Source organism: Cricetulus griseus, chromosome 4 (genome assembly GCF_003668045.3).
Source record: "Cricetulus griseus strain 17A/GY chromosome 4, alternate assembly CriGri-PICRH-1.0, whole genome shotgun sequence".
Classification (NCBI taxonomy): domain Eukaryota; kingdom Metazoa; phylum Chordata; class Mammalia; order Rodentia; family Cricetidae; genus Cricetulus; species Cricetulus griseus.
Window position 1 is genome coordinate 188,077,043 of NC_048597.1, and position 144,179 is coordinate 188,221,221.

General features: G+C 37.1%; 1 protein-coding gene across 1 annotated transcript; it reads right to left on the reverse strand.

Annotated features, from left to right (window-relative positions):
- Window positions 1-21,360: 21,360 nt before the first annotated feature.
- On the reverse strand, window positions 21,361-99,086 carry Tinag (tubulointerstitial nephritis antigen). The gene is made up of 11 exons (XM_035444487.1): window positions 98,686-99,086; window positions 88,570-88,633; window positions 87,857-87,946; window positions 81,081-81,195; window positions 70,710-70,833; window positions 67,882-68,032; window positions 64,617-64,797; window positions 62,635-62,680; window positions 59,791-59,914; window positions 34,807-34,852; window positions 21,361-21,692 (listed from the first exon to the last, which is right to left on the reverse strand). The coding sequence occupies exons 1-11, from the start codon at window positions 99,035-99,037 to the stop codon at window positions 21,558-21,560; spliced, it is 1,428 nt and encodes a 475-aa protein (XP_035300378.1). The 5' UTR covers window positions 99,038-99,086; the 3' UTR covers window positions 21,361-21,557.
- Window positions 99,087-144,179: the final 45,093 nt, after the last annotated feature.

Consider the following 144,179-nt stretch of genomic DNA (forward strand, 5'->3'; position numbering starts at 1 on the left):
AACTCAAAGGCACAGAAAACATATTCAACATAATCATAGAAGAAAACTTTCCCAACCTAAAGAAAGACATGCCAGTGAAAACAAAAGAAGCTGACAGAACAACAAATAGACTGAACAACAAAAAAAGGTCTCCTTGCCACATAATAATCAAAACACCAAACATACAGAATAAAGAGAAAATATTAAGAGCAGCAAAAGAAAAAATGTCAAGTAACTTATAAAGGCAAACCTATCAGAATTACACATGACTTTTCCATGGAAACTCTGAAAGCCAGGAGGTCCTGGATAGATATTCTACCTACAGTAAGAGACCAGGGATGCCAGCCAGGACTACTGTACCCAGCAAAGATTTTAATTAATATAGTTGGAAAAAAACAAGCTATTCCATAAAAAAAACAGATTCAAACAATAAATATCCACCAATCCAGCCATACAGAAAGTTCTGGAAGGAAAACAGCAACCCAAGGAAGTTAATTAACTACAACTAGAAAAATAGGAAATAGATAATCCCAATTTACCAACAGCCATGAGGAAAAAGGGATAGAATTCCACACATAATTTCACCACCATCACCAAATCAAGAACAAGCAAGAATGAACAATCAATGGTCATTAATATTTATCAACATTAATGGTCTTAACTTGCTTATAAAAAGACACAGATTATCAGAATGGATAATAAGACAGAATCCATTCTCTGCTACATTAAAAGAAACACAACTCAACTTCAAAGACAGGTGGTACCTAAGAATTAAAGGTTGGGAAAAGATTTTCCAATCAAATGGACCCAAGAAACAAGCAGGGATAGCAATCCTAATATTCAACAAATTGGACTTTAAACTAAAATCAATGAGAGAGATGAAGAACTTCACTTCCTACTCATCACAGGAGAAATACATCAGGATGAAGTTTCAATTCTGTACATTTATGCCCCAAATACAAAGGCATCCACTTTTATAAAAGAAACATTACTAAAACTCAAATCACACATAAAACTGCACACACTTATAGTGGGAGATTTCAACACCCCACTCTCACCACTGGACAGGAACACCAGACAGTAACTTAACAAAGAAACAAAGGAACTAATAGAAGTTATGGCACAATTGGACTTAACAGATATCTATAGAGCATTCCATCCAAATACAAAAAAAAAAATTACCTTCTACTCAGTGCCACATGGAACCTTCTCTAAAATCGACCACATACTTGGCAACATACCAAACCTCAACAGGTACAAAAAATTGAAATAACCCTCTGTACCTTATCAGACAACCATGCTTTAAAGTTAGAATTCAACAACAACACAAATTACAGAAAACCTACAAACTCATGGAAATTAAGTAACACCCAATGGCACAATTCCTGGGTCCAGGAAGAAATCAAAAAGAGATTAAAGATTTCCTAGAATTCAATGAGAATATGGACACAACATACCCAAACTTATGGGACACTTTGATAGCAGTGCTAAGAGGAAAGTTCATCGTGCTAAGTGCCCACATGAAGAAACAGGAAAATAGTCACACTAGAGAATTAACAGCACAACTGAAAGCTTTAGAACACAAAGAAGCCAATACACCCCAGAGGAGCAGACACCAGGAAATAATCAAATTAGAGGGCTGAAATCAATAAATGGAAACTAGGAAAACATTACAAAGAATCAATATAAGGAAGAGTTGGTTCTTCGAGAAAATCAACAAGATAGACAAACCTTTATCCAAACTTACCAAACAGAAGAGAGTGAACATGCGAATTAGTAAAATCAGGAATGAAAAGGGGGATATAACAACAGACACAGAGGAAATCCAGAGAATCTTCAGATCATACTTCGAAAACCTATATTCCTCAAAATTCGAAAATCTAATGGAAATCGATAATTTTCTGGACAGATTTCACTTACCAAAATTAAATCAAAAACAGATAAGCAACTTGAATAGACCTATAATCCCTAATGAAATATAAGCAGTCATCAAAAGTCTCCCAACCAAAAAAAAAAAAAAATGCCCAGGGCCAGATGACTTCAGTGCAGAATTCTACCAGAAATTCAAGGAACAGCTAATACCAATTCTCCTCAAAGTAAAGTATTCCACACAATAGAAGCAGAAGGGTCATTGCCAAACTCTTTTTATGAGGCTTCAATAACCTTGGTACCCAAGCCACACAAAGACACAACTAAGAAAGAGAACCACAGACAAATATCCCTCATGAACATTGATGCAAAAATTCTCAATAAAATACTGGCAAATCGATTCCAAGAACACATCAGAGAAATCATCCACCATAACCAAGTAAGCTTTATCCCAGGGATGGAAGGATCGTTCAACATACAAAAATCCATCAAGGTAATCCACCATATAAACAGAGTGAAGAAAAAAACACATAATCATCTCACTAGATGCTGAAAAAGCCTTTTACAAAATCTAACACCCTTTCATGATAAAGGTCTTGGAGAAATAAGGGTAACAGGAACATGTCAAGATATTAAAAGCATGTACAGCAAGCCGACAGCCAACATCAAATTAAATGGAGAGAAATTCAATGTAATTCCTCTAAAATCAGAGACAAGACAAGGCTGTCCACTCTCTCCATGTCTCTTCAATATTTTCCTTGACTTTCTAACTAGAGTAATAAGACAACAAAAGGAGATCAAGGGAATACTAGTCAGAAAAGAAGAAGTCAAACTTTCATTAATTGCAGATAATATGATAGTCTATATAAGTGACCAGAAAAACTCTACCAGGGAACTACTACAGCTGATAAACACCTTCAGCAAAGTGTCAGGATACAAGATTAACTCAAAAAAAATCTGTAGCCCTACTATATATGGATGACACACTGGTGGAGAAAGAAATCAGAGAAACATCACCCTTTACAATTGCTACAAACAACATAAAATATCTTGGAGTAACACTAACCAAAAAAGTGAAAGACCTGTACCATAAGAATTTTGAGTCTCTAAAGAGAGAAATTAAAGAAGATACCAGAAAATGGAAAGATCTCCCATGCTCTTAGATATGCAGGATCAACATAGTAAAAATGGCAATCTTGCCAAAAGCAATCTACAAATTCAATGTAATTCCCTTCAAAATCCCAACACAATTCTTCCCAGACATTGAAAGAACAATTCTCAACTTTATATGGAGAAACAAAAGACCCAGGATAACCAAAGCAACCCTGTACAATAAAGGAACTTCTGCAGGCATCACCATCCCTGACTTCAAGCTCTATTACAGAACTATAGTCCTGAAAAGAGCTTGGTATGGCACAAAAATAGACAGGAAGACCAATGGAATAGAGTTGAAAACCCTCATATTAACCCATACAACTACAAACACCTGATTTTTGACAAACAATCCTAATTTTAAGGTGGAACAAATAGAACATCTTCAACAAATGGTGTTGGCATAACTGGATGCCAACATGTAGAAGACTACAGATAGACCCAAGCCTATCGCCAAGCACAAAACTTAAGTCAAAAATGGATCAAATACCTCGACAAAAACCCAGCCACACTAACCCTATTAGAAGACAAAGTGGGAAATACCCTTGAATTAATTGGTATAGGGGACTGCTTCCTGAACATTACACCAGTAACACAGACACTGAGATCAACAATTTATAAATGGGACCTCCTGAAACTGAGAAGCTTCTCTAAGGCAAAGGACACAGTCAGCAAGACAAAACAGCAGCCCACAGACTGGGAAAAGATATTCACCAACCCCACATCTGACAGAGGGCTGCTCTCCAAAATATACAAATAACTCAAGAAGCTAGTCTCCAAAACACTAAACGATCCAATTAAAAAGTGAGGTACAAAACGAAATAGACAATTCTCAATAGAGGAATCAAAAATGGCTAAAAGACACATAAGAAAGTGTTCAACATCCTTAGCCATCAGGGAAATGCAAAGCAAAACAACTCTGAGATACCACGTTACTCCTGTCAGAATGGCCAAAATTAAAAACACCAATGACAGTTTATGCTGGAGAGGATGTGGAGAAAGGAGAACACTTCTCCACTGCTGGTGGGAGTACCAACTTGTACAGCCTCTTTGGAAATCAGTATGGCGACTCCTCAAGAAAATGGGAATCAGTCTACCACAAGATGCAACAATTCCACTCTTAGGCACGTACCCAAAAAAAAGCACATTCATACAACAAGGACATCTGTTCAACGATGTTCATAGCAGCACTATTTGTAATAGCCAGAAACTTGAAGCAGCCTAGATGCCCCTCAACTGAAGAATGAATAGAGAAAATGTGGTACATTTACATAATGGAGTACTACTCATCAGGAAAAAAAATGGAATCTTGAAATTTGCAGGCAAATGGATGGAACTAGAATAAACCATTCTGAGCGAGGTAACCCAATCACAAAAAGACAAACATGATATGTACTTACTCATATATGAATTTTAGACATAGAGTAAAGGATTACCAGCCTACAATCCACACTGCCAGAGAAGCTAGTAAATAAGGGGGACCCTAAGAGAGACATGCATGGTCCCCTGGAGAAGGAGAAAGAGTCACGATCCCCTGAGCAAATTGAGAGCACAGTAAGGGGGGAGCTAGGAGAACAAGAAGGGAAGAAGAGGAGTGATGCAGAGAACATGAGGGAGCAGAAAGGTTGAGTCAGGGGAAGAATAGAAGATAACAAGAATGGAGATACAATAATAGAGGGAGACATTTTAGGTTTAGAGAAATCAGGCACTAGGGAAATGTCTGGAGATCTACAAAGATGACACCAGCTAAAAATCTAAGCAACAGAGGAGAGGCTACCGTAAATGCCCTCCCCTGATAATGAGATTGATGACTGACTTATTTGCCACCCGATAGCCCTCCCCCAGCAACTGGTGGAAGTGGAAGCTGACACCCACAACTTATCACTGAACTGAACTGGAATCCAGATGCAGAGAAGGATGAGTGAAGAGCACACGGGTCCAGACCAGGCTGCTGAAACCCACAGGAACAACTGACCTGAACATCGGGGAACTCTTGCTCCCCAGACTGATAGCTGTGATACCAGCATGGGACTGATCCAGAGCACAGGAATATGGATTTCATTGAGGAAACCTTGTAAATCTACAGGACCTCCTATAGTAGTTCAGTACTTATCCCTAGCATAGGTGTGGGCTTTGGGATCCCATTCCACATAGAGGAATACTCCCTGAGCCAAGACACATGGGGGTGGGCCTAGGCCCTATCCCAAAGGATATGATAGACTCTGATGACACCCTATGGAAGGCCTCACCATCCAGGGGGAGCAGAAAATATATGTGACAGATAAGGTTTTAGTTGGGGGGTGGTAGGGGAGGACGGGTGGGAGAAGGGAACTGGAATTGTCATGTAAAACAATCTTGTTTCTAATTCAAATTTAAAAAATCTGAAAAAAAGAAGTCGCATATGACCAAACAATACCATTCTTTGATATATACCAGAGGCATTCTAAGTCACAGAGATTTGTTTATGTGTGTTTCCTGTTCCCCTATTCATAAAAGCTAATAAATTGAGTCAACCTATATGTCTATCAAACAAATGAATGAGTAAAGAACTATGTATGTGTTCATAATTGATTGTATTCATCCATTGTAAATAAATAAAATCATGACATTTTACAAGTAAATGGGTGGAACTGGAAATCATTACATTAAGTAAAATAAAATTACCATTTTCTTTTTGTGTGAAATCCACATTTTTAATTTACATATAACTTGTGTGAGTGTGTGTAGTTCATTGGGCTAGAACACATATCCTGAGAGGGGAGAAAATTATCTTAGGACCTGCAATTAAGAGAAGGTCTTTGACATGAAAAAAGAATGGACAAGTTTGCAGGAAGGAAGCAGGACTGCTGAGGCCCCTGGGAGCCTAAGGGAAGATAGTGAGAGAGGGGGACAAAATAGAAAGAATATAATGACATGTGAAAATGCCATATTAAAGCTATTACTTAAAACACCATTTTAAAAACTAAAATCTAGCCAGGCAGTGATGGTGCATACCTTTGATCCCAGCAATTGGAAGGCAGAGGCAGGCAGATATCTGTGAATTCTAGGCCATCCTCGTCTATAGAGCATGTTCCAGAGCAGTCAGGGCTACATGGAGAAACCCTGTTTTGAAAAAAACAAATCAAAACAAAAAGGCTAATCCAATTACAATTAGAATTGCACTTTAGCATAAAATATTATATACATCAATATTTATATTCTATGAACATGCAACCACATGTTTCTGTCTAATGAAACTACCTTTCTCACGGATATGCGAAGTGTTTTAAACTGTATGCTCAAATTAAATGTATTTCAAAGAAAGAAACGATTTTCTTAAGTATAAATAATCATGATTTGAGAGTGTGTCTTCAAATTTCTCCAAACACATTTTTATCTTGATCACCAAAATAAACCTTTGCAGCCAATTTTTATAGTAAAAGTAAACATACATGATACATATTGATACTAAAAGAAACAGAAAATTACCAGGGTCATTTCTTGTTATAAAATTGAGCATATGGCTAGTTTGGATTTTGGATCCATCTGCAGCCCTTCAGAACACCCCCCCATGCTGAGAGAAGCTCTTACTCATCACAATGATACAACACTGGGCCCTGGCTTGGTTCTAGGTCCCTCCATGACCACTGGGGCTGTGCCTCATGGCACATCATTCCCTCTGATCCCTTTTCACTCTTTCCCTACAAGGGTAAAATGAATAAGAAGGACCAGTGCACAGCCTGAGTTTCCTAATAAGTTATTCATTCTAAATAAAAGTTCCATAGCATTCATTTAAAAAAATGCAGGATGAGAAATGTTCTGGAGACGAATCCAAAATTTTCTTTAGTATCAATTTATAGATGTTTCTATTTTTTATGGTTATCTGGTAATCTTTAAAATCTCATTATTTCATTTTTACAATGGATGAATATAATCAGTTGTGTATACATAGCATTATTCTGATTTATTTAAATTATTAAAATAATTAATGAAAATATATCAGTGTCCTTCATTTCTTTCAGCCATATTGTTAGTATGAACTTGGAAATATAAGACCTTTCTAGTTCAGTGAACTCAAAAGAAAACTTCCCTTGTGTTTTGAAAGGAAGAGAGAGGGAGGGAGGAAGGGGAAAAGAGAAGACGGAAAGGGAAAATAAGAGGTACAGAGGAGGGGGAATGTTATCAAATAAATTCTATTGTAATCCAATATATGTCACAATCTACACATTATATACTACATTGTGAAGGAGTATTTCCATAGCTTATTGTAGCTTTTATTGTTTATCTTTGGGAAAATAAATAGACAAAGGATTCAGGTGATATACTTAACTGTCTCAAAATTACATCAGAAGAAAGAACATTTTTTATACCATATTAAATTTAAGAGAATTTCATTCAGTGAATGGGTTGCATGCTAACAACATACTGTCCAACGTCTGCCAATGTCTGGTAGCATTGCTCTGTAATTTGCAGTGGAACTTAGCCATGCTTTCTATTTCAGAAATAGTGATTGTCAAAGCAGTGGTGATTAGTATTTGGGGCCTGATTGAGCTTTCTCTGGTCTACAGGGAGCTAACTTCCTCCACTTTTTCCTTTTGTGTTGAAGGTCTTAGCAATTGTGTGGACCTTTTAGCTCTGTAGAAAGCCCGAGCCCTGTGAGAAGTAAAACTCCATAAAAGGGCAAACAGGATTGCATGCTGTTCCCCCTCCTCCCATTTATGGGTAATCAATGTCCATTTAGTTGTGTACTCTAATGCACAGTGCCTGCTACTTAAATCAAATGACGAATATTTTGTATGTTTGTTAATTAAATTTATTGTGCTGTTTCTGGTTTCTTGAAGCTAGAAAGACTAATTTTTAAACACAAAAATGAGTGAGTGAAAATAATTATTTTCAGTATGGTAATTCTCTTTGTATCAAGAATATATATATTCATACATATATATATGAATATATATATGAATATAATTCTGTCAGTACTGGAAGTGAATTGGGGCTGAAGTATAGATGTAAGAGAAAGAAACGGCACACCATGATAGATGAAAACCTCAGGGGCATCAAGCTGTTCTTCTTAGAAGCATATTTGAGGATAGATACGTCTAGGTTTTTATTTTCCTTACAGGGAATGAAGTTGAATTTGGTTGTTTCCAATGCATTGGGTACCCTTACATCTAATAAACACCTACTGAAAGAGAGTGATTCAAAAGTAGAGAGAGGATAGGATTTGAGGACCATAGTGAATGTTGGAGAAGAATTTGACCAATAACCAGAAAGGAAGAAAGTGATCTACACAGGCATAGTTATAGATTTTAAAAAAATAAGATAAAGGTGACAGGGTAGGGGGGAGAAGTAATATGCGCCTGAGTAAACACTGAGATGCTTTTCCCTAAAGCATTCACATCTACACACACACACACACACACACACACACACACACACACACACACGTACCTTCCCATAATCAGGAATAACTAAGTGGGAACAGGCTGACATTATATTAAATGTACAGTCTTAGTAACAAATAGACTTGTACTTGATAATATATAGCATATGAATATATACTATACAACAATCTAGATCAAGTTCACACAGGCTTGGATAATTGTGCAAATAAAATCTCTATTGGTGTCAACAGATTTCTTACTCAGTTATCCCTATATAACCTCTTTAAAATTGATTTAATGTTATTAAAATTGATAGAATATTGTTTAATGGTCAAATAAGGATTTTAACAACAAGTAATAGGGGAAAATTCATGAATCCGAGGGTTAAATGCAGAATTCCTAGGGAAAAGAGCTCAATTTAAAATATTTAATCATGTGCTCTCTCCATAAATTTTAATTCAAACTGGGGGAATGTGCTCAGACAAGGCATCGGCCAGAGAAACGTGGTAGGTCATGAGTGAGGTTCAAGGTGAGCACCTGACCCGATGCTCTGCTGATTTTCACTCTGCAACATTCTGCATTTGCTAAACCTTCCCATTCTGCCTCTAATATGAAGAACTAATTTTCTATCACAGGCTACCTTGTCTGTTTCTCCCGGGGTAAGACTGTTCTATAAGCTAGATCCCACCCCCGTGAGTTTTCCTAAAATTTTAAATTTACTGTAAGTAGAACTTACATTTCCACAATTTATTCATATAGCCAACGTTCTTTTCAAATCTTAAGTATTTAAGAAAGGTAGAGGAATAAATTCTTTTTGTTTCTGTTTTCTGCTACATTCTCATGATTTAGTAACAAATATAGTAAAGTTATTTAAATCTTTACTTCATTTTTGCATATAAATTTTTGTTCATTTTCAGGATACATAAATCAAAAGAAAACTTGAGCATAAATGATTTGTGCTCATAAATAGAAACGATTCATCAAAATTATGTATAATTCTAAAGATTTTAGTCTTTTAGCAGAATAACTCAGCAAGCAGAAGATTATTGATTGGTAATTTGCATTTTTGTTTAAGTGTTAAAAATTGAAATCAAATAGTAGAGGCATTTGAACAATCTCATCAAGAAATTAACAAGGTTTAAAGTGCTGGATATGTTAGTCATCTTTACTTGATCACTCTTGGTATCCAAAGTACATATCAATCAAACATCACATTTCACTCATAACACATGGAGATTTATGCCAATCAACAACATATTTATTCTCCCATGTTTTTCACCATAACTTAGACAATTTACCTAGTGTACTTAGAATACTTATTTTATATTACATTATTATTATTCTATCAATTTATTGAATATACCACATAAGAGCTCAGTGTGCAGGGCAGCAACAAACTTACTTCTCCTAATCAGCTTAGAAATCAATCTAAACAAGCTATATGAGCTGACATATTATAGGAGACCAAAGAAACTTGTATAATACTCTTAAACATTCCAATAGTATTTCATGATGCTTTATCTCGTTGTTTTGTTCAGAGTTTTCAGTTTTCATAAAAAATACAGTCATCAGTTTAAGCTAACAGAGTTTTATTAGAACCTACAGGAAAGCACTGACACTATGATCCTGGACCACATTGCCAGGTATCTCTACTACCACAGGCCTGGCTTGAGATTTCTCTGACCACCATGGTGACAGAACAATTTTGGCTTTGTCACAGTTGAAATTCTGAAAGATACTCTCATCTGACCTTGCCTCAAATACCACCTGCTGAAATGCTTTACCTAGGACTTATCACTGCTATGAAACAGAAACAAGCTTTAGCATACCCCAGCCAATTAAGTACATTTTTCATACAGACCTCCTTCATATACCTATATGACAAAGCAATGTCCAATAGGTTGCCTTGTATCTGAAGACTGCAAACCAGATGATTGTAGTGTTACTAACTTTCTTTGAGAAGATAGCATTCAGTAAGGCAGAGTTCAATGTACAGACATTCCAAGATACAGAAAACATGTTCAAAACATTTGAAACATCTCTTAATATTAGATTGCCATTATACTTGCACAGAAAAGACACCTTATTAATGGTCATACTGAAAAGCTCGAGGAAACTTTTGATACTACTCATCCCCATCATATCAGGATATATGTTTTTGGTTTTTAGCATATGGCCCACAGATGAATGATTTTCATGTATGCCCCTGGAAAGAAGTTCTCAAACATTTTTTTAATTGCCAAGTTTAAGGTGATCATTAACCTTAGTTGTTTTTAATTGTTTTGTCTTTTACATTTTTGAGATTTTAATATAGTTACAACATTTCTCCCTTCCCTTTTCCCACCTCCAAACTAAGTAAGTATGCAAAGTGAACTTCTGAGATGGTGCCCTTCAACCAGTGACACTGTGTAGCTGTGTCAGGGAGTAGGTCCATTTGGTGACGAACACAGAACATCTAGTTTCTATGTCTTCAGACATGCAGGATATGAGCAGATTTTCTTTTCTTCAAAGTGATTAGCCCATTCCTTCTTTTTGTAAAACTTTATCAAATACTTCAAATACTTTAGTTTCAACAGAGCATTATTTTTCATAGAGAGTTAAACTGAGGTATATTGTCTCTCTTTTTTCCTATCCCATGTAGTTTTGGTTTTCCACTTCTCTTCCTCTAGTCATCCAACCATCCGAGAAAACTGAAGTTAAGTCAATAAAAGTCTCAGGCTGAAATTTTTAACTTTGTTTTTATTAATTCTTTGTGTCTTTCACATCATGCATCTCAATGTCATTCATTTTCTGTCCCTTTGAATCTACCCCCTGCCCTTGTAACATTGTCCCCCAAATTAAATTAAATTAAATTTAAAATAAGGAGTCAATCTGGTCATAGAAGCTATAGTGTGACACAGTGAGTCATGAAGTAAACACTTTTATCCATATATATTTACTTTCAAGTGTTCATTGCAAAGAGTTCCTGGACTGATTCTAGGCCTCTGATTGCTGCTATACTATCAACCCTGTCCTCACCATCAGAGGCAGCTTTCTAGCATTGCCCTGGCTAGCTCACCTCTTGCAGCAGTGAGCAAGGGGTATGGTCAGTTTTCCTGTTTTAATGCCCTCAGAGTAGTCTCTCCTACACCTATGCTATTGGGGCCAGCTGTGTGTTTGCCAGGTGAGGTGCAGAGGCCTCTCTCCTGAGTGGGGCTGCTAGTGAGGGGAAGCTACAGCTCCCACAGCTCTCTCACTCTTAAGACTGCAGGACCAGCTCTCCCACCTGCCACAGGTTGAAAGGACCAGGGAGGGGGCATCTCTCCCCTGCCCACACTACCAAATAGCAGATGAGGAACAGGGACAGATATCCCATGCTCACCTTCTTGGGCTGGCTCACCCCTGCCCTGTCAACAGGACCAGCTCTGTTATGCTGCCCAGAGAAGGTGCAAGGCCCACTTTTCCCAGTGTTGCACTTGGTAAAGAGGAGAGCCAGCTCCCATGCCAGCTGGAGACTGTAGGGGTGAGAGCATAGGGCATCTTTTTCTTGCCTCTATCACTACACTGCAGACAGGGAGGCAGTACCAGCTATGCCCCTCTTATGCCTTCTGGGTTATCTTATCCACTCCACTATCTACATGGTCAACTCTATTGTGGTGTCCAGGTGAGTCCCAGTGCCTTTCTCTCAAGAGCTGCAGCTGACAAGGGGATGGGTCAGCCTCCGCCCCTGCTGCAGGTGGCAAGGGGCAAGGGGCAAGGGGCAAGGGGCAAGGGGCAAGGGGCAAGGGGCAAGGGGCAAGGGGCAAGGGGCAAGGGGCAAGGGGCAAGGGACAAGGGACAAGGGACAAGGGACAAGGGACAAGGGACAAGGAAAGACATCTTTCCCTTTCCACATGCTGGGCATGACCTGCTTCCCCATTCTCACCCCCTCAGGGCCGGTTTGCTCATGCTCTGGGTCAGCTCTATTGTGCTGCCCAGGTAGGTATGGGAACATCTTTCCTGAGTGCTTCAGCAGGTGAGGGACAGGATCAGTTCTCTTGTGTTTTAGCCAGTGTGTGTGTGTGTGGGGGGGTGGCATTAGCCCAGGCCCAGGCATCACCATGACCCTGGGTAGCAATCAAGCCACTCACATCAGCCTGCTTCTCACTGCTTTCACTTCCTCAGAACATCACTTCACCCATTATTGTTTACTTATGAAATAGAAACATCTAATTGTTATGTACTACCATTAAAGGCAATGATTAATTTCAGCATTTCTTTTAATACAGTTTCCACAGCCAAGGGATTTTTGAAAGGTTCCTTTGGAAAGCTTAAATAATGTATGGATAGGACACAGGTTTCTAGTCCTATAGCTTAGAAAATATCAGGAATTTTCTGACTTTGTAATACTAGCACTACCGTCTTTACAAATTTTTAGTGACTGCAATTACAATTTTTTTCAAAAGTCTAAATCCACTTCCACAAAGTAAAGTAAGATGGCAGTGGTTTAGCAAAGGTGCTACAGAAGACATTGGTAGGCCCTGCTACTTCATTAACACAATGAGAATACCTTCCTTGGACTCCAACCCCACAAAACCCAAATCAAAGTCCTTTGCCTCTTTTATCTTGCTCCCCCTCTCTGAGTCTTTTCTTTACCCCTCACTAAAAAGCCCTTCATTTACCATCAACACTGTGAGCACAAAGCCAGCTATGCTGATGATGTAATTTTTTCCCCCAAGTCTAAATTAGAGTTCATATAGAGCATGGAAAGTCAAAAGGCAGAGCTCATGCTGCTGTGCTATTTTGTTTAGTTTGTATGTGAAAAAACACAGGGTTTCAAAGTTTGCTGTTTTCCTTCTTTCTTTCTTTAAACCACACTTGTAGTTTATTCAGTACTTGATAGATCAAAAGTAACAAAAGCCATCAATTTCCATTATTTTCATCAGTGTTTTATTCTTTTCTATTTCAAAAGGACACACATTTTTACAAATAATGTTTACATATGTAGACAAAGAAGGAATTGCCTGAATTTTATTAGCAATGTTACACATTTATAAGAGACAAGGCTATCAGATTTGTAGTGCTATTAAGGCTAAAATCCCAGTGATTTTCTTAAGGGATAAAACAATGACCTCATTTTGTAGACATTACTAATAAAAAATTTACAAAATTTAGGTGTGCTCACAAAAGCTTTTTAACAACTCATTTATACTTCTGTGCTTTAAAATATTGAGAATTCATCAACTAGCTATTATCTGCTTAAGACAAACGCGGCAATAAGAATTACTGAAGATATGAAAGTTTCTCAGAATTTCCAATAGTAATAATGTATATGTGTGTACACGCATACAAATATGTATATGAAAATATACAAGGAATATATTCTTAGTTTTTATGAAAGTATTACTATATAATATCTATAATATGTATTTATCATACATTATTATAGGCAAAAATACATTCATCAACTCCTAAGTAAACATGATCATTCCTATGTCAAATTCAGTTAACTGCTGTTGTTTCTTTCCTAATTCCTGTCTAGAGATAGCTAAATCCAAGAACTTACTTAGTTTTAATTGGATAATGATAGGAAAGAAGGTTATTAGATCTCTTCATCTGCACATGTCCCATTGGCACCTGCTGTCATGATGGTCATTCTCATGTGGTCAGGGCATCTCTCAATACATTGACTAGCTCCCTGATGCTGTTCAGCTTACTCTTCGATTGTTCAACTCATTCAAAACTAAAAGTCACTCTCAATATGTCTCTGTCCTTGGCTAAGAAGATACTTTGTCAGTTTAGAATTGTGGAAAACTTGACATCATTTTGCAACATATGCAAATGTGAGCTGTTGTTTCACCCCTAACCCTGCATCTTCTCATTTCTCCACATACCATTAACCTTTGCTGTCCAAGGAAAACACTCATCTCACAACTCACACATGCTTATCCTCTTTAATTTTACAACTTCAAGTCTCATATTCCTCAGTAACTACCCTGAACCTGCCTTCCCCACTCTTTCCCACATGACCCCTAGATTTTCTTTGAAAATAATATGGGGATTAGAAAAGATTCTAGACAGATTAGTGAAAATAAAAATTTCCAGAATTGTGACATTCTTTATTAGAATAGTTAGCTCTCTTCTTAAACATACTTACATACGTTCAAGTAATTTTTTTCCAGATTTGTTTGGTAATGAAGGAGAATGATCTCAAGCAAAGCTACTCAGAATATCATTTGGTTCCTCTGAGCCACCTGCAGGTTTAATCACATGGCATGAGAAAACCACTCTTATGACCTGGTGACATATTCCCACTCCCTTCCTCTGCCCCACTTATCCCCTGTATGTCAAAATAGAGAAACAACACTGTCATTGAGGATCTATAGCTGGTGTGCTGATTAAACATTCCCCAGCCACATAGACCACGTCCTAAATTAAGTTAGAAACTGAATGAACAGAAGCCATGTCACTCAGTAGTACACTGCAGAAGTTAAATGACTGCTAATGTAACTAACACGATCATTTGGTTGATCAATGAAGCAAGTATAGCTACAAAGGTTAGTCGTGTCTCTGAAATTACAACAGTGGATTTTCCTGGGAATTTAATACACTAGGGGGGCATTTCAGGCTTATTGCTTGTCTTACAGGTGCCATCAGGGGAAAGGCTACTGCCTCACTGAGTCATCATCTTCACTATCCCATAACACTTTTCAGCAATTTCAGAAGCATACCAGTCAGCAAAATGCAGTGTGTAACAACCAACAGAACTCTGTGTTATCAGACCATGGAGGTACAAAAATTCCAAACTAATATTCTCTTCCACAGAAAAGATGTCTCATAACAAAAGCATAAATTTGAGTTGATGAGGTACGAAGATTGCAATTGACAATTATCTACAGTGGTTACAATTATAAAAATACAACTTCATCCAGTCAAATATCCCTTCCTGGGGGAAAGGTCTGTGAATTAATATGCTAAGATACAAGTTACCTTCAGGACAAATATTACATGAGGGAGAATATGAAAAAATCTGAAATCTAAAATCATTTCCATCTCATCTGATGTTTTATCTCTATTTTCTTTGTCTCTGTGGGAAGCTAGTTTGCTTAAAAGGGAAGCTGTGTCTTACAATTCTTTATAAGAGAGTATTGTCAGTAATGCATTCTAGAATGATCCCTAGGTCACTGAAGAACTCAAGCAGGCAGTTTTTAGACACCTAGATCAAATTCAAAGGAAAATGCAACTTACAGAACTTTTGGAATTCTAAAAAGGGTATTCTAAGAAGTTTATAACTACGAGTAGTGTGATGACTAATTTTATGTCAACTTGACATAAGCTATAGTCTTATGTCATCTGAATATATATAGTCATTTTATATAGTCATCTAAAAGTAGGGAACTTTGATTGAGAAAATGCCTCCATTAAGATAGGGCTGCAGGCAAACCTTTAGAGCATCTTCTTAACTGGTGACTGATGTGAGAGGGCATGGTCCATTTTGCATGGGTACACTGCTGGGCTGGTGGTCTTGGGTTCTCTAAGAAAACAGGCTAAGAAGCTATAAGGAACAAACCAGTAATGAGCACTACTCCATGTCTCTTGCATCAGCTCCTGCCTCCAGGTTCCTTCCCTGTTTGAGTTCCTGCCAGACTTCCTTCAATGATCAACCATGATGTGGAAGTGTAAGCTGAACAAAAACTTTCTTCCCCAGGTTGGTTTGGTCATAGTGTTTCATCTCAGCAATAGCAAGACTAAGTAAGACAAGTAATTATATTAAATAACGTAATGATCCACCTCAGAGATAAAATGAACAGGCCACAGTACAGATGAATACATAGAAAACACAAAGACTGGAGTGGAATAAAATAAAAATAATGAACTAACATGGTGATACAAAATGGGTATAGTTGACATACAAAATACTGTGCTTATTTAATGTGCCCAACTTAATGGGTCTGGACATGAGGATACATATTCCACTAAAACAATCATCTGCAAAAGTTCCCTTGTGAATTCTAATTTCTGTTTAAACGAAGGGCATTGGGACAATTGTCAACTGTTACTCATGGAGCTACTCCTGGAACATCCATCCATGAAGGCCAATCAAATGATCTGGCAAATCACAATTTTGTCACTGGGAATAGCTACCTATGTTGAACACAGACTGAACACTTGAAGTATTTTATTTATATAGATTCCTGAGACTTTGCAAAAATATGCTTTTATATTCTTTCATGACACATGTACAGAAAAAATTTTTATGTACTAGCCAGTGCATTGTCAAAAAAACCCAGAGTACCTCAAACCCAATTCTTTCATCCCAAGGTTGCATTTTGATAGAAGCATCAAGGCTGATTTGTACAGTGAGATACATGTTCCCTGCTATGCTAAATATCAGGTGTTCCTGTAGTTAATGTCTCTCTAAATACTCATGCATAGCTTCCCATTCAAAACTGGCCAATGTCTCCCCAAATCTATTTTGCAAAAGAATAATTAATGACCTAATGCAGGCAGAAAGTATCTCCTTCAGCAGTCACTTCTTTCATGGCTAGAACCTTGCACAGTAGCTAACACACTGGAGGCATATCATAAAGACCAACCGAATAGTGTATAATTTACTGAAGCTTTTTAGGAGAAAAGCTTATGAGGTCATTCTTGAGATAATTGACTCCATAACCCCAGACAGACACATGACTGAAGTGAATGAGGATACAAACACAGCCAGTGGGTCTGTGTTGCACTTCACTGTGGGCTCCCTCAGCAGCTGCAAACCAAATTTTTCCAGTTGAGAATATGATATAAGATTCTCCTTAAATTCACTGTACCACTTTTCTCCTAGAGTCTCTGACGATGACACAGAGACCATGGGAACTATCTTGGGAAAGAAAAAAACAAAGGTTCCTACCCTTCCAGGAACCCTGGGGTTGTAGACAGCACATTGTAGACAAAAAAAGAATCACTACCATTCATTGTCTAAATAAGGTGGCTCTTACTGGTGGTGGCTATGGAGTGATATTCCATTTCCTTTGATTCAGTACCAATAATATTTAATCATTTCTATCAGAGAGAGAAATGAAAACATCCACAGTAACCACAGAAGCTTTTTGTCCTCCAAGCATCATTTCTTGACAGCATAGGGTTGAATTTTTTTCTTACATTGACTTTTCAGAAGACAGAATGTCTCTGTATTCTTTAGAAGTCTCTTTTTTGATACAATGGCACCTCATGGATTGATGTTTTGTCTCTTGAAATATTTCATAAAGCAGTAGTTTATGAAGTTCCATTGTCTTTAGCTCTATTTATTGTTTTTGGAAATGGAATCCACTTCCATCCAAAGAAAAAGAAATGCCTCCTAGTCAGGTCAACACAAACTTTCAGATGGATGATGACAGAACGTGACTTGCTACAAGCCATGGGTAAGAAAGATGGATAAAAGCCTTTCTCTGGGCAGATCATAATATAGTGCTTCAATGTAAATAGGAACAGATACATAGCAGTAGGGATTACATTACTTAATACAGATGTATTAACAAGGAGACTGAGTACATGAACTAAGTAAATTATTCCCACATATGCATGGAATGAATCAAAATTTAAATTCTGGTTTCTGTGTTCCCCAGTTTATTTCTTGCCCCTTCATATTCTCTCTATCTGGTAAAGTATGAAGAATGATCCTCACACCTCACTTTCTTTCATAAAATATCTATCACTTGCCTTCCAAAAGTACTAAACAAGCAGAGAGTCTGAGGAGAACTTAGACAGTGTTAGGTAGGGAGGAGCCAGAGGCCACCCCTTTACATTACTTGTGGCAAATTTGGCAGCCTTGTTTCTATTAATAGCTCTAGCTCTCACCATCAGACCAGTTACACTCAGAACAACTGCGGGACTAATTCTAGCTGCTGGATTCCATTCCAAACTCATGTCTTTATCCCTTTAGTCCAGGAAAAAGGGATGTTGCCTATCTCTGTCTGACTCAGCACTTCCTAGCTTTCTCCCATCCATCAAGGTAATTGGTTTTTTCTTGATTTGTATTTTTTTGGCTTTTTATTATGTTTCTTTTAATGGTTGAATACTAATTGAAAGACTTCATTCTGTTTATTAATTTTAAGAGAATTTGTCAATAATATTTTTAAAAGCCTAGGATGCCCTTTTGTTATTTAGAACAAAAGGAGATAGAATAGCATTTTAAGCAGAAAGGGAGTGGGGCTTACATTAAACTTTGTTTTTATTTATTCATTGTTTCTTTCACACCATGCATCTCAGTCCCATTTATTTTCTGTTCCTTTGAATCCATCTTCTGACCTTACAACATTCCCCACCCCGAAAAAATTAAATAAAATTTAAGAGAGGAAAAACAAGGAAACTCTCATCATGGAAGCTCTAATGTGACACAATAAGCCACACAAGTAAACCCTTTTATCCATACAGCTTTACTTACAAATGTTCCTTGCAAAGAGTCTACTATGCTATGGTTTCTGCTACACTATTAATGCTGGGCCCTCACTAGGACTCCTCTTGGATATCCTATTGTTGTCCTGTGTTGAAGAAATTCTGCAACTTTGGTTCTGCAGGAATAGCCCCTTTGCATACTCCAGCAGATCACAGATGGGGTGGATGTTGGGGTGAGCTAACTCATAACCCTGGTTCTGAGCCTGGGTCCCTTGTCGCTTCAGCATTGCCCTGGTCAGTTCACCCCTTGCAGCAAGAGTAAGGGTAGGAGCGGTTCTCCTGCTTTCATGCCCTCAGAGTAGGCTCTCTCACACCTACACCATCAGGGCCAGCTCTACAGTGTTGCCAGGTGAGGTGCAGAGGCCACTCTCCTGAGTGCTACAGCTGGTGAGGAAAGGGACAGCTCTCTCACTCTTATGACCTCAGGGCCAGTTCTCCCACCTGCCACAGGTGGCAAAGGCAGGACAGTTGGTGCATCTCTCCCCTGCCCACACTACTATATAGCAGATGAGGAGCAGCACCAGATCTCCTATGCTCACATTCTTGTAGGCATCTCACCAGCAACCCTGTCAGTAGGGCCAGCTCTACTGTGCCACCAAGGCAAGATGCAGGGTCTACTTTCCTGAGTGCTGCAGCTTGTAGGTGAAAGGGCCAGCTCACTCACCCACCAGGCAACAGGGGCAAGGGGAGAGGGTATCTTTCCCCAGCCCTCACCATCACATGGCAGACAATAACATAATGTATGTGCACCTACTGAATGATGATGATTTCTTTTGGAAAGAGATGGTCAACATCTGGCATTCTCAGTTTTACAATGTATTGCTTGTATTTTAATATCCATGAGAAACACTGCCAGTGCCCATTTCTGTTGCCTTGTCTGTACTATTTCGGCAAATGTAGGCAGGATACTCAATAAGCAAAGCCTGCTATTCTTTGCTTATGTTTTTTTTTCTTGCCACTGGATCAATTTTCCCCACATTTGCCAGGAGAGAGAGAGAGAGAGAGAGAGAGAGAGAGAGAGAGAGAGAGAGAGAGAGAGAGAGAGAGACTACAGAGCATCCTTCAGCTGAAGAATTAATTAATTAAGGTGGAAAGACCCATCACTGAATATGAGCAGCACCATTTCCTGGGCTGGACCCTAGGCTGAAATGAGAAAAAATAAATGAGAGCTAGAATGCAGGTGTTTTTTGCTCTCTGTTCCTGATTATGGCTACACTGTAAGCAGCTCCCTCAATATTTTGTTGCTGTGACTTCCCGACTATGATGTACTAGAATCTAGAAATGTGAACTGAATAAACCCTTTCTTCCAGAAATGACTTCTGTCTGGGTATCACTTCTTTCTTTATGAGGTATCCTTGGTTCTGCCGGATTTAGCCTGTCAGTATATGCTTTCCTTCCTGCTCCTCCCTTCTGAGCATTTATTTCAAGACCCAAATAAATTATGTGTTATAACCACTGCTTCTAAAGCATCCCAGGGTAACAGAACAAATCAACTTCTCAACCTTCTACTGAATGAGGAACAACACCAATAAGGTGAATCATGTAAATTCTTTGAGGGGAAAAAAACAAGTGAGTAGATACTTGGGATAAAATTTCATTGATTAATGACTGATATAACTGCAGACATGTTTATGTGTCTCTGTAGAGAAAGGGTGCATATCTATGTGCCTTGCATTCTCTCATTCGAGGTATGATTGGCTTATCTAATCAAAGTACCTTTTGCATATAACATAAAAATCCTTGCAATGAAAATAAGAGTTATGGAGAACCCAGAAAGTTAGACCATGGCTATTCTAACATTACATCATGATAAGATATGTTCATGAGTAGCCTTGCTCTCCTAATTGGATGTCATTGAATTACAAAAAGAACATGTTCATATTTTTGTTTCTCTGACTACAGAGAACTGAAATCAAAATTAATGCTAATCCAGCTTACATTTTACAGTATCAAGCAGTAAACTGTGAAATGTTTGTGATAAAAATGCATTTGTTCTTTGTAACTCTTGGCATCATTTTGTTTTTGTTTCCAGGGACTAATATGTTAATTTTCTATGCACTAATTTATGGTTAATTTTATAGTAAAGATTACACATAGTGTACTTGCTTCTCTAAATAGATGTGTATTTATGTCAAGACAATCCTTCTCTTTTAGCCCCTAAGATTTTCTTTGCTTACTATTTTCTACATCTCTTGGACTAATCACAGTACTTGGGTAGCTGTTTATATGGAGTTACTTTTCTTTTAGGATAAAAATACAAGCAAAATTTAGACAAAATAAAAGGAAACAACATATTAGCTTATTGAGAGAATAATTGTTAATTTCTTGTGCTTCCAGAAAAGCATAAGCAATGATTGAACTAAGCAAACATTTGTTGAAAAGAAAGTCATGGATCTGGGACACTAATGAGTTTGCTTTCTGTTGTCTGACAGACTCCTCAGCTGAAGAGTGTGTTCATGTATGTTCTACAAAGGATTGATATGAAATTTGAAAATTAATCCTGTCACACTGTGAACAATTAAAATCAAAGATTACACCATCTTGAGAGCAAAATAATAACACTCAGGGAACTTTAATGACATTTAGCCACTCTTTCTTTTATTGGTATTTTAATCTACTCAGTAATATAAAGAGAACAAAAAGATTAGATACTAGAGTAAAACAAGAAAAAAGGGAATGTTCTATGCACACAGCAAAAATGCAATACTTTCATTGACTCAGAAAACCTTACATTGCTAAAATTCAATTTAATTAGTTACTTAAATGCATGACCTTATGAGAATTTGATAGCTATGGATCATCTGAACTTGTCAGTTGACCCCATGCTGCGATAATCAATTTTTCAATGTCAGACTCATTTACTCCTCGAAGAATCCTAAAATAGCCATTCTCTCCCCACGACTTTCCCCAGGAATTGGCAGCAATCTGCAGAAAAAAAAAACAAAAACATGGAAATGTTGAGCATTATACTTTGATATTTTTCAATTCTTTCTATAAAAACAGAAAAGTACTATTTGGCTTTAATTTGCCTTTGGCTTTTACAGATGGTAATGATTAAGCACCTAAATATTTTCTGGATAATGATCAAGGAGTTCTATTACTTATATCACATTAATATCCTCATGCGTATTCTCTGGCAGGAGCCAGAACTGATGCTCCTTCAAATATGATGGTGCATTTGGATTGTAGACTTGACATAATATATGATCACCTGAGATGGGATTCTCTCTGGGGAATTCTGAGGTTATTTTAGGGACATGCCTATGAGGAATGTTCTTAATTTGATTAATTGAGGTAGAAAAACCCATCCCTGAAGGTGCGCAATACCATTTCCTGGGCTGGTCCCTGGGATATATGAGAAAAACAAAAACCACGATAAGAACTAACATGTAGGTATTTTTTTCTCTCTTTCCCTGAATATGGCTACTATGTGAACAACTCTCAATAGTTTGAGACTGTGACTTCCCTACTCTGATGGAGTGAAATCTAGAAATGAAAGCTGAAATAAATCCTTTCTTCCCTAAATGACTTTTGTCTGTGTATTTGGTCATATCAAATGGAAAAGAATGTATGACACAGATGTGTGAGAGTTATGACCTATCCTTGTGTTAAACACCAGAAAGCCCCCAAATAAATGATACATTACTATGTGTTCAGATGAGTTATAAACTAATGAATTATGATCAGCACAAAGCTAAGGTGGACATACTCATAGCGTGTTATTAAGGTCACCCTAGCTGCATCACATTTATTTATAAGAAAGATGTAGACTGGCTATATGAAATGCATAGAGCATGCTGTGTAGAAACTGACCAAACTCTCATTGTAGAGAGATGCTCTAGTAGAGGAAAACAGCAAAACCCAGAAATGCTAAGCATGAAGCAGCATAAGGGAGTTTATGGAAATAATTAAATTGTTAAGATTCTTGTTAGGCAGCTCACTCAGGAAGAAAACCTTAAATCCATCATAGAGTGCATAGCAGTCTCAAACTCAGCAAAGCTCCTTAGTGTCCTTTCACTAAGACTTCCCACCCTACAATGAGTACTATAGACATGAGCCACCAACCCTGGTGACTGCCTCACTGCTTTCAGTTATGTAATCTAATGAAGGCAGAGAAAATAAAGTATCTGAGAAAGTAAAATCAGCAGGAATTAGAAGTTTTTCCTTTATTCTTTTTCTTTTTAAATTCTGGGGATGATTGGAAAGCTGGTTTGGATCCAGAATAACTCCTAGATCTGAAGCTTGAGTGAGTAAGTTCATTGTGAAGCAAAAGCACTAATGGAGTGTGCAGAAAATGTCATAAAGGCAGAAGAGGCACATGGAGGGAATTAGTTGACCACAACTAAATGCAGTAGACCAGCTCTGTAAATTAGAGACTTCATAACAACAGCTGCCATACTTGGCTTCCATTCACCCAGTGCTGGGTCTAAGATGGAAAATGATCTTGGGTGTGATCTGCACTGATATTCCCAAGGCATATGGTGTTGCATTCAGTTTCCTCGGTTTTCTCCAATGAGGAATAGACTCCCTCAGCTTCAGAAATTGTCAAGACAACATCAGTTTTAAAAGACATCCAATTATCATCAGCATTTCTTATTTTAGAGTTGGCTTTTTGCCTCCTCAATCATCCCTGACACCTGAAAGGAACACTCTCAAAGATGGGTCTGAATTCACAAATGCAGTGTGTCTCCTCAAAGTCTAAATGGACTTTGAATAGCTGGAAATGAGACAGCAGCAAAATGAGTGACTTTGAAACTGGGATCTAAACAAAATTCCAATTCCCAAATTTTGTAGCCATTTCCAATATATGAACATATTGGAAACATGTATATGTATATTTGCCAAAGACAGAAAAATCAAAATTAATCTCAAATTAAAAATATTTTAGAAGCAGTATTATTTTTATAGTGAAACTATAGTTGTAGAACTGTACCTATTTTCATCTGACTATCTGAAGATTATTTACATACCAAATTTTGTCATTTTATCTTTGGTGAATCTGGGAGGGGAATGTAAAATTTGTTAAACAAATGCAAACTCATATGCTAAGAAAAGTTGTGATGGCTAATATTGATTATCAACTTTACTACACCTGGAAACCAACTAAAACCCAAACAGTTGGGCACCCCTGCAAGGCATTTTCTTCAGTGAATCATTTGAAGTGGGAAGACCCTCCCTAAATCTGGGCCCCAACTTCAGGTGAGCCTCACATAAAAGGACATGGAAGCAGCAAACGTCTCCTTTTGTTTGCTTGCCCCCACTCTCCAGTCAAGTTTATCTATCTTCTGGATGATGCTTTCCTTCACTGACATTAGAACCTACTTCTCCAGGGTTCCAATGCAGACAAAAGCTTGCATATTCTCTGGGAATCTTTTGTATTTCTACCACAACATTGGGACTGCTGAGATTATTCTAAGAGTTCATTCAAGCTATTCTTCTGATTGATTGCCTTAACTTTGTCAGAAAGGGGGCAAGAATCTTGGGGGATATATTAAATTTAGCCTACCACAAATCCGCTCATCTAAATGCTAGCAAGTTCGGAATAAAGTGGCCCTTCCACTTTCATATACAAGATATCTTCAAGGAATCCACACCAATACCAAAGTAAATTTTAAAGTATTGAATGCATTTCTTGTATCCTTATAGAACAAAGCATGATCATTCACTATTATCACACCCATCAACATTTCAATGGAGGTCCATTAGGTTTCATTTAATGAAGGAAAAGAAATATAATTAATATATATAAGTGATATGATTCTATATATGAGACAATAATACTTCACCAGAATATTTTAAGAGCTCATAAATATTTCCATTAAACTTGTGAGATACAAATTAACATATAAATAGCAGAACCCTTTCTGTATACCAATTATAAATACATTGAAAAGGAAGTCAGAGAAATAATCCAATATACATTAACAAAAATAAGACATACAAACAACAACAACAAAATACCTGGAATAAACCTAACCAAGAAAGTGAAGAATGTCTACATTGAAAACACGGAAAAAAGAAGAAATTGGAAAGGACACTAGAGAATGGAAATATTTCCCATTCTCATGGATTAAAAAAATTAATTTTGTGAAAATGGCTATTCCACTAAGAACTATCTACAAATTCAACACAATCCTGATCAAAACATAAATGTTATTCTTCACATAAATAGAAATAGATAAAAACAGTATAACACTGGCCAAAAAAGCTAGAAGACATGAGATCAGCAGAATAGAATAAAGAACCAAGACTTATATATAAATCCCCACAACCACAGACACCTGACTTTTGACAATAATACCAAAATGATATAAGAAATGCAAGTTGGAGAAAAGACAGTATCTTCAACAGTTCTGTAAAAACTATATCTACATGTAGAAGAATGAAATTAGACCCTAAAGTTTTGACATGGTTATACTGGTTTGTGGAACTTTTCCTTATTGTATCATCCATGAGAGTCTTTAATATAACAGTGGTTTTATTTGTTGTTTAAATGTTTAGAGAGACTGACAAGACTATCCACCCAAAGTTTCTTTGTGAGAGTATTGTAATGCAGTCAGTTTTGTGAAAATCTTCTAGGAAGTTCTCAGACTTTCCTCTTTCATCTTGCTGAAGCTTTATTTTTCTCAGAAATGTGTACATCGCATATTGGATAATTAACAATAATATTCTCTTAATAACTGCTTAGTATGCATTCAGTGCTTAGCAGTTTCACTTTCAGTGTGGATTATTTTGTTTCTTTTTTTGATGTTTCAGAAATTATTTTTCAAGAATTAATTATTTTCTTTAGCTTACATGTGCTTTCTTTTTTAATAATTTTGGGCCTTCTCTTAATAAATTTTCATTCTTTGTTGAGTATCAGTTTCTCAACTAATTGAATCACTGTTTCGACATCTTAAAATTGTATTTGAAATTTCTTTTATGATGTTACAATAAGTTTTGTAATGCTTTAAATACATAATATTTATAACATGGCATATTCTATATAATTTCAATCTTATGTATTCATTGAACTGGCAATTTAAGTAAGTATTTAATGAGCTTTCTAATAATTAGTACAAAACCATCAAATAGTGTCCCTAGTCTACATCCATACTTCAGTATTAGTGGTTTTTCCTGTGAGATACTGAGTTAGAGATTAACGTTTATTTATTTTTGTAGCTTTAGCTTTCTATTTTAAAAAAGAGTGTATGCATTCAGTTTTAACTTGTTTACATAGGCCTTATTTTACTTCTACTTTGAAGAAAGCTGTATTTTAGGATTCTATGGAAGCAGGTACATCATCACTATCCCTTTATCATCTTTGTTTCACTCAGAAACTTATTAACATTGTCATTTGTTGGCTTTTCACTTTCTGGTTTGTTTGTTCAGTGGATTGCCTTAAGGTCAAATTTTGACATTTTTAAATTAAAATACAATTACATCATTTCTCCTTCATTTCCTCCCTCTAAACCCTTCCATATTCCTCCTCACACTCAAATCTGTGGGCTCTTTTTCCTTTGGTTATTCTTGTTATGTATCATTAAGAAACGTGTAATTTTTGAAATATGCTGTTTTTCCTTTATCCTTTATTTTCTGCTAGTGGTAATGGAACTCTTCCATATGGTTTTCAAGATTTCTCCTAATTAGAGTTTATGGAGATTTCTAAAACTTTGGGTTGGTATCCTTTATTTTTGGAAAGTTGGTCATTATGGGGTAAATTATAAATTCTGCCATGTTGTCTTTCTTTCCTTTGAAGGAATGTAACTATTGATCATATGTTTCTGCCTTTATCTGCATATGCTCTGGATTTGTTTGGTTTTCACTTCCTTCAATATCTTCTGTCTGTTATAATATGTGTAAATTGTATTCAACTTCATTTCTGATCATCAATTACCATACCTTCTCCATTTCAATATAGAGCTTGAAGCACTAGGTAGAAAAATAAGAGAAGAAAATTAAAGTAATACAAGTAGGAAAAGAAGTCAAATTATCATTATTTGCAGATGATATAATATTATGCACAAGAGACCCCCAAAATTCCTTCAGAATACTTGTAGAAATGATCAACATTTTCAGCAAATTAATATAAACTCAACCAGAATATAAACTCAAATTACAAAAATTAGTGGCATTTCTATGCATCAACAACAAATACGAAGAGGAAGACATCACAGACACACCCTAAATTCACAATAGCCACAGAGAAAATACAATTTCTAGGAGTAAACCTAATCAAATAGGTGAAAGACCATTACAATGAAAACTTTACATCCTTGAAGAGATTGAGGAAAACACTGCTGTTGGTTGTTTTCATTTTTTGCTCTTTTGGTTTGGTGCTGCTTTGGAAGCCCGCCAACCAGTTCCCAAATAAATCACACAGAGAGCTTTATCCTTAATAATAAACACCTGGCCTTAGCTTGGCTTATTTCTAGCCACCTTTTCTTAACTCGAATTAGCCCATTTACCTTCTGCTTCTGGGCCTTTTCCTTTTCTTACATCTGTATATCTTATTTTCACTCTTACTCTTTGGCTAAACCCTGGTGTCATCTTCTCCTCTTTCTCTTGCTCCACCTTCTACTTTACCCCAACTTAAGAACCCTAGCTTCACCTGGTTCCTCCATACCACTTCCTATCAGCTAGTTGCTGGCTAAGCCGCCTGACTGCAGGTTGATTTTATTTAATGGAACAAATGTAACATGTCTTTGCATTATTAAACAAAAACTGCAGAGCATAAACTAATGTAACACACCTTAAATTATTATTCCACACAAGCACAAGAAAATGGAAAGACTTCTCATGCATTGATAGAATTAATATTATGAAAATGACCATTCTGTCAAAAGCTATTTTCAGATTCAGTACAATTCCACTCTTAATTTCAATCCTCATTTCATTCTTCAAAAGGAATAGAAAAAAGTCATACAATTCATATGGAGTCCTAAAAGACTCCAGATATCTGAAACAATCCTAGCAAAATCAACAATGTTGGTGTAATTGACCTTGCAAATTTCAAGACATGTATCAGAGAAATAGTAATAAATACAGTTTGATATTGGCTCAGAAAACAGACTTGTAGACCAATGGAACAAAAATAAGAAATCTAAACATTGGTACAGATAACTACAACCATATGATAACTGACAAATATACCAAAAGCATACACTGGAGAAAAGAGCATCTTTCATAAATGGTATTGTGAAAACTGGATTCCACATGTAGAAGAATTAAATTAGACCTATATAAATCAATCTACATACAGATTAACCCCAATATATCAAATGTGTCAATATGAAACATGAAAATACTAGAAGCAGTGCCCTACAAGACACAGGTGTAAGAAAGAACTTTCTGAGTAAGACTATTTGTTTAGGAATTAAGGAAAGAAATTTAGAACTAAAAATCTTCTATATGAATTAAAATTTTCAAGTTTTTTTACAGATTTATTTCATCAATACTCTATTAAGTGTTTTGTAAGGGCTATTTTAATGCCTACTACTAGTATCATATGTTAATTATATTGAAAGCTGTCTTCTATTGGTTATAATTTTCCTTGCTTGTCTAAATTTATAGTATGTACTATATTTTATGCTGATTGCAAACACTGATGCTGTATTTATTGTCCACAAAGTGTTGATCCTTTCTCTATGTTGAAGAATATGCTAATTTCTGCTTTGTAAAACTTAAATTGCTCAGAGATGGGAGCTTTATGAAACTCAATCCATATGTAGTTATGAGTATTCCAAGATACTCAGTTGACAAATGATCCAGAGATACTGAAGAATTTGTCCAGGTTCTCCACACTCTTCCTTAACTTACATCTTTGTTCCAGAGCTTGGCAATTATTTCATGGGAGAAAACACATGTAAGCTTTTGGTTCCTCTAGACTTTGGTCCAGGTTGATTCACATTATCAATAATGTTCTCTCTACCCATTACAAAAATAATTCTCAGCTTGAGTCTAGACTTACCAAATGCTCCCAGAACACAGAAGAAGGTCAGTGATTCATTCAGCTCCCATTTTTAGAATAAAATACACTCAAACTTTGTAACAGGTCCTCTACATATATGTTATGGCAGTTTGATTCTGTGTGTGTGTGTGTGTGTGTGTGTGTGTGTGTGTGTGTGTGTGTGTGTGTGTGTGTGTGTAACTCCTAAAAGTGGGAGTGGTTGTACCTCTGCTCTTCTGTCTGCTTTTAATATTACTTTCCTCCTATTGGGTTGTCTTTTCCTGCCTGAATATGAGAGCTTTCACTTTGTCTTATTATATCTTGTATTGTCCTGTTTGGCTGTCTTTTATGAAAAGGAAACAGAGGAGGAATAGATCTGGAGAAAAGGGGAAGGGGTTTAGGAAGAGAGTAAGGAAGGAAACTGTGGTTGTGATGTACTATATGAGAGAAGAATCCATTTTAAGTGAAAAAATAGAAAAAGAAAAGAATCATATTGTTGCTTTCTTCTAGTTTTGCTTCTGGCTTGCTGATGATCTACATTTTAACCAACAATGGAAAACATCTTATAAAATAGGCCTATGTTGTTAATAATTTTAAACTACATCACATAAACCTTGGGAAAGCAATAGCTAGCTGATTTTCTATTTTTCAGTGTTTTGCAAAAATAAATAATTAAATAAATATCCAATAACCTTGATAAAACAAAAATTGGTGTACTACAATGACAAGGAATGGTTGCCTTTACTTCTAGAAACATTTACTCTTCTCATACCATAGGGATTATATCTGTAGCCATCTGCCTAGCTAACTGATTTAATGTACAGGCACAATCCAACTTCTTTTATCTCCTCCTGAGCCAGAGTGATTGCTCAGACAACATCCTGAATTAGTCCCCAAGGACATAACATTATCTCCCTCAGTATTTACATGCCAGAAGAGACAAAGCCCAGTATTAGAGGACATTATCTGGAGTTTGTCCAGGCCTTGGAAAGACATATTTATATTCTCAAAAGCCAGGGCAATGTAACAAATGCTATTTTATTTTCCCTGATTCTTCAGGAAAGAAGAAAACTACTTTTCTCCTGGAAGTAACTTGGGAAATACTGTGCTCTCCTTCACTCCATTATGAGGCATCTACTGCTGCTTATGTAAGGATTTCCATTGATTGACATCACATTGTAAGCAAATGTGAAGTGTGTAGAGCAATGCTGCTTTGCTGTGTTGTTACTCTAGCTGTTGACCTGGCTGTACTATGAAGCTGGCTCTGTTTATAACCCAAGAAACTGTTCTGTGTGATGTGTGATGTGTTTGCGTGTACATGTTGATAATATTGGATGCTTCATACTTCATTCAGAACCATCACTAACACTTAAAAATTATATATTTTAATTAAATCACAATTATTTAAGTGAAAATTATCTTAGCAGCTTGATTTACTTTCCTTAAATGCATAGTTTTTCATTTGTTCAATTGAGATTATTTACTTTCATATTACATATTACATATTACATGTATCCTATATGTGATAACATATATAGCCTTTGGATTCCTTGAATTAATAAGTCAAATATCATCACAATTGAAGATGAGTACTAAGCCCAAGGGCAGGAGTCCAATCCTCAGAACCCATACAATAAATGCCTGGTGTAGTAGTTCACACTTACAATCCCAGTACTAGCATAGTGAACATAAGTGTATCTCTAGAGATCACAGTCTAGCCAGCCTTGACTATTGGCAAATTCCAGGCCAATGAGTGATATTGACCCCTCCAAAGAGTAGCACCAAAGAAACAACACTTAGGTTGTCCTTAGACATCCACAACTTCATAGGCATGAGCACACACACACACACACACACACACACACACACACACACACACACACACACACACAGAATATATATAGTAAAATTCTGAGAGTGCATATATGTGAATATATACATGTATTTTGGCATATGTATCTGTGTATATATCCATATGCATACCACTTATGGGCTTTCAGTTGTAAAAGATTAAAAAGAAGATGAGAAGATTTCATACTATTTTCCAGTGCACATTTCCTCATACCCACTCAACAAATAACCATACAGTTTTACATGTTAACAACTATTATAAATTAACTACATCAAATTATGGCTCTTCTGAAACATTATATTATTGTGAAATTGAATATACTTCAAATTAATTCAATAAGAATCTCAACATAGAATCTTAATTGCAAATATTAAAATAACACTCTCCTTCACAATCTTTTTAACTATAAAAAATTAGCGTTATTTTTGAAGACTTTTACAAAAATTATTCTGGTGAGTGTAAATCCCAATACTTAATAGCTTATATGTAATATTCCTTCTGCTTTGTCCATTCAAATTTAGATTCTGAGGTATAGATTTATTTTATTTCTGGAAATGTCTGTGGGCTGGAGGTTTATATGAAATTGGCCTTCATAGGCTCATATATTTGAATACTTGGTGGAATAATTTGGGATGAGTTAGGAGGTGTGGCCTTGTTGTAGGAGGTGGTGTATCATTGGGGCTGGGTTTTGAGGTTTCAAAAGCTTTGTACCATTTTAAGTCTAGTTCTCTCTCTCTGCCTCAGACTTGTGGATCAATATGCAAGTTCTAAGATTTTCTTGGTGCATGCCCGTTTTCTGCCATCATGGACTCTAACCCACTGAAATTCTAAGCCCCCAAATTAAGTAGTTTCTTAAGTTTATAAGTTGCTTTGGCCACAGTTTTTTATTACAGAAATAGAAAAACAAATAAGATACAAGTTGGTATCAGGGGGTGCATACTATGACAGACCTGACTATGCTGGTTTTAGAGGGATGTTGAAGACTTTGGGCCTTTGAACTAGAAAAAATGGTTGAATACTGTAAGTGAAGCTCAACAGGGCACCCCAACAGAAGATCAGAGTATAGCAGTGCAGAGAGCAATGTAGTATGGAATCCCAGTTAAGATAATTCAGAGAGAAAGCAACTGGGATAGAGACCATTATTTAAAATATGGGCAAAACATATAGCTGCCCTTTGCCCTTGTCCTAAGAATCTTCCTAAGGCTAGATTGAAACATTGGTCCAGTTTGCTTGCTGGAGGAGATCTCAAGATAACCAAATAGTAACTTTGTTGTATGTTTATTAATAATCACTCTTATACAAGTCTACCATGACAAAGAGAAAACAGCACAGCACCCACACACACATGGAAGAGAGGGGGGAAATATATATATATATATATATATATATATATATATATATATATTGGTTAAAGTAAAAAAAAAAAAGTAAAAGAGCATCAGGAAATTTAATGTTGCAGCTAAGGCTTATGCTGAAAGAGATGAGAAGATTAAAGAAAGGCCTGTTCCAAAGCAGAAAAAAAAGAGGGTACCCTCAAGGCAATACCCTACCCAGCTAAGCTTTCAACTTGTAAAAAGGCAAGGTCTGAAGAACTTTCTGCACCTAACAAGCAATAGCAAAGGGAAGCATATTCAAATATGATTCAAGCGGTCCAAGCACCATCCCAAGAAGGTAGTCCGTGGTGATATATTTTTGTAGCCTAACAAATGAAGCTTGCCTGGAGATCAGAGGGGGGTGGAGGTAGCCACTAGTTAACCATAGAGGTCTAGAGGTCTGTACAGACAGATGGGAAGTGAGAAGGCAGGGTGGAGACAGGAGCTCTGCCCTTTTCAGCTGAGAAGTTGGAAAGGTAAAGAGTGGCTATGTCTTACTCCTTTGTCTCTCTGATCTTTCAGCATTCACCCCTACATCTGACTCCAGGTTTTTATTAAGACCAATTAGAACTTGTGCTACAGAAGTCAAATTCCCCATTGCTGAAACTGTGAATCTGGCTTTAGAATCATGAATGATACATGAGTGAAGAGTTGTAGAATCTTCCAGCTGGGTGGATGTGGCACACACCTTTAGTCCCAGCACTCAGGAGGCAGAGGCAGGCGGATCTCTGTGAGTTCAAGACCAGCCTGGTCTACAAGAGCTAGTTCCAGGACAGCCTCCAAAGCCACGGAGAAACCCTGTCTCAACAAAAAGGAGTTGTAGAATCTTCCTTAGCAGTTACAGAGAACTACTGAGGTCAGGTGTATGGCAGGGGAGTCCTTACATGGAGACGCTAAAGGCTATTTAAAGTATAAACTGGATTCATTGGAAGCCCCCAACTTGTAGATGCCAGATTCTTGAGACATTTGTCAAGGAAAGTTTTAGATAAGGAGTAGAACCAGCCCAAGAGAGAGAAGTGTATTGTAGAACTATAAGGGGAGAGCCATCTAAGCCATTTAATATCAGACATGGAGCTAGAAACTTGAGTTTTGGTCCTGTTTTGGTTCAGTATTTACTCATTAAGTCCTTATTCCTGCATTTTAAAATGGTGTATTCTCTGTCATTGTATGTTCAAAGTATGTAATTTGCTTTTTTTATTTTATAGAGAGTTACAGTTAAGAGAGGTTTTGAATGTCACAAGAGACTTTGGACTTTCAAACTGTGTTGAGACTGTGAGAGACTATGGGGGGACTGAAGCTAGAGTAAATCATGATGCATTTTGCATTATGATTTGGCCACAATCTATGAGGGCCTGGGAATGGTATTTGTATGAAAATGGCCTCAGTAGGCTCATAAGTTGGTGGGATCGTTTGGAAAGGGTTAGAAAGCATGGGCATATTTAATGAGGTATGTCATTGGGAATGGGTTTTGAGGTTTCAAAAGATCAAACTATTCTGAGTCTCCCTCCCTGCTTTGTAGTTGTGTCTCAAAATGTGACCTCTCTCAGCCACTGCTTCAACACAACACCTGCCTACATGTTTCCCACCACGATAATCATAGACTCTAACATTGAGACTGTAATGTAATGCTTTCTTTAATATGTTGCTTTGGATATAGTGTTTTATCTCAAAAGAAGAAAAGTAAAAGACACACACATACACACTCTCCCCCCACCTCTGCTCTCTCTCTCTCCTCATGGGTATGTGTAAGTATGTGTGCATCTGTGTCTGTGTGTATGCTGCATCTGTGGATAAAGCCACTTGCTGGTAACCATGATAATCTGAGTGAGTTTGGCCTCAGGTGCCCAACATAGTTGAATAAGAAAATTTACTTCTGCCAAGTTGTCCTCGAATGTCCACTTGCTTGATGTGGATGATTCATGCCCATACATATAAGCATATGCTGACAAAATAAATAATTAACAATGTAATTTTAAAAACTTAAAAATAAGACTCATGGTAATTAGCTGCATTCATTATAATTAAACAACTATTTTCATCAATATTTTCCAACTTTACCTGTATCTTATTAGGGTATGTTATTTTGGAAGTAGTTTTCTTTTAGATGGGGTCTTTTGTAACCTGAGCTGAAGTTTTGGGGATTTTTTTGTTTTGTTTTGTTTTCTTTTTTTTTTTTTTTTTTGGTTTTTCAAGGCAGGGTTTCTCTGTGTACCTTTGGAGCCTATCCTGCCACTAGCTCTGGAGACCAGGCTGGCCTCAAACTCACAGAGATCCGCCTGCCTCTGCCTCCTGAGTGCTGGAACTAAAGGCATGCACCACCAACGCCCGGCCTGAGCTGAAGTTTTAATTCACTCTATATCCAAGGATGCCATGAACACCTGTTCCTCCTGTCTCAGCTAAGTGCTGAAGTAATAGGTATGCATCAACATATCTGGTAAGGTTCCATGTTACTTTTGCTAACTCTTTCCCAGTAAAGACATATGTATATGTTGTAATTGGCAACAAAAGAAAAAAATTTCAACTTCTGTGAGATATGCATGTGGATATTATGTGTAATATTAACATAGGAAAAGTCTCAAGTTGGTTGACGTGTATGCAGAAATGAGTGAAATGTAAGCATTATGTTAATCTAGATAGTAAAAGAACAAATAATTGCCTTGTTGATTCTCAACTTGAAAGAAATAAAAACAAATTCTTCTTTTACATCTTAAAAGCACTGGACTTGAAGAAAACTTTGTTACAATACAAACTGTTATAACTATCTTTGTGCTGAAGAAAGCACCAATGTGTGGAAAACATTACAGGATATGGTTACATAATATGAAGCTGGGAAAAGAGCCTGGTTTTCACTTCACAGTAGGAATTCTATTATAGTATTTTACATACCCAAAACTTTTCTTTCTTCCCTCCTGCTCCTCTCAGTGTGCCCCATCTACAAATAATAACAATGATTAATTAGTTAAAAACTTTGGTTTGTACCTTGGGAATAATAATTTGACTGACATTGTCTTATATTTTCCATGTTCCAATGAGTTTTATAAAAAAAAATCATCATTGTCTTCCATAAATTTGACAGTATAGCATTCTTCTTCACTATGACATTATTTTTAGGAACAATGCAGAGTGACCTTTATACAAGTGGCATGAAACAAAATTTCTTTACCAAAAGACAGAGAGATTCTGTCATGAGTGACATGAGTGACTGGCTTCTAAGATAAGCCATGACACTGAGGCCCCTTGTAAAAGTTTCCCATTTGCATGTGGACTAAGAACACTTTGTGGGGGATATATATATATATATATATATATATATATATATATATATATATATATATATGCAGGGTTCCAGCTATCTATCTCAGAGATACCCTCCTTCCTGCTGGGTAAAGTTTTTCCAGGTACAGAAGGTTGTTTCTATTTTCTTGGAAGTAACCCATCATCTATGCCCTGTAGGAATGTGCAGTAAATTCATCAGTTCCCTAGAATGAACTTTTATGGAATGGTGCCTCAATTTCTCATTGGAACACTGGAAGAAAGGGTAGACAATGTTTACATAGCACTATCAGAAGGAATTTTAGCAACAGGTCCTAGATAAATTGGGTACAGGTGTTTTAAAGACAGCTCCCAGATTTTCATATAGTTCACTGAGTCTCTACCATAAATGAAACAATCTAAAACATCTCCAGGACTACTCATACAAAGTATAATGTAAATATAAATAATTGCTATAGGTCCGGAAGTTTATATAAAATATTCATATGTACATACTTCCTATTTCTGTATATATGTACACAGGTGGAAACTGAGTCTTAGACTATCAGTAGCATGTAAGTGTTGCAGGAGATTTGTTCGCACTACCACTTTGCTGTGCCAATAAGGCCAACTTGAATCAAGGATGGAGGCCGTGATTGACTGACCAGGATTAGCCATGGAGTTGTTGGAAGACTGAAGAAGTTAGAGAAGGAAAGGGAGAGAGAAGGAGGGTCTGGGGGAGATTTCCCCGGGCTTTTGGATGGGAAAAACATGGAAGGCAGGGTCAGCCAATCACTCCTCCACTGTTCCTTGGAATTTATCTCAATTTCTGACTCCCAAGTTTTGATTAGTACTAGAACAGTTTAGTTCAATGCTCTATCTCGTGTCTGACACTGAGCACCATATGTAGATGGATTTTTCTGTGGGCTGCCGACTCACAAAGAATGACACAAGACTTATTCATTATGAAAGCTAGGCCTTAGTTTAGGTTGGTACCTAACTATTTACTTTAATTAACCAATATTTTAAAATATGTTTTGTCACATGGCTGAATACCTCACCTCTCCATACGATCCATCCTGCTTCCTCCACACTGGCTGGAAACTCTCTCTCTTGCATCTAGATTTCTACGTTTCTCCTCCTACTTCCTCTCTCTGCCCAGAAGTTCTGAGTAGAGGATAACCATCTGGGAGCATGCAGGGAATATTCTTTCTCTACATCTCATATTTATTTATGAACACTAAAATTATAGACTCTTCTAAGAGATCCAGCTTTTTGTGGGTTTAAAGAATTTAAATTTGGGTCTTCATGCTTATGTGGCAAGTGTTATACTTACTGAGCAATCTCCACAACCCTATATACGAAAACATCTTATTACTCATTTTCTGTTCATTGATCATAGCCATCCTAACAATTTCAGAATGCTTTCAGCATGCTAGCAAACTATCTTTCATGTGGTCTGACTGACACAGTAGATGTTTACTTAAAGTACAAAATATAAGATTAAATCAGAAGAATCATTCATCTCTGAGTTATATAAGATTAATGTAGTCCCGCTGTCTGAGATCATAACAGATATTGTGAGAAGATGATTTGAAGAAGGTGTATGACAGGCTTGCTATCAAAATACCTGTTATCAAAATAGTTCTGAAGGAGTTATTTCCTGAAAAGTTCTGCATATTATATAGAACAATTTTGCAACTTTCAAATAGTTTACAAACCCAAAGTGACCAATATTACTTTATCACTTGATAAGGTTTTTTGAATTCCTTGCGCTCTGGTGCATTTAGGGATGAAACACAGAAGGACAAAGAAGTTAATAGAGAAAACAGATGAGGCTTACAGTAAAATATACCAGGAAACAGACACTGCGATTTTCATAATCCTACTTACCATACCCCTCAGGACTCTCAGATACGTCATGATATTTTTAAGGAAAATAAAAATACATGCTGACAAATGGGATTAAAATTCAACAGCATGACAGTCACACATATAAAACTTTTCCCCACAAAGTATAAGAAATATGTAATCATTTCAAAGTCTTCATTATACTAGTAATCCTAAATAAAACAAAAGTAAAAGAAATTGCCTTTACTCGCTGACCTTTAAGACATATTTTTGTCTTTATAGTTGTTCACTTGTCAACCTCATTTACTATGCTTCTATGTACTCTGTTGTAATGATAAAAAGGATGGACATTTTCAATGATATGAAATACAGTGATACTTCTAAAAACACAAGAATTACCCTAAGTATCTTCTCAAGAAGCATTTTAATTATAACTTTAGTATGCTAATTGACAATAGTACCCATACATGGGCCTTAAATAGCTGGACTCATGGCTATTTTGGAAGGCAAAGTGGCAGGGAAACAAGTTCAAGTCATTCCTGGACAATCTAGTGAGATTCTGTTTAAAGCTAGAAAGGAAGGCGAGATCTGGGGACATGGCTCAGTGGTACAGTATTTATCTAACATGTCTGAGGCCTATACTTCAATTTCTGTTAACACTAGATAATGAATAAATAAATAGTAAATAAACTAACAAATTATCATTTTTCCAACCCAGAGAGGATGCTAACATTAAGATTATGATAAACATTCATAAAATGGACAGCAAAACAGATGAATCATAACTGCCTAGATGTGAGAGAGGGAAAATAAAGGGTAGCAGCTGAGTTAAATATTTTGAGGGAAGAGGAGACCTATGAAAGAACATTTTAACAGAATATCCACCTCTATGCACAATTCAAATGGAAATAAAATACCACAGAGAGAAAAACACCACCATAGATACCACTTGGTTAATCTATGCTATAGTCTCTGGGTCAAATAATGAGCAAGACCAACTAGAATTCAACATTTACACAGTGAACGTCAACCGTCCTTTCACTTTCTGATCCTCTCTAGAAGGTCCAAGATGGTCATCAGGTATGGCACAGGATTGTTGTGGAGTGTTGTTAAAAAAATAAAAAGTTTTCCCAAATATCCGCATGCCCTGACAGACTAAGAGTCACCACTTTGAAACAAATGATTTCCCACCTGGTATTGGGGTAAATTCATGAGACTAAAAGGGACATGGTGTGATCTATATAGCCCTTCAAAATGACAGCTCTGATGCTACTGTGGAAGAGATGTCAGGGGAAGGAGCCTAGTAGAAAATATAAATCTTGTAGGAAAAACAGAAAATAACAAAATTCTGATAGTAACTAATATTGTTGATACTTTTTTTATTTTTGGGTTTTCGAGACAGAGTTTCTCTGTGTAGCTTTGGAGCCTATCCTGGCACTAGCTCTGAAGACCAGGCAGGTTTTGAACTCACAGAGATCCACCTGCCTCTGCCTCCCGAGTGCTGGGATTAAAAGTATGTGCCACCAATGCCCGGCTTATTGTTGATTCTTTTAACAGTTGTATCAGTAACACTAAAAAGTATCTACAAATCGGTGGGTATAGGTATTTGTTTCACTTGTGAGGTACACAGGCAATGGGAATAAGAGGAACTCAGGTGAGGTAAATGACAGAATTTGTTGATTCATTTATATGAGTTGAAAAGGAAAAAAATAAGATCTACTCTGGGATTCCAAGGCTAAACTGATAGGCACATGCTATATATGTCACCGGTGAAGCACCTTATATTACACAGCTATGTCTTCCTTTTGATAGGTTATTTTACCATCATCTGCTACCACAATTACAGATTTAAGATATCTTCTATTGGGATATGATGGTGGCTGCCCATATTAATCTTTAATATATAGCCATTCAAAATCATAGATAGATAGCAAATATACGTAAAAATCCTGGAAAGAGAAATTCTGAAAAAGCAACTGTACACAGTGAGAAATTTGGTTGTAGTGATAATATTCTTAATTCATACATCAAAACCACATTTGCCTAGGAATCAAATTCATATAAAAATCTTGAGTAATGAATAGTTACATGGGGGGCGGGGAACATGGGAGGATGGGAGGGCAAGGGAATTGTTGGAGAGGATATGTAAATATTAGTAGTAATTAAAGAATTTAAATTAAAAAATGGAAAAAAATACTTATTTTTCTCACCCCACCCTTGTGTCTTGTGAGTGTGTCCATTTGTGTGTTGTGTACTTGAGTGCTATTTATTACATGCATGTGGACGTTAGAGGCAACCTGAAAATATGGTTCTCTCCTTTCACCATGTGAGTCCCAGAAACTGAACTCAGGTTATTAGACTCAGCAGAATGTACCTTAACCTGCAGACCTATGTCTTCAGACCTAAGATTTATTTTTATTTATGTGTTGCAGGGAGAGGATTAGGTGCTATGTGAGTATGGTGTTGTTGAAGATCAAAAAGAGACACTGGATCACCTTGAACTGGAGTTACATTCTGTGTGTGTGTGTGTGTGTGTGTGTGTGTGTGTGTGTGTGTGTGTGTGTGTGTGTGTGTGTACATGTGCACAGGCTGACCCATGGTTCCCAGTCAGCTTATTGTCTTTTTGTTTCAACTTGGCTGACTACTTTTAGTATTTCTTACTCTTTTTTCTTTCTTTTCTTTCTTTCTTCCTTTCTTTCTTCCTTTTGTTCCTTATTTCTTCCTTCTTCCTTCCTTCATCCTCCCTCCCCCTTATTTCAGAACTGAGGACTAAACCCAGGGCCTCGGGCTTGATAGGCAAGTGCTCTACCATTGAGCTAAATCACCCACTCCCTTATTATTCTTTTAGATTGAATCTCAACCTACTGCTCAGGCTGCCCAGAAACTCACTATGTAGCTTAGGCCAACTTTAGGCACTCTCCCTGCCTCAGCCCTGCAGTGCTGGGATTGCATGAATGCCCATTCCAGTTATTTTAACTGATGGTAGTGCTAAGATTTCATAAACCCTTATTCCAGTTTATTTTATCTTATGGAAGTCCTAGGATAGCATGAGCCCCTATTCCAGCTTATTTTATCTGATGGTGGTGCTATGATTGCATGAGATATTTTATCTTATGGCAGTGCTGGGATTGCATGAGCCCCAACTCTAGCTTATCTTATCTGATGGCAGTGTTGGGATTATGTGAGCCCCCACTCCAGTTTATTTTATCTGATGGTAGAATTACTTTGTAACAGAATCATCAGACAAAAGTGTCAGTTGTTTCCCAAGATTTACTACTTCTGGGACCCTGGCATGTCCCTAGATGGCTGACAATGAGAACTCAAATTTATGTTTTCTGAGCAGACTCATTCTGTACTAGTAAATATAGAGCTGGACAGATGGAGACAAAGTTCACAAATGGTAGATGCATAAAAGATCTTCCATGCAGCACATGCTATTTCAGCCAGAAATATTGGCATTCATGTGAAACTTCAATCATTCAGATTAGGAAATGAAAATTACAACCCAAGTTTGAAGAAACCCTGTAACAATAAGTCTTTGCTCCAACTGCCAGAGCCCTGAAACCACATTAAAGTCCCAAGAAACAGACAGAGACTTATATTAGGTACAAATGCTGCTTAGCCAATGACTAGGATTTCTCATCTGCTAGCTCAGTATTAATTATCATAAATCCATATATTTTAAAAGACTTTTCTTATCAAGGACACCTTCCACTGGTGCCTTCTCTTGCTGGTGGATCACATGGCGACTCTAGAGCAAAGACCAGGAGGAAGAGCAAGAGAAAAAGGGACCACTTCCTGGTTGTCCCTGCTTATATATGAGTCTGCCTGCTGTGTCACTTCCTGACTGTATCACAAGACTTCTTTTTACTACATTTCCCAGAATCCTCCTCGACTCCTAGTCCCGCCTAACTTGCTGCCTCATTGGCAAAACAGTACCTTATTCAACAATCAATAAGACGAACATACACAGAAGGACCTCCCCATCAAAATCCTCAGATGAATTTTGTAACAATTACTTAATTATTCTTGTTATGGGATTTTGCTTTTAGACTTGAGACAGTCGTTAGAATCTCTGTTCTATTTTGCATAAAGATTTGAAAGCTAACTTCAGGGAGAGTGAGGGAAAGTCATGCATAGCTTTTGATGCCTCATGAGTATTCTGCTAGAAATGCTTAGACAGCTCACTTTTAAAGGTGTACAAACCTACTTAGTGTAGGTGTGTAGAGTATGTCAGGGAGCTTGCAGGAAAAGCCACTTAATACTGCATTGAAGATGAATGAAACTGAATTGTGGGAGAGGAGGGTGAAATGAAGATACTTTCCGCACCCTGCTTCATTTGCCTCTTCAATAAAAATAGAAATCATGTCAGTATTTACTAAATCTAACATCAGTACTTCATTGATATATCCAGCCAAGTGACTCTAATTTTTATCATGGATTTGAGAAACAGATGGAGATTTATCTTTCTTATCCTACTATTTCAAGAAGGAAAGGAAATGCAAGCATACTGTAAATTATAAACATAGGGGAATGGGTAGAAGGTCACACCCAGTTACTGAAGTGTTCTATATCAGAGAAAGATGCCTGTCTACAATCTGACATATGGAGACACTATATGTTAAATGCACACAATTACGAGAAATATAATGAGAAAGAGAAGCAAAGTCCCAAGTCATCCATCACTACTGATGGCAATTAACTAATTTAATGTGTTACTACAAGATAGCTTTTCAAAAGCATTACTCCTTTGATATTAAGAGTAGAAACTACTTTTGGTTGTGAGCCTAGCCTTTAATGGCTGAGACATCTCTCCAGCCCAAGAGAAGAAGACCAAGTAACATATAAAGGCAAATCTGTTTTTTTACACTTAACTTATCAGTGGAGACTCTAAAATCCAGAAGGACCTAGAAAGACTCTGAGAAACCACAGATGCCATCTTAGATTGCTATATTCAGCAAAACTTACAATCACCATAGATGGAAGAAGTAAGATATTCCAGGATAAAGTCAAATTTAAACAATATCTATCTACAAATCCAACCCTCTAGAAAATGTAGGAAGTAAAACTTCAACACAAGGAGGTAAAGTACACCCATGTAAACACATTAAATAATCTCATACCAGCTAAACCAAAAGAAGGGAAGCACACACACACACACACACACACACACACACACACTACACCACCAACAACACCAATGACAACAACAAAATAATAGGAATCAACAATCATTGGTCATTGATATTTCTCAATAATGGTGGTGTCAATTCCTTTATAAAAAAGACAAAGACTAACAGAATGGAAGAAAATACAGAATCCATTTTTTAGCTGAATCCAAGAAACATACCTCAATATCAAGGATAGATTTTATAAAGGGTGAAAGGTTGGATGAAGATATTTCAAGCAAGTAGATATAAGAAGCAAGCTGGTAGCCATTTTAATATCCAACAAAATAGACTTCAAACCAAAACTAATCAAAAGAAATGGGGAAGGACACTACATACTCATCAAAGGAAAAATCCACCAACATGACATATCAGTTCTTAATATCTATGCCCCAAACAAAAGGATATTCGGTTTTGTAAAAAAAAAAAAAAAAAAAAACATTACTATACCTAAAATAACATATTGAGGCCCACACACTAATAGTGGGAATCTTCAGTACCCCACTCTTACCAATAGACAAGTCAGCCAGACAAAAAGTAAATAGAAAAATATTGGTTCTAACAGACATTATAAAACAGAGGGAACTAACAGATATTTATAGAACATTTCTCCAAAACACTAAAGAATATACCTTCTTCTCAGCACCCCATGGAACTTTCTCAAAAAGTGACGACATACTTAGACACAAAACAAGTCTTTATAAATAGAAGAAATTTGAAATAACTCCCATCAGACTACCACAAATGAAAGCTGGATATTATCAACAACAGAAAACTTTCAAATTCACGGAATCTGAACAACTCTCTATGGAAAAATGGGTTAAGACATAATTAAAGAAATTGAAGACTTTTTAGAATTCAATGAAAATGAATAAACAGCATACCCAAACTTACAGGATAAAATTAAAGTGGTGCTAAGAAGAAAGTTCATAGTACTGAGTGCCTACATAAAAAGAATTAGAGTGATCTCATACTCCTAACTGTGGGAGCAGCTATGTCTCTGACTCATGGTACGCTTTACCTCCATTGGGTTGCCTTGTCCACTTAGCTGTGAGGGCTCATATCTTGTCTTATTGTGTTTTGTTTTATCATGTTTGGCTGTTATCTCTTGGAGTCCTGTTCTTTTCTGATGAGAGAAAGGGGATAACCAAATTGATTTTGGTCCCATTGTTTTATCACAGAAATGCTTATCCAAACTAAGATATTTTATTTCAAAGATAATAAAAATGAGTCCTGAAGAAATAAACTAGCATTTCAAGATACAAATCTAAGTGTACAAGTTGCTACTAATATCTGAGAAGAAATTAATAACAGAAGTAATAAATCTAGGACCTGAAGCAAGAAAGGGTAGAAGCATTACATTGCTGTGTGCTGAGCTATGAAAGCACATTGAGTCTTGAATAATTTATAGAAGATCCTAAGGAGAAGTGAGGGTGTAAACCAGAGAAAAACATGTGATAATGTAAAGAGCCATCCTTAAAACATTACCACAAAATTATGAAAGTTTGGGGGAAAGACGACTGTAGGTAAACATAGGATTAAAATGTTAGTGAAGGTGAAGTATGTGAATTAATAATAGAACTTTTAGGGCAGAGAAAAAACACATTGGTCAGTATAAAAATGTTCTGGTAAAAGTTCAACTAGTCACATCCTACAGTCTTGTTTCTTGTATCATGAAATGTAATGAATATAGTTATTACATAGAAGGGGGCTAGATAAGAGTAATGTTTAATATTTTACAGATCCAAATAAATCAAAGTTGTCATAATGTCACAAGCAGTATTCACTTATCTACAAATTATGGTGGGTCTTGTGCAATTTTTCCCATTTTGTTACAGCACAGATTTGGTCAGAGCTTCTCCTTGTTCTTATTGAAGCAGTCAGTAATAAAATAAAATTTTCTGTGTGGAGAACAAACTGCAAGTTGCCATAGCAACACATTCCCTTAACAAAAACTACTGGTTCGTTCATTCATAGATCTGTCATATATATATTCATAATGTATAAATAGTATTTGTAGGCCACAGGCTAAACTACTGATTTAACATTCTGAAAGGTAACCTTGTATCATGTGCTTTAAACAAGCAGACAGTGTTTGTAGTGATACATTTTTCTGAAAATAGATCTTGATTCCAAAGAAACTGAACTTATGCTAGAGCTTATATCAAAGTTAACAATATCTCAACCTGTTTAAGTTTAAACTGCCTCCAAGAGAAAAATGTAACTAACCTTACCATGGCTTGTATTTCCCATGCAATAAGCATAAACAACCTGCTTAATGTATGATTTCACCCTTAAGTTGTATACTCTGCCCATGGCCCTGACACAGAATAATGTATGTATGTATGCATGTGTATTTGTTGTAATCATTTGCTGAAAGCAGTCAATGGGTTGAAGGCAGCCAACAGTAGACAAAATTAATAACCAATAAATGCTCCATTTGTTAATAACATTTGTTGTTAATTACATCTATTTTATGCTTTGAGTTCTATTCCAAAACACTTGGGGTTTTCACAATTACGTCTGAAGCTACTTGGCCTTGCACTGCGCAGTTGCATCTTTACCAAGTAGCTGCATAGAGACATCATGAACTAACTACCTATTTTCTTGGACTCTGACTCAAAAATACATGGCTTTCTCTTTCTTCTTATCCATCTCCCTTCTCCTGTTTGATTCCAAGGTTATTGATTGACTGTCTTTTTTTCTCTTACATTCTATGAAAATTATTCATAGACTTTCTTCTAAGTCAGTTTTGAAATTCTTTTACTAATGGGACTAAGAATTCACAAAAGGAACCCTGGGTCCCTGGTAATAATAACCATTCTGAGTGGAGTGATATGAATTTTAATGCAGTTTCTTTTTGGACCTCTAAAATCCTAGAATTTGGGGTAGATTGGGGGAATGTCCAGAATAATTCCTATGCTTCTATTATTTATGGTTTATTCTGGTGCTGAGCCTGTATTGGGAGTTTCTGTTGTCCACCAGAGCTATCTTCAGACTAGTAGCATCTATTCCTTGCATAATAGATACCTATGCTAGCCATACTTAACTCTGTTGTGAGTAGGCTATGGGGTTCTTCTACATTGCCTGTGTATCCCAGTCTGTATTCACCCAGAAGGCTTATGCCCTAGTCACTGTCATATGTGAATTTCCAGAGATTTAGAGATGGGAAAGGGGACCACAGAGGTTGAAAATAAAGTATTGCCTAACTTTTGTCAACAGGCATGGATCAGTTGTCCTTTGAGAGAGAGAAGTCCTGCAGGGTCAGCACCTGTGATGATTAATAAATTAAAGAACCCTTAGAGGAGGCATCAAAATGCCTCACACTCAGGAATAAGGATTGAAATTGCTCTTGGACTAATCTGACCAAGAGCAAGCCCAAATATTAAAAGTTTAAGAATGTATATAATGATCAGCCTACTAGATGACTTATGGTTTGTCTTAATTAGTTTTCACAACAAGGCAAAGAGCAGAAATGTCATCTCAGCGGAATAACTGGGAAAGCTGCAATACTATCAAACAATTAAATAAACTGAGATTGCCAAGAGAGGACAGAACTAGCATTTCAATCCAGGACTTACTAAAGAACTCTTATATTTCAAGATGCACAGCATTTCATCACAATCACCATTAATCCTGTCTCTCTCTCTCTCACTCACTCTCTCTCACACACACACTAATACACACACACACACACACACACATATCCTTGCACACACACACACTCATACACTTACACACATGTTCACATACATATCCATACACCTACACACACACAAACACACACACACATGCACTTACATGTGTGCAAACACATTTAATAAATCACATTTTTGTGGATACCAATATGCCTTTCACAGAATCCTTTCATAACACCACACCTATCATGTATTTGTCTAAGTAAAAAATAAAGCTCTCTTTTCTTGATGCTGCTGTTTTATGTATTGTTTATGAAAGCCAGATTACAGTAACAGCAGTTGCAATAGGGAACAGACCTGATCAGCCATTGAGATGACAAATCAGTGAGAGGTAGTGTCAGACAAGAGAAGAAGCAAAGTGTGAACTTGCCAGTTTGTGTCAGTACTGACAAAGGAGACAACAGGAGTCTATCAGCCTGAAAACAGAAGCAAAGAAAACCCATCTATGAGTTTCATTGTCTCCTAGCCCTTTCCCATGTACTCTAAGTTCAATTCACAGGATGCCAGTATCACTAGGGGACCTCCCAATGGGTTCGAAAATGAATGATCTACATCAAATCAGTGAGACTATTAACTTCATTTCATTTATTGAGGCAATGCATTTATTCATTTCAGTATCCTCTGTACCTAACTAAGAGCTTTTAAAACATTTTTTGCTCGCTGGAGAACTCATCCTGGTGCAGAAAACTGGAGAACAGGCAGGCTGATCAATCAGACAACTGAGCAGCACAGAACCAGGATTATGACTTGGCCCACTCCAGCATCCACCCCTTCTGTGATCTGCTGGAGCACATGAAGGGACCTGACCCACAGACCCAAAGCTGCAGGATCTCCACAACACAAGGCAGCAACAATGGGATATCCAAGAGGAGACCCACCGAGATCCAAGCATCAATTCTGTAGTAGAAACCAAAGGTCTCAAACCAGCCCAATAACGTTTTACAGTGAGTAAATAGTAAAGGGGTTTACTGTGTGACTCTGTGTATCACACTGCAGCTTCCATAATGAGATTTTTAATTTTCCCCTTTATTTCTCTCTTAAATTTTGTTTTATTTTTAGGGGGCACAGGAGGGGGGGTTGATATGAAGGGACAGGGAAATGAATGGAATCAAGATACATGATGTAAGACACATAGAATAAATAAAAAGAAAGTAACAATGTTTTAAGAGAAAAATAAATAAATGAAACATTTGTTGCTCAATAAAATTTATTGAAAGTTGAGAAAAATGAGCAGGCTCTAACAGAACATAATGACAATATTTTTCCACTTTTGAGCAAGGTTCAAATATTTTAGAAAACCATTAACTTTACTTTCATATGTTAAAAGATTTGCTTATTATTTTAATTTGTGCACAGATATGTGTGTCTGAGCATGTGGATTTGTACATCCAAGTTCTGGTACCCACAGAGGCCAGAAGCCTCAGATCTTCTGGAGCTGGAGTTACAATAATCGTGAGCTGCATGATACAGGTGCTGGACCTGAACTTGGGTAGTCTGGAAAAGCCACAAGAACTCTTAATCATTCAACAATCTTTCCATGCTTGTTATTCTTTTAATTATGATTATAGATGCCTGCTAAATGGAGAAGAGGGCATCAGATATCCTGAAGCTGGAGTCAGAGGTGGTTTTGAGCACCAAAGTTGATGGTAGGAACTGAATTTTGGTATTCTGCAAGAGCAGCAAGCACTCTTAACTGCTGATCCATCACTCCACCCTTACCTATTACTAAGTCTTTCAGGTGTTTGTACATTAGTCTCCTGTTCGTGATTCTTCTAAACTGAAACTACATAATTTTCTTCTCTAAGCATCACAAAGAATGACCTTTATTAAAATTTAAGTCATGTAAGTTTCCAATGAGAATGTTTAAAAGATAACCCCCTTTGGCTTTGGATGACATTGACTCTAGCTGAAAGACCCCCAAACTCTGTACTACATCTATCTCATCCTTTCTCTTAACCACATCTCCCAAATTTCTACTTCTCCTGAGCTACTTGCAGCTATTGATTTAAAAAAAAAAAAACAGTGGTAGAGACAAAGATGTAATCAAGAAAAGTACCACTCTTGAGTTAACATAATCTCCATAAAGAAAGTGTGAATATTGGTCATGATGAGAATAGCCAGTCTTGTCAATGCAGCAAAGATTGACTAGGATCAATGAAGCCTAGCAACAGGGTTAACAGCTGGGCACATCAGCACAAACTTCATTGCAGAACTTGGATATGGACAGTTCCTGAGATGAAGAATATACAGAGTGGGGCCAAAAAGAATATAAACACTTTTGTTTTCTATCATGAGAGCCTGATAGAAACCTCCTTGTTCTTAGAGAATGCAAAGGAAAATAGGAAGTAGACATTTTAGAGAATGTTAATGCTTGAAAATATTTATTATAGGAATCAAGGGTACTCTCTTGAGTTTTAATTTGTATCGTTGTTAGACTAAAAGAATGTTCGGCTTTCATAAAATTGACATGAGTGGGAAACAGAAGGAAGCATATGCACAACAAATCAAATGAGGCATTATATAACTAAAGAGAAAGCAAACCAGGTAAAGAAGCTAAAATTTTAGTAAAAAACTTATACCTGAGTCTAAGGTTATTATGAACTAAAACATCTTTCATAAAACCAATGATGATTAAATAATATTAATATGATAAATTAAAATAAGTATTAATAACAACTGAATTTCATGATACTTTTAAACAAAAGTCAGCTTGTATTTTATGATACAATACCATAGATTTATTAATGTTCTGGTTCCTATATATTTGAGGTTGAGAATCTTGTTTTTTATAAGATATATATATAATATATATATATATATATATATAATATATTCATTTACTTTGGTCTGTTTCATGATTTCTGATTTTTTTAAAAAAGATATTTTAAAATTATTTATTTATTTATTGTGCATTGGTGTTTTGCCTGTGTAAAGGTGTCAAGTACTCTAGAACTGTAGTTACTAACAGCTATGATTCACCATATGGTAGCAGAGAATTGAACATGTGTCCTTTGGAAGAAAAGTCATTGCTCTTAACTGCTGAGCCATCTCTCCAGCCCCTGTTTTCTGATTTTATACTTAACTTATCTTCAGGGTGTCTGTGATTACAGACTTGTGCTACTAGGCTTTGTTGGATTTTATATTTTAATCAATTGTGAACCCCTTGGTATTTTTGTAAAAATGCCTTTTGTACACAAGAAAGACTTTATGTAGAAATATATATATATATATATATATATATATATATATATAATACTAGAAAACACTCCAATATATTAATTTAACAAAAACCAATAGGATTAAAAGATGTTGGTATTTCCCAATGTAAAATGAGCAGTTTGTGTATTAGATGTTCTTACTCTCTGCAATCCCAGAAGACAATTTTAAAAATGTAGCAAAAGCACAAGTATGTGTACCTGTCATATGTGTACTGTGAGAATAGTATTGATATGAAATAATTTAATTCAACGTGAGCTTTTCAATGAAAATGTACTTTATAAATACCTCCAGACATTTTCATTATTTATTTATTTATTTATTTATTATTTGTTATTTTATTATTCAACTTATTTTATGATGTCATAATCTTTTACCAAAATCTATTAAGACAGTAATAGCATGAGGCAATTTTTATATTGACTTTCCTCTATAAATGAAAATTAGAACAAAAGCTAAATGTGTTAGTATATGAAGTCTATGAGTCTTTGCATGGTAGAATTAGTACTTAAACCATTGGTAGCATTCTTGTGAGGAAACAACTGATGTAAATATACAATATCAGGTCCATGGCAAGTGTTTATTTATTTCAGTATCCATTGAAATTAAACCTATGCATCCTTTCCAATGCTAATTAGATGGATTCATACAGTCAAGTCAATCTTGAGACAAGAATCAAAAATAGTTGAATTTTAAGCCTTGGTTGTGATCAACATATAGAGGGAGAGAACAATGAGGTTTTTTCATCTCATAAGCTCTGGAATATCTGAGTGATTTAATGAACATTAAATAACCTTCATGTTTTACTTTAAACTTTTTATATAATAATATTTTCTGATTCTTATCCATGAATGTAAGTTATCTCCCATATTAAATTTCACTATTTTTAACAGCTTAGACATTGGCTTTCATAAATAAAAATTAAGGGTTTTAAGTTTTTGGTCTATCAGTTACTATATATGGCAGTTAAATAAAAAGATCGATATGACCTATAATAATAGGCTGTTGACAGACACAGGCTTACACAACACAAACTCAATTCTTGCAATGTTACCTATTGCTTCAGTTCCTGAGTTAGGGAGAAATATTACAAATTGTAGAAATCCAAGATTGTTAAGGTCCATGAAGTAAAACATCTCCTTCTTATTTAAATGATTATAAATAGTAAACACTATTTTTAAAATATATATGAATATGCTATTATATACAACATATACTAATATTATACACTGTGTAGTTTTATATAGATTTAAAATGTGTCATAAATAAACATAAGACTTCATAAATATTAAATCTGTCTCTGGTCAAATCTTTCCCAAGAAGAATCAAAGCATATTTTTAAAACATGAATATTTTTTCATACCCATTAAAAGGAAAAGTATAATGAAGAACTATTTTACATTTGAAAGTCATCATAACACACAAATCACATAAACTGTGCTATCTGTACTAATTTTTACAATTACACATCTGTATGTATTCATTAAATCATCATAGTAGAAATGTTCATCCAACTGTCTTAAATATGTGCATCAAAAAATCTAATTAAAGCACTTACTCAGAATTTATGAATTGTATAGGCATTAAATATGAGACTGTCTAAAAATTTAGGTTTCACCTTCAATTGGATTAAAATATAGAGGTAAAAATAGCATTTTGGAAAATATTTAGTGACCCTAATAAAACTATCTCAACTAATTTTATAATCACTGTAAATAATAATTTATGTTCAGGAAATTTTTGGAATTTACACATGTGAAAATTTGGGATAAGACAAATCAACCCCAAAGTACTATTTTGTGATACATTAGTGAGCAAATATCTTATATTACAAAATATGAGTAAACAGATGACAAATAATGTATATGGTAGATATTGATAGTTGATAGATAGGTAGATGGTAGATAATACATGATTAATAGAAAATACATGGGTATATATAGATGATAGAAATATAGCTGATACATAGAGAATAGAGAATAGATATATATATATATGCAGAGATAGATGATAGATAGATAGATAGATAGATAGATAGATAGATAGATAGATAGATAAGTTTGAATGTAATTGGCCCCCATAAGCTCATAGGGAATCATACTATTGGGAGGTATAGGCTTGTTGGTGTACATGTGGCCATGTTGAAGGAAGTATGTCATTGTGGGGGCAGACTTCGAGATCTCTTTTGCTTAAGCTTCACTCACTGTCACAGACCATTTCCTGTTGCCTTCTGATCAAGATGTAGCCAGCACCATGATTGCCTGCATAAAACTATGCTCTCTGCCATGATAATAATGGACTAACCCTCTGAAACTATAAGCAAGCCACTTCAAAATGCTTTCCTTGTAAGAGTTCCTGTGGTCATGGTGTCTCTTCACAGCAATAAAAACTCTAACTGAGACAGACAAACACATAGATAGCTTCTGACCATGGAGTATACAACTGGTATGACAATACAATTGAGCACCAATTGTAGAAAATCATGGTATTTAGTAACTCAGTAAGACTATCTTTAACTTGTAGGATACTATTTATTATATGATACTTTCTCATAATTGCTTTTAAAATTTAGTTAAAAAAAGAAATCAGAGAATCATGAGATCACTGAGAGTAGAACTATCATGGACCACTTGTTTTTCTACTTTCTCTAAATCCCTGAATCATCTCCCTTCCTACTTCATTGAAGTTTCTGTGATGCTTATAGCACATGGATATTCACATCCTCATCACCTTGCTTTTCTGACTCTTTAGTGGCACCCATCTCTAATACCATCAGCACTGGATGAAGTCAAATCCTCCTTCCTATTCATCTGTAATCAAAGCAATTGTCCATGGCTGTAGGAAGTGCACACAAGCGGGCAGTATGGTACATGTCCAGAAAATGGCAAGCCCTTCTTGATTCTTTGGGTTCCTTTGTCAGCTAAACATCTAGAAGCCCATTATCAATAATTCTTATTTCCCTCAAATTACTGAACCTCTTCTATAGATAACCACAAGAGAAGCATTCTTCAAGGCACCTTAAACACTAAAGCACTTTGTTCCCTCTGCATCTACTGTCCTGACAAAGCAGAGTTACCATGAGTGCCCCCAAAAGACTCAAGTATTCTTTGGATTCCAACCCTTTCATGTTTCCAAATTTCTAAGAAATCTCAATATCACTCTGCCTCTCTGCCACACACACCCCATGCCAGCTTTTTCTGCTCCATCACTCTGAACCCTTAGTTCATCAAACATTGGATTTATCAAACCTTAATTTCAATGCCTTTCTTATTATTTTAAATACTACCCATCTTCAGCTTATATTGGTTTTCTGTCATAAGATCAGCAAATCTACTTGCTTACTCTGTCATATCTTTATTTGATGGTGGGTAGAGCTGTCAAGAATCAAACCTGAAGCCTCACATCCACTAAACAAATGCTGTACCACTGAGCTGAATCCCTAGCTCTAATGAGTATTTTTTCATCTTAAAAAATTCCAAACAGAAGGAAGATAGGGCCAACAATAGGTTCCTTTTCTCCATCTCATTAGGTGACAAAACTTCACAGCCAATATGTGCAGCCAGGATTCTAACTCTGGCTTATGCTGACCCCATTTTTGTTATGTTGTATTACAGGTGTGCCATTTCCACTGACTAAGTTCTTAACTTTTGTCTGCCATGCGGCCCCAGTTATTCTATCATCTTATGAATTCTGAATTACTACATTTTACTTAGTGCACCAAAGGATGCATTTTTACATTACAGTCTTCATTGGAACAATCTTTTAAAAATGCAAGTAAAATTCATGATGTTTTCCCCACCACAAACCTTTAGTAGCCTTCCTTTACTTCTCAAATCTTTAACTAACATCTTCAAAATGATTTTGCATTCTGTGATTGAGAAAATGCAGTCTTCTTAGTGATCTTAGTAAAATCTGTATTCCACTAACAAAAATGCCTTTACACAACCCGTTCCTACAGACTATTTGAATACAACCCATAAGTCTAAGCTTAGATGTAATTCCCAGAGGACAATCTTCTGATCAAGACTAGATTGTTCTTATTATATTCCATTTTTATAAATTTCTGTATTATGTCTCCCAATTCTACATTTTACCAATTTTTGTTTAGTATCTACTGACAGTGTGAGTAGATATTACTGTTTTAGATTTTTGCTCTGTGTACCTAGCACTCAGCACAGTACTATGAACTGTCCCAGTCCACACAGAACTCTAGGTTATCTTTTATTATCTGTTGAAGACATTGATAAGATATATCTAGATACCCTCTATTTTGCTCAGTTTAAAGTCATAAAATGTATTTACGTCAAAATTCATAGAAATTTCTAGATCCATTTTTAATGCTCTGCTCAAACAGATTTTTCCTAATGATTATTGGAAGGACAATACATTTCTATCATTTTTGCAGCAGGCATTATTGGGATATTTGTGGGTAGGTATTCAAATGAACTTAAACATCAGTAATTTACAAACCACTTAAGAAACTGCTTTGTTAATTCTTCACTCTATCTTTATTTGACTACATTTTTTGTTTCCTTCTAGCCTTTCTATAATTATAGCTTGTTTCTTCTCTCACTGGGTAATTACTTAATGTTCATAAGTTTAAAAAAATCCTTCATACTACTGACTCTAGACAAAAACATTTAGTGTCTGTATTCCAGACTTTACAAAATATAATTTTAATTTTCTAATAGCTATTTAGCTATTATCAGGCTTTCAGTTTGGCAAGGGCCAGGATCTTTCTCTGTTCCACTCATGGTTGAAACCCTAGTACTTAACCATTTGTTCAGAAAATGTGATATATAAAGTGTTGGTTAAATATAATAAAACAATGATTTGAAACAGTATTCTCTTTTGGTGACATGTAGACTATAGCTTCAATAAAATTCTGTTCTACAAAGATGACAGTAGGGAAAGTAAATATTTGTTACTTTTTTATTATAATTATCTAAATTTCAAACAGTACTCACTGAATTTTATCAGTGATTCTTGAGAATAATTTGCAAAATAAATAGCACTCATGCAATGCATTGCCAACTTTGGTCTCAGGGTAAAGAAATCTCAAGGACATGGATGAACCTTGATGAGGCAGTGTGACTGTAACATAGGGAACATGGGCTGAAATAAAAAAAATCTCAAAGTATATTTTTTGTTTCTTAGATGCAATGTTTTCATGTGTCAACATCTTAAAAACTAGGATTCATCTTGAAAGCAAAGGGACTCCTTAGGGTTGTCAGTAATATTTTCTAATTAGCAGTATAGGAAACAACACTGTCTAAAGATAAAGTATTTTTATCCAAAATACCATCTACAAACAGGATCAAGAAAAGTTTGTGGAATAAAAAAGAGAGCCATGATATAAGAGTGTTAGAAAAGAAACATTCTAGATTTATTGATATATGTTCATCACTATTCTGTGCTTTATACATACGAAGGCATAACCTCTATCTTCTCTTGGTAGAATTGGTTATGGACACATATATCTCACATTCTGTGTTAGCTACTTTTTCATGGCTGACCAAATGTCTAATAAGAAGCATCTTAAAGAAAGAAGGCTATCTACTGAGTTAATTTTTAAGAGATACAGTTGGTCTAGGTGTCCAAGTCATAGCAGCAGAAATGACTCATACCTGCCATTGGGAGAACTTGTTCATATCCTAATGGGTTAGGAGGCACAGAAAAAAATAATGCTGGTACTGCATCAGCTCTCTCTCTTCTTTCCACCTTATTATACAGTAAGACTCAAAACTCTAGGATGGTGCTGCCCACATTAAAGACAGGTCATATACATACCTCAGTTGATGCCTTCTGGAATGTGCTTACAGACACATCCAAAAAGTTTGCCTCATTGATTTCCTAAGTATTTCTTAATCCAATCAAAATGATGATGGAAATTAGTCATCAAAACTCTAGATTACTAAAAGAAATGAGACTGCATATGATTTCAGCTTTTGTTCCCTAGTGCTAAGCACTTAATATAAGCTCAAATTCATTTGTTCAAGTAAATTAAATCTAACAGCTTTGAATTCTGCACAAAGGACACTAAACAATTTGTTGAGATAAATTTGTTAGGTACTTTACAAAAGCATATTGACCTCTTCAGATAAAGGACATTAACTTTCTAGAGCTACTTAATTATTCTCTAACTCACTGATGCATTTATCTCCTGAATTCCATAATTACCAAATAAGGAATTGCTGGTAGAGAAAGAAATTGAAATCTACTGCTCCAGGCCACCAAACAATGCCCAGATGACCCAAAGCATTTGTTAAAAAAATAGATACATTCTTACCAACAAAGTTAATTTTGTTAATTATTACAGAGGGGAGATAAATTTGTAAAGATCCCAAATTCCAGAAGCTTATGAATTTGAACACACTACTGTGGCTAACAAAGTTAAAACAAGGAATATACAAAAAATGTCAGTGGTGACATGGAAACACAATTAAATCTCCTTCAACCACAGCCTGAGTGAGAATGATAGTGAAGCTAACATGAGCATCATGGCTACCCAAGCAGTAGACACAGACAGTGAGCAGTTCCCATAAATCAGAGAGTTCTGAAAGAAAAACAAATAATCTACCATATAATGTGCTAGGAAGAAGATTTTCTAGATCAAGGCTATCACCAGACAGGACAAAAATGGATATGAAATACACAAATGAAGATTAGAAAAATGAACTTTCAAACTGATGGGGAGCAGAACTGGAGTTAAATCTTTAATCGCAATGACACAGCATGCAATCATTGATGCCTCAACACAGAGTCCATTCACTTCCTGAAATTTCACTACATGATTAAGACTAGAGAAACAAACTCTAAGCATCAATGCCTTTTTCTATCTTTAGTGAGTGAAGCAGTCATAATAAAAACCATAACTTTAAGGAATAATGGAATAACTCATATTAGCTATACCACAATAAGCCTGGACATGGAGAGATGGCACTCAATTCAACCCTTTCCTCACTAAACCTGAATATCAAAATCAACCCTTGAAAGTACATCAGACTTTGTAGAAATTTCTCTCAAGATCTTTATGGTGAGGCCATTTGCAGACACTATTCCCTTCCCAAACTACCCATCAGCGAGCAGAATCAAAACCATAATCCCAGCAGTCACCTAGAAGTAATAGATGAAAAATGAAGCTCGGTAATTTAAAGAAAGCAGGCAAAGAGTACCATAGGGTATCAAACACCTGCAAGAGATGCATTAGAAGGCTCATTTAGCCCTGTCTAAACTGAGATCAGAACCAGACATGCCTCTAGGAAAGAAAAAGAAAAAGAAAGGGAATTGTGATCATGGGTCTAGCATCCACAAAATTGAACCAAAGCTGAGAATTGCTTTTATTTTCTTCTCCAGTTTCTTCCAGTCTTATTTTTAAACTAAGAATTACCCTATTTAAAGAATAATAACAACAAATTATAACCAGCTAAGAACAGAAGCCCAAAAGGTAACTTTTCAATAGAAAAAAAAGTATTAAACATGTACCATGAATTAACACTGTAATAGATGATTTGGTAATATAAGGTGGTTGTACAAAGAGGCATGGTCTTGCGAAGCGTCAATCTATCTAGATTATACATGATCAATAAGAAGGAATTATTAAATAATTCAATAAAATAGAAAGCTATAATTATATGAAACTATAGAGAAACAGAGTTTCAGATAAGAAGAAGCAAAATTAATAGAATACAGAACAAAGACTGGGTTCCATAGGACATTAAAAGAAGCCACATTGTAAGGTAAATTTGAGCAGATTAAATTAAGGTTGAACATTGGGTAGAAAAGCATTTCAGATGGAAGGAGAGTATAGATTAGTAGAATTTGACATCAGAAAGTTGGTAGCTATGGTGCTGTAGTAAGCAAGACAGACTTTTACAAAATTATTGCAAAGAACTTTACATTTACTCTGAGGGAAATGGAAAATCACCATAGAGTTCTAAGCAATGAGCAACTAGCTCTGTTCTATAGGGAAACACTGGTTTCTATGTTGAAAACACAATTAGTGGAAAAAGCAAAATCTGGAAGACCTATTCAGCTACAAAATAAATGTAACAGGTACTCAGGCTAGTTCAGATGAGTCAGAGTAGTTGACTTTGGCTGTAATGCCAACAGATGCTGTGATATACTCAAAGTTGAATAAAGGACAATTTCAAGGTTTCCAGCTAAAAGATATATAAGAATGGCTGTGGTGGTTTGAAGGAAAATGGCTCCTAAAGAGAGTGGCACTAGTTGGGGTGTGCCCTTGTTGGAGGAAGTATGTTGCTGTGGGGACTGGCTTTGAGGTTTCCTTTGCTCAAGCTTCCCTCAGTGTGACTGTCAGTTTGAGTTCCTGCTGCCTGCAAAATGTAACACTCTCAGCTCAAGCATGAGGTCTGCCTGCACACCCCCAGGCTCCGAATCATGATGATAATGGACTGAACCTCTGAAACTATAAGTAAGCTATATCAATTAAAGTTTTTCTTTTTCTTTATAAGAGTTGCAATGGTCATGGTGTCTCGTCACAGCAATTAAAGCCCAAACTAAGACAATGGCTTTCATGGATTCAGGGTGAAATGATGGTCCCTGAAAGAGAAATAGCAAGACAGAGAGCCCTGTTTTGGAAGTGCTAAGTGTGAAGCATCAATCTTACACGTGGGAAGATGTTTGCTTAGAGCACAGAATATACATGTCTTGAATTCAAGAGAGAGACCTAACCTGAGACTATCAGTTAACTAATGGCAGCTTTTATCTGGTGCTGAAAGTCAGAATGAGTTTGCAGAGTACTAAATTCTACAGAGAATGAGTGAAAAAAGTAGGGAGAGGAGAGCAAGAGCTGAGACCAAGGTTTGACAACTACAAAGTGAAAACCAGAACAAGAACAGATAAGAAATTTGACAAATTCCAACAATCCAGACATGACTAGATGGAGGAATAAGCAAGTGTAAAGTCTGACAAATAGTATTAACAAGATGGAAACAATTGATAGCCTTCAAATAAGCAGGATTTAGAAAGGTAATGGGGAGAATAATGTGAGAAAACACTTGGTAAGTTTAGGAAAGACTTGGGGAGGAATTCTTGAGAACATTGAGTGCAGGCAAAGTCTGGAAGGGAGTTGGTGCAAAGGGAGAACACTAGAAAACTGGGAAGAAGTTGAGCTACAAGTAAAGGTTTTGCTCTTAACGCTCAGATCTGAGATATAAGAAAGAGCATACTCAAGTGAGCTCAAATCCTGAGAAGAAATAGAGCAAACTCCTCAATGAGTGAATAGTTGTGATGGCATGGGGGACATCCTTCAGGAAGAGGAATTTATGGAGAACAACACACAGTTTCTGTATATGTTCTCCAAGATAAAACAACAAATGCTGTCGATAGCACTTGTGATGCCAGGAAATGTGTTCTAATGATTTTAAACTTTTCAGTTATATCAAAAATATGATTATCATTTAAGGGCAGGAAGAAGCATCTGGGATTTTGAGATACTCATTTTGAAAATGATGAAAAAAGGAGGATAGGTGTTTAGAATTAAATTACCTGATAGCATAAGACATCTAATTGAAATTTATCATTATAAAATGATATAAAAGTTAAATCTTTTTATTTTTTGGTGGCAAAACACTAAGAGTCAGACAAGGAAGAAGAGTCGAGGGTAGGGTGATGGTTGGCTTTAATGGCAACTTGCCACAAATTAGAATCACCTTGAGCAGGGAGCCCCAACTGAAGAATTATCCTAATTGTCTATTGATGAAGAAAAAACATCCAAGTGTAGGCCACAGCCCTGATTTCAAAAAAGACATCTTTTTATATTATATCTTTTATATTATATTATATCATTATATCTTTTATCATCTTTTGTCCTTTCTCTTGCCTGTCCAGCCAACCTGCTTGCTGTAGAGTTGATTTATCCTATTACTGCTGCTAGTACCCATTGCACCACTGATATCTGAACCAGGTTTCATCACTGACTGAGAGACAGATCTCTAGAAACCTTCCAAGTTTCAGGGGCCAGATTGGGGCTGTTGACACACTCAGCCTTGTGGACTGAGTAACTACTGGATTCTTGTTCTCTCTGAGATGAGACAGTCAGTGTGGGTCTATTCCAAGTTCTGAAGTGCCCAGACTCATGGACCAAGCAACTACTGGGTTGTCAGCTTCTCAGGTATAAGAAAATTGTAGTTATTATCTTTATGTAAGTCCAGTGAATACATTGTTACATGTGTGTCCTATCTGTTCTATTATTAGAAGATCTCTGACTGCTGAAGTGTATGTGTAAGGGTGTTAATAAAGACTTACTATTGTGTCATAGCTAAGTAAGTAAGTGTATGGAGGTTTAGAAGAGGGTTAGTTGATTATGGGTTAAATGGAATGGATACTTTATTACAACATACAAAGAACTGTTGGATGCCAAGATAGAGAAGGAAATGAACTGGAATAATAGGAACTGCTAGTCAGAGGGGAATACAGATACATGAAATTAATTTTCTAAATTTAATGATGAAAGGGCAAATACAGAATGTATGGATGAAAATGAGTAACCCAAGGCAACCACATGATATCAGATAAGGCTAAAAGAGCATATTATTGAATACTCAAGCACAGTCTATCAGTCATTCAGTCAATTCTGTATAGCTGTCTCCTCTTATTCTTGACTTCATTTTCCAAAAAATTAAAAACATCCAAATAATAAAAATGTAAAGTATTTGCCTTACCCAGTTAGTTTGACTGCATGTGACCGAAGTTTTCTATACTTTTCTGATTCTTCATTTGTGCTGATAACATGTCTGTATATCCCTGTCTTATAATAGAAGAAATCTTCGTGGACTTGCATTATGGCTGAAATAAACCCAAAAGGATAAACAGTACAGTTACTAAAATGCTTCTTCAAAATCTCAGAAGGTCTCCCAGACCAATCAATGGTTAACTTGTGAGAAATGGGGTCAAAGAAGAGAGCACACTAAATTTCCTTCTTATCAATTGGTTACAAACTTTTCTTATTACTTAAAAAAACAATTTCAACTACTTAGAATATTGCTCATGCACACGTTTTACATTTAAAATGCCTTTAAACCTTTCTTTGTTGGGTTCTAATAAAAGAAAATCATGTACAAAAGAAGATTTTGGCAGGGTTTCATCCCTTCCCCTCTGGAGAACTGAGTCTGTATTGCACTCTTTGAAAACCAGAGCCTGTACTTCATAAAACCCTCCTTCATTCCTTTTCTTAGATTTTTTTTTCCTATTTCATGTGATGCTTTGTGGAAGGGCTTGTGCAATTCAGGTCTAAGACTTTAAACTTTCTCTCAGGAGGCATGTCCTGAAGATTGTTTTTTAATTGGGACTAGACATGGATATCATGGTAGCTAAGAACAAAGCTTATCTATCTTAGCTCAACATGTGTTTTAAATAAAGTCACAATGAAGGTCACTGGCATTTGTGAGATCCTACAGTGAAGTTCATGCTGCAAAGAGAAACGTGGCTTCTCGTGTGCTGATTTTAGCTTCGGTCTTTATCATTCAGGGACTTTGGAGGGCTGTGTCATTGGAAGTTGAGTCTCCTTTACCCACTATAAAACACATCCCTCATAGGGTGTTAAGAATTTTTAGATTGTATCCTATGTAAATTTCTGCTGTCTGCAGGTTTTATAGAAATGTTCATAGTGTTATTTATTCAAGGTTCAATCCATTTGTCTTTTATTTTTGTTACAAGGCAGACAGAAATGCTATAAGTTAACACAGGCTACTGCAAGCAGGCAATCAAACTGCATCTACAGCAGGAGCCAAGTAGCATTCTTTTCATTCACAAAAATATGAAGACATTCCCAGTGATTTTCCTTTCTATATAACCATTGACTCATTTAACTCTTCCCACTCAGCTCTGTTGTAAGTACCATGAACAAAATATATTACACCTGCCATAAAACTGCCAACTAAAGCAAAGGGCAAGAAGCCAACATGAGACACCCAAGGGCACCAAGTTCCTTCAGTCTCTGCATTAAACTGAAGCAGATGAATTTAAAAGTTCGTGAGTGTGTAAGAAGCCCTGGAGAGCTGCACACAGTAAACGTTTGCACAGAACTGTGAGATGTTTGAGGACAAAAGACAGAAGCCTGGTGCATGCTTTATCTTGACTCTGGCTAAGGCTGGCAGGAGATATTATCTCAACAATTCCGGAGAGTTCACTGATTTGATTTTTTCTTATGTGGCCTTGAAATTGTTCTATTTCTAATTTATTATGTGGAAATTCACAAAAATATGGCCACAAATTAACCCCAGTTTTCCACAACATTCAAAAAATCAAGACCCAAATTTGTTTGACTGACAACAGAGGTTGGGGCTAGTATTACAATGATCTGGAAATTCAGAATGATTTAAGCCAAATTTACTGCATAATGAATTGCCAGAACTATTTAAAAGGAAAATGTCAAAGTAGGGGTTGTGAGTTTGGCCTTTAATTAAAATTTTTTCTGTCTCTCATATTTGTCTCACAGACACCACTAGACAAAGCACATAGTAAAATTACACACAAAATCTCACAGTTATAACAGCCAACAAATTTCACACATTTAAGAAGGAAAGAGCCTTACCTATTTGTTGCAAAGTTAATGTAAAGTTCGAAGATTTTTTTAAATTAAATTTAGGGCATGATTGCTATAATCTTCGATTTTTTGATAAACAGTTTTGACAGAAGTATTAAAAAACCATGATTCTTACTGTTCCAATACTAATTAGATCAGCATTCAGAAATAAAGGGAAAAAACTAACCAACAGTTCCTCAAATACATAGCAAGCATTTTTAATTTATGTCCCAGTATATTGATGTTTTACTCGTGCCTTTTGTGTTCACTACTTGAATTCCCATTTCACACCTCATTGAGTTTGTTTCCCCATGCACTTCAGGGAAAATATTATACAGAAAACACATTTTGTGAACTTAACTTTATCAACATTATTGGTACAAGGCAAATTCCAATAAAGAAAAAGGATGAGCTATACTTTAAAGTCAAAATCTATACCTAATATACCACTGTATAATTATATTATTTAATAATATTTTATTGCAATAGCAAATTTACAAAGTAGGTCAATTTATAATTTTTTTGTAAAACACAAAGCCATCCTAGTTTGTTTGATTTTCCTTGACCTAATGTAAAAAAAAAACTATCTACTTTGTTTCTAGTGATGCTCAGTCATTTTTGTCAATGTATTCATAAAACCACTTAAAATGAAAGTGATTAAATATCTAATCTTATATGGGATTCTTACATGTGACCAAGTGAGTAATGTGAGCTCCATTATTCATTGGAAGTCGTATGTACCTGTCAGGTAGTCCATAATAACTCTGAAAAGCCTCAACCAGCTTTCTTTAATGTGTTATTAGTATTTAAGAGTTCAACTAATAAACAAGTTCATCTTCTTAAATAAAATGAAAACTCATGATATGCTTTGGTGAGCCAATCGTCTGCGACTGCACAGGCTAGAAGTGACTAAGATTTTCTTTTTTTTTTTACATTAACATTTTTTACATTTTCTTGAAAATGACATTTTGTCTGCTCTTACCTTGAACTGGTCCATTTCGTATGATTTCTCTCATAATTTCAGTTTCCTGGAATGAAAAGTATCAATGAGCATCGATAAGAAACACTAAAGTTAATGTCTGTTGTATAATATAAGCTGTAGTATAATTCATTTAGGGATTACATAACCCTCAGTGACCTGACAACTTGCAGTGCACTGTAGTCCTACTTTGAAATGGTCATATGCACTATAATGCATTGATGAACTTGCCAAAACCAGGAGTTATGCTATTTGCTTTATTGATTTTTATTACAGTAATTTTGGAGTGGAGAAAAATGTGTAATTTTTATGGTGATAAGGAAAATAGTAAAGATAAATTAGAAGATTGAGCTAGTGTATACTCATGTTACCTTTGATCTTTTGATCACAAGAACAGCTACACCAAACACCTGATGAGTAAGGTTCTACAACAACTTCAATACAAATACTGTTATTTTGCACTTATGTCCCCAGTAAGGAGGCAGTTCATCCATCCACCCATCCATCAATTCATTATTCCATGCACATTTAGCACAAAGTATGTATTACAAATTCTGATAGAAACAAATGCTGATGCTTAATCATTCTTCAGATAGCTACATGTTGATGATGTAGACAGATGATGAAACGGATAACATCAGAATCATATAATATGTTCTATTACAAGGACAAGCACAAAGGACCATTGATAACAACAGAAAACAACAAGATAACAGCAACTTAATGAAACAAAAACCTCCATCCTTTTACTATTTCATTATGATTTTAACTCTTACTTCAATGCATTCTTGATAAATAATTATATACTTGTCATGTAATTTCCTGAAGATGGAGAGTATCCTTCAGTAAATCCAAGTTAATATGAAGACAATAATTCCACTTGGAAATCAAAGAAAACATCAGAAGTTTTGCCATAGGTCTGGATCCTTATGTGAAGTTGCCTCAGGTGGAAAGGTGAATACCCATTTGAGTAGGAGAAATTATTTCCTATGTCAGTAAAGGATATTGGGAAGGCATGATCTATGTAGGCAATAGAGAAGGATCTCATTTATTAAGATCATTATGGGTGAGTAGAGGATTAAATACTGGCAAGCTATTAACTTATTTAAGCTGTAGGTCAAACATGCACAAAAGGCCAGTAAATCAGGATAAAAATGTTGGATTATAATCTGGATAGAACTAATGGTAACCAAAGGTTCATATATTTCTTTATGAGTCCACATAACCCTGATGAGATTGGGTTAAAATTGAGTTAGCATTAAGCCTCACAAGCTGGGGTCTAATGGGATTTTTCTCACTATAGTGAAGTTCACTTATATTATGGACTAAAGCACAAGATGAATAAACTGAACCATTGACACTAAAATGTAATGGCTTAACTGTGAATTGTCAGTTTCATTCACATACATATTTTATAAACCACAATTAAAAACTTTAATTTAGAGGCATTTTACAATTCAAGCCAATCCCTTACATTTTTGCTATAACTATTACATTGTGCAATAACATATGAAAATTCAAGTTTTTAATGGACACTTTAAGAATAGTGAGAACTGTATGTGAACAGGCCAGGGATACTCAGTGGTTATTTCAGAGATTCAGGCATTTGCCTACAAGCCTAAGGACCTGAGTAAATTCCAGGACCCACATGATGGAAGGAGGGAATCAGTTCCTGCCAAGTTGTTCTATGATGTCCACATATAAGTGACATATACTCATCCCCAGACAGACAAATGGACAGACAGACAGACAGACCGACAGACAGACAGACACACACACACACACACACACACACACACACACACACACACACAAACACACACACACTATATACAAATAAATGTAGTAAAAATAAAAGGTATACCTATAAACATAACATTTGTTAGTATATACTCATTTTAAGTAATTTAAAAATAGTTTGAACAACGTCAGGGCCATATAGTTTGAGAATGGCATCCTTGTTAGTTCTCACTGTTTAGACTTACATTGGAAGAGACTCTGTATGGGGGAGAACACTGGTAGATTCTGTTGGATTTCTCAAAGCTGTTGGGGCATGGCTTTGTGGCATGACGTTTTCCCCGCCCATCTGATCTACTTGCCATAGCACAAATATTATTAGTAGTGTTTTGGTCCTTGAAAAGAGGGTAGCATGCATGAGATACCAGTCTAAGAGGAATAAGAACAAAGAGGAGATTATTTAGGAAAATGTCATAATATTCTGTCTATAGTCAAATTTACTGAACTGGACATTTGTGGGGTTTGCTGTTCATTTGCCTGATAACTCTAAACTGTCAACCAACTACATAAAACAGCCACTTAATGATACTATAATCTTCCTTCTTATTACTATTTCATTATAATTTCTAGCTCATACTTCAATCCATTTATGATAAATAATTATACAGTTGGCATGTAATTTCCTGAAGATGCAAAGTATCCTACAATAAATCCAGATAAACCTGAAAACATTTATTTGATTATTTGTTGGTGGAATAGCCTGAAAACTTCACTTTTAGAATTAATATTGATTTTTATTTTGTTGGCACTTCTGTTATGCTATCCTTTTTCTTAAGATTTCATTGAATATGTGTCTAGATCATGATACTATAGGGAAACACAATAATGTACATGTAATACTGAAATTGATAGGGTAAAAAGTTCTAAGTTGCATATTATACAAACATTCAACTATTATTGATAGATTTTGAAACCAAACAAACAAATAAGTTATTTGGTCCTAAAGAATTTGACACCAAATTTAATATTACCTCACTGAATAGAGAAGTGGATAGTATGGAAATAAACCATGAGTTAGTTATGTAAATAAGCAACACTAAAATGGCCATACACCTAGACAAGTAGTTATCAACAACTAATGACTGCTAAGAGAAAAGCTTTAGCCTCTCCCAGGGATGAGCCCACTTATTGCTTATCCAATACAATGTGGTCAGCCCTGAAACTGTATACAAACAACAAAAACATACCCAGTGGGTTGTATTTATATATTTGTACATTAAATTCCGTGTGTGTGTGTGTGTGTGTGTGTGTGTGTGTGTGTGTGTATGATCAGAGTAAAATTATAAATTTGGGAGAAGGGGCTAGAGGAAGGAAAAGGAAGAAAGGAAGTGAGGTAATTATATTTCAATTAGAAATGTATTTGTTTTTAAAAGATATTTAATTCCCTAAAGCTTAGGTAATGAAAACTGAACTTCCACCTTAAGATAATAAGGTTTAACTGAGGTCATGAGAATAAGTCATGGATGGGATTATTCTCCTCATAAAAAGAAGAAACTACTTCTCTACTTCATGGGGATAGTATGAGAAAGTAGACATTTGCCAACCAAGAAGAGATCACTTCTGATGCACTGAATCAGACAGCATGTTTTTGTGACTTTGCAAACTGTAGGATAAAATGCATATTGTCTAAGGCATTTTCGTATGGTAGGCTAAGCAGATGAACACAATGAGATTTAGTTGTATTGCAATGTCAATTTCTGCACACAATATATTTAATATACACATATTAATTTGTGTGTGTGAGATATGTGTGCACACCTGCATGCTGGTGCTTGTGTCCTTAATTACACATATGGAGGACAGAGACTGAAGATGGTTTTTTTGACTTTCACTCTCCTCTTTTTTAGATAAAGTCTCTCACCGAACCCGGAATTTACCAATGGCCTAGTCAGTCTGGGTAGTGAATCCCAGGGATATTCCTGTTTCTGACTCCCACTATTGATATCACAGGCTTGTGATGCCATAACTGGCTTTTTATCCTGGTTATGGTGCTTCCACAGCAAGCACTTTACCCACTGAGCCATTCATATATTATAATACAAATACTACTGATAATATGATGATGCTAATTTTACTTTTTTTATTTCATACTTGAGTATTGAATTTGCACCATTTCTGCCACTTCTTATCCTGCCTCCAACTGCTCCACTTTTCCACTTCCTTTTCCACTTCCTCTTAAATTCATGACCTCTTCTCCATTAATTAATATTATAACATATAAATGTGATATATATATATTTCTCATAGGAGGCATCCTGGCCCTCTGGCTCTGTATCTCTCTGTCCTCTCTTTTGTGATTTGCCCTAGCACCTAGTTATAGGGGTTGCTTTGTAGATATGTCAACTTTCATTTGATCATAGGACCAAGCAAAAGTTAACCAAACTGGAAGATACCAATTTAGGCATCTTCAATTCATAACAATTCTTTATTAGATGAAATATACAAAAGAAATTAAGGTATTAGCTCCCATTAATACCTGTCAGGCCTCTCCCTTATGCCTGGCTATGGTCAGATGGCATGAAATAGCAGGCACACTAGTCTTAATATGGTAAAGAACAAATTGATCACCCTTTATAATACTGTCTATCAGCTAGAGTTCTTTTTGTTCTTTAATAAATTTGTTGTACACTAGACATCGGATGTTATATAGATATCAAACTACATGAGAGTAAAAAACATCCCACTTGCCATTTTCCATCAAATAGAATAAAAACTAATGGGTCATGAAAACTCTAAATTGCTCATTTATTTTCTTTTTCTTGTGTTTAATCTGATTTTTTTTCTGGAGTTCTATATTCCTCAGTCTGGAAAACCAAATGGAATAACAGATTTGTCAGTGAAATTGACCAATGTTACTCCCTCTGTGAAGACCCAATAAAACTATTTGGCTCAGAGCAACAAGAACAAATATTTCTTTGAGTCCTCATATTAATTTAGCTGGAAATGTGTACCTTCTTCCAACACTATTTCCAGTGGCTGATAATGTTAGCAGAAGCCAAGTACAATATATATTTAAATGTGGCATTTACTTATGGTCATATATAGGTATGCCATGTATTTTAGATCTTCTTTTTGAAAAAAAAAATCTTGAAACCAGTAGTCTCTACATTATCACTTTTAAAAAGGAAAATACTCTAGTACATCGGGAGCCCATTCCCCATAGAGGGATACTCTTTCAGCCTAGACATATGGGGGAGGGCCTAGGCTCTGCCCCAAATGATGTGACAGAGTTTGATGATCCCCCATAGATGTCCTCACCCTTTCTATGGAGCAGAAGAGGGATAGGGTGGGGGTGGGTTGTGGGGATGGGAGAATGGGAGGGACAGGGAACTGGGATTGATATATAAAATAAGATTGTTTCTAATTTAAATTAAAAAGGAAAACATAAACAAACAAAAAAGAAAAGAAAATGCTCATAACTATCCTAGAAACATATGTTGAACAGTTATTTACCCACGTTTTCTCAGGAACCACCAAGCCCTATCAATGCTTCCACTGTTGCATCCATGACGTTTCTTGGCACAACAAGAGATCAAATTCTGAGGAGAGAGGTTGGCTGTGTATCGACCCCTGGACTGAATTGCTATTCTGTCAGCTGCCACACCTGTTTCAAACAAAATACTCATTAATAATCAAGTAACATGTGATATCCTATTTCTAACACTTTTTTATTTGAACACTCATCTACTTTTCAAAATTGGTATTCCTCCAGTAGCTCACTGCTTGAAGGCTTTTTTAGTTGTGTATTCATGTATAGTCTATATGCATGTGAAAACTTTTTTCATTAAGAAGCCTGTCAAGTGGCAGATTTTCTGAAAGAAAGAGATTTATGTACCTGAACTGTCTAATTTGTGCAGCATCTTCCCTATAACTGCAGGTAAATCTATGTTTTATGTGAATGAAAATCAAGAAAATTCATCACAGAAATATTGACTATAAATTAATCTATTTAGATTAATCCACTGAGCTGAACTCTGGCATCCAGTTGCAGAGAGGAGGAGTGATGAGCAAAGGGGTCAGGACCAGGCTGGAGAAACCCACAAGGGCAGCTGACCTGAACAAAGGGTTGTTCATGGACCCCAGATTGATAGCTGGGAAAACAGCATAGGACTGTTCCAGACCCCCTGAATGAAGATGTCAGTTTGGAAGTCTGGGCAATCTATGGGGCCTCTATCAGCGGATCAGTATTTATCTCTAGTATATGAACTGACTTTGGGAGGCCTCTCCACATAGAGGGATACTCTCTCAGCCTAGACACATGGGGGAGGATCTAGGCTCTGCTCCAAATGATATGACAGACTTTGAAGATTCTCCCATGGAAGGCCTCACCATTCCTGGGGAGCAAAAAGGAGTTGGGATGGGTGGGCAGGAGAGGAAGGCAGGGAGAGGGAACTAGGATTGACATGTGAAAGAAGCTTGTTTCTAATAAAAAATAAATCAAAAATAGTATTTTAAAAGAATGTTTCATTGAATTAACAGGAAAAAAGCTTCACAGGAATCCTTCAAGGTGTAAATTTGGAGGTTTTTTTTCTAAAATAATTCACTTTAAAGAAATTCATGTAGACATGTGTCTGTGTGTGCTTTCTGCACACCTGTAATTTATTATTCTGCCATGTGTAGATATGTTCATTATTGCTTCCCCTTCAATCTCAGCTCCATTTAATTTTCAGCAGGATACACTTTGTAGGATAAAAATGACAGTATCCTGCAATCTCTGGTACTCTCAAGAGAATAAATATTTTATAGTGGAGAATAGAAGTTCTTTGATATGTTGATATTTGTTTCTGTGATTCAGGATCAAATATATTTTAAGTGTTCATACGTCATTTTATTGAGAATATTTTTATAATGAAGAAAAACAGTAGTGATGGAGGTAGAAGCCTGAGGCTGCAAATGATTTCTGACACTTCTTGTCTTTCTGACTTATTTCACTTTCATAAGCTTCCTTAATGAAATGGGAAAATTTTCTGAGACTGTCTGTGGGGCCATATGCTGGGATCACCAATCCACACATTCTCTAGAGCTGCCCTAGCAAGCTGCTGTGCTTCTTACTGCTAAGAACATAATTAAATGTATTTATAAATACAAATGTATACAGAAACACATTTGGTCTCATGGTCTACCCTAAATTTAAGAATTTGCATAGTTTAGGTGATGTTTACCACATAAGCACAAATTAGTGTTTTAGTTGATTAAGTCTTATTCAGCTGTTTGAAACAGTGCTCAAATGAATCATGGATTTCTAACTCATTAAGGCAAACAATGGAAAGACAACATCTGTACTGATAAAGTAGGCAGCAGTACAGAATAAAAATATATAACTACCACTGAAGAAAGCTATCCCATGACTATGGCTATGCCAGAGCATTTCTGGAATAACCTGGTTAATACTATGAATTAAAGGGACATAGTAATCTGCAGTTTCCTGTTCCAGAGAATGTCACTGCCTAAACTGGCCTCTCCAAGATCTTAGGCACTCATGTCACAATGCCTGCAGCTTTTAGTCTGCTCCCGGATGCTCTAATAGGACTGCATTAAAGCACCAGATATAGCTTTACGAAGATGTTGATAGTATCCAGACATGATCGTGGTAGGTCTTGTTTAACTGTGGAAAAGTCTTTGGGGATAATTTTGGAGATCAAATATTGGGATCTGAGTATCAAATCAAACTGAGCATCTTATTTATTGTCCTTAGGAACTGCATAAAATGAGCTGTTAGAGAGGTGTTTCTTGCAGGTTCAAGTGGATATTAACATTATTTTGTAATCTTATTAAAAGATATTATATCACCTTGAATTTAAAATCTGAATTTAAATTTAAATCTTAAATTTAAATTTTATTTTGTATAAAATGAGGAAAACTTTAATCTTCTGGACTTAATTCTAGAACTGGACTTTGCTTCAAAGTAGTTTAATAACTACAGTCTTGTGAATCTTATAAAAAGAAATAATGTGAAGATTTTGTGAGTTTATACATAAATATTAGGATTCTTGATGATGTTATGGTGAGAAGAAATAAAAATTATTTACCTCGTCCAAACTCAAAATCAAATGCATTTTGCCTCTTTATTCATTGTCTTTGTACATTAGGCACTAATATCCAAGTTTTAGATTAAACTTTATATCCTCCAGGTTTCTTTCTTCGGCTGGAATATTTTAACTGAACCTTTGTTATTATTTACATTTTCTAAGACTATAAACTGCTCTACCATGCTCCAAAGATTAAAAAAAAAAAAAAAAAAAAAAAAAGGTATGAGGAAGTAACTGAAGTGATGTCATTACTTGCGGTGGAAAAAGCCCAGGAAGCAGCACAGTTTTTTTGATCCAATGGACCGTGAGTCCATCCAGGCCACTTATAAGAAGAAATGAAAACCTCAGGAAGATCAGCTCTGGCAGGAAAAGTTGCCTAAGGGAAAGAGAGAGAAATGTGTTAAATGTTCTCACGTATGCCCCGTTGTCACCAGAATATGAATGCAATGTTGATAATGATTTTAAATTCTTTTATTATGAATTTGGGCTTCTGAGGGAAGCACAGTTACAGGGATTTCCATTCTACCTTGTGTTTAAGGGCCACTGTATGTTGAGCATCATAGCATGGATTAGATGCTTTTTCTGGTTACCATGTCATGCAAGGACCTTTCTACCAGTGCCCCTGCCATCTTGAAAAATAGTTTGTTCATTCACATGAAGTCACATCTGAGATTGTGAACATCAGCCCTCATAAAGAAGGTTTACTTCTATATCTTTCTTCCTTTTGGGATGATATGTGAGTGTCAGGTGAGAGAATTTCAAACAAAAGTCATTTAGGGCAATTGTACATTAACACAGGAAATCATTCAATTTGCATGATTATGAGAAATGAAACAAATTAATTTGTTCATATTATTAAAATGCTTAAAGATTAAAGAGGACTTTAAAATTTGTATAATACCAAAGGAATAATTCCATGATGTCATAAAAACCCACATTAAATTCCTAACAGGGTCAGTTCTACTATCTCAACCTATCTAAGTGACATAATAAGAGGAAATATTTGCAACCCTTTTCAATAAATGATGTAACTGACTTCTAAAAGCTAATGGATATGCTAAATACTCAGTTAAATAAGATTTTTTCTCTCAAACTAGACCCTTGGCTTAGAGTTTTGTTGACATCATGCTCCATTATTGTCATCTCTATGAGAAATACAAGGAGGCAGCACCTTGTATCACAAGTTAAATGTCTGGAAATGATAAAAGTTCATTGATTTAATGGTCTTATGATTTGTGCTCTGACATCTTACGAAAAATTACTTCTGACAATTACAAAATAGACTCATAGTCTAAAGTAAGTAAAATTTAAAATATATCTGTCTCTATGAAAAACGCATCCATCCAAAATAACTTATGAATTAGAGCATTGATGAGAAAATTCACTTTAGACTTAGAGAAATATTACTATCCAATAGGAGAGTAAGAAATCCTAAGTCTGTTCCAAAAAGTATTGCTACTTAGACAGAAGAGTGAAAGACATAGAGCTGATTACCACAAATAGCTAAATGAAAAGGATTAGCATCCCAGGGATCTGGAATGCCAATGCTGCCAGATGGTCCACATGGTAGAACATCAGAGTTGGAGCAGCATAAGCTTCGAGGAACCACTGAGGAGACACAGACTCAACCTCAAAGTTGTCCTTCTAAATGGGAAACTGAAGCACGATGTACACACAATCTGTGCTTTCCTTTATCTATCTGATCAGTTGATCAGTGTGCTTTTAAGCATTTATCACATTAAAGTGCCTCAAGCACCCAGAAACTTAAGTGTCTGAATGTCAGTTGTAATTTTATGACTTTAAGACACAAATTTTAAGAGTAGGGTGAGGATACATCACTTCTGCCCTGTTCAAGCAATTAAGATCTATGATTTCTAATATATTTCAGCAGGATTTAGTGATGTGACTTCCATATACGGGAGATGATCATTCTGTTTTGCATATGGAAGACAGTCTGATAATAATAAAAGAAAGTGTGTGTGTGTGTGTGTGTGTGTGTGAGAGAGAGAGGAGAGAGAGAGAGAGAGAGAGAGAGAGGGGGGGAGGAGTTAGGTAGATTTCATCTTTTAAAAATGTGATTTCCCATGGGAGCCTCCTGAGGCCTGGGGACTGTGCACTGGGGAACCCATCTCACTGGTCCATCCCACCCAGAGACTGCCAACGTCCTAGTCCACCTCTACCCACAGGAGGAGGTAAGCATGGTCCTGTTTCCAGCCCGACTTCCAGTGCCCTGCTCAGAACCTCCTGAGGCTTGGGGCTGGCACACAGGGGAACCCAACAGACACAAAAAAGTTGGAAAAACCTCCTGTTTCTTATCAGACTATCATGTTTTAAAGTTAGAATTCAACAACACAAATTTCAGAAAACCTACTAACTCATGGAAATTGAACAATGCACAATTGCACCATTCCTGGGTCAAGGGAGAAATAAAAAGAAGAAGTTAAAGACTTCCTAGAATTCAATGAGAATGAAGACACAACATACCCAAACTTATGGGACACTTTGAAAGCAGTGCTAAAAGGAAAGTTCATAACACTAAGTGCCCACATGAAGAAACTGGAAAATAGTCACGATAGAGAATTAATAGCACAACTGAAAGCTCTAGAACAAAAAGAAGCTAATACACCCAGGAGGAGTAGACACCAGGAAAAAATCAAATTGATAGCTAAAATCAATAAAGTAGAAACAAAGTAAAACAATACAAAGAATCAATGTAAGCAAGAGTTGATTCTTCGAGAAAATCAACAAGATAGACAAACTTTTATCTAAATTTACCAAAAGGCAGAGAGTGAACATGCAAATTAACAAAATCAGAAATGAAAAGGGGGACGTAACAGCGGACACTGAGAAAATCCAGAGAATCATCAGGTCATACTCTCCACAAAATTCAAAAATCTAAAGGAAATGGACAATTTTCTGGATAGATATCACTTACCAAAATTAAATCAAGAATAGATAAACAATTTAAATAGACCTATAACCCCTAATGAAATAGAAGCAGTCATCAAAAGTCTCCCAACCAAAAAAAAAAAAAAAAAAAGCCCAGGGATAGATGGCTTCAGTGCAGAATTATACCAGAAATTCAAAGAACAGCTAATACCAATTCTCCTTAAAGTATTCCACACAATAGAAGCAGAAGGTTTATTGCCAAACTCTTTTTATGAGGCTGCAATAACCTTGGTGCCTAAGCCACACAAAGACACAACTAAGAAAACTACAGACCAATATCCCTCATGAATATTGATGCAAAAATACTCAATAAAATACTGCCAAATTGAATCCAAGACACATCAGAAAAATCATCCACCATAAATAAGTAGGCTTCATCCCAAGTATGTAGGGATGGTTCAACATACTAGAAAAAATTGTTCTGAAGGAGGTAACCCAGACCCAGAAAGACAAACATGGCATGTGCTCACTTATAAGTGGTTATTACCTGCAAAGGACAATCATGCTATAATCAATACACCCAGAGAGGTTAGGTAACAGGAGGATGCTTGTATCTCCCTGGGAAGGGGAAATAGAAGAGATTTAGTGAGTGGACTGGGGTAGGTCAGGATGGGTCAGGGTGGGAATCTGAGGAGTCATGTGTGGATGGTATGGGTGACAGGGTACTGAAAGAGCTGACCAGAAATGGGGTTAATTCAGGGTCAGGTAAAACTCAGTACAAAGGAAACTCCTAGGAATCTACAAAGATGATTCAAGCTAAGATTCTTAGCAAAAGAGGACAGGTAACCTGAACTGGCCACATCCTGTGACAGGCAAGAGTACCAGTGGAGATGTTGGGTTTCCAACCCAGCCACATACATAACCTTTGGCCTACAGTCTTCCTGGCTTATAGAATTTCCAGGGAATAAAGATTGCGGGAGTGGCCAGCCAACGACTGTTCCAGCCTGAGACCCACGGCACAAGAGTAAGCTCACCCCTGACACTGAATGGAGCACAATGGCCCAGAGGCTGAAGGGTCCAGAGACCTAAGGTAGAACCAAATATGACTGAAGAAACAAAATTTCAATGTAATGATGACTAATGATATCCTACTCATAGATTGGTGCCTAGTCCAATCAGAGAAGCTTCATCAAACAACTTATAGAAACAGATGCAGAGAACAACAATCAAACATTAGGCTGAGTTTAGGGATCCTGCTGAAGAGAAGGAGAATGGATTGTAGGAACCAGAGGGGTCAAGGGCATCACAAGAAAACTCATGGAATCAATTAACTTAGGCTCACAGGAGCTCACAGAAACTGAACTGACAACCAGGTAGCCTGCATGGGACTAACACAGACAAGCACTCTGCATCCCTGTGACAGTTGTGTAGCTTGTTCATCTTGTGGGACTCCTAAAAATGGGAGCAGGGGCTGTCTCTGACCCTTCTGATGGCTTTTGGGACCCTACTCCTCATACTGGGTTGCCTTGTACCGCCTTACTACATGAGGAGGTGCTTAGTCTTGTTACAACTTGATATTCGATGTTTTGTCATTATCCATAAGAGGCCTGCCCATTTCTTAATAGAATAGGAGGAGGAACAGATTAATTAGTTAATTAAAAAATTTCAATAACCTATTGCCAGTTTATAAAATGTAAGCTGGAAGATAAACATCTTTATGTTTTTTCAAAGGCATGCCTCATGTCTCACTACTTGCTGTCCCTAACATTTATTGAGCAGCTTCAAATGTTTTTGGTCTGTTGTTTTCTTTGTTGTATTTTGTTTTGTTTGTTTAGAGAGAAAGAGAAAACATGAAGTTGGGTAGGGAGAAGTGGGAAGTATCTGGGAAGAGCTGGTGGATGGGAAATAGCATCATCAAGATGTATCACCTAAAACATGTTAAAACAAATAGAAAAAGAAAACACACAGATTATAGTTAATGGCCAAGGAAATTAAACAGCCGATCAACTGTTACGTGCTACTTAGATAGCAATGGAATGTTCAGATGATCAAGTAAATGTTTTCTCATCAAAAATTTTAGGAGCCTTAAAAGTTAGTATGCAATTGATAAAATGATATTTGTGTTTAGCTCTCAACATACCACCAAAAATTTATGTCATCATTTTTATCTGTGAGTTTTGTCAACTAAGCTTATTTGCACTGAATAGCTGAATAAAGATTCTCATTAGGAGCTGGGCAGTGGTGGCTCACACCTTTAATACCAGCACTCTGGAGGCAGAGGCAGGAGGATCTCTGTGAGTTCTAGACCAGCCTGGTCTATATAAGAGCTAATTACATGACAGCCTCCAAAGCCACAGAGAAACCCTGTCTCAAAAAATCAAAAAAAGAAAGAAAGAAAGAAAGAGAGAAAGGAAGAAAGAAGAAAGGAAAAATAACATAAAAGAATCTCATTAGGGTAAATGAACATTTTTACCTATACCAACTTGACATCAGATACACTACAGTAGTATGCCTAGGGGTTTCAGCTGACACGCCTGCCTTCTTAATGTTAATAGTTGCAGAAGAGTTCTACTTTAGATATAACAGCCCAATTGTTTTCCTGGGGTAATCAACAAGTGGCAATAACAAAACTGCTCATTTCTTAAATTCCCTGAATTTTATTGCATGTGTTTGTGTGTCTCTCCTACATGGATACTACATACATGTGTGCTACGTGCATGCCTGGTGCCTGCAGTGTCAAAAGATGGCGTCAAATTGACTAGAACTGTAGTTACAGGTGGTTGTGAACCGCCATGTGGGTGTTGGCAAATACAACTGAGTCTTCTATAAGAGTAGAAAGTACCTTTAACCTCTGAGCATTCTCTCCAGACTCCACTTTAAACAATTTCAACTGAACCAAATATATAAATAAACTCTTAGTTGTCAAGGTTTTGAGCAGAAATAGTATTTTTAATCCAAAGTATTTTCAATATTTATAAATAAATGTAACAAAGTGAGGCTTCTTGGAGCTATTTGATAAATTCCCAAGCACTTGAACATTAAATCTGAAAACAACAATCTTAAATATACTGTTGGTTTTATTTTATTTGGTTTGGTCTAATAGCGTAGTAGAACTTCCAAGATCATCAGAAATCTGTGAACTCCATCAGCAATTAATGAAAAGTTGTGTATTACGTTATAACTGGAAATAAAATGCTAAAATTGATTAAGATCTAAATAATTAAGTCCTTTCAGAAGTAACCCATTTCGGAGAGCTGCTATTCTCTGAAGGTTAAGGAAACCACTGTCAAAATACAAAGAAGGAGAAAAACACCTGATGAATAATAGCATTGCCTTAATGTCTTTACTGTAGTCTATTTTGATAAGCACAAATTGAGCATTTTATAGAACTCATACAACTATAAGAACTAGATACAACCATAACTATCATTTTATGGAGGGACAAATAGTAAGACCTTGATATTCAAACACCCTGGCTATTTACAAACACTTTAGCCTATTTATAATCTAGATATAAAAATGCATGCATATATCCGTCCAAGTCCATAGTGCTTGACACAGAAACCAGGGTTTTGTCATACTAGACAAGCAGTCTACCACTAAGCACATCACCAAAACCACCTATACCTTTTAACATCTCTTCTACAGCAATGTTTCTACTGGCTCAGAAGACCCTCTGTCGAAATAAGCTTCAAATGCAGCCATAATAATTAGTTGTCTCAATGTTTCCCCTGAGGAATTGGCAATGTTCTATTTTTTCCCAAAATATACTTCTGTTCCTTCCATTAGTCTTGTTTTAAAATTTTAGCTGAAGTCAGTATTTCTTAAATTACATTGTGTGGAACCTAAGAGTGCTTACTAACCAAAAGCTTATCCAATTTTGTGAATTTAGGAAATGCTGGAATAAAAAATTAATGAGAAAACTGCAATGTTTTTGTATTCTTATGAGTAGTATGAAGCTTCAGAAGATAGGTATGACTTGCTGTTTATCCCACTATTTCTGGCAGCTGAGATCCAGGTCTTTTAGCTGTCAGCTACCCCAGGAAGCCTAGTTGTAGAGTATAGGCCATCTCCCTCTCAACTTCTGTTTTTCTCCCTCTACTTCTGCTCAATGCTCTGCTTGTGCCCAGACAGAATATGTTTCCTTGCCTTTTGTTTTCCTCATTGGATTCACACCCAGATAGTCACCCCCAAAATCCCAAAATTGCCTTTCTAGCCCCACACTGTTGACATATTTTATTCTTACTTGTTATGAATCACAACCCATGCAAATGTGGTAAAAGCAGTTTCTGAATTAATTTTATTATAGTATTTTTATTAAATCTTTGAGAATTTCACACCACGTATTTTTGGATCATATCCCACCCCCCACTCCTCCTGCTAACTCATCCCAGATCCACTTTCCACTCACACTCCCTCACAACTCTTTGTCATCTTTTTCTTTTTTTGATAACCCACAAAGTCCAATTTGTACTGCCCATATTCATGGGTATAGGACCATCTACTGTAGCAAAGTCAACTAGCTAGTGGCAATAGCTTTGAAGAAAACTGACTCTTGCTTCCTTAGAAGCCATCAACTGTCAATAGCTCCACACTTAGGGGTTGGGAGTTCAGGAGTTTGTCTCCTCTTTGTGAATGTTAACCGGCTTGATCTTGTGCAGGTCTTATGCAGACAAGCTCAGCTGCTGTCAGCTCATGAGTGCAACAGAATTTTAAATTTATTGTGCAAATATGTGTCTCTAATTAAAGTTCAGTAGACAATTACAGGCCAATTGTAACTTAAGCCAAAAAATAAAGCCTGGTTACCAAATTGGGAAGAGACGAGCTTACCCATGAATTAAGGATAGTTCACACTCACTTTTCCAATTCAGAGTAAAGACTTTTGAGTTCCAACTTTCATCTAGGTAATGTGGCCAAAGAATGAGAGAGATTTGGGGTTGGGGTGCTGTGTATTTTCTTATCACACTAGAAGTCATATCGTGGTTTGGCAACTACAAATATCCAATAACAGACGAATAACCTCACTAAATGTATAATCCTTCCTCTTTAGTATTTAAACCAATAACCCTCTTACATATATAGTCCATCCTGTGATGAAAATAATTTTAAATTGAGGAAATATCATTTATTCAGCAGTACAGCTTCATAAAGTGCCCATTTGTATTGTACTTTGAGTCAGTTTTGTATCATTTATTGGGTATTGATTTTATAATCGTCCAGCTACATCTTTAGCTACATGTATGGTTACCAGTTCAACTCAGTTCGTGTTGACCTCATGTCCTTTCCATAAATACTTGCCTTGGTTCCTATTCTTTCGCACTTGACTAGTATTGAAGACAATTCTAACACTTAGAAACTTAACCCTCAAGCTACTGTGCCCAAGAAATCAGATTCTATTTCCACGCCATATGTTATAATTAAGCAATAGAAATCTTGGAGGTTGTCTGAATTGTCCTTGATGCTTTCTTGGAATTACTTAGCAAGGAGGAATTCTAAACTCTCCTAGAACACTAATCATTAAAATTGTTTTTCATTTATATATCATCACAGAGAATTTTAGACAAATACCCAGGAACCAATAAATGGTTTAGAGTGAAATATTCTGTTGTCTGCTGTGGTGAGTGGCAACTTGAGAAACTCTATAATGTGCTTTTCTAGACTACAGTAAATTACTGAAAGGTGAAAAGTTAAAGCTTGAAAAAGAAATGTTGGAAACAATCTTGAAGACAAACATATTAATGTTTACACAAGTATTGGGCTCACTGTGTCCCTCAATGAATGAAAATGCAAGAATAACCATTATAATGGAGTATTTTCTTACAAAATGCGAAGAGTAAAGGGAAAAAACAAAAACCACAAGAAAAAAAAAACAGCACTTTTTCCAGTTGAGCAAAAAGTTGAGTCACTAAAAATCATGAAATGAGCCATGCTGCTAAAGATTTTGTCATAGTAGTTGTAAAAGACTCCAAACTATTTCTAAGCTGAGCATCTATGAAAAATAACTCAGGAGATTAAGCATCTTCTTTTTTATGTTGAATGTGTATTGGCTAAAGTTACCAGGACCTACTTATATTACATAATGTTGAGGTAGGGGCAACAGACAAGGTTCTGCGACGTAACAAATTCTGAGGCATCACTTTGCTTGTTCTGCCTCAGTGTGACTTGGGTTCAGTCAGTCTTACTCTGCTTGGCATTAAAGCTCTCAGTGATGGCAATACCCAGAACATCAAGCTGTTGTGGGAATTAGATGAGATGAAACATGAAGGTATTTGCATGCTTGGCACATATCTGCTCAATAAACATCAGTTAGTATTATTTCTCTGATACTAGTTATGATCTATCAATGCCGGCATCTAAATTGGAACTTAAATACGGTGATCATATGCCTGGAAAACAAAGCTTGGGCTGGGTTTTTAACAGACATTAGTTAATTTACAATTCCTGTAACAGCAGAATGATGAGAGAATTTGGGCAGCTGGAACCTGATGCCTTTATTTTAGACCAACAAGCTGCACTGCAGTGCCACTGTAAGCCACTCTGGTCTAGACTGTAGTAGTAGGCATCAGAGAAACTGTTCAACTTGAAAGTGTGTGGGCCTGGAAAACACTGTACACTAAGAGGCAAGGGTTTGTGGTCCCTGGAATGGTAGAAGCTTCCTTATATAAGATGAAAGACTAACTGCAGTAGCAGGAAGCATGAAAATACTAAGAAACACACTTTCACAAACACATGTGCCAGGTCTCCAGCCAAAATTCAAATATATTCTTTAAGGCAACTTGAGAACTTTTGAGAACAATTCTTTTATAATCATCATCAAATGCATGCCTAAGATTACCAGCATTTACTTCAACCTCATGTGATAAAGAATAGACTAAGAGAGATCATCCAACTTTTGATGAATTCACAAAACATTTAACTTTAAAATAAAAGTAAGGCCAGACATGAGGTCACACATCTGCAATCCCAGCACACAGATAATTTAGCATAGTCACAAGTTTCAAGATTACCCAGACCTATATAGTAAATTTCATATACAAATTTCTTATACAATAGGAAAATGATTTAAAATTACAATGAAAACAATGTAAATACAAATAAATTTGTGTATTGTGTCATGTAGACTCTTCAATGTGGCAAAACACCTGGGCTACACTATTTCTCAGTAGAAGAATTTGTTTTGGCTCATGTTTTGGGGGTCTTTCAGGCAGTCATGGGAAGAGGGCAGGTGAAGCCAGCAGCTCCCTCTGTGGTGACCAGGGAGCAAAGAGGAAGCAAGAGTGCCCTCACAGCAAGCTTCCAACTTGTTCTCTCCTATTGTACCTGGGCCCTGAGATTATGGGACAACACCACTTTCTTTTAGAGTTTGTCTTTTTTCATAATTTATAGTTTCAAAAAGCATGCTCACAAACATATTCTCCTCAGTCAAATAAACTTGACAATTAAGATTTGCCATCAAAAACATTGAATATCCAACCCTTCAGCAGAAATATGTATTTCTGCTAAATTATGGACAATGAAACAGAATACCCAGTCATCACTTAAAGCACGCATAAGCTGTACAGATATATAATGGTTGTTATATTTAGGGATTATTTTCTTAATTTATATGACAAAATGTCTCATTTTCATGGTTCTGAAAATCAAAACTGAATAGCATAGTTCATATTTCTTTAAATATACACATGAGTTCACCTGTACAAACATGTGCACATCCAATCAGAAGGAAGCACTTACTGTCATTTCATTCATGCTCAGAAGTGTAGGGCTAGGTGGCAAGGTTCCAAGGCGAAATTTGAACCCTTCTTCTAAAGTCATTCCCCAGAACTGGCTATAGTTCTGTGCTGTCCATCTACCTTACAAATAAAGCAGAAAAATATGTATAGGTTACATGATATCACTCTTATAAATACACATTTATTTCTAGGTCTTAAAATATATAGTACATATAAGTTATATATTAACATGATCTAAAATATAAGAATTATCAGTACAAGGTGGATAGTCCTTATACAGATGCAACATTGATTATTCTAAAATCAAGTACATGAAACACAAGTCTTAGAATTGAGCAATTTCAGTTATGATCAATATAAGGAACATGGGGTCACATAATTATGTGTTGAAAACAGGAATATAAGATTTTTATATTCTATGAAATGATTAAGTATACTAATGCTAATATATGCAGTTTCCTTTAAGTGTATGTAATTGCTCTTTAGAAAGAAATCTGGCTCCACAGACAAGAACTTATAGGTTAAATAGGACAATCTGTGTTTAGAATTTACATTTGAAAAATTTAAAACATTAAAAGTTGGCTATACATTTCATTTTTGCAGTATTAGAGACTGAGCCTAGGACTGCATACATATAGACAAGTGCTCTACCATGGAGTGGCTGCTTGTAAATTATCATCCTACTTTAAAGAGATTAGATGAGCAACTGGCAATTAAACATTAAGTTAAGTTAATTTGTATCCAGTGTTATCCACTAATAGTTATTTAAGTGCATTATTTAGAAATTAGCTATTAAAATGCATGTTTTTCTGGACTTATTTTTACCTTGCATAGGAAAAAAGGGATTTATTTTCAAAATGTGAGGAAATTTGAAGGTAGGTGATAGTGGCTGAACACTGGACACCTGACAGGCTTCTAAACATTGCTCATCCAAACCATCTACAATGCAGACAAATGCTTTTGGTATTTAAATCAGTTCTAAACTACACTCTTGTATTTATTATTAAAATTACTTATAATGTGACAGGCACTTTTGAGTGATTAGAAATTCAACTAAGTTCTCTGTAGGGGAAGCTGTAGCCACGCCTTCTTAGGGGTCTACACAGTGAGTTTTAGGCTAGCCAGGGATGCATCCTAAAGACACTTAGGGAAGATGGTCCAGCTGTGATTAGGAGCATTTTCTACTCTTGCAAAGGACCTAAATTCAGTTCTCAGCACCCACACAGTGGCTCATAACCTTCTGTAATTCCAGATCCAAGGGATGCAACATTCCTTTTGACCTCTGCAGGCACTGCAGGCCATATTTAGTATAAATACATGCATGCAGCCAGGCAAAACACTCATACACACAAATATATAAATCTATATAAACAGATAAACCTTAAAAACAAAATAAACAAACAACAAAAGAAAAACAACAAGAGTAGATATCTTCCTCTTGCTGGCTGAGTTCTTCTTTCCTTAGAACTCCTACAAGGTGCCTGGCATCCTTGAGTTCAGTTCTGGGGAAATGGTATCTTTGAGACCAGGGAAGTGCAAGAAAGTCAAGATAAAAAGCCACCAACAGAGGAAATATGAGAAAGAGTTATAGACCACAGCACTAAGACTAAGTGGGCTTTTGTCCACACAGAAGCCAGGGCAATTAGAAACATCCAGTAGTGGCGCAGAGGCACACCCTGAAAAACCATGAGGACTTAGGCGTCTGGCCTATCAGAACTCAGAGAACTGATTGGCTCTGCTAGAAACCCAAATTGCAGGCTGAATTTAACCACTAAAGAGGAAATTGGGCAGAAAACCCCAGCAAGCACTAGAAAAGTATAGAGAAATCTAAAATGGAGAGATTTCCAGTGTTCATGTTGTTAATAATTCCCGTCATTGCCTGAAGGAGCTCATGATCAGACTGTGGGGCCACAGAACCAGACTGAGGGAATAGCCAAGAGCTGTGAGAAAGGTTTCTGTGGGACTCCTAACAATGGGAGTGCAGGTGTCTCTGACTCTTTCACCTGCTCTTGGGACCCTTTTCCTCCTACTGGGTTGCCTTGTCCAGCCTTGATATGAGGGCATGTGCCTTATTGTATTTTGTTATGTCTGTTCAGTTGATATCCCCGGGAGGCCTGCTCTTTCTGAGGGAAAGTGGGGGAGTGAGGAGGTGTGGGGAGGTGGAGAAATTTAGGGAAGAGAAACTTTTCTCAGGATGCATCATATGAGAAAAATGAATAAATAAAAATGTTCAAGAAAGAAGAATAAAAAGTAAACTCAGCCTGCCCAAATCCACCATTAAGGAACAGAGGCACATCAGTCTTCAGGGCAACTCCAGAGAAATGGCCCTAAAGCTGGAGTATCTGTATAGTTCATAATCACTCCACCTTCTCTGTTAGAACAAGAGCAAGAGATCCACTAGGATTCAGGGGAGAATGTAACAAGGCTTAAAGCACTGCATGGTTTCCAGAGCAGACCACAAACAATGTAGACAGGAGCTAAAGTGTTGAAAGAGGTGGGACAGGAGATTGTCCTGGGTAGCTTTGCTGTTAACTTGAACCATGTGGGGAAAGGCAAAGCTGATTGAAGAACTATCTGGGACAATTTCTTGATTGTTAATTAGTGTAGGAGGACCCAACCCACTGTGAGCTGTGCTATTCTTATCCAGGTAGACCTGGGGTATATAAAGTAGCTATACCTGGGAGAGAATCCAAAAAGTAGTGTTCTTCCATGGTCTCTACTTCAGTTCCTGCCTTCAGATTCCTGCCTTGAGTTTCTGTCTTGTCTTTCCTCCATGATGAATTGTGAGCTATAAGGCAAATAAACTCTTCCTTCCTCAAGTCACTTTCGATCAGAGTTTTACCATAGCAGCACAGAATCCAGGACAGAGATTAGTAACACTCCCATCCTGACCATGCTACAGAGAGGCTGTGAAGATGATGTTGGTGGTGGACCATGGCATAGTATCTGTATGAACACAGCTAAGCTGTCATCAAGACCTTGATCAAACCATGATAGTTTTAACTGAAGTTGATTTAAATCCTAAGTATAGTCTTGAATGAATCCAGCACACAAGACAAAATCACATAATAAACAAATAAACAAAAGCAAAGAGAAAGGGAAAACTTTTAAATCTGGAGGATATATCCTCTCCAGTGGAAGTGTAAAACACACAAAGAAACAAAATGCATGAGATACCATTTCACCATGGCATGCCCACAGTTGACAGATTATCAGTACTGCATAACAAGATAGCAAACTAGCATAATTGCCAGAGGAAAAATTCAGAGTGCTGCTTTTTATAATGTTTCATGACGAAAAGAAACTCATATAAAAAGATGAGAAATTTATTTAAAGATATGTATAAAAAGAGTTACAAAATCAAGACAGACAAAAAAGTCACCAATGTATGTGAAAGAATAAGTAAGTAGGAGAAAAAAATTAAAGCACCAAGAAAAAATTCAACCTAGAAATTAAGGTCCTGAAAAAGAACCAAACAACACCCTTATTCAACACCAACCACTAATGACTGGCTTGGTAAGACATGCCAACTGGTGCAATAGTGGCATAAACATCACAGGAGTGACAAATCACCTTCTGCTTGTATCTAAGTCTGATTCCACAGAATAAAATCCATACCTGACATCATCATCAGATAAGAACCCATGACTAAATAGATGATGGCTCTTAGAGGAGGTAAAAATGCTAGAAATTCTGCCAATGGACTTGGTATTAAACTGACTCCTAATGACTTATATTTGTACTCATAGATTAATACTTCTCTTATTTTTCATGAAAGATTCTCCTAATTGCAGTATATTGTGCTTAAGACAATAACTCACAATTGGCCAAAGAAAAGAATATAAGAGATTTCACAATATTCAACACTAAAAGAAACATACATATCGCAACCCTCATCCCAAGTTTCAGGGATTTTTTGCAGATGAGAATGAGTGTAAAGGAGTCAGAGGCAAGGAATATCTAAAAGGAAATGTAATCTTTTGGACATAGGAGGTCAGCTGTACACGTGAACTCACGGGATTTCAACAGCATGAATAAAACCCACACAAGCCCAAGCCAGAGCAAATCTCAGTAAGTAGAGGGGAGCTGGATACATAGTCTGACACCTTGCTGTAGAACTATTGTCAATTTTTATGTATTGTAAGAGGGAGAGAGTTTTTCCCAAGAGCAGAGTTCCTGGAAAGTCAGCACCACTTTCCAGTAGAAGACCACATAGCCAAGAATATTTGAGATTTATTGAAGAGAAGATTGGGGAAGAGGGGTGAATATGATCCAAATACATATGATATTTTCAAAGAACTAATAAAATTAATAAAAAGAAAAGTCCCAGCTGAATCCATTCCAAAATGTTGGCATGCACAAATTAAGAGAATGTGTTTTATTTTGTTTTGCTGTATTGTTTGTTTAGTTTAGTTTTTCAGGCAGTGTGTCACTCTGTAGCCCAGACTGGCTGTGTCATACTCAGACTGACCTCAAACTCAGAATGATCCTCCTGCCTCAGCCTCTCAATTACTGGGATTACAGACTTGAGGCTCCAGCTACTAAGCTGAGTTTGATTGAGTTTGTAGATTGCAAGTGTTGAATCTGGAGTGTTTGCTTCATAACTTCAGATAAATATAACAGGTATGTATCTCCCTTTGTTCTAATTCACTGAGGATTATTTGTGCAATTTTAATTCAGCTTTCTGTTCTGGCCTTTTATAATGGTATGGCATGCTGGCTTTTATAGTACAGGGTAAATTAGTTTAAGGTAAAATTATTTATTTATATTCTCAGAAATGCCATGGAAGAAAGACATTTTTATTAATTATTGCCATGAAAAATAATGCAGAGAAATGGGACAGAGTGTTTCAAGCCTGTAACATAAGAGCTTGGAAGAGTGAACAAGAAAGACTGTCTTTACTTTGAGATCAGCCTGAGCTGTGCAGCAAAATGCTGTCTAAGTAAATAAATAAACAAATAAATAAGTTAAATTAATTAAATAAATTAAATAAATAAAGTGGGTAAATCTGCACTGTAGTATATTATGTACAATAAATACAGACCTAAGCTACAGTGAAGACTTGGGGAAGCAGAGCTTGTATATTTATTTGTCAGTCATATGCTTTAATGTTTTCTACAAAACTAGAAACTATGCCTCACAAATAGCCCTCCATTCTACTCAAATCAAATAAGGGAAGGAAAATTCTTCCTCCAAGGAAGACAGGTACCCAACAATATCTATGTTCTGAAGAATGCTTGCTTTCCATCCTGCCTGAAAGTGGTTCCTGTGCATGCTGTAGCAGTTGGAAGCTGGACAGTTCTCTTATGATTTCTTGGAAATCTGTGCTGCTTAGGTACAGTTTTGAATCCTGTAAGAAACTTGACTAGGGTCATTTATCATGATGAAACATACTCTTGTGTTTGTTATGTCTTTTCAATGATTTGGATATAATTTCAGAACAGGAAACCATGATTGGTTTCCCCAGAAATACTCAAATGTCATCAAGCTACCACCTAAAATACTGGTTAAACAACCTGTCATGCAGAGAACTTGAGAATGACTTCAGAATACTAATGTCAAAAAATGTGACTTTCTGTACTTGGTGTCTTCCAAGAAAATACTTTCGATACAATGAAATTCACTGTCAGCAATGTCCTGGGAGATGTAAAATCTTATACCTGAAAGAAATAGTACTTATATTTTAAAAATGTATCTCAGAGGCCTTTGAGATAGATCAGGATGTAATGGACCTTACTACCATGTCTGATGTAAGGAGTTCAAAACCAAGGGTCCACATGGCAGAAGGAGAGTGCCCACTCCCTCAAGTTTTGCTTTACTATCAGACATGAGCTACAATATGAGCATTATACACAACCATCTTACTCCCACCCTCCTGCACACACACACACACACACACACACACACACACACACACACACACACACACACACACACAAATTTCTAAAAATGTAATTTCAAGGGGTCTTTAAAAGTACACATCTCAAAATTACTTCACTTTTCTGGTTGCTTCAACATAATCTTTTTATGTTCAGTATTTTACATAATGTCAATAATGTTCTCAATGGAATATAGACCGGTAAGTGACAGTGAAGAAATTTTAAGACATAGATTATCCAAGCTATTCCCCTTTTATTCATTTCTGTAAAGGAAACAAATGTGGGTACCTATATCATATTTCCCTGTATGTAAGTGGAGAAGCAACCTCATTTAATAGTCTTCAGCTGAACAACAGCTGTTCCTGGTGTTTCTTGGTCATTCTTCTATCTTAAAATGGATAGCAATATAGTACGTTTCCACATCCTTTGATGTCAATGTAAGTAAAATTGGTTAAATGTCAGTCATTTACATGAAACTGATTAGTGCTATACTGCAGGTGTTGGCAAGAGAGAACACAATCTTTTTTAGTTCATAGTCTACCTAGGATAGCTGAGCATGAGTTTGTTTTGGTTAAGGCAAAAACAGGGAGAAAATTATCAGACTGAATCAGTCTGTTCAACTCTCTGATCTCAGTCTCTCACCACCACACAATGACACTAATCTTTCATAGATACTCTAAGGTTAACATCAATGTTTTCATTTTACTTAAACATTTTATTTTAAACATTTAATGTTCACCTTATACATCTGAAATACACATTTCTAAAGAGTCTCCCTTCATATCTATTTGCCAGTCTTTCTTTATAATTAGTGACTATGGTTAGAATTAAATGATATACAGTATGTGTTTTGAGTAAGTGAAAATGCCAAGAAGCCTATACTAAAAGATGAGCTTACCCATAATCCCCTTTATTGATGTGCTCAATCAACTCTGGGTGAACAAGGCACACATGCTGGGAACAATTCCATTGACGTCCTGAGCATGTACTATAAAGACAAAAAAAATTACAAAAGTCCTTTGACCTTTACAGAGTATGTTTCCAGAATAGTAACAAGAATGGTGTATTGTTAAGTAAGTCGTGGAACAAATTTCTTGATTAATTTTAGCCACGTGGCTGTTTGATTGTTGGAGAAAATAAATCATAAAACTGCATTAGGTGCTAGTCAATGAGCTCTTATCCTCTGAAGTAAATACATATGACATGACCCCACATTCAATGACATTTAAAAGCAAATTAAAATATAGATTCAATATGCTTATACATGAAATTTTTCTGCAGGCTAATCCAATTTAAGCAGCATCTTTTCATGAGTACTTACTGTGTTCAAAAAAGCATGGTTTGTTAACGGTCTATCAAAACATTCATAATTTACAGTATGCTTAATGAGCACTTGATATATGGAGAAGGCTTACTATAAAAACATCAAATTAAATACATACATAATTACAGTTCCAAAATTGTTTTCATGTTTCTGAAAATTTATGTCTTATGGAATGCGATTTTTTTACCTAGATGCATTTAAATGTATGTTTTAATCAGAAGATTTCCTCATTCCAGAAGAAAAACACAGACAATAGAGGTCCATTCTGTGTCACTTAGATTACTTACCAGGAGTTGCAGTTTTCCTTAACTACTGATCCTTCTTCATAATGTTGGCTATTTCTGGAGCAACCTGATGACAGCACATGTAAACAAATGAAAATTCTGAACTGAATAAACCATATTCATATGACAAGTCATCTACGATTGTCATTGGTTGATAGAATGTGGCAAACTACTTAGTGCCAATCTGATAGCAGTCTTCATCTGGTTTGTGCTATAAGAGATTATGAGAACCAGAGGCTGTGAATAAAAAATAACAGTACCATCAGACATGACAGGACTGGTACACAAATGAATTCACAGACATCATGGCAGCACACAAAGACCTGCACAGACAGGGTCCCAGCACTGAAAGGAGAAAGGAGACCAGATTTCATCTCTAAACAGGAAGCTATTTGCAACTGATAGCCCCTTACAAAGGAAAATAAGTTTTCTATAATGATATGTGACTGGGTATATAAACAACACCTCAGGGCTGGCCCCATGATCAAGAGTAATTAGGCAACACAAAATGAACTCCATGTCGTTTTGTGTGTGAGATTTTTGTTTCATTTTGTTTTGTTTGGATATTTTCATATTATATTATTTGTTTGTTTTGATTTTCCATTTTGTGTGTTTTTTTTTAGAGGGAGAGATCAAAAGACACAGAAAAAGTTAGATGACTACAGAGGTAGAGAGGATGGGACAGGAGTTGGGACATGAGAAAGATATATATCAAAATATATTATGTGAAAAATATTTAAGCAAAATAAAACAAATAAGAAAAAGAGATCCAAATATTAACTGAAATTTATTTTTAACTGGTTTATAAAATTATGTAAATGTAAATTATCCAAAGAGAACAATGGTGAATTATGGTAATATGGAAAATTTTGGAAAAATGCTATGACATTAATATCCAGGTTATAAACTAAGTCAGTTTTTGTTTTTTTTTGTTGTGTTTTTGTTTGTTTGTTTGTTTGTTTTGGTTTTTTGAGACAGGGTTTCTCTGTGTAGCTTTGGAGCCTATCCTGGCACTCACTCTGGAGACCAGGCTGGCCTCAAACTCACAGAGATCTGCCTGCCTCTGCCTCCCGAGTGCTGGGATTAAAGGCGTGTGCCACCACACCGGGCAAACTAAGTCAGTTTTTAAAATATAATTTTAAGAAATTTAAAACCAATATTAAATTAACAATATGAACCCCTCTTTGTGCAATGGAACATTTTAAAACAAAAATATATATCTGATTTATAATACAATGGCTCCAAAATTAGCAATAGGGTCAACACATGTTCCATGGTCTCCAGACTAGTCCATGAAATGCTTGTCACAGTCACATGACAGCTTCTCAGTTCAAACCCTCTGGTTTAAAAGCATGAAAGCTGCCATTGATATTCTGTTTAATCAAATAATCTCCAAATAATCTCCAAATATCTGCATCTCTCCCCTCTTTTCCATGGACGTTTGGTGTTCCATAATCATTGACTGGACTCTCCTGACCAAATAAGAATTATGGTTTAATTTAAGTTGTAAGAGTTTGTTAGTAATAAGCCTGAACAATAGACCAAACAGTTTTTAATTAATAAAAGACTCTCTGTGTTTGTTTGGGACTGAATAGGTGCAGGGCAGGGTGGGACAGTGTGTTTAGGCAAGAAAGAGTTATCCAGAACTGAGCTCAAAGTGCTCCATATAGGAAAGATTTAAAAGAAACTGGAAATGAATGGCCTGTAAGGAAACAGGGAATTCAATAGAGGTTGAATCTAAAAGAAAAGAATTTCTTACAAGCAAAGTGGCTGGTACAATGGTTAGTTTTGTTTGTTTGTTTGTTTGTTGTTGCTATGTGATCTTGGAAGAGAAACCCTCAGTTGTGACAATATCTCCATCAGAATAGCCTGTAGGCAAGGCTGTGTGACAGTTTTAGATTAATGATTGACGTGGGAAGGTCCATAGTGCGCAGCACCATCAGTAGGCAGGTGGCATAAGAAAACAACCTGAAGAAGCAATGAGGAGCAATCCAGGAAGCAGCACTCCTCTGATGCTTCTGCTTTAGTTCCTGCCTCCAGGTTCAGCCTTGGATGTCTGCCATGACTACTACCCAGGATAGTGGTTCTTAAGTTGTCAGATGAAAAAAAAAAAAAAAAAAAAAAAAAAAAAAAAAAAAAAAAAAAAAAACCCTTTCCTCTCCAAGCTTATTTCGTCATGAGGTTTATCAATTTTTATCAAGTAATGGGAAACAAGCCAGTACAGACAGTCATGGACAGCATTACCCTAGATTAAGAGCAAGAAAGGAAAAATCTGGACTTTACATCCACTACTGTCAATGGCCACGTCAAGAAATGATCAGCAGAGTATCAAAGAGCAATCCTGTTGGAATAAGTTGATGCAGAACTTGAAAGAAAGAATGCAGTTTTTTCTTTAATTTATTTTGCCATTAAATGGACAAAGGGGAAAAATAGAGAATTTAAAAATAGCAGAGTCAAAGAAAGGTCTTTTTTTAAGTTTAACTGAGAGAGGTAGAGGTATGTTGTGTGCGTGGTGTGTTGTGTGTGTGTGTGTGTCAGAGAGAGAGAGAGAGAGACAGAGAGAGACAGAGAGAGAGAGAGAGAGAATTGTAATGCAAAAGAGGACTTGAGAAGACAATGGGATACAAGACTCCGAGGTCACAAGAGGGAATCAGTTCAACTGAAAAAAGGACCAGGAAGGAACTGGGATGAAGCAAATCCTATGCTGATGGAGCCATAAGAAAATTCTTTTTTTATAAAATGTATATGAAGTATCTCCAAGCAAGCTCACCAAATTCTTTATACATATCATACATGTATCAGTTTTGTCCAAAACACTGCATTAAATTAAAAATAAACCTAATGACTATTGAAATTAAAGGAGTCTTACAACTTTAACAGCTTTTAGAATTAGTCAAATATTTGAAGAGGGAAATAGTTGGTCTTGTTGCTTCGAGAAAGGATAATAATATGGTGCCTGTGATTTATTTTAAAATACTTCATCACTGTGTGTTATAAATATCTGTGCAGGCTGAAGCTGCACTGTAGGAAAGGGAGTCACTTGCTGTAATCAGGAATCTGCACCACAGGGGTGTGCACCAGCACGCATTCTAAGAGGCCAGACTTGAGGGTAGCTGCTCTAAATGCTTACATTATCCACCGTTTCAGCCACAGAATTAGCATAGTGAATACAAAAATGGGATTTCATTGGCAAAATCAGTGGCTTGTTAATAAGCACAGTGGATCTAAATAGTTTACATTGGTTAACAGTATTTGATTTAGTTGATGAGCTAAAATATTTCAATGTCACATTGTACCCCTAACCTCACAGTTCATATTCATCTATTATTCCTTAATAATAGATAAACTCTTCTGTATGTGCACTGTGGCACAGGCACAGCCACACACACACAAACACACACACATGAATGTAATGAAATGTTTAATAAATAAAGGGCAAATCATATACAATTGTGGATGTGGTACCCTCAGATTGATCTTTATCCTTCATACTGTGGCATCACTTAAGAAGATTTGCAATTTGACACCTACTCTAAGAGTAAAAGAACCTGTATAACAGTTCCTCCAGTATTTTTTGTTTGTTTGTTTGTTTGTTTTTGAGACAGGGTTTCTCTGTGGCTTTTGGAGGCTGTCCTATAACTAGCTCTTGTAGACCAGGCTGGTCTCGAACTCATAGAGATCTGCCTGCCTTTGCCTCTCGAGTGCTCAGATTAAAGGTGTGCACCACCACCGCCCGGCAGTAATGCTTTTACATGAAATAAACCCCTAATAGGACAAAGACTTGAAATTTTGAAATTTAACCCAGCTTGGAGAGGTTATGTGAATTTGCTTGTGTTTCTTTGCATATATATATATATATATATATATATATATATATATATATATATTATATATATTATATGCAAAGTCTATTTTTTAAGTCTATCACTGGTTTTCTGTATTTGAAATTTGAAATTCTCAAGTTACTAGATATTACCATCTGATGTGATGCTGTACATAAGGAAGGCATGGATGTAATTAATGTATGTTCTTCTTTCACCTTATATAAAATTGACATATTTATCTTTAATCCTTAAGATAATGTCAAATTTTAAATTCTTGGTTTAAACAGTTCTTGGGAAAGAAATAGAAGTGACCATGAAACTAGATCGTATGAAACTAATAAATTGCTGATGTAACATGTAGGAAACATAACATAGAGAAATGTATAAATATAGAAGAAAGTTGCTTTGTATATGAAAATTAATATAAATAATATACTATTTTCTTGTTTTAATTAATTTCACATAGTACCCTTTCCAACAAATTATTTCCCAAAGAAGACAAAAGGAAAAATTACCTTTCTCAAGAGCAATTATAGTCTAATGTGAATTTTTTTGCTACTAACTAAAATGAGTAATTGCTCCTATCCATAATGAATGGAATAAAAGCTATCGCAGGCACATAAATTGTAACCCTGAGCTGAAATCTTTGAAATATCCCCCCTCTCATGCAAAAATGAATGTTGAGGAGGTAGCAATTACTTTTCAGAATGGACTGTGTGTTTTAAATAAGAAAAGTCTGAGTATGTTCTAGTGTATCAACAGCACTTTAGCTGAGTCAGGCATTACAAGCTCACACCTGAAATCCTAGTAAGTAGGAGGGAGGTAAGGAGCAGGGAAGCCTGCTGTGAGTTTAAGGCCTGTATGGACTACACAGTGAGATACAGGCCAGTTTGGGTTACAAGACAAAAACCTTTCTCCTTTGTCAATGAAAAAGGACAGTGAATTATGACTTATTTTATAATACTGATATGCAAAATGAGCTTAGGCACACTTGCATCCCCGGTACTTAGGAAGCTGAGGCAAGAGAATTAATTGAGTCTAAGAATGAAAGCCTAGCTTGGGAAGCAAAGCAAGGCCCAATCTCAAAATAGGAGATAATTATATTTCATTGAAATTATGACTTAAATAAAAATGCAAGCATCTAGATAGGCATGCTTTTATATGATTCTTGTTGCCAATATTATTCCTTACTATTTGTGTCATACAAGAGAACCTTATGTTTTAGGGGGGCATATTTCCACACGGCAAAACCAAACCAAACTTAAGTTTTGGCATTTAGCCTCTTTTGAAAGTGTGGTCGTGTGACATAAACAAGAGCAGAGGTACTATTTTGAACTCCAGAATCTCTTCTTAAGATGTGAAGGCCCTGCCCTCGTTCTCCTTTTATATAGTGGAAAGTATATTTGACTGATGTAGCATAAGAAGTTGATCTGAACTACAAGCACATAGTCAAATGAAGAAGATGGAAGAGTGGCAAGCTAGATTGAACTTAGGCTCAAGAATCCAGGCAAAATATACTTATGCATTAAAGATATATACTTTGGGACTGGTGAGATGATTCTGCAGATGAAGGTAATTATTATTAAGCCCTATGACCTAAGTTAAATCTCCAAAAGCCACACAGTGGAAAGAGAAAACCAACTCCTGAAAATTGTCTTCTGACTTCTATACATGCACAGCGGCATAGGCACAGCCAAACAAACACACACACACACACACACACACACACACACACACACACACACACACACACGAATGTAATGAAATGTCTAAATAAATAAAAATATTTATAGTATGGTTTTCACAAAAAGTATTAAGCACTGCAGGATAATCTTCTTTCTGGATGGTGTTATAGTTATACTGTTGTCCATATATTCACCAGATTGTTACTCTTTCACAATGATTCTAGTTGTTTTACATGGTGAAATATTCTTACATAGATCATAAGTTTCTTAAGATGTGGGTCTTTATAATACTCCTGTATTAGCACACCATTGCTTACTGTAAGGAGAGATACACTAAAGGCTTAAAATTCCATCCGTAGCTTTTACCAAACTGTTACCTTGAAAAAAGATGTAAGAGTTACCTATTGAAAATGGGAAAATGACATTTTGCTATTTTACAAATACAGATTAATAACTACCTCATGCAGGAAAAGAAACATGCTTCTTAAAATGTGTTAATTCTTTAAAATTACATACAAAAAAGTCATAGGCAAGAAAGGAAAGCTTGGAGCGGAAGAAGTGGTCTTCCCCAAGGAAGAACAAACCAACTGGTTATCCAGTGCCACATGGTCAGCTGTGAAGTCATACACATACAAAAATATCGCATTTGGACTGAGAATCTTACATTATAATAATATTATAAGCAATATTTAGTAGGAGGGAAAAATTATGATAAAAGTGCACGATACATATTTATGATGCTAGAAGGGAGTAATTTAAATAAAAAATGAGTTTAGTGTGTTGAGACTAAGGCAGTTTTAAAGTATTATTATTTTATAAGATAGAATAGAATGGGATGATCTTCAATAAAGACAGGTAAAAGTTCAACTACTCTTTAAATTTTTAATAAACATACATAATAACCAAGTTTTTCTATAAATTTTGTTGCTATGGGTTATGACAAAAATCTTCTGATTGCATATCCTTAGATAAACCTTTACACATATAGATTCTAAAAACAAAAAACGAATGAAATATTAGTCATGCCTCTTTGTAACACAGGAAAATTGGATATAATAAGCCTGTCTAGAAACAAAGAATGATTTTTAAAGAGAAATGTTGCATGAGACTTCCTACCACAGACATTGCTACCACATCATCATGGAGAGAAAAGAAAAGGACATAACATGAAAGGGACATTCACAGACCCTTAAACATATGTTGTCTGAAATCAGCAGAAAGAAAATTGTCTTTCCCAGAAGGTAGTTTAAAAATTAATAATTCACATACATAAAGTCAGCCCGCATGGTTTATGATGGAACATAAAGATATATTGTATCCTAAGTGGACTTTAATTAACTCAATTCTCTCTGTCCAGAGTTGATACTGAAGAGAAATAACACATTTAACTTTGTAAAAGTTGTCTATGGGGCTAGACAGTCATGTATAGACAGGCAATACACAATATGAGATCTTGGACACTTATGTCCTTAGTGTAATACTCAGTTTCCCTACCCAACCTTTCTTTCCCTCTTGCCTAATTACCGATTTTGCACCATGCAATTTCTTACAAACTCATCAAGCACATACTACAGTGCCCCTGAAAATACTCAAATGCAGCCCAGCTCACTCATCCTCTAGATGATCCACTCATTTCTTATGGCTCAGTTCTAATGTCCTGGGTTCTAGCTGATTGAATACATTCCTGTCACAACTACTGCCCCCAAGTATCATTAGCTTTTCCAAGGTCCTCTAGGGTAAGACTATGTCTTTCAAAGTTCCTGTTTTTACACCACCTAAGCCTAATTATTGCAGGACATGTCCATGCTGTCTTGTTTCATCACCCTCCCATATTACTTCAAATGTGAAGTATACATAAATTGAGGAGAAAAGTTGAAAATTAAGATTGGGGCCTGATACTTATAAATTATCAAGAGAGCTTCAAGATGGCACCGACTGAGCTTGAAAGTCCTCTGAGAATGGGAAGCTCTTTGATTACCTCAGTTACATGTCTAAGACACTTCATACCTACTCTGAAGTAGCATCTTTTGATAACTTCTAGTAAAAAAAAAATTTGATCCCAAATACCCAACATATCCTAAATTGTCTGACATACAATAACTTATACTCACTTCTCAAACTGATCTCCTGTCGCTTATACTTCCCTCATCAGGACTCACTAGAATCAATGGCTTCCTTCCAGTTGATAAATAGTCTTGTACTATGTAATACTCTTGTGAGAACTGTCCTCTAATTCAGCTCCTTCTTTATCAGGTAGCAGCTTGAATGTTTTCTCTTACTGGTCCTCCAGTGAGACAGATGGCATACAACTTACTACATATTAATAGTCTCACAGCACCCAATTTGTGTGTGACTACATGTGCACGTGCATATTTTTGAGTGTGTGGAGGGGTGTATGGTGTGTGTAGATCAGAGGTTAACCTCAATGTCATCCTCAGGAGCCACCACCTTATTTTTGAGACAGGGTCTGTCATTGTTATAGAACAAGTACAGCAGACCAGCTGGCCACTGAAGCCCCAACATCTGCCTGCCCCTGCCTTTGCAGTCAATAAATCATAAACAAGTGCCACCATTCCTGCTTTTCTATGTGACTTCTGGATGTCAAGCGTGGGTCCTTGTGCTTGCAAGGCAAGTGCCTTAATTATTGAAGCTATTTTCTCAGTCTGTAGAAACACTCTTCTTCAAAAAACATATACTACTATTTAGATCTTATCTTAGGATTTTTTATTGCTGTGAAGAGACACCATGGCCACAGCAACTTTTATAAATAAAAATATTTTCTTGAGGTGCTCTCTTACGGTTACAGAAGTTCAGTTCATTATCATCAGGATGGCGAACATGGTGGCATGCAGGCAGATGTGGTGCTGGAGTGGAGAGTCCTATTTCTTGACTCAGATGCAACAGGAAGTCAAATTGTACACTGAGGGAACCTTGACAAAAAGAGATCTCAAAGCCCATCACCACGGTGACACACTTCCCCCAACAAGGTCACACCTTCTAATAGTGTCACTCTCTTTGGGGGCCGTTTTCTTTAAATCACCACACAGCTTCTCAGTAAATGTCCTAATTTTTTTCCTACTCCTCCAACTTGACTAATGTTTATAATAAGACTTTTCACATTGCCTGCCACAACAGGGATACTTAAAGAATTGTTGAAAGAAGACTAAACCTCTCAAACATAGTAGAGTATCTGCTACTTTGTAAAATTAGGTAAATATTTACTAATGTCTGATGGTAAAATTAAAGCCTGGACTAAATAGGAATTCTGTGGACAATTCTAAATAATAAGTATACATTCAAGGAAACATTTTTAAAATTTATAAACAGGATGAGTTTATTGATAATGAGAGCTGTCAATACCATCTCCATTTTGAAGTAGGATTTTTAAGTGCCTTCTAACTACAAGTTCCTAGACCCATTTATAATTGTGTGACTGAGCTCCAATTAACCAAAATTTCCTGATGAAGAGATTTGGTTCTATGAGATTTTCATCTAAGGAAGTATATAGGGTATACTTGTCCAGGAGGCTTTGTTGTAGCAACTTCCCAAAATAAGTATCTGTTCTCATATAATTGCATCTGTATAGCAAATATCACCATTCTACTTATCTTCTCAACACATCATCATTTCTATACTGTCTGGATCTTAGACTCTTACAAGGCTATTCTCTGTGACCCTCCTTTCTCTTTAATGATCTGTTTTTAGACAGGCTCCCATGCAGCCCAGGCTGTCCTCAATCTCACTATAGCCAAGGGGAACCTTGCCCATGTCATCATCCTTCCTCTTATTTCTAGAGTGCTGGGATAACAACTGTATACTACTATTTTCCAGCTTGTATGGTGCTGGGAATCAAACCTAATGCTCCATACATGCTAAGCAAGTATTCTACCAACTGAATCACATTTACTCCCTCTTTTCAGTGGTTTCAAAATTTCCAAAGTGATGAAATAAGACAAAAATATACTTAAAGAATTTATTATCCTTAGGCAGGGATAGTGCCTAGTTTTATTTTGTTTTAATGTCAATGCTAATACCATGTATATAAACCGTGCTGCAGGTTTATGAGCCTGACAAAACAGTAAGCAAAGTGTTACATGGGGAGGATGTTCAATGGTTCTAGATGATTGGATTTTTAAATTTCACCAGAATTCTCTAAGAAAACTATATTCCAACGCTTGAAAGCTGTGATAAGTGCATTATTGAAAGTTTGAAACAACACCTATGTTGTAAGAATGCTCAAAACAGAATGCAGAACCATACTTAATACACTCAGACCAGAACTTTCCCAATGGTGCCAGTATGGTACAGCACTGCATTTGAACCAAAGAAACTTAAAAATCCAACAAAATATGTGGAAATTATCATTTTCATTCCCCTGAAGAAAGCAGAATGGAGGAGAGGAGAGGAGAGGAGAGGAGAGGAGAGGAGAGGAGAGGAGAGGAGAGGAGAGGAGAGGAGAGGAGAGGAGAGGAGGAGAGGAGAGGAGAGGAGAGAGAGGAGAGGAGAGGAGAGGAGAGGAGAGGAGAGGAGAGGAGAGGAGAGGAGAGGAGAAGATAAAGCTGTCAGATCTGACAACTAGGGCAATATTCAAACACATTGCCAAAGCCTACCTTCTGGGTCTAAAGGCTGTTTGAGAGGCCATTCTTTCTCTTCCTGGCAAAATGACTTGTAATCAGGACAGCAATCAGGGTTTTCCCTTTCACAGAAGCTGTCACAGTAACACATTGCATTGGCTTCATAGAAATGAGTGACACAGGCATCGTCTCTGTCTTGACAACAGCCAAAGTGTCTACAGTATTGCCCATGGAAAATGGCCCTTTTGTGCCGAGTACCTTCGAAAATAGTGTGATTTCTGGTGAAATATGGCCCTGGGTCCACTTCTCTTGACGATAAAGAATGGGTCTCAGCACAGAGTTCTGCCGTCAGATAGGAGAAGATTAAAATCTTATATCCGTTCCACATTCTCTAGATGGAGGTTCGGCTTCCTCTTTCGGCTATCTCCGATTGCAGTCTTGGGCTTTTTTTTTTTTTTCTTGAAGCCTGATCTCTAATCATCAGGAAACCTCAGCCTGGACCTTGAGACTGATTCTTTCCTTGAGCCTTTTATAGTTAAACATTAATAAAACTTTTCAGTGTTTGCACAAGATAATACAAGTGTTAGGAATAGACTATTATAATTTATCTAAAGTCAAAAAATGTATATTTCATACAATGTCACAAAAATTTATATGATCATCAAAAACAATCTATCTAAAATCTTAAGTATAAATGATACGTGGAATATTGCTTGTCCCTTAAAAAAAAACCTAGATTTCTAAATCTAAGAAAACCCCTAATATATGCATGTGTGGAAATATGGCTATGAGAACACTGGGAATGTGCAGAAAATTCAAAAGTCAAAAATACAATTACTCATTTCACCTACTTGCATGATGACTAAATGCAAGCTCTCCCAATGTCACCTCCTAAGATCTGTCCCATTGACAGCAGCTCCTATGTATCAGACACTCACGCACTGGCTTCGTTTCCCATCTGCACCTCATTTACCTACCACAAGCATTTTAATTTTTAGACATGCCAAAGCCCTATTCAGCAAGAATGCTCCAAGGGTGACCTTACTTCTCCCCACCTGAGTCTCTATCCAGCATCAAGGAAAACTGTACATTCTGGGAAGCATTTGTAGCCATAAAAGTCAGGTCTGCCTGAAATGCAGCTGTGGGGGAGGGAGCTATAGGGGACACTCAGAGGTCAAGATGTCTAGTAGTCAGTGAAGCTATGTGTTTACAATGGGTCTTGCCAGGCTGTATTTATTCATTAACTACAGTAACTGCCCTTGGATGTGGGATAAATAACCAGCAGGTAATGATTCAGCAACAGTGGCTGAGTGGACTGTTGAAAAGAATCTTCCTTAGCAGTCAGAAAACTGGGATTCTGTCCCCAAGCAATTTGCTGGTTCTATAGCCTGGGGACCACCATTTATTTTTATATCACTCAATTATTTTCCTATAAAACAAGGGTTTTCTTCTCCATGGCTATTTCATAACTTAGACCCTTCATCTATATATTCCCTGACATTTATCCTATTCATTCCCTTCTTCATTATGTCATTTCCTTTAAGTAGTCAACTCTTAGGGTAAAAAGAAATGTAATTCTTTCAATATGTTGCAAAGATTCTTAACCACCTTGGGTATGACTACCCTATCTCCTGTCCAGTAGCTGATGATTCCAGCTTTTGCCTTGTACTAAGTAACCAAACTTCCCTACTATGAGGTCCTTGGTACTATCACTAGAACCCAATCACTCAGAACTCAGGACATGGAGGCTCTTGCATCAAGAGTTCAAGGCCATCCTGAACTACATAGTGAGTCTGGGACAGATGAGAACACGCCTCAAAAAATGGGGAGGGGACAAGTCCTACTTCTACCACAGAACAGAAATTTGGGATGAGGAATTAATAGGAATTAATCCTCTCAATGTTCCTCAACTTTTCACTTGCTAACTCTAAATCTTGGTATCTCTTAAGCATACCCATCTTATGCCCTTTGTGCATATACCCAAATACAGTCTTTGTATACATATCATACATACACACACACCTTGGTATGAGGCAGACAATCTGATAGTTTTATTTTCATGTTGAAGGACCTCCACATTGTTTCCCTCCATGTTGTTTGCGCTTCTACCAAAGTTTCTCTTTTCTCCATATCAACATGAATATTTGTTAATTTTTGCCCATATCCACATGAATACTTGCTAATTTTTTTTGTCCTTTTGATCATAGCCATCCTAACAAGTATGGCTTAAGCCACTGCCTTAGTTGGGATTTCTATTGCTGTGAAGAGACACCATGAACAAGGCAACTCTTACAAAGGAAACATTTGATTCTGGTGGCTCACTTATAGTTTCAGAGATTCAGTCCAGTATCATGATGTCCAGGAATACGGTTACAGGCAGGCAGATGTGGTACTGGAGAAATAGGGCAATATCCTGAGCATAGGAAATTTCAAAGCCTGCCTCCACAGTGACACACTTCCTCCAACAAGGCCATACCCACTCCAACAAAGTCACACCTTCTAAAAGTGCCACTCCCTATGAGATTATGGAAACCAATAATATTCAAACTGCCACATTCCACTCCCAGGTCCCCAAAGGCTTTTAGTCATATCATAATGCAAAATGCATTTAGTCCAATTCAAAAGTCCCCATAGCCTACAGTTCAACAATGTTTAAAAGTCCAAAGTTCAAAGACTCTTTGAGATTCATGCAATCTCTGAACTGTAATCCTCTATAAAAACTAAAATCAAAACACAGATCACATACTTCCAAAGTATAAAATGGCACAATATTATATATATTACCATTCTAAAACATAGGGAAGGAAGCACGGTGAGGAAATAATTGATCAAAGCAAGACTAAAAATCAGCTGGGCAAATTCCAAACTCTGCATCTTCATGTCTCATGTTGAAACGTAATATGGGAAATTACCAATATGGAGCCAAGTAAAAATACAAGTGAGTTCAATAGAGAAAAGCCTTACTTACAGAGTGACCTAGCCAGACAGCAGGGCAGCAGTAAGTACAGCAAGTAGAAGATGAAAGTGAAAGCAAGGCCATCACGTGAACATCCCTCACTGTTAAACTTTCCCTACGTCACTCTGACCACACACTCACAGGCGTGGCTACAGCATCCCCTACAATTCCCCTTTTAGCTTAAAAGAGAATTAAAACTTAACAGTGTAAAGTATCCAAAATTAACAATCATAAGGGTGAAGTATAAGAACATACAGCAATCTGCTTATGTCACATCCTAACTATGTCTATTTTAACTAAACCCTAAAGTCATCTGAAAGAGGTGAACAAGCCTGAACACCTCCTTCCAATCCCAACCATAAACAATAGGAAGCTATCCCTAACTAGGTATATACACTATCCTAAGTGACAACAATGGGGGGAAAGGGTCATAGCATCTTCCAAGTTCCTTACTGCTGAAATGGGACAGCAATAGCCTTCTGGTGTCCTGTAGGAAGAAAATGTTAGTATAGTGAAAGTCATGAATGGATTGTATCCAGTCCACATTAGATGGGATTCACTTCATTGAAGATGTCTCTTGAAATCTTCAACTTGATTGAAGTCAGTACCCAAAGCTCTGGCAAGAATGTCAGTTGAAATGGAGCAAGTTGGATCCAGTGCAGTCAAGGAGGTGTGGCCCATTTTCTTTCTAGGGCATCTATGGATTGCTGTCAGGCAGGTCTTCATTAGCTGTGTGAGACTCCAACACAAATATTAGCAGAAAAATGTTTGCTTGTGTAAGTATGCATACTGGAAAAGGCAACCATGGGAGAATAACGAGTATGACAGGATGTACACCTTGAAAGAAAGAGCCAAGAAAAGACAAAGACAGTCCCCAAATTCTTCTCTTATTCTGTATTACATCAATTGGCTTCTTGATAAAATACATAAACTCTAAAGTTTAGTTAAACAACGTGCTTGGATTTTAGAGGAGGAAAACCAAATCCACGTCTAAATCCAGCATTGGTTTAATTGCATAGGGACTAGGAAATAAAGAGAAATAGAGTTCTCCAAGAGATAGCTGTAAACTGTAAAGTTTACTATATGGCACGTTCGTTTTGTTTGATGGTTATAGCTACTTTCTCTTCTTAAGTATCTACCCATGTAGTATCCTTTGTCTTATGGAGATGAGTTTTCCTGTGAAGATAAAAGCAAAACACTTCCCTTTCCTTTGGGGGGTTTCTATTTAGTTTATGAGATATACCTTAGTAGAATACCTGTCATTTCTCCTCGTCGAGATGTTTTTCCTTTTCAACTCAAATCTTGATCAACTTTGATGGTATCCAAAGTTTTTCTTCTCCTGTGGAAACCAATGCAAAACCCCTACCCCATCTTAACACATGTCCTGGTATCCATATAGAGGTTAGTACATCTTTGAATTATACTGGCTGATTCAATTCAGCAGTTTTTTCCGTTGTCCAGTGTCATTCTGCAGCTGTTTGTCCTTTCTCATTGGCATTAAGAAAGTTTAGTGTTAATAAAGCATTATGCAACCTATGTTTGGGGGGTTTAGTCTTCCACGCATCTCCTTTAGTGTCCTATTAGATCTCTCAACCACTGCTAGACCCGTAGGATTGTGTGATATACCAGTGACATGCTTTATGTTATAATATTTGAAAAACTATTCCAATTTTGTGGAGACATATGCCGGAGCATTGTCAGTTTTTATTTGTGCAGGTATACCCATAACTGCCATCACTCTAGCAGATGTGTAATAACAGAATCAGCTTTTTCAGAGTTAAGAGCAATAGCCCATTGGAACCCTGAGAATGTGTCTATAGTATGATGCACATATTCCAAATTTCCAAATTCTGCAAAGTGAAAGACATCCATCTGTCAAACCTCATTTCTCCAATGCCCTTAGGTTACAGCCTGCTGGCAATGGAGTTAGGTTATAAAAAGAACAAGTAGGACAGTTTCTCACTATCTCCTTGGCTTGTTGCCAAGTAATGGAGACGTCCTTTTTCAAACTTTTGTTATTTACATGATGTTTCTTCTGAAATTCTGAGGCTTCTAGTACACTTCCAATTAATAAATGATCAATCTCATCATTGCCTTGTGCTAGTGGGCCTGGCAGACCCATATGGGATCTGATATGTGTAATGTATATAGAATTACTTCTGTTTCTGATTGTTTTGTGTAATTGTATAAACAGTGAAGTTAATTCTGTATTATCAGGAATGAATTCTGCAGTCTCAATGTGTAACATGACTCTTTCTCCATATTGAGAATCAGTAACTATATTAAGAGGCTCTGAAAAATCTATGAGTGCCATGAGAATTGCATGTAATTCTGCCTTCTGTACAGATGCATATGGACTTTGAACTACTTTACTTACCTCATTTGCTTTATAACCTGCCCTACCTGATTTGTTGGCATCTGTATAGAAGGTAAGAAAGAATTCCAGAAATGGGAGTTTCTCTTACAATATGTGGAAGAATCCAGGCTGTCTTTTTTATGAATTTAATTCTGTCAGTTTTAGGATAATTGTTGCTAATCGTTACCAAAAAGTCAGTAAGAGCTATTTGCTAATATTCATTATCCTTCCACAAGGAAGAAATTTCCTCATTAGTTAAAGGTACTATAATTTCTGCTGGATATTTTCCAGTCAGTTGTTGGAGTCTTAATTTGCCCTTTAGAATCAAATCAGAAATCTTTTTCTATATATGTCTTTAACTTTTTATTCTGTTTATGTGGCAGAAATATCCACTCCAATATAGTGTCTTCCCTCTGCATCGGAATGCCAGAAGTGTATTCTCTGGATGGCAAGATAACCAGAATACAGTCTAAATGAAGGTTTATCTGATCTACATGTGCATCCAATATTCTGTTTTCTACCCATTGTAATTCTTTTTCTGCCTTGGTGGATAGTATTCTCAGACTGTTTAGGTCCTTATCACCTTTAAGGGCCAATTTTAGATGCTTTAAGTAATGTCCTTCTACCCCAATAAATGTCTGTAGTTGAGAAATTTCCTCTAATAATTTCTGAAGAGAATTAAGTGTTTGATAACAATCTCTAATTTGTACCTTCTGTAGCCTGATTCTTTGTAAATCTATCTTGTAACCTAAATAGTTAATAGAATCTCCTCTTTGTATCTTTTCTGGGGCAATCTGTAACCACCAATGAGGCAGAACTTCCTTCACCATTTCAAACATACATTCCAAAGTTTCCTTATTAGAATCTGATCAAAGAATGTCTTCCATGTAATGATAAACAAGAGATTGTGAAAATTTCTAATGAATTATTTCCAAAGGTTGCTTTACAAAGTGCTGACACAAAGTAGACTATTTATCATTCCTTGTGGCAAAACCCTCCACTGATATCTCCTAACTGACTGTGAATTATTAAGAGTTGGTATAGTAAATGCAAATTTTTCTGCATCATTTTCCTGTAATGGTATTGTGAAAACAGTCTTTCAGATCAATGACTATGATCGGCCATCCTTTAGGTATCAAGGAAGGCAACGGCATTCCAGGCTGCAGAGACATTGGTAGAATTACCTTATTTATGGCTCTCAGGTCTGTCAGCATTCTCTACTTACCTGACTTCTTTTTGATAACAAATACAGGTAAATTCCAAGGGCTGGTAGATTCTTCTATATGTCCAGCCCCTAGCTGTTCCTGAACTAGTCTTCTAAAGCCTCTAGCTCCTCAGAGGTTATAATCCATTGTCCTACCCAAACAGGTTCATCTGTAAGCCATTTCAATGGCAGGGCCTTTGGCTCCTCTGAAGGTCTATCATTTGTACCTAGTTTCTGTACAGCCTGGAAAGTTGGTAACTGTTTTCCATAGCATCTTACCAGATCTTTTCTACTATCCAAAGATTTACATAATTTGTATCCAACACTGGAGGAATATTAATCTGAGTATTTTCATTGCTGTAAGAGATCACAGCCCCAGAGATTTATAGCTATATCTGTCACATATGGTTTCAGTCTCTCTTTCTGTCCTTCCGGTCCAATGCAGGCCACTGAGTGAACACTCTGTCGAACCCTAGATAGAGTTACAATTCTTAAAAATTGTATATTCGCCTCTCTAAGAGGCCATCTCTGTGGGCAGGACTTTGGGGTAATAATAGTCACATCTGCCCCTATGTCTACTAAGCCAGTAATAATTTTATTATTAATTCTCACTTTCAACTGAGGCCTTTTATCATTAATAGAAGTTTGCCAAAATATGTGTTTCTCATCGTGTCCATTCACATTAGATTCTTCAACACTATCCAAACTAACATCTAGAGCAGTATTATTTTTCAAAATAGGCAAAGAACTATCTATTTATCCTGTGAGAGTTTGTCTTCCACTGCTACTGGGAACGACCGGACCTTTCTCGATGTGGGGGCCTTCTTGTGTCCCGTCCAGGGTTTCCCATCCTTAACGGGTTTCCTTACATGTCCCTTCCACTGGATTTGGCATGAATTCTCAAGTACAGCTGCTACCAATCGTTCCCAATCTGTGGGTGTCACACTGTAAAAGGTTGCCCATGAATGTAATAGCTGTTTTACATATGGGCTATGGAGACCATATGAGACAACTGATTCTTTAATATCCTTAAGATCCTTCAGCTGTATAGGTTGCCATACATAAGCCACCTGTCCCTGAGGGTATTTCTTAAAACCTGGCTTTTCTACCATGGTAGCTGGGTAGAATAATGGCGTACGAATAACAACCTTAGAAGAATAGTCATGATACCTGGGTGGAGTAGGTGCCTCTGATTGGAATGATTCCACCTCTGAGGCATCCCAATGATCTTTAAGCCTAGTAATGATATCCTCATGAAAAGTTCAATTTCCTGCATCATAAAAGATTCCAAGCATGTTAGTGAATCTGTAAATTGCTCTAACCACTACTCTACACGTTTGTCTAGGTCTTTAATATGTTTGTCCTTAGACAGCATATGGATGGTATGGAAACTGCCTTCTAGGTATTGGAATCTAGATTCGAGGTCATGATTTGCTGATTTTGAGTCCACAGCAATTGACCATATTGACCTATCTAATGTGTCAGCGCTGTTCTGTAAATTATCTTCCAAGCATTTGAATCTAGACTCAAATTTGTGATATGCTACCTTAGATGCTTCAATAATTGATTGAATGGAATTGTCTAATTCTTTAACCCTATCCTAGGTATTTTGCAACTTTGAATCTAGTTTCTGGGTCACAGAGCCGATCTGAGTTTCTAGCTGGTTACAGATATTCTTTAGTTCATCACGGTCCTCTGACAGCCTAGCCTCTAAGGCCTCAGACATGGAGGATCTCTCTGTGTTTATCTTATCATAAATATGCTGCATCTCATCTTAGGTAACAGACAGCTCTGTCTTTAGCGTATTGGACATAGAGCCAAGCTTATCATCCAATTTCTGTTCCACTTGCTGCACAATTGTGGCCTGACCTAATTTGTTCTCCAAAACCTCATTGCATAAAGCTGTTATTTCCTGCAAGCAGATGGTGAGGTTATTTTTGTCCCTGTTCCTGAAATCTCTGGCTAGTAATGTTATTTGTACCAGCAAGCTAACTGCCATTACTGCATATAGGCAGGTAATTGGCAGATTACTGTCCCCCTCAAACATTGAATTCATGTAATAAGCAAAATTATTACCAATTTTGGCAAATGATAACTATTCCACCATGATTTTACCTGATTTCTACTCCAGATGCAGAAACTATCTTTGACCAGAAGGTGGCGAGGGTGTACAGTTAGTCCATGCAGCGTTTGGCAGCAGTCAGGCAGGCAAGATGGCTGTATTGGTGGCAGAGCTGAAGTCACACAGGTGGCTGTGCTTAGCTGGAAGTGTACCGCCTTGCAGCCACAACCACTAAAAGAGACGTGGGCTCTACAGCCGCCGTGGCCAGGGGAAGCCGTGGACCCTGCTGAAAACCGAGGCCTACTCCCAAGGCCTACTCGACTCAAGGGCAGGAGGCCTCCAGGCATGGGTAGGCCAAAGTCCAAGCCCCGCCCCGTGTGAGTGCAGCTAGAATCTGCGACAGTAAAACCGTGGGAGGTCTGGAGAACTCTCCCAGCTGGGCGGACTGTTCTGAGCAGCTCAGTGGCAACAGGAACATGCTTGTGTGACTGGGCGGGTTGGCTGCAAGCCAGGGAGCACCTGTGGAGAGAGGAAGCACTTTCCCGGCCTAGTCTGCCATCTCGGTGGGACAATCAGGCTCTCCCAAATGGGGCCTAGGTTTACAAGATCCAGCTTCTGACAACCAGATAATGTGGGAAATTACCAATATGGAGGGAATTTAATGGGGAAAAGCCTTACTTACAGAGTGACTTAACTAGCCGGCAGGGCAGCAGTAAGTACAGCAAGCCAAAGATGAAAGCGAAAGTAGGGCCATCACATAAGCATCCCTCACTCTTAAACTTTCCCTACATCACCCTGACCACACCCTTGCAGGTATGGTCAGGCACACCTGTAGCCAGCCACTAAGCAGGCACGGCTGCAATATCCCCTACAGAAACACTCTTTAGATATCCAACTCCATTCATCTTTGCTGACCACAAAACACTTCTACTAGGCTCATTCCACTCCCTGCTAGCAGTTCTCCTAGGTAGGTTTCCCATGATTCTGGCATCTCTAACATCTTGGAGTCTCTAAAGCAATCCCTAGGCTTCTACTTTACGGCTTCATCCAATGGTCTCTCTCGGCCTCCATTCAGGGACACCGCTGACCCATGCCTAACCTCAGTATCTTTATTTCAGTAACTCTTTTTTTCTATCCAGAACTCTAAACCCAGGACCATGTGACCAAAGCTGCCAAGTTCTGCTGCCTACTGGGGCTGGAACATGGCCTTCAACAGCTTTTCTTTCTTACCTACCTAGGCTTGGCTGTCCTGAAACTGCACCTCTACAAGAGGCTGGCCTCAAACTCAGATATCTACCAGCCTGTGCATTCTCAGTGCTAGTATTAAAGGTGTGCTCTGCCACACCCAGCGCTCAGCTTTTCTTTAGTTTCATTCCACAAGCTGGAAACTAAGCTGGGTGGGAGCTTACACTGAGCTCCCCACTCCCTTTATTCATTTCTTAATCCTTTTATCTCCTTCAATATAGGATTCCATTCCACTTCCTAGTGTTCTTTTTTTCCTCCTCAAACTTTACATTTTGCAATTTACCCTATTCAACTTACTCCTTTTCATTATAAATATTTTAAGTATGAACACTAGTAACTACACAATAGAATCCACACTAGGCTGTTTTGAAATTTCTTCCTCCAAAAGAATTAATCCAAAACTTCACTTTAAGCCTCAGGCACACTCTTTTTTTTTTTAAGATTTTTCCCCATTTTGTTATTTGAATTAGAAACAAGATTGTTTTACATGTCAATCCCAGTACCCTCTGCCTCCCCTCCTCCCCTACTACCCCCCCCAACTGAAGCCCTACCTATCACATACCCTTTCTGCTCCCGAGGGATGGTGAGACCTTCCATAGGGGGTCTTAAAAGTCTGTCATATCCTTTGGGATAGGACCTAGGCCCATCCCGTGTGTCGTGGCTCAGGGAGTATCTCTCTATGTGGAATGGACTCCCAAAGTCCACACCTATGCTAGGGATAAGTACAGATCTACTACAGGAGGCACCATAGACTTCTGATGTCTCCTCACTAACACCCACATTCCTGGGGTTTGGATCAGTCCCATGCTGGTTTCCCAGCTATCAGTCTGGGGACCAAGAGATTCCCATTGTTCAGGTCTGCTGTTTCTGTGGGTTTCACCAACCTGGTCTTGACCCCTTTGCTCATCACTCCTCCTTCTCTGAAACTGGATTCCAGTTCAGGCATATACCCAAAAGAAGCACATTCATACAACAAGGACATCTGTTCAAGGATGTTCATAACAGCATTATTTGTAATAGCCAGAACCTGGAAGCATCCTAGATGCCCCTCAACTGAAGAATGGATAGAGAAAATGTTCATTTACACAATGGAGTACTACTCAACAGAAAAAAAAACAACGGAATCTTGAAATTCCCAGGCAAATGGATGGAACTAGAAGAAAACATTCTGAGTGAGGTAACCCAATCACAAAAAGACAAACAGGGTATGTACTCACTCATGTATGGATCCTAGATATAGAGCAAAAGATTACCAGCCTATAATCCATACCTCCAGAGAAGCTAGGAGGACTGTAAGAGATACATACATGGTCCCCCAGAGAAGAGGAAAGGGACAAGATCTCCTGAGCAAATTGGGAGCATGGGGGAGGGGAGAGGGAGCTAGGAGAATGAAAAGGGGAGAAGAGGAGGGGTGAGGAGGACATGAGGGAACAGAAAGGTTGACTTGGGGGAAGAATAGAAGAAAACAAGATAAGAGATACCATAATAGAGGGAGACATTTTAGGTTTAAAGAGAAATCAGGCACTAAGGAAATGTCTGGAGATCTACAAAGATGACACCAACTAACAATCTGAACAACAGAGGACAGGCTGCCTTAAATGTCCTCCCCTGATAAGGAGATTGATGACTGACTTATATGCCATCCTATAGCCTTCATCCAGCAGCTGGTGGAAGTAGTAGCAGACACCCACAGCTAATCACTGAACTGAACTCAGGCACACTCTTAAGGGAAGTGCAAAAGGCAGCCACCTTCCTCACCAAAATATCACATGATCAATCTCTACACAACATACAAAAATCTCTGAAACCTCTTCAGTTAGCACCAGACTGTCTTCTGTGTTCCTACTTGTATGGGCCCATTCAGCAGCATTTAAAATGTCCAACTGCTTTTCTAATCTACAGTTCCAAAGTCCATGTTTCTCCAAACAAAAACATGGTCCAACCTATTACAGCAATATCCCAGTCCCCAGTACCAACTTCTGTCTTAGTTAGGGTTTCTATTGCTGTGAAAAGACACCATGACCAAGAAACTCTTATAAAGAAAATATTTGATTCTGGTGTCTCACTTATAGTTTCAGGGGTTCAGTCTAGTGTCATCATGGCAGGGAGCATGCGGCAAGCAGACAGAAGTGATACTGGAGAAATAACTGAGAGACCTACATCTTGCATGAAATAGGAAATCACCCAAGACACTGGGTAATACCCTGAGCACAGGAAACCTCAAAGCCCATCTCCACAGTGACACACTTCCTCCACCAAGGTCATACCCTTACCAACAAAGCCACACCTCTTAATACTGCCACTCCCTGTGAGATTATGGGGTCAATTACATCCAAATTGCCACAACCACTCATGGTTTTACTTTTTATTTATATAATAATTAATAACATTAAACATGTTCCTGTATTTATTGGTCTATTGATGAAGGAAGTCCTTCTCTCTATATATTTGTCTTATTGGTTGATAAATAAAGTACTGTTGGCCAATAGGGAAGCAAGTTAGGCAGGACTAGGAGTCAAGGAGGATTCTGGGAAATGTAGTAAAGAAAAGTCTATGATCCAGGCAGGAAGTGACATAGAAGCAGACTCAGAATATAAGCAAGGACAAGCAGGAAATCGCTCTCTTCCTCCTCTCTTCCCAGGGAGCCACCATGTGAGCCCGACAAGAGAGGACACGTCCTCAATCAGGTTAGTCTTTATAAAATATATAGATTAATAATTATGGTTGATACCTAAGACAGAGATAGCAAACAAGAAATCCTAATCATTGGCCAGCAGCATTGTAATTAATATTTCAGGCATCCATATGGTGTTGGGACTCAGGCTGCTTGGCAGAAAGATTTAGCATTACAGTCTATATTACTGGTATTTCTGTATTATTTCAAGAAAATTTTATTTTCCCTTTCCATTTATTTTCCTTTATTTTAACAAAGAATTAAATTATTTCTCCAACAATATTTAATCCATGAATGAAATTTTTATTCATGGGTTTCATTATGACAATTGCACATGTGTAATCATGTACTTGGATTATCTCTATCCTCCAGTGCCCTCTCTTTCCTTCTCTCCCCTTGCTACTTGTCCCTTTCCTCTTCCCAGATTGTCTCCCTTCTACATTTGTGCCTTGTATATATATTTTATTCTATGTGGTACATATGAGTGAAAACAAAGAATATGTTTTTAACATGTTTACCTAGACCAATGCTATGGAGATTTTCAAAATCAGATTTTAAACAATGCCCTAAAACTTTGGCCTGTATGTACCATGTTCTGCCAGTATATGCACAGGTTCTTTCTAGGACCCATATCAATATATACCACATCCCATGGGAAGCCCTATCATGAGGAAAATGGAAGGAATAGTGGTAATGTATTTGCTTATGGAATTTTATTATATACTTCAATTTATCAGTGTCTACTGATATTATCTTACTTTATTTAATATTTGACCTCTAAATTAATGCTTTAAGTTTTGTCAGAGGAACTCCATGTTAAAAAAATGTCATATGTGATACATGTTGACTATGGCTTGATTCCCTTAAGCTAGTAGTTTTCAACAGAGGGTGATTTCATTTGTAGGAGTTAGACAATGTCTGGTGACATTTTCATTATCCTGGCTGGGAAGACACCACTGACTTTATTTAGTGGGCAGAGGATAGGGACAATGCTAACCATCCTACAGTTGATAGAAAGAATCTGAAATATGCTTATTTTCACTTTGGGCTTCTGTGAAGTTCCAGCAGATAGACCTCCAACAAGTGGTCTCATTGTGAAAGTGACAAGAGTTAACTCAAGGTTTTAGAATGAAAAATTTCAGTGACTAAAGAAAACACATAATTGTTACTGCGTGATCATATTTGATCTTCACAAGTGTCTTTGATGATAGAGATTATAACTATCATTCATAATTTAGTTTTTACTATACATATTAGTTTTAAAGGCTATATTATCAAGTGACTAATCAAAGTACCACAAAATGTTTAGTATCAAGCTCAGAAAACATCTCCCTGCTCCATCTGTTCTCCTGCCTAAACATTCACCTGACTCTTGTCTGGAGACATCCCTCCATCTATGACATCAGAAAAGCATGTTCCATATCTTTTTCTGAGTGAGTGATCTTTGAGGAGGCAGGAATATGATGGAGGTGGTTGGCACAGGTGAAGAACTGGAAAAGGATAATGAGATTTCACTAATTGGTTGTGTGCTATAAAAGTGTCTAAGTGATGAAAGAACATTCTCCTGCAGAATTATGGTCATTAATGCAAACTCTGTTTCTAGTTATACAGTGCTGATAAAATACAAAAATGTTTAAAACTTCATAGACCCATTTAATGGAAAAGAAGATCTTGTAGTAAAATTTGTGCTACTGGCTAAGGCATGAGTTTTTTAGCAATTTTATTCATAGCCTCCTCATGTCTCATTATAGTTAGATGGATACTTTGGCTGCCATTTTCCTCTTTTTTTTCAACATCTTTTCCCCCTTGTCTGCAGCAGCACAGAGCATATGGTATGTTGGTTTCTGAAACTCTGTATTTAGACAAGCTAGGTCATCAACACAGAACCTTCTAATAGACCTATATGAAATGCTCTTCTGGGCCTGGAAAGATGAGAGATTCACTGAAGCCTTGCCTCACCTTTTCCTGTTAGAATGAATGCCCTCCCAAAGAGACAGTATTGGAACTTTTTTCTTCCCTGTAGATTATGGAGCAGTCATTCAAATTCGATAATAACAAATCCCCCCAAACAGCCAAAAATGAAACAGAAAATGAAGGGAAATGCATAAAGGAAGATGACGTTGCAAACACAAAACAACAGAAGAGTAAAGGCCAGCAGAAAGCTCTCTGCAGAACAAGGCTCTGCATATGAGTCAGAACAATGGTTCACTTCAAAACTCACATTTCAATATATTGCAATGGGAAGTAATGGAGATAGCAAAGGAATTTATTCTAGAGCTAAGAAAAGTTTTAATTAGTTCTTCATTTCACAAGAAGCACTTGAAAAGAAGAAATAGGCCTACTATCTCAAACTAAACATACCCAGCACTTCCAGCATTATAATACTTAGAAGAAGGTAAATATTAGTCACTGTGATTCACTCAAAAATATGTTGGGCATTAGGATGTAGCTCATCAAGTAGAGCATTTTTCTAGTGTTTAAACAGCCTTGGAGCTGGCTCGAAGAAAATATATAAAAATGATTAGTTTCAAACACATAATGGTACACAAGGATTAATGATCCTAATCTTTAAAGACAAGCCCAAAATAGCCAAGAAGCATACTTGTGCAGAACCCAAGAACCCATTTTAGTGACACCCCACCTCTTAAGTTTTATTGCTGAGGCATGTAAAAGGTTTACACAAAGGTACAGAGAGGGTTCTTCTGGTGGATATATAAAGAAAACAACACCAAGTGATATTACACATGAGCATTGAAAAGTAAGTAGGGTGCTTGCCATGCAATTTGTAGATGAGGAAAAAAATATAGCACACAGCACAACTGCAAAGCTTATTGGTCCACACAACTGTGTCCTGAATGACACATATGTCCTAACAAGTATGGACTTAAAAAAGGAGAGTTGCTTTGTTTTATTCTCACTATCAATTTTTATGTAGCAGCACATGGATTCCCTGGAGGATCTGTCTATTTCACTTCTATCCCGATGTTGTAATAAGATTGTCAGCCTCAGGATTTTACCTTCACCACATCTCAGAGGTTTTCTACCCCATGGTAAACTAGGCACTCTTACTGTCACCAAGATAGCAGAGGACAGTGACTATATAGATAGCAGATTTGATCATTCAGATACAATACTCCAAAACTTAATCATGACTTATACACTTTCAACCTTTTGTTAATTCTGTAAATGATAATATTCTGCTAAAACAGTATTCATTTTTTAAAAATTTGTCAACGGGGAGTTTACAAGTTTTTGGCTTGTAGTCAAATAATTCATCTCTTATGAATATTTGATATTTATCCTTTAACAATTTAATCCATATATACAATCCCTCTGCCCCAAAACAAAGTGTTTATGAGACAGGAAATTATCACAATTTCCTAACAAGACAAGAATAAGGTCAAAATGCCATTTAAAAAAAAATCAGCTCCTGACAAGTGACCCCTCCAAGAGCCAAAGACCATGCTAACAAAAACCTCAATACCACACAGAGAAACCCTCTTTTGTATTGTTGGACAGAGCTATCTAAGAGACTCCCTAAATATACGGTCTACTGCTGTTGCCCTTGGTTATTTTTCTGATGGAGAAGCTAAGTCCCTATTGCTGAAGATACAATATACTTCAGAAACAATGCCAGGAAGCACCATGCAGCTTCCAAGGAGGGAAGAATGCAACAGTCATACCTAGCTGTGATGCCTACGGACCATGTAGATGACAACAGTATGGGTGCAGTAGTTGAACTTACACCTTGGAAGTAATCAATTGCTTTCCAGTTGAACTTAAGACCCACTCAACAAAAGGGATACCATGCCTGGTACTAGCAAACTACTCGGTGCTAGTGAAATCATGGTTATTGGAGGAAAATCTACAACCACTGATTTACTTAGCCAGCATAATTCCCAAGGACAATCTATGAACACCCTCACCAATTCAAGCCCTCCTTGCTAGTCATGGGATATTGACCAAGTTAATTATACCTCTATAAATTTGACTGCCTCAAACACTGAGGTGGGAAATATAACATCAAACTGATAGGGCAGCTTTGGAGATTAAATAAAACAAAATGGGCGAATGTGCTGGAACCATGTAAAAATTTCTGCACTGTAAAAGACCAGTTTGCAAAGGCTAATATAAAGTTCATTTTCTCTGAAGTCCAGAGACTGAGAAAATTACAAACTGAGATTCTTAGATACAGTTCCTCTAAAATGACTTAAATTGAAATAAAATATCAATTAAGAAAGCTTTTTGAAACATATATATACAAAAATGCATGAATGGAATTAGCAAATTCCCAGTGGTGTCTATTCATGAACAAGTCTGCTTAGCATACAGTGTCAACAATCAGCTGACTCCGAATTGGTTTTAATGTCTACCCTGAGCAGCTTTGAGCCTGCAGAATTACTACTGTCATGATGGTATAATTGAAAACATATTTCATCAGTACCTCCAGGTGTTTAAACCTTTTCATTTAGAAACTCATAATCTCATTCCAGAAACCCTAATCCAGTTGTTTCAGAATAGCTGCAGATTAAAATTCACTGAGAAGTGACATAATAAACTGTTAGCTAATTTCCCATCCTAAGAAATAGAATCCCAAATTATTCAGGCACTGTGCTCAATCTGAGGAGATATAGATTGATGAAACCTGTCCCTTGTACTTAAGGACTATCCACTGTGGTCATGGAAACAAACTTCTAAAAAACCATAGGAATCATCCCCTATTTTTTATTACACAGAAATGCAAAAGAAAACAAAGAATTATGCCCATTTCCTCCTGTTAGAATTAGGGACAGAAGAAGAAAGGAAGAGTAAAGAAGTGACAGGCAGGTGAAAGACAACCACTGGAGCAAAATCTGTTTTTGTTTTTGTTTTTTATCTTGTTTTTTGTCAATCATTCTCATCATCTTTTGCCTATCAATTCCAATGACACAGACTCATTCCTTCCTCTGCCTTGATTGATTACAACAATAGGATCCATTCTTTAAGAAAAACCAGTCTCTATCCAAAATTGTGCATGATTAATCAATTTTCACATCATCTAAATTATAAAAGTTATCTTCATTCTCTAGCCAATAAGCCTTGTCATTTAGGTATTGACTTGCTACTTTTCATACATGTAGGGTTATCCATAGTGATAAATTACCTCCAAAATGGTGCTCATGGCCTGCTTCCTGTCCATGACTCTAGAAACACAATGACAAAAAATGCCTAACACTGTCCTAACCATATCTAATGGTGATGGGTGATTTTAATTGCAGTATAATGTTGCTCACTCACTGAGAGTCTTAAATTGAAAGTGTATCTGATTAAAAGGATCTGTACCAGATGCTTAATAGGCAGTCAGTATCTACCACTTCCTCTAAATCATTTCCTTGCCCTGTCCTCCCTTTCCAATCATTCACCTTCAGATAATAAATGCATTAGGCAGAATTTGTCTAATCTTAAATTCTAATCTCTGGTGGGTTACTATTATTCAGCAGCATTATGTGTCTCCTATATAGAACAAAAGAGACTTTGTATTCATGAGTGGTTTCCTCAGGGTATTCATTTCCCATTTACTCATAAAGATGATGATAACAAGCCATTCAAAAAAATGATGGTGTTCAATCAGAACAGATGAGCAAGACGAGATGAGAGACTGGATGAGACAGATGTATGTGGGCTGAGATAACTGATGACTCTAGCCAGGGCCAGGGTTCCTTTTTTTACCAGAATGTACCTTTCTACACTTTGTAATAGAGATGGTACATTGTCAACGTTTCTTCCCCACCGTGAGGCACACACCATCAAAGGCCTGAAATGTAAGTTGCTTTTAACATTTCTCCAGCTAAAACCAGGGAATAAAGAAGGATACTGTTGGAATGATCACACATAGATACAAAATCAGAGAGCATAAAGACCAATAGCTTTCTAAGATGCTTCAAAATTCCAACTAAAAAGAAAGACAGGAAGGAAGTAGGGAGAGAAAGAAGGAAGGGAGCGAGAGATCAAAGGATGGAAGCATGGAAGGAAAAAGGGAGGGAGGGGGAAAAAGAGAGGGAGGAAGGGAAGAATGGAGAAAGACACATTTTTACATGACATAGATGAAATCTTCACCTACCATAATCCCATGCAAGGTTGCATCAACAAAAGGGAAGCATAGGGAACTTGGAACAAAAGAGACTGAAGCTTGGATTCTGGCTTTGGCTTTATCCTACAGGGTATTCCCTTTATAATTCACTGGAGATTTTGACCTTTTCTTATTTCAACTTATTTATAAGTTGCATAATATATCAGTGCAGTATGAGCTTCATCCCCATTCACATACACTTAGGCTGTTATGTGAAAAATATTAACATTTCAGACCATTCTAATATAGGCAACTTCTAATAATTTCTTTTTTTTCTGCCTCATTTACAAAATGATGTGAACCTCAGGACTTTTATGTTTTCCTGCTGAACCCAGAGTTTCAAGTGTCTAAGTGCTAATTGCTGAGCAGGAACATAAACATACAACTGCACAAGAATACACCAAGTCTAAGGCAGCTTAATTCATAACTGACTCTGATACATTTCTGTCCCCCAAAACAAAAGCATATGAAGCATTATGAAGTCTGGCTTTGTTATGTACATTTCGATCACCACATAGCAACCTTACTTCCTGTTCAAAAAGAATGACATTAAAATCACTTTATAATTATTGAAAATGATGTATTGACTTGTTCTACATGTGTGTGACTGAAGGCCTCCTTGGATAAATTTTCAAATGTAACTCCTGATTTGAGTTTAAAACTCTATAACAAGGAAGAGTGGATTGAGTTACAGATGATTAATCATGGGGTTTGAATTCTTTGTTCCTTGGTGAGGGTGTTTGCAAACACACACACACACACACACACACACACACACACACACACACACACACACACACACATTCTATGTACCAACATACGTTTGGATAGGCTATCCATAATATTCAGGAACAGCAAAAGCAGTGACAAAGTTTAAAAATATGTCACATATATTCCTAGCTCATACAAGGACCTTTTGTGACTGGGCAACAGCCCAAAGCAGCTGTCCTCCAGGCGGGGCTTCAGTGTTCTCAATACTTTGATTCTGGGACTCAAGATCTTACATATGGCCTCTCTGCTTCCTGCCAAAGGGAAAGAAAAAGGTTACAGTATATCTGAGGGGTTTTTTTGGTACCTTGTCTCAGAAGAAGCATGCATCATTTCCAACCATGCTTAATTAGGCAGAGATGATTGCACATTTTCTCCCAAACTCAAGTGTAATTCCAAGGACAATTTTCTATAGGCCAGAAGGAAAGAATAGGAAATGAAACTTCTATAACCTTGTATTTGGCCAAATTTCCTATTTCAGTTTCCCAGGTCATAAACTGCCTTCATTCAGTATCTCTACCACCTTGCATCTTTTTTCAGTTGAAGAATGGACTACCAGTTAGAATATTTCCATATCTTCTTAACAAGTTCACTTTTATTCATTCCAAGCTCTGTTGCAGTATATTTGATCTGTGTAAAAATGTCTCTGCCCTTCCTCACCTACCTAAGGCACATTCTCATTGTTTTAATAAAGAGCTGAATGGACAATAGCTAGGTAGGAGAGGATACATGGGACTTCCAGGGAGAAAGAGGAACTTGGGAGAAGAATCTGAGAGATTCAGAATTTCACCAGAAAAAATGTAGAAGTCAGACATACAGGAGGATATGTAAGGAGAAGAGTATAGATTAATATAAATGTGCTAATTTAAGTTTTAAGAACTTGTTGAGAACAAACCTAAGCTAAGGCCAGTCTTTCATAATTAATAAATCTCTGTGTCAAAAGATCAACAAGCTTGTGGTCCAAACAAAGACCTGCTACATTTGGCACCCAAAGTGGGGCTATAAACCACAACCATGAAATTAAGAGTCTTATGCTGTATTGACTGAGTTAGCTGGGCTTGTTTTGCTGCTCTGTACAGTCATAAAAGGCAAATGGTTGTTTTGTGGTCCCAATTCAATCTAAAAACCAAATCTGGCTTTAGAGTTGGAACATGGCTCTCTCGTTCACTAAACCCATGCATGCTTTTTAAAGGAAAATCCGAAATCTCTGTCTAATGTCAGAAGAACCACTTGGTAGATGACAGAAGAAAACCAAAGGAGGGGGACTATTCTATTGACACAATTTCATAATCTTTTGGATCATTTTGACTCTGAAATTTTTCTTAAGATATAAATATTATCTCAAAATCTGTAACATTGTTATGCACATATAAACTTTTCATTGGGATATTATTAGTAATCATAGAGTATTAACAAAATTTTAGAAATAAGCTTCATCTAGCTTCCTGTACCTGTTTTGTGGTTTGAGCCTGAAATAGGTAATTAGCAACAAAGTTTGTGTACCCTTATGTACTTAATAGATTTCAGAGATCCGCTGTATATGTCATTTAAAAATTTTAAGATTTCTGCAGTGAGGTATGATCACTCCTAATAGTGACCTTTGTGGTTTCCAAAAAGATGATGGAGCCCTGAATTGACAAATGCACCTGGATTGCAGTAACACCATTAAGATGACAAACACCATCCAAAGATCAGTTTTGACTACAAACTGCTCAGAACAACTTTGAACCTGCTAGGTTAGATGGTCCAGCTTCACAGACTCCTCCATCCAGGACTTCAGTTAAGTCCCGAATTTTCCCATTATACAGAGATGGGGCAACAAGTGATGCAGCTAGCTCTCCCAGGACTTGACCATTATCCCAATTTTCTTAGGGACCCCTAAAGATTCTATCACCCCCAGACATCAGGAATTTTAAGGATGCGACTCCCACATTCCCAAGAGATGGGGTGGGTGGTTTTTAGTTGTTCAGTGGATTATGGTTGTTTGTCATTGTTTAGGGGGGTTAGTTGTAACTTGTTATTGATCATGGTCAGGGAAGAAGCTAAACAAAGGAAGATAGATTAAGGGATTTCCTTCTTTCTTTTTCTTTCCTCTATCCTTCTTTATCGTCTATCTGGTGTTGAAAAATGGGATGGGATGAAAAGAAAGAAAAGTATGCCATAGGAAAGATAGAATAAAAAGATAGATTTTGAATCTAGTAAATAGCAACTTCTAGTCACAAATATTTTACATTGGTATGGATTTTTGTATATTGATACAAATTTATGGTTATTTTATTATGTATTTCTACTCCTGTTTAAAGTATTGTACATATGTAGCTCATTTTAAAATGTAAAGTTCTAGTCCTTGAAAGCTATTATTACAAACTGTTTAGGATAATTAAGAAATGCTGGTTAGTTGTTAGTCATCTATAACAACCGGACTTGTAGTCATGTTAGCTATGTTTTCAAGGATAAACAGATATATTTTAAATAGATAGGTAGTTTTCAAATGCTTCAGAGAGCTATATGGCATTGAAAATGTTTTAATAACATAAGGCTTTTCATGACAGTGACATATGTCTGCTCCTGGCAGCACCAATCTGCTCCAGAGAATATGATGGGCATCAAAGAACCTCCATATGGAGTTTTCTTTCACTGTGGAAAAGCTAGCTAGCCACTGGGGAAAAAAAACTGCTCTTGCCTCACTTCTAACAGTAAGCTGTCTAAATTGGACAAGTAGGACACAAAGAAACTCAACTGATGAGCTTTGTTAAGACAAAGTAGGACAGTCCTTCAAAATTTCTGCTTCACAGAAAAGTCTGTCAGATATTCTAGGTCAGAAGGATGAAGGTGGATGCTCCACGTTGCAGTCACCTTGGATGACTGCTCAGGCAGCCAGCTGTCTCTGTCATTTCTATAGTTTTGCAATTTGTTTGCTCTGCACTTCCTGTTTATGCAGGTAATATTTGACTCTTTTTCAGGTCTCTTAATGGTGTTGAAAACTAGATTGTGATAGTTTTACCATTTTCATTGTTATCAAATTCAAAAAAGAAATTCACAAAAGAGATATAATGTTTTTAAAGGTTGAGAGATATAAAAGCTTAAGTTGTTTATCAAGGAAAAAATTTAAGGTCGAAATGATATTTTTAAGCTGGTAATAACAGTTATGATAGAAAGTGGTTCAGGTATAAAACTTTAGACTCACTAAGATAGGATAGATAATAGAAGTTGCCAAATGCAAATGGACTGGACATTGTGAATATAACTTTTACCTGATAACTGTTCATATTGTATGGAGCTTTACTTGTTAGAGTTAAACTCTTTCCTTTTTATTTTAACAAAAATGGGGAAATGTTGCAGGATATTTGAACATACCGTGTGAAGATCTGTCTGTCCTTGCTCACCTGCCTAAGGCACCTTCTAATTAGTTTAATAAAGAGCTGAATGGACTATAGCTATGCAGGAGAGGATAGACAGGACTTCCAGGGAAAGAGATGAAATGGGGGTGGAAGGAAAATCTGAGAGGCTGGACATTACACCAGCAATATGCAGAAGAAGTTGACATACAGTGTGGAAGAGAGGTAAGGAGTCACATGGAAGAACATAGATTAACATAAATGGGTTAATTTAAGTTTTAAGAACTAGTTGGGAACAATCCCAGACTAATGCCAAGCTTTCATAATTAATAAGATGTCTCTGTGTCATTATTTGGGGACTGGTGGTCCAAAGAAAGATCTGCTGCAAAGCTCCACCTAAAAAGATCAAATTCTCACTATTTCCTCTTTGTCACCTGTAACAACTTCAAAATGATTCTTTCTACTTTTATTACCTTTACCTTACCCTAAATCAACTTTACCTTTAAGCCATACTGATTGTTTAAAAGTACTAAGATCATCATATGCATTAATTTTGAACTCAAAATCATTAGCAGCCCATTGTTTAAAATTACCCTTCAGCTTAATAAGCCTTAAATGTGATTTATAAACCCCTGTATTGCCTGGTTATGCACTTTTTACTCCAGCCCAATTTAGTCATAATTTATAGTTTTGTGTGCTGTGTAGGCTTCCCCTTCAAGTGAGAGTTACTTTTTTTCTAGCTGCTGTGGTATGACAGCTGATGGCTCACAGCTGAAATGCTTTTCTGAGAATGAAAATGAGCTGCCTTATGATTTCTCCACGACCTTGAAGTTTTATTCAAGGTCAATGGAAGGAAAATGCCCTTGCTCTCCAGAATTCACTATTGATTGTTTTCTGTGAGCTTGGTTGCAACTTGAATATGGCCCAGTATGGTCTCCTTCAATCTCTGGTGATTGTTTCCATTGAGAATACTTCTATATAACTCCCTGCACTAAACTCTGTCCTTGGGGTTGGATAGAAGGCTGTGTGGTTAAGAGCACTGGCTGTTCTTCCAGAGGACCAGTGTTCAATTCCCAGCACCCACATGGTAGCCCACAGCCATCTGTACCTCCAGTTCCAGGACCCGTTGTGACCTGCATAAGCACCAGGCATATACATTACAAAGCACTCATGCACATATAAATAAAAGAAAATAAATCTAATTTTTAAAACTGTCTCTTCTGCTCTTTCCTGTAGAGCATAAGGTATGTTTTATGCTTCTATTTCAGTGCTCACAAAAATAGTAATTCTTGCTTATAAATACTTCATATTGTCTAAGGACCAGAAAGCCACTCACACCTCCCAAATTTCACTGGAGTGTTTCTGCTTATCCTTTAGAACTTGGCATAACCTCAACAAAGATACCCTTTATGAACTCCATATTAGGCACTGCAGATATACCCTTTTTTTCTCTGCATCCTTACCCAGATTCTATGCATTTCATTCTTCTTGAAAAATTGAAGTACAAAGCTGAGGTAACATGATACACTCATCTTTAGATCTGTGGTCTAGTCATTTGGCTTCAGCTTGAAGCATAAAACACATAGACTTTTCATTCTGAAAATAGGCCTGCACTTGCTCTATGGGATCATCAGTATCTCTGACTTGTGAAGTACTGTGTCACCAGAACTCAGTACATGGACAAAGCTACCTAGATGTCACCTGATGCATCTTTACTCAACCATGTAGTAACTAAGTGTGAGCACTAAGTAAAGGCTTATGGATTAGAGATGGAGATAGAAAGAAAGAAAGAAAGAAAGAAAGAAAGAAAGAAAGAAAGAAAGAAAGAAAAGAAAAAAAAGAAAGGAAAGAAAGAAAAAAAGAAAGAAAGAAAGAAGTGTGGATACTGACCTGGAATCCTCATCTCTTCTGCCTAGCAGAAGGCATTATCATAGGAGTTCTTATCTTTCCCCTCATTAACATCTACAGACAAGCATATATGAGGTTAACAATTGTATGGAATTTTCACCATCCCCATCACAGCTATTCTTATGTTTTTTCCCTGAGGGTGTGCATTTTCTTCCAGTGGTAGTTTTATTAGCCTTGGCAACTTGGATGACTAATCTAGTAAATACCATTATTTATAGTGGTAAAGGGCACTCAGAATTGCTCTACCTGACATTCAAGTTCTGTTAAACTACCTTTCCTCTCCTGTGGTTGCCACATGAATAATCTCTTCACACCTACCCTCACCCACTATTAACTTGACTCATGATGTACACTGTAAATAGGTATAATTTTGATGTTTATTAATTGTTTTTCACCAACCAGATGTTGTCTTGGATATTCTATTAGACTGCAACTGCTAATGCCTAGTACATTTTTCCTGTTCTGTTACCTGTTTTTGACTGGCCTTCCAAATATAATTTTAAAACAATATCATCCAGCATGCATAAACATATTAAGTAAAGATATCTAGGTGGAGTATTATCCCCCTGTTATTGGGTAACTCCATATGGATAGATGGATGGATGGATAGATAGATGGTAGACAGACAGACAGACAGACAGACAGACAGACAGACAGACACCATGTGGGTACTGAAAATGAAGCTTCATCCCTTCTAGCTTTCATAGAGCTGGAAGATGCTATGCACACTGCCTGAGGAAAAAGTAGCCATCAGTCTTACCCAGCTGTAAATAGATCACAGAAAATGGCAGTTAACACAGAAAGCCACAACAAGTCAACATTTGGAGAATAAAAGACTTCAAAGTGCTCAGCCCTGAGTGATATGTCTAGAGCATATCTCTCCCTGAAAGGCTTGGAAATCATCTTGGGAGATTATAAGAGCATGGGGTGCTAAATGAATTAAAGGAAGCAGTATTTTCCAAACATGACATGCACATATGAACTCACAGTAATTGTGACAATATGCATACCTCAAGATTTGTGGAGCTTAGTTAATGAATTGTTTGGTAACAGACTTTGAGGCTCTGACCATCATTCTCTGGGCTTATAGGACAGGCTTAACATTCCACAGTTAAGCCCCTACACAGATCAGTTGCTGAACTGACAAAAATGTGTGAAGTGACTAACTGAGATAATTATTTAAGTCCAAATCATGATCTTGCACTATACCCCCTTGAAAGCCACTTTTGCTGCCAGAGTCACCCAAAACGTTACCTTGAGTGAATAATGTTAGGCTCTAGAGATCTCTGTAACAGCATAGGTTTAGTAATGATATATAACATTTTATCTGTAAAATGAAAACAACAGCAACAAACAATGGCATATAAAAGTAAATAAAGACTTAGTGTTGCTGAAATTCCTTCTTGGGAAAGACTTAAACAAACCTAGCATAACCTTTTGCAAGAGCAAAGAGACACCCCGCATGGTATGGGCGGGCAACTACCCACCCCTGAGACAGGCTTGATTAGCTTTACCTGTGTTGTTTTAGCACAGAGTCCTGAGAATGGCTGCTTGGGCTCCAACACCTTCCCAAAACTCCTTAACAAAGAATTTTGCTTTCTGTCCATTTTCCTCACCCCCTAGGAAGTCCTGCTTGGAGCAAATCTTGCCACGCTGACCTTTGAATAAGCCAGATAGACGTCTTTGTCAATTTTGTCTTTCTAGTATCTCATCTAGGTTGCTTTGTCACTTTACTTACACTTTGCATGCTGTCTGAGTCTTGTACATCTGCCAAAACCTGTCCAATTTTATTAAAGATCCTGCTCACCAATGCTGAGAAATCCCCATGCCAGTCTTGAGGTCCTTGCTGAATCTATTTCTTCCTCAAGTCTGGCTTAATCAGCCCTGTGAACTGGACACCATTCATTGCTTTGCTCATACCCAGTTCTCTCAATAGTGCCTGAGACCATCTTTTATGGTCCTCCAGACCCTGGTATCCATGGGGATCTCCGCATGACACATGGGGTCAGAGAAGCTTTATGACATTGATCCTGGCAATGATTTAATGTATGACCTAAGACCACAGTTTAAAAAATAGGACTCAATTAAAATAAACAATCTTCTGCATGGCAAAATTATCAGCATAAAATTTGTGTAAGATTCTTAATTGCAGCAGGTTTATAATGGAATAGCTAGAGGATGAGATCAGCTTACATGACTCAAGAAAATACAATGTACCCATTTAATAGATTATTTGTAATAAAAACTAACCAAGTCCTGATAGTTGTTATAGCATAGATGAACCTTAATAATTATGTTTCATAAAAGAAATAAATAATAACCCCCAAGTATTTATATAAAGTGCACATAGCAAAAGCAGGCTGATTAATAGTTTTTAGGGACTTAAGGGTGGGCTTTATAGTTCTCTTGGGATCTCTCTCCATGTGATGTAAATATCTAAAAGTTAGGTAGTGATGACAACTGTACAACTTTATGAATATATGTAATTAACCACCAAGTTTCCATAGTCCACCAAGGTGCTCTCATGTTCTATGAATTACATGTTAAAGAACGTGTAACTTAGCAAAGAAAATAAAGCAACGTAAGAGAATCTGGGCAAGAAGTGTGTGGGATATATTAGGAACAGAAAATTAGAGTGGTCTTGTTTCTCAGCATGAATGTAGAGAATTACCAAAAGAAATGGAGTACCATATTAAAATACTAACGGAAAAATTTGATTCAAGAAATTTACATTCATAAAATTTCCAAGTGTAAATGGTTCTCAGTAGCTCCTCAACATGGAAGGATCAGAAGAAGTTCTTTAAAAAGAAGGCTATTTGAAAACAGGGTGTAGTAGTGAATACAATTCAGACAAGAAATGACCATTGTCACTGGATATGAGCATAAACATAGCATCTTCAAGATGTTTTATAGTTTCAATTCATCTTTAAATAGTTAACCCACCTAGATTTACTTTGCATACATGCAAGATAGGATCTAGTATTTTTCCTTTGCTTATCCAGTCTCAACAATATATTTAAAAACACAATCCAGTTTTCCAACATATTTGTCCTGAGCTCATCCTTCCTCACATTAGGTATACTTGGCCCCTGTGGAAGACACACTGATTATCTCATCATAAGCATATATGATATATGAAAACATATATATATATATATATATATATATTATATATATGTTCTTTGTCAGGTCAATGCCAGTTTAGTTATTGTATTTTAATACATTCTGAATCAAAAGTAAAGTCCGTCACTTTGTTCTTCTAGGCACTGTTTTGGCTAGATCACTGGTGGGTTCACTGAATTTTAGAATTATTTTCTCATCTATCTTAAAAGTACCAATAAAGTAGTGTATGTCTGATTTCTCTAACATGACATTGAATTTTCTTGACAGTGTTTTGTTGTGTACTTTTCTGCCTGTATTCATCAGAGATATTGTCCTAAGTCTTATTTTTAATAATGTCTTTCTGGTTTGGGAATTAGGGAAAGTCCAATCTTATACCAGTTTGGAAGACTTTGTTCCCTTTTAGTTTTTGCATGAGTTTGAGAAAGACTGACATTCAATCTCATTTTTAAATTCAGTAGAATTCATCAGTGAAGCCATCTGGCCTTGGGCTCTCAGTCTTTGAGAGTTTCAAGTATTGATTCATTCTGCTTCCTATTTACAGGTTTGTTTAGATGTTCTGTTTCTCCATCATTTAGTTGTGGTAGCTTGTAATTGTATTTAGACGTGGTGGTTTATATGTTACAGGAGTTTATCCATTTTTCCTTTAGGTTACCCAGTGTGCTGATCTCATATTTTGGGGGTATAGCTGTGATGTCCCTCTTTTGCTTCGGGTTGCATTTATTTTACTCCTCTTCCTTCCAGAGTAAGGCTAAAGTTTGACACTGCTATTCATCTTTCCAAATGTCAGAGCTTATACCAGTGGATTTTTTACTGTTTTTGTTCTTCTTCGTTTCATTTTTTCTTCTCTAATCTTCACTTTTCCTTTCTCTTTGCTATGTCACATTCATTTTTTCCTGTTTTAGTCCCTTGAGGCCTTGTCTGAGCATTCATTCTAGATGTCCCCCCTCTCTCTATGAAAATGGGATTTTAATTTTTAATTTTTATTTAAATTAAAAACAATCGTACTTTACATACCAATTCCAGTTCCCTCTCTCCCTCCCATCCTCCTATTCCACCCCCAATAACCCTCAACCAATCCCCAGGGAGGGTGAGGCCTCCCATGGGGAATCATCAAAGTCTGTACATGGGGCAGGGTCTAGGCCCTCCCCCATGTATATAGGCTAAGAGAGTATCCCTTTGAGAGCCCATTTGTCTATAAGGATAAATACTGGTTCCACTGCCAGAAGCCCCATAGATTGCCCAGGCTTCCTAACTGACACCCACATTCAGGGGGCCTAATTCTGTCCCATGCTGGTTCCCCAACTGTCAGACTGGGGTCTGTGAAATCTCATTTGCTCAGGTCAGTCAGTGGGTTTCCTCTAGCATGGTCTTGACCCCTTTACTCATCACTCCTCCCTCTCTACAACTGAATTCCAGGAGTTTGGCTCGGTGCTTAGCTGTGGATCTCTGCTTCTGCTTCCATCAGCTACTGAATGAAGGCTCTAGGATGGCATATAAGGTAGTCATCAATCTCATTACAGGGGAAGGGCATTTAAGTTAGCCTCTCCACTATTGATTAGATTCTTAGTTGGGGTCATCCTTGTGGGTCCCTAGTGCCAGATTTCTCGTTAAGCCCATAGCAGCTCCCTCTATTAAGATATTTCTCTCTTTGCTCTTCTTCTCTGTTCTTCCCTGAACTTGACCTTCCTGATCTCTCATGTTCTTCTTTTTTTATGTTGGCATTTATCATTATAAATTTCTCTTTTGTGTGGCTATGCAGCCTCTCATAAATTCTGATATTTTATTTGTTTTAATTTGTCGGTAGATAGTTTCCCATGTCATTCTTTTTTTCTTTTTTGAATCTCATTATTACTCAGGTATCTGTACTTCTAATTACCACTTATTTGGGAATTTTCCAATCCCCATCTACTATTGACTTTTAGTTTCATTCTTTTGCATTAGACAAAAACAATCAATATTTCAAAATCGTTAGATTTACTGACTTTTCTATGGTTTAAAATTGGGTGTATTTGAAGATGACTCTGTATATACTTCAGAATAACACAACTGTGCTGTGTTGGTACAATGCTCAGTAGGTGTCAATTAGCTCCATTTGTCTGTAGTGCTACTGTGTCCTCTTTCTTTATGGATCTTCTTTATGTATTTTTGCTCATTATTATAAATTATATATGAAAATTCCCTTCTATTATTGTGTTGCTGTTGAACTTTCCCTTCAATTCTATCATTCTTCACTCCCTATATTTGGATGTTTGGGTATTAGGCATATATATCATTAACCATCTAGTGAATTTATCCTTTGACATTATATAATCATTATATTATAAGGCCTCCTCTATGTATTATCACAGCCTTTAAACTTTGTCTCATACAGATTTTGCTATGTCTGATACTTTTGGGTTACCATTCACATTGAATATTCCACCATGTCTTCATCTTCAACATATCTAAACCTAAAACAATTCTATAATATAGAACATAAAAATAGATCCCTGGTTCACTGGGTTTTTGTTTGCTTGTTTTTATTGTCTATAATTCTATTGTATTTCATCAAGAAGCTTAATACTTAGTACGGTTGTTGATGAGAAGTAGAATTTCATTTTAATTTTCTGTATTTTTCACCATTTTGTTCTTCTTTACCTCTTTTGCTGTCTCTCATTGTTTTGGTTTTGTGGCTGTTGTGGTATGATTTGATATTTTTTTCACTTTTTTCATTTGCATTCCCCAAACAAGAGAGACAGAAACCAATTTCCTGGACAACCTGCTGAGAATGAGTTCATCAAGCTGTAACAGCCTACTGGGGGCTTTCTGGAGCAGTAGCAGGCTGCCCAGCTCCTTTTATTTACTGTAGCTCCAGGTATCTTTGGTATGTTGCATCTCATCAGTGGTTCACAAACAGATGTAAACCCTTTGGAAGCCTCTTGAAAATACGTAATACATACATACATACATACATACATACATACATACATATAAACAAACATACATATGTAATGCAGTGCTAGCAAGATGGCTCAGCTGGTCAAGGTGCTTGCTGCAAAAATTGATGATCTGAGTTTGAGTTCACTGAAGCACATTTGATGGAAGGAGAGGACTATTTCCCCAAATTGTCCTCTAACTTGCATACCTGTGCCATGGAACATGCAAAGCCCCCTTTCCTCTGCACAAAAATAAAGACATAAATGTAATTTAAAGAATTATATAGTCATAAGGGAACAGTTGAGCACTCATAGTTTCTTCTTCAGCATGGGTATAGGGTCAGGAAGAACTATTTTCTTACTGTATTGGATGTAGCTGTTCCCATGCCTAATTAATATGCAAGCCTCTGTTTATCACATTAGATTCTTGATTATACACAAAGGGAGCAAGTACATAATTATTTTTCTATTTGACACATGGTCTTATGTAGCTGAGGCTATCTTCAAACTTGCTATGTAGCCCAGGATGACCTTGAATTGCTAATCCTCCTACTTGAATTGCTAGGATTATTCATGAATCACTGTGTGTGGATTATCCATGCTAAGGATTAAACCCTATTCCTCACACATGCTAGGCCAGCACACTATTGCTTAGCCAATCCTCAGATCTATGCATGCCCAGCTCACATGCAAAATACAAACAATATAAAGAGACAAAGGAATACCACCTAAAACCACTAGTCTTACAAAAACACTTTGTAATGAGAATTACTTACATGAACCTCAGGACACATAGTTTAAAAGAATACTCACAAATATAATCAAAGAATTCAAGGTGTTTAAAACAATGACATGAAAAAAACACCTCAATTAACTTAGTGAGTGTAAGAATAAACTCTTAAGTGAAGTCCAGAATAGTGGAAATGTGGTACACACACACAATGGGATACTATTAAACTGCAAAGAAGTTAGCAGGTAAATGGATGGAACTGGAACATAGCACACGGGGTGAGATAACCCAGGCCAGGAAAGTTAAATATCACATGTCCACTCTTTTTATGGGTGCCAGATCCGAAATTTTATATGTGAAGCAACCATAAAAACCAAGACTATGGATGACGGAGAAAGAAGAAGAGAAGGACCTCTAGAGAAGGGGCCATGGGACACAGATTTTATAAAAAGAGAAGTTATCAAAACAATCCAGAAGCATTAACTAGGGAGAGGGAATTCAGGATACAACAGAGTTAGGTGAATGGAAGGAGGACAAGTAACACTAAGGATGCTTGAAATTTTCTGAGAAACATTTTATAAGCCACCTAAAGTCCACACATATATGTTAGTATATATGGATAGAACTACGCCAAAGGGGTGATGATGCTTCACACAAGAGCCACATAATATCTAACAAAAAGCTAGAGCCAAGTATGCAAAACTTGCACTTCAGTTAATTGTTCATGGTGGGGATGGAGAACTGTGCCCAACTAACTCCCAAACCAAATTAGGCTATTGCCTCCCATAACTTGCTGATGACATCACACACTTAGGTCAGAGGACTTCAGCAGAAGAAGCCTCATTCCTGAGAACTGGCTCTCATAGAATTGGAAGGTTCTATAAAATATTGCAAGGGAGACAAGAAATCACTACTCCTGCCCAACTGTAATGTCCAAGAACCATTCCAGTGATTAGTCCAGTAAGATACTCCCAGTGATGTAATAGTTGCTTTTTCATTCTGGGGGAAATCCAAAGTCTAATTGGACTTAAGGCCCACATAATAGAATGGAATTCATGCCTGGTATTTTAAGCTTATTGAAATACCCAGGGCTAGAGAAATTACAGACTAGATGGGAGAATCTACTTCTGCCATTTTCCACAGTCAAAAGAGAATTTTTAACAGTGTTCTAAACACTTAGTCTTATAGCCACAGATAAGTATAGCTCTTAATCATCATCATAAAAGCTTCTATTTGTAGCAGATGGAAACTATTACAGATACCCACACTAGTCAATGTGCAGAGAATAAGGGACTGCAGAATGCCCAGTACCAAAGGGTAAGTTGACAACACAACCACTCTACCTAAGGCTCAGGCAATAGCACGGAGAAAGTGACAAAAAGAGTGTAAGAGTCAGAGGACCATGATGCCCGCTGTGAAAATGTGTCTTCTAAGCATGCTAGGGAAGCTGTGCACATGCAGTTTTCTGGCTGTCTCAACAATATGGGTGCTTAAACAAGAACTACATAATGACAACAGCAGTTAGCATGCCAGTGCAGCTGGGGGCGACTCATTAGCTCCCGCCACTAGTTGAAGAGCTGCTGAGAGAGGGAGAGTCTGTCTTCTCCAGGAATGAGCTCACTGATAGGTAATCCAATCCTAAGGGATCAGTGATGGGAGATGCACTGTGTATGTTTATCTTATTGATTGTTAAATAAAATACTGTTTGGACAATGAGACAGCAAATTAGACAGGACTAGGAGTCAAAGAGGATTCTGGGAAATGTAGTAGAGAAGTGGTGATCCAGGCAGGAAGTGACATAGCAAGAAGATTCATATTTAAGCAAAGGAGAAACAAGAAGGGTCTCTTTTTTTTCCCCTTGCTCCTTCAGCAGCACAATGTGATCCACTGGCAAGGAGGGACGCCAGTAAGGCGTCCAATAAGATAAGTATAAAATATATAGATTTATGATAATTAAGACTGAGCTAACAGATGAGGAATCCTAGTCATTGGCCAAGCAGCATTGTACCTAATACAAGTTTCTGTGTATTCATTTGGGTCTAACTCAAATGAGCGGCTGGTGTAAAGCTCACACAAGGTGGTGGGGCTCAGGTGGCTTTTGGCAGAAAGATTTATCTTAACAGATCAGTCCTAAGCACATGTACATACAAGCAACTCTAAATAGACTCAGTAGTTTTTCATATGATCGTGTATGTATGGGTATCATTGATAACAATAGTAATTGAAGAAGAGATCATGACTCTGAGAGGGAATTGAGGAGAGGGACTTGGGAGGGGTTGGCAAGTGCAGAAAAGGGGATGAAGATGATGAGAAATACTGTATTCTTTTATGAATTTTCCTCCAAAATTAAAAAAATAAGGAGTTTTAAAATTTGTTGTGAAATGAGAGAAACAAAGAGTTTTGAAAGCCAGAGGAAAGGATAAATAGGATGTAGGAAGTGCTAACATTTCAGGGCAACTTCCTTTAGGAAAACTATCTACAGCAACTTCCTGCACTTGGGATGTAAGGCTTGACTCTCTGAGTATCATGTGTGCAGTTGATTATAAACAGAAGTGAACCTTTGCATGGGATGGGGGCTGAATCAGCTGTCTGTCCAAATACAATGGTCCTATTTTGTTGGCATTGTCAACCCTAGCTTCTTCTAGAATTTAAAGAGTAGTAGAGACACTTTTTGTCTCTCATGTATTACATCCTGTTTGCAGTTTCCCCTCCCTCCTCTCCTCCTAGTCCCTTCCCCCTCCCTTTCCCCTCCACTCCTCCTCCTTTCCCTTCAGAAAAGGACAGGCTTCCCATGAATATCAAGCAAACATGGCAATATCAAATTGCAATAAGTCTAGGCCCCTCCCCTCATATTAAGGCTGGATGAGGCAATCCAGTAAGATGGAAAAGGTCCCAAAAGCAGGGCAAAAGAGTCAGAGACAGCCCCTGCTCCCACTGTTAGCAGTCAGACAAGAACACAAGAAGACCAAGTTACATAACCATGACATACAGGCTGAGGACCTAGGTTGTCCTAGGCTCCTTGGTTGTCCATTCAGTCTCTGTGTGTCTCAGTGAGCCCAGATCAGTTGGTTTTCTGGATTTTCTTGTGGTGTCCTTGTCCTCTCTGGCTCCTACAATCCTCCCTCCCCACTCTTCTTCAGGATTCCCTGAGCTCTGCCTAATGTTTGGCTATGAGTACCTCAGACACTTCTAAGGAAAGTATCCCCAAGCTTCAGATCCTGTGGAGTATAGAGTATCGCCCCATCTTCCAGGAGATAAGAGGCACACTGAGTATATGGGTGCACAGACAACTAGAAAGAATGATGCCTGAGGAAAAAACAAAAGAGGAGCAAAACTGCAACACTATGGGGCAGGAATAGTAACAGAGTTCTTAAATTATAACCATTGGTTTTCATAGCCTGGAATTCTGTATAGATACTGAGGCTGAACCTAGACATTATAGCACTCACCACCATGATTGTAGAAGAGTCTGCCAACGGAACAGGAAGATCTTGCCATGGCAGATCAACAAATGAGAAGACTGGTGTCAAATATCTGTTGTAACTGGGATGGGTTTCCTTATACGCTGAAGTCCTGGGTTCACCTAAGGGCTGCATGAAGGGTTTGAGAGGGAGACTCACACTACTCTTGAGCCACCAGAATGACAAAATAATGGTGAGGTACAAACATGTATTTTTGTATGAAGTGTGTGTGTGTGTGTGTGTGTGTGTGTGTGTGTGTGTGTGTGTGTGCACACTTTGTATCTGTTGGGAAGTATGGTGGATCAAAAGTCAAAAACTGACACAACCTGTCTATTTTTTGTTTGGGTTTGGTGTTCATTTGTTTTTTCCCTTGTTATTTGGCCCATCACTGAACCAGGTGTGAGGTAGACTCTCTGTATGAGGCAGCGAAGCACGAGCATGTATGGAAGCCTGGAGGATCCCTGACATCTTCTCCAGAAAGCCTCCACCAGGGTGATGGAGTGCCTAAGAGGCATGTTTAAAAAGATAGCACAGAAAGGCAGAGCTATGTCCATAGTTCAGGAAGCACACCCCCTTGCAGCAGATCTTGTTACTTTGAGAACTGATCGAGTGGCATAGTGTCCATCCAAACAGCCCCGGAGAATGTAGCTCTCAAAGGATTGTTTCATCTTGCACACAGACCTTGTCCAGGGAACCAAGAGTACAATGTCAAGATGTAGCCATTAAGATTTCCCGCTGATTGAACAAGTGGAGACTTGAACTATTAACCTGAGAAATAAAAGGCTCAAGGCTGTCTCAGCTGGTAGACAGGCCCTGGCTTTCATCTCCTTTTAATAACTAGCAATGATACACCTGCACAGAGGGCATGTGGCACAGAAAGATGAAAGGCCCTTGTAAGATCACTCTGTAGTAAGAAATACAAGAACAAGTCCCATAGTACTATACTCTCGAAGACACAGTATCTCTGGTCAGTTGGCATTACTAGGGCAATAATGGGATAACATTTGTGGCCCTGAAACTTCAGAGGAAGCCTTATTTTAATTTTCTTCCTCTTAGGAAATTGATATTAGTTTACTTCAGGATGAAGTTGTGGGAAACTGACATGTTTTTTTGTTGTTGTTTTGTTTTTGTCCCAACCCCAGCATTACCATTAGCGTGCTATAACTGACAAAAGGTGACTTCTTGTTTGTGTATTCTCCCAAATTCTATTGGACCTATTTAATGGGTTTATCATTTGGGACCAGACTAAGAAAATTCAGAGCATGTTCTAATATTTAGTATGTACTGTTTGTTTGCTTGTTTGTTGTCTGTTATTACACACACACACACACACACACACACACACACACACACACACACACACACACACTGAATGAACCAAGGAAACCTAGAATGTTGTCAAGATGTGTGGTTGTGCATTCACATTTGTGCCTATGCATGGAGGCCTGAGATCAACAGTTCCCTCTCCCTCCAGCCTTCCATGCTCCAAACTGCCCCCCCCTCATCCAAATTCCCGTCCTTTGAAACAGGATCTCACTGAGCCTAGAGTTCACCAACTGGCTACTCTGGCTAAAATCACGCTCCATAGATCTGGTGCTGTGTTCTCCAACTTCTCCCAGTGCTGAGGTTACAAACAGTGTGCTAGGCTTTCTGGGCATTAGGAATCTGCAGTAAGACCCTACTGCTTCAACACCAGGGGTTTCACCCACAGAGTTCTCTCTGCAGTCCCCTAGTATTTAAGATCCACATTTTTCTCTAATGTGAAGTGGCTTGAACACACAATTTTGCATAAACTATATTTATTAGAAAAACTCATGGAATCCAGTTGGAGACAGGGAGGAATGATGAACAAAGGGGTCAAGACCATGCTGGAAAAACCCACAAAACAGCTGACCTGAACAAGTGGGAACTCATGGACTCCAGTCTGACAAGTGGGGAACCAGGCCCCCCCACGTGGATGTCAGCTAGGAAGACTGGGCAGTCTCTGAGGCCTCTGGCAGTGGAACCAGGATGTACCCCTAGTGCAGGAACAAACTTCAAGAGCCCATTCCCCATGGAGGGATACTCTCATCCTAGATACACGGGGGAGAGCCTAGGCCCTGCCCCAAATGATTTGACCGATTTTGATGAGCCTTCATGGGAGGCCTTACACTCCCTGGGGAGTGGATGGGGGATCGGATGGTGGGGGGGTTTCGTACGGGGCATGGGAGGATGGGAGGGAGTGGGAACTGGAATTAATATGTAAAATAAGATTGTTTCTAATTTAAATAAAATTTATTAAAAAAAGAAAACAAAAAATATTCATTTTAACTTCCCCACAGTTTGTACTTAATATATCTACTATAGTACTTATTTAGATGCTCTACTGAGACACAAAAGCAGAATTGGCAGACACTTTTGGATTCCTACTTTAATGATTTAACTCAGTTCAAACTTGGAAAGACTTCCCAAGCCTCCTAAGGAATCATCTCATTGTCTACTCACAGGACATGAACTCTTCCACACCATGCCCTAGCTGCATGTTCTGGCATGATGGCAGTTGTAACATGATGAAGAAAAGACTTAGAGACTGATATTGGGGTTCAAATTTCAAGCTGAAGATCATAGAAGCAAAGCAGCCAAGCTAGAAACTCTTACCTCTACTCAGCTGAAATGGAAATCCTATCTCCACAAATCCTCAGAGGCAAAAGTCTCTGAATTCCTGTCTCCTTCTCTTTTCATTCCTTCCTCCACCCAGCCTTATCCTCCTGTCTCCACCTCCCAGGTGCTAAGATCACCTTTGTGTGATCTGTTCTTTTTTTTAGGACTGGATCAATTTCGTGTAGTGAGTGTGGCCTTGAACTAACAGAGATCTGTCTACCTCTTAATCCTGGGATTAAAGGTCTGTATCACCACCATCTAGCTTCTACAGCTTATTAGTATGACCACTTTGGTATTTTGATTTCCAGTGGCTTTAGTAAATCATAAACAATATAACAGCACAAACAGCCTTTCTCCTACTAGCTTGAATCTGTTATTATTCTTAGAGAAAGAGATTTTGATAATACTTTTAATTGCAATCTCTGGCTCCCTAGAAAAAAATTGCCTCTATTTCATTCATGCTTTTTCATTATAACATAGTATCCCCCTTCACATATATTCTCATACTTCACTCTTGTGAAGCATTATTATTATTATTTTTAATTTACCTCCAGAGTTTTCAGTCAGTGAAAAAAGTCTAGGCTCAAGTGCTTAAGTGATGCTGAGAAATTACAAAAACATTTTAAAAGCACATTATAAAAACCTTCATTTAAAAGGTATCAACATATACTCATTAAGTATACAGTAAAGAAAATTTGATTTCAGTCAAACTAACAGAGCATTTAAAACTTCAGTGCAATATAATAGTTAATTTTACAGAACACCATAGAAAATGGAGAAAACCTTCCAAATGTAATATGTTTCTTCAAAAACTGAAAAATACTTTCTAATTCCTAGGTTATAATTCTAAACCCTCTGGGCTTAATCTAAACCAAATAAGCTTTCTTTCTAAGGAAGTTATCCTCTCACTAAAGGATTTAATTTCCCATTGAAGACACTTTCAAATGTGGAAAAACCACAGAAGTCCAGTTAAAGGAAGAGTTTTATTCCACTTGCTACCTGCAGAGTTTTTGCTTGCCCAGGACACTGAACTGAGAATAGTCCCAGTTACTTGTGCACTCACGTATCTCCTTCTTCTTTACTTCACTTGGTAAGTGGATTTATAACACACACTGCATTTGCTAATTCCTCACTCTCTTAGTGTCATCTTTTGGGTAATCGCCTCTGAAATAAACTAATTGCATTAAAGCTTCTTCTCACAGTTGGCTTCTGGGAAACCCAAATTGAGATGAGACACAACTTCCAGGTTTGTCTGTTCTGTACTAACTGTCCCTATCTCTTTCCTCTTCAAAAACATCCACTGTACCCCCAAAATCCTTTGGACAGCAAATCTCATGTCTCCGAGCCTATAAAGCAGCTGATTCTCCGTGTTTCACTTAACTCCTCCTGCCTTCACACTAGTAAGACTCTCATCCTTGCTGGGATGCTGAACAAATAGTAGAATACTATGTTCAGATGCACATGACTCTCTAAAAGTAGTACAAGAATTAAAAGGCTTCATGATAGACTTAGGGTTCATAAATTTGATGGCTCAGTCAAAAAAAGAGTTCAGAAGTTTTACCAATAAAACAAAGGTAATAACATTTGCTTGACAGTGCAATGGATTAAACTTGTATGTATTGAATATTAAACATCCCCTCTGGGTTCATGTTTTGAATGTTTATTTCTCAGCTGATGGCACTATTTTGAGATATCCTGTCCATTTGTGGCCTAGGCTGAAATGTCAGAAACCACAAGCTAAAATAATTTTTACTCCTCCTCTTAAATTGTTAACATCAGTTATTTTGTCACAACAACATAAAATGACTAACACAAGTCTTTGGAAACTTTAGATGGGTAGGATACCACATTCAAACAACCTTTGCATATTAAAAGTTGCCTTTACAGGTGTTGAATCTCTGGTAGGAATAAAAATGTGCTCTCCTATATTGGGAGCAATGTAAGCAATTACATTTATTAAATACTTATGTCAAAAACCAACTACCTCTTCAAACATACATAAACATTAAACACTTAAGGGTATTTGCATTCTACAGGGGGAAGTTGAAAATATTATAAATAACAGTTACCAAAAGGGATATGCTCTGATATAAACAGTTTTGTGTGATCTGAGGAGGATGAACAACTCAACAATTGAATGAATGAGTTAATGAGTGAAGAAATGAAACATTAAGAAAGTATATTGGTGTTAGAATCAAATTACCTGGCTTTCTACCCCTCCCATTTAATATTTATTTAATCATTTAAATACTCCTACCTTTGCAAACATAAAACATGAGCAATGATATTATCTGCCTCACAAAATCACCCATTGTGAATATGAAGTCAAATTCATTGTAACAACTTGTAGTAACAGAACAAGACTCAGTATATTAAGTCCTATTAAATGGTTCATGGAGATGATGTAGTTGTTTGGGGAGAGTGGATGAGCAGAGATCTTTTCAATGAAGATATGTATGCACTTCTTACATACTAGTAGAGGAAACCAAAAGAAGTTTATATTTCCAGGTACAAACTGATGGCTGACAATGAAGTATTCTGATCCCTGTTGCTCCTTCATAGAAACCTCCCTGGAGTGCAGTGGCTGGGCTGATGACACAGTGGGAAGGAGAAGCAGTAGTGGAGATCTGACTCTCAGGAAGTATGAGCTACATGCCAAGGACAAATCAAAAAGATTTTGCATAGACTAACTGGAACCCACATTCAAAGGCTTGGTTCAGTCTAATGCTGGTTCCCTGGTTTTATGATTGGGGTCCCTGTGCTCTCATTTGCTCAGGTCAGCTGTTTCTGTGGGTTTCTCCAGCCCGGTCTTGACCCCTTTGCTCATCCTTCCTCCCTTCCCTACAACTGGATTCCAGGAGTTAGGCTCAGTGTTGAGCTGTGGGTGTCTGCTTCTGCTTCCATCAACTGCTGAATGAAGGCTCTAGGATGGCATATAAGGTAGTCATCAATCTCATTATAGGGGAAGGGCATTTAAGGTAGCCTCTCCACCATTGCTCAGATTCTTAGTTGGGGTCCCTGGAGATTTCCCTAGTGCCAGATTTCTCTTTAAACCTATAATGGCTCCTCTGACAGTGGAACTAGTATTAATCCCTAGTGTACAAATGGACTTTGGGAGCCCATTCCTAATGGAGGGATACTCTCTCAGCCCAGATACATGGAGGAGGGCCTACCCCCCCCACACACCCAAATGTTGTGACAGACTTTGGTGATCTCCTATGAAAGACCTCACCCTCCCTGGGGAGTGGATGGGATGTGGGATGACAGGGGTCGGTGGGGAGCATGGGAGGATGGAAGGGAGAGTGAACAGGGATTGATATGTAAAATAACATTGTTTCTAAATTAAATAAATAAATTAAAAAAAAAGATTTTGCAAAGGCTTCTTTGCTACCTGAAGTTTGCTGCTCAGAACTGCTGAGGACTTGGTGGGTGTTTTCTTACTCTTCCCTGATGGGCAGAAGAAGGAAATAACTAAAGGAAACTAAGATCAAATGCTGGGGTGACAACTGGGAAACAGATGGAGCATAATCAACAGGGCTTGCAGCAGCTGTCGTACTGCTGAGCTTCTGTGACTGTCATCATAGTTTTGCTCTGTGGGAGCACCACCTGGGAGATGGCTTTCATAGGTGCCATGTAGCCATAAACAGAGACATGGCTATTCAAGGCATGCCAGCATAATATTGGTCATTACCCTTAGACTGTCCCTAGGACAGTCCATACGACCTGCCAGACCCCTAAGAGTTTCAGAAGCAGTATGTATTATGAAAAGTACCACTTTTCTCTAGTTTACAGTTTCATTGATGGACGCTAAACTACCAACATCCTTTGAGACACAAATTCCCTCTTGATAATGGATTCAGTTAGTAATATATACATTAAAGAGAACTACCATTGAAAAAATAGTCACAGTCATTCTTGTATTCAGGTATAATTTCTCTTTATTTAGCTGCTAAATTTAGGGGAGTGTTAGTATTGCTGTCAACTTTATAGAAGGCATTATAGGCTTGGATGGCAATGCAAGAAGCTATAGGTCTATCATCTTGCTGTGGGTTTCATGAGTGTGGCGATGCTATGTGGCTGCAGCAAACCTTTCAAGTGCTTCTGATGGACTGAACTTAATCAACAGAGCATCATTCTGAAAAAGCACAAGTGAAATCTAGCAAGCAGTTAGCACCGGCATTCCAAAACTCTTCAGCAGGCTGGTTTTTCACTTCCTCTCCAACTTCATTACTGCAAAATAAAACAACAGGTTGATGAGGAGGACTTCTAGCAAAAAAAAAATACCTTGAAATTTATACATTAATGTGTAGATATAGTATCAGAAGTGAAAATAGATTCTGTATCAGGTTCTAGTCTAGAGACTCAGTAAGTCAGCTCAGGTCCCAAAAAAGTCGTGCTGGCTTTGAGGGCAGGTACTGTATAAATTCCATACCAATTCCATACCCCACCTCCCTTCAGGATCTCAGCCTGCTGCCTTACTGTCTCCTTGGCATTGAGTGCATCATTCCCTAAAAGGTAATATCTAAAACAAGAAGGGAAAGTGAGCAGGGACTCAGCTGAAGTCCAGATTTTGTAAAATACACCATAGGATAAAGCAGAGAGAGAGAGCAAAGACCCTCCTGCCTTCCTTTCTATGCTGATTTTCATGGCTTTGGAATGCTGCTATGCAGTGGAGGCGTGATGGCAAAAAATGTCTTCATTTGTTCACTTCTGTTTGTTCCTAGTTGATACAGTGAGACTGTCTGGAACAGATAAGATAAAGTTGACTAATGAAGATGGGCATCTGCAGACGTGAGTCCATGTGGACAAAAGAAAGCATCAGAGAAGAGATGGGAAGAAAATTAATTTCTAAAATATAGTCTGATAGGACACCGTGATACAGTGACAAAGGAGGAAATGACTAGAACTTTCTATTTCCAGGTATTAACTCATGATTGAGAATGAAACAATCCAACATAGCCAGTGATGAATAAAGCAGGTCAGTGGCTCTTTCATAGGCACCTCTTTCAGCTTGGCCTCTTTAATCATGGTCAGGGGCAGTAGCCCAGAAGACCGGTGGCTTAGAGCTGGCTCCAAGAAGGGCCATAATCTGGCCAAGGAGTGACTTAGGCAGAAAGAAAATACAGTAGCATCATGAAAAGTGTATGCCCTCCACATCCTTTAAGGTAAATGGTATTCCATAGTGTGGAAGGAGGAAGGAAGAAAAGATGGACCCTGGCTCTGTGAAGCACTGTAGGGTCCAGCCACAGATAACCATTAGCCATGAGCTAAGAAGCAAAGATTCTCTGAAACACTATTTCTAACAAAAGAGGGAAATGACTAAATTGTAGATCCTTTATATTGCTAACAAATAAAACATTATTAATCAAATTTTCCTCAAGGTGTCAGCACATAGTTTTTCGTATTCCAAATGATTTTTAATTCATCATATGGCTCACATTTATGAAATGTCAAGACATAAGCTAAACACCACACACACACACACACACACACACACACACACACACACACACACACACTCCTTTTCTAATCCATATAACATAATATCTTGATGCCGTTTCACAGAGAATGAAATTAAAGTCCAAAAAGATTAAATAGCACATGCAAGGCCACTCTCTTTCACATTCAGCCTTAGTTTAGTCAGTGTTTCTACTTGTTTGCATTGTTGGTTTGGCCACAAGTTACTCTGTCATAGTCATACCAAGTCAATCATTGAGTATGGCTTATGTTCTGTCATCAGAAAGGTGTATACTGTATATGTGTGTTTACATTAAATCAAATATCCTACACCAGTGTCCTCTCAGTTCCTTTCTAAATACAATTAGATATAATATGTTATGGTTCTGTACATGATTAAAGAGGTGAAACACTGAAAGCAGCCCAGCCCCAGGCTCATCATCACCTTCAGATGCTGCTGGGAGAGCAAAGTCATGTTTGGCACAACAATTTGTGTCTGGTTAGAAAAGACAGATGATACTATGACAGATATAGCCATCATTTTAGATACATACTGATGTTTCTACATCCCTTTGCCAATCTCAGTATAGCTAAAATACTAAACACAAGAGGGCCAAGAGTACACACATAAGAAAGATGCAGACAATTAAATAAAGCAATAAAACATCATTATCTTCAAGCTGACACTCCAGCACTTCAGACCCAGTGTTCTATTGCCAACTGAACAACACACATATTTAGGTTTTAAAAAAATTATAAAAAAAGAACTTAATATCCTGAAAAACCATAATCCTGAAGAGAATCTTACTCCCTTACTTTTCTCTACAGCTGACTCTGGTTAATAAGTAGTGTAGCCTTTGAAACCTGAAGCCAGTGTTGAGGAGAGCATTTTTTAAAAAAAAAAAAAAATGTGCTATGTAAATAGGCTCTTATTCTCATTTACAGAAATATGCATACATTTTCCCGCAAAATAAAGGGAAAACAGTCTGCATAATTTTTCTTGAAAATATAGAACCAGACTTTACACATCCAGAATCTCCCATAAGATTTTAAGTCATTTGCACATGTTTATTTCTGTTCACCTTACATGAAGACATGAGACATAGTATTATAGCTTGTTATCCATAGACCAAACCCCATGAAGCCTTCAGTAATTAAGGTCCTCTCAATATAAAGCATGTCAGAGAAACCAGGTAATTTATAATGGACGCTAAGAACCCAATGTTGAATCTGGGTTCAAAATCACTGGTCTCTAGAAGATCTGAGATCCAAATAGCTAAACTTGAACTTACTACCTTGTTTGTTGTTGTCTTTGTGAAAATAATCTGATGTCAGAACAAAAAGGAGTCATGAATTCATTGCAGGGCCTGCTTTTGTGGTTCTGTAATCCCATAATCCTAGCTATCCCATTTCAATGCCCCTTGCCTCCCCAATTCATAATTCACTCCAGCACAAAGTTTACCTTTCATCTGCTAAAATGGCATTGGCGGAAAGACTCTAAATTGTCAGGCTTTCCTACAGTAGATTCACCCAACATTTTAGAACAGAAAACAAAGACAGTCTGTTTCTTTGTATTGCCTAGTTGAGAGATTCTCTAAGATTTCAATTCAATGATTTTCCAACAAAATCTAAAAATAAATGGAAATTTAAAATACAAGCTTCACCCGCCCTGTTGAACATAAGGGAATATATTTCTCTGCCCTCCTTTTTCTTGAGGTGTGCATTTTAGAAAATGTGTCAGCAGTCCTTATTCTTTGAAGTGTCTAGAAATCCTTTTGGGGGAACTAGATGGGAGCTTTGTGAAACCCTAGGAAGTCGTTTCTGAGGCTTTAACCAACTTTTTTTCAAGGTGCAAACATCCAAGGAACTTAACATCTCTCCCTCCTAGCTTCCAGAGCACAAAACACCTCATGTTTAGCAGGTGCAAGCTTCAGTGGGTGTCTGGCTCTATGGTGTAACACTACTTCCTAAACATGTTTAATTCTTTTTTGAGTAAAAATAACACACAGACGAGTTCCCAAATTGCCAGGTAAATCTAAGACAAGCTTTGAGTTACAAACAGTGCCTTGATGCTTCTTACTTAAGGGAAAAGTGACTTATTTTGTCTGGAGAGGATATACATAATGAATAATGTCTATTTGGCTTTCTGACAAGAATTTTCCAGGGTTTGCAGTCTCTTAATGGATTACCCATGATGCACAACACATTCTACTGAGCCAATGCTGTTCAATACTAATAAATACAAGGTCACACTGTCTGTTTTAGAAAAGGACAGAAGAGCTTACAGAAAGAGGGACTGGGAACAGGGCACGGGAAGAGTTGGAGAGGAGAAAAGTTGGGGAGGAAATGATGTAAACACCAGGACTCCTAGGTGAGATTCTCAAGAAGAAATTTTTCTTTTATTTTCTTATTTTACATGTCAATCCAGTTCCCTCTCCCTCCCATCCTCTCATGCTCCCCACTGACCTCCTATCCCATTCCCCATCGACTCCCCAGGGAGGGTGAGGCCTTCCATGAGGGATCATAGAAATCTGTCAAGTCATTTGGGGCAGGGCCTAAGCCCTCCCCTGTGTATTCAGGCTAA

Excerpts from the sequence above, each read along its gene's own strand:
- Tinag (XM_035444487.1), bottom strand. The coding sequence starts at position 99,037 with ATGTGGAACGGATATAAGATTTTAATCTTCTCCTATCTGACGGCAGAA. Across the intron at positions 62,681-64,616 it reads CATACAGAGTCTCTTCCAAT|GAAACTGAAATTATGAGAGA; the intron begins GTAAGTCTAAAC and ends TTTTCATTCCAG. Across the intron at positions 34,853-59,790 it reads CATGCAGTCAAACTAACTGG|ATGGGGCACACTGAGAGGAG; the intron begins GTAAGGCAAATA and ends TATTATTTGTAG.